The sequence below is a fragment of the Miniopterus natalensis genome, chromosome 4 (assembly GCF_054644295.1).
Source record: "Miniopterus natalensis isolate mMinNat1 chromosome 4, mMinNat1.hap1, whole genome shotgun sequence".
Lineage (NCBI taxonomy): Eukaryota > Metazoa > Chordata > Mammalia > Chiroptera > Miniopteridae > Miniopterus > Miniopterus natalensis.
This window is the reverse complement of record NC_142084.1, coordinates 20,747,591-20,885,621: the sequence shown is the minus strand read 5'-3', so window position 1 is coordinate 20,885,621 and position 138,031 is coordinate 20,747,591. Positions and strand designations below refer to the sequence as shown.

The 138,031-nt window shown below is 42.9% G+C and overlaps 5 protein-coding genes across 9 annotated transcripts in view; 4 read left to right on the top strand and 1 right to left on the bottom strand.

The window, feature by feature from the left end:
* Nucleotides 1-4,371: 4,371 nt before the first annotated feature.
* On the top strand, nt 4,372-14,443 carry C4H5orf24 (chromosome 4 C5orf24 homolog). The gene is made up of 2 exons (XM_016197539.2): nt 4,372-4,580; nt 9,946-14,443. Exon 2 carries the CDS (start codon nt 9,949-9,951, stop codon nt 10,513-10,515), a length of 567 nt encoding a protein of 188 aa, XP_016053025.1. The 5' UTR covers nt 4,372-4,580; nt 9,946-9,948; the 3' UTR covers nt 10,516-14,443.
* Nucleotides 14,444-25,411: 10,968 nt separating this feature from the next.
* TXNDC15 (thioredoxin domain containing 15) lies at nt 25,412-38,483 on the top strand. The gene is made up of 5 exons (XM_087816380.1): nt 25,412-25,649; nt 33,052-33,533; nt 35,197-35,360; nt 37,239-37,369; nt 37,766-38,483. The coding sequence occupies exons 1-5, from the start codon at nt 25,412-25,414 to the stop codon at nt 37,960-37,962; spliced, it is 1,212 nt and encodes a 403-aa protein (XP_087672506.1). The 3' UTR covers nt 37,963-38,483.
* Nucleotides 38,484-39,903: 1,420 nt separating this feature from the next.
* Nucleotides 39,904-97,516, top strand: PCBD2 (pterin-4 alpha-carbinolamine dehydratase 2). The gene is made up of 4 exons (XM_016197536.2): nt 39,904-39,987; nt 51,447-51,578; nt 96,030-96,110; nt 97,273-97,516. The coding sequence occupies exons 1-4, from the start codon at nt 39,904-39,906 to the stop codon at nt 97,366-97,368; spliced, it is 393 nt and encodes a 130-aa protein (XP_016053022.2). The 3' UTR covers nt 97,369-97,516.
* Nucleotides 97,517-100,088: 2,572 nt separating this feature from the next.
* Nucleotides 100,089-122,178, top strand: CATSPER3 (cation channel sperm associated 3). 4 transcript variants are annotated; one of them, XM_087816377.1, is made up of 9 exons: nt 100,106-100,213; nt 100,659-102,536; nt 104,275-104,428; nt 111,650-111,889; nt 116,594-116,776; nt 117,423-117,563; nt 117,858-117,977; nt 118,874-119,031; nt 119,979-122,178. In XM_087816377.1, exons 2-9 carry the CDS (start codon nt 102,433-102,435, stop codon nt 120,082-120,084), a joined length of 1,206 nt encoding a protein of 401 aa, XP_087672503.1. In that variant the 5' UTR covers nt 100,106-100,213; nt 100,659-102,432; the 3' UTR covers nt 120,085-122,178. The 4 variants fall into 4 exon arrangements, with proteins under 4 accessions (XP_087672504.1, XP_087672503.1, XP_016053021.2 ...); XM_087816378.1 differs by lacking the exon at nt 100,659-102,536 and having other exon boundaries at nt 100,089-100,213; XM_016197535.2 differs by lacking the exon at nt 100,106-100,213 and having other exon boundaries at nt 100,228-102,536.
* Nucleotides 122,179-137,254: 15,076 nt separating this feature from the next.
* Nucleotides 137,255-138,031, bottom strand: part of PITX1 (paired like homeodomain 1) — a 6,733-nt gene continuing 5,956 nt past the window's right edge. For both annotated transcript variants that reach the window (XM_087816376.1, XM_016197572.2), the window contains one exon: nt 137,255-138,031. This exon is cut by the window's right edge and continues 81 nt beyond it. In XM_087816376.1, the coding sequence (XP_087672502.1) occupies nt 137,570-138,031 (462 nt within the window). In that variant the 3' untranslated portion in view covers nt 137,255-137,569.

Genomic DNA, 138,031 nt, shown 5'->3' with positions numbered 1-138,031 from the left:
CTGAAATCAATAAAGATATATTTTAAAAAAAATACTTGGAAAAACTTGGTATTGCGTGTTTTGAATATTAATCCCCTTTTGCAGTCTTGCCTGTTCTAGAATAAAGAACGCGTAAGGATTCAGTATGAGAAATGTGCTCTTTGTCCAGCGAAAAAGCGTATCATTTGAACTTAGCACTTCATAGTATATGGATTTTTAGCAGCCTTTTAACTCTAGGCACTTCTAGCAGCCTTGGATGTTAAAGTGTCCTTGCCCATTATTCCTGAATTCCTGGGAGGCTCTCAGGTGCCAGTGCAAAGATCTTTGAAGGCAGTATTTCCTCTCCATGTCTTTGCCTAAGGGAGCCTTCTGGGAGCTGAGCTTCCCAGAACTATACTATGGACTTTTGAAAAAGAGTCCTCTTTATCCCGGAAGCCATTCCAGGGCCCAAGTTTCAGATTTGGAAAGCTTGGTGAAAAGAACAGGGGAGTGAATGCCCGGGAACTTCAAAGAGAGCCCAAGTTCCTCTGTAACTTTTTATTGGTCTGGTGTTGCTATTATAGGTGTGTCTGGGGTGGTAATGATTCTCTGATACACATTCAAGTTTGAAAACAACTGATAATCTTCACTTTCATTTTTGCATTTTGATTTCCTGTGATACAAAGCAGTGGTCTCCAAAGTAGGGCACATGTATAGTAAACCATTGGAAAGCAGGAAGAATATACTGGAGCATCTATTTGTATTTATTTTAAAATCTCACCCTCTAAATTTTTTTGAGTAGGTCTTATAATATGTTGTTGTAAAATATAATGTGTATAATATTTTGTTACAGTAATAGTATGACTGTTCACATACACAACTAAAAATAAATTCACATATATGGGTACTTGGACAGCCTTAGGCAAGTTGCTTAAATGCTTTGAAACATTCAGTTTTTTCATATATAAAATGGGGACGGAATACTTATTTCTCAAGTTTGTGAAGATGAGGTGAAATAACATATAAAGTGGTTTGGTTTTTTAAAAAATATATCTTTGTTGATTTCAGAGAGAGGAAGGGAGAGGGAGAGAGAGATACAGAAACATTAGTGATGAGAGAGTCATTGACTGGTTGCAGCCCACAACCCCAGGCCTGTGCCCTCACTAGGAATTGAACTCTGATCTCCTGGATCCTAGGTTGATGCTCAACTGCTGAGCCACGCCAGGCTGGGCTATAAAGCCTATTTATTTATTTATTATTTATTTATTTATTTATAAAATATATCTTTATTGATTTCAGAGAGAGGAAGGGAGAGGAAGAGAGAGAGACAGAAACATCAATGATGAGAGAGTCATTGATCAGCTGCAGCCCACAACCCGGGCATGTGCCCTGACCGGTAATCGAACCCCGATCTCCTGGATCCTAGGTCGATGCTCAACCGCTGAGCCACACCCGGCTGGGCTATAAAGCCTTTTTAAAGCATAGAAAGACAGAACCTGATATCAACAAATATTGGCAGTATCATTTCAGTGGGTAAATGGGAGTGGGTTTTCTTACGCCATCTTTCAATATTGCTATACCTTTCAATATTGCTATAAGCTGTATACCTAGTACAGACAATCAATGGCTACCGATAAACTAAAATCTAGAAAGTGAGATTCATTTTTTTCTATGTATATCTTTCAGTTCAAATGAAAATATTTAAGAACACTTTCTGCCTCATTTGCAAAGTCTTTAGAGATAGCCAGCTCTCAGCTCTAGACAAATTACTTTTATGGCCTACCTTTTGCATATATACATTTACCATTTATTACTCAAAAATCTTATTAATTATTTGTCTATATGATCTGGCCTACCCTGGGCCAGGCTGAAGCTATTGGAGAAGGAATGAAAAATGCTGGAGTCTACATTGTATTACAAGGGTGTACACTTTTGAAGAAGAAATGGGACGTAAATCAAATAGTACGACATTTTAAAAGTGTGCTCTTATTCCAACTGAAGTGATGATAAATGGCTATGCTCTTGAAAAAAACCTCTGCTTTCAGAACTAGTCAGACATTGTAATTATATGGTGTGTACTATAGCATCTCATTAAGACCAACCTAAGTTAATTATCAGAATACACCAGATCATTGCATTTAACACTATTCTGATTATCTGAGTTTTTGTCTGCCTCACCAAATGTAAACAAACTTCCTGAGGTCAGGGACCATTTTTGTCCTGCATCCCTAGTACCTTGCTCTCAATAAATACCTGTCAAATTGAGTCTAGTTGCTTGTCCACAGTCATACAGCTAGTAAGTGGTAGACCTAGTATTCAGATTCACATCTATTTTCACCTTTTAGCTCATTTAATCCCACAGACCTACAAGGAATACATTGTCTTCATTTTACACATATAAAAACTTTTGGAAAGAGCAGTGATTTGCCCAAGGTACCATACGAGGCAAATGGCAAAAAGGCATTCAAACCCAGGAATATCTGACTTCTGTTACACTCTGGCTACTTCTTCATTGGGCTTGCAAACCATTTGACCTTGTTAGTATAAAAGTTTCTGTTCCTTAAGTGGTTTTATGTACAAATGCCACTTCAGATAAAAATTTAAGAGAGATATCTAGAGTAGTCATGATAATGGTATGGGAGACTACAATGAATTCTAAAATTCCACTTCAAAAATAAAGAAGCCATGCTTAGAGAAAACATTTTAAAGAAGTTTTTTGGAAGGATACTTAACATGCCCTCAAATATGTATATTTTAGCATTTTCCTTTTATATATAAGACTACTATGATCAGTCTTGTTTTCTAGTATTTTATAATAGAATGATATTTAGAATCAGGTTATAAAATCCTGCCTGCCAGAAAATGAATGAGCTTGCCTGGTTTTGTTTTGTTTTAATTGATTTTTAGACAGAGGGGAGAGAGAGAGAGAAACATCTATGTGAGATCCAAACATTGATTGGCTGCCTCCTGCACATCCCCTACTGGGGATGGATCCTGCAGCCTGGGCATGTGCCCTGACCTGGAATGGAATGGGCAACCTTTCAGTGCACAGGCTGACACCTAACCAACTTAGCCACACTGGCCAGGGCTGGGCTTGCCTGTTTTATGTACTGAATTTTGTGGGTCTCCCCCCCCCCCCCCCCCCCCCGCTTGTGTGTTTACCCAGAAAAGTTGCTCCTCCTTTCTCTCCTACTGACAGAAGACCTTGGCCAAGTGCTGTGCTCATGGTAAAACTTGGTGCTAAGAATTATATCCTCACACATTTTATTTTTAAATGTTTTTATTGATTTCAGAGAGAGGAGGGGGGAAGAGAGAGAAACATCAATAGCAGCCATTGGCTGCCTCCTGCATGCTCCCTACTTGGGATCAAGCCCAAAACCGGGGCATGTGCCCTGACCGGAATTGAACTGGCAACCTCCTGGTGCATGGGACAGCCCTCAACCAACTGAGCCACACCTGCCCAGCAATCCTCAAACATTCTTGATTGCTTGAGCAAAAGGGATAGGCACCCACCTCTAGCCTCTTTGCACTTCCTAATAAAGTGTCTTCCTCTTGGCAGCCTTCCTAATTCTGGATACCGGCCTTGCTGACATCTTCGAATTCATGGAAGGAAGAAATGGGGAAACTAACCCCTTATGCTAAGTGATTTGTATGGGATGAATGACAAGCCAGAAATCTCACAATAACTACATAAAAGGGCTGTTGAGTTTGTAAGCAAATTACTTGCCCCACCGTTCCTGTGATGTGGAATGAAGAATACGGCAATCCTGAGGTCATGGACGTAAAAACTAAATTATAGGATATTCCACAAAATGAGGCTTTTCATTACCGCATAATTCTAGACCTGAGGGTCCAAGCACCACCTATTATTTGAATACTTCCATTTTGTTTGCAGGTGGAGGTCTCATCCAATCCATAAGCAACTCAAGGGCAGAGGTTGAATCCTTTTAATATGCTTGGAGCAGCACCTAGCACAGTAAGACACTAATAAATCTTTGTGCCAACAGCGCTTAAAAGCACAGTTCCTGGAATAAGACAGTTGGGTTCAAATCCTGACTCCATTAATCCTGTACACTGAGAAGTGGGATCAGTAGTATAGTCCCAGCATCACAGAATTGGGGTGAAAATGAACCTACGTAAGGAAGCTAGTTCCCTTTTGGCGGGTCCAAGCAGTGCAGCAGCAGCCGAAGGTCTGCACTAGACCCGGAGCAGCTACGAGTCTAAGTCCCGCCCCCTGCCGGTCCTCACGACGCGCAAGCGCATCCCAGCTTCCCCTTACTTTCCCCGAGCTTGCGTGCTGGCTGTCGGCGGGAGATTGGATCTCGCGATGTGCGTGCGCGTGCGCGGTCCCTGCGAGCTCGCGCACGCTCCACCCCACCCCCTCGCGGTACGGGGTTCTGTCGGCCTCTTCCTCTTGCGTCCGGGGCAGGAACCTGAGCTGTGGCCGCGGCCGGAGCCGGGAGTCAGGCGCCGCCTCGCCGTCGCCACCCGAGCTGCCTGCCCCTCTGGCTCTTCGTGCAGTGCAGAGGCGGCGGGCAGGGGAGGGAGCGTCGCCAGCGTGAGGTTCCCAGCCGATGGGCAGCCCCTGGGCGCGCTGAGGGGCTGGGCTACTAGCGGCTGAGGTAGGTGGGCCCGCGGGGAGTTGTCAGCTTGGCTGGGAGTCGGGTCGGGGCGGCGGGCGATCGTGGAGAAGGCAAGAAGGCGGCGAGAACGGGGCCCTGCCATCTGGTGAGAAGAGGTCTCGGACCCTCGCCTGAGGAGGGACTCTGGCCTAGCCCGGAGCGAGAGGAGGGGCTCCGGACGTAGCCTGCTCTTCCCTCGGCTTGGAGCCATTATTGGGGGGAAATTCTTCTTGCGGCGGGCGGAAGGGGTCATCCTTTCTTTTCTCTGAGAGGTCAGAATCAGCAGCCCTCCCGCCTTTAAATTAAAGCCTGCTGGCTTCGGCGGGGACGTCTAGATAGAGTGGCCTGTGGACTTCTGCAGCTTGCAGAACTCCGAGTGCACGGGCAGCGGGAGAGGGGTTTTGACGGTCGAGGGTACACATTCCTTTCTCTCGTGTGGGCGTGTATGATCCGCAGAGTTGTTACTGATAATACATTAATAATCGCTTTCGGGCACAACAGGTCCTACATTTCTGAACGCCTTATATCGTCTAAGGATTCCGGCTGCGGGGAAACTGCGCAGTGGGGCGCAATTAAGGAGTAGAAAGAGGACAAAGGAGGCCGTTATTTATGTTCTGTCCTAGTGTCAAAACTTTCCTTGGTGGGCAGGATGCGTAGCTACTGGCATTTGTTTGGTCTTTGCTGAATTAGACTTTCTGGGTGATTTAGGTGGGTGAGTCACAAATGGATTTTCGTTTACAATTATAAAACCGTATATGATTCTATATAATTGTTCAAAGCCAAATGACCTGGAATAGATCTCTGAGAATTATGTGATGTTGGATCTTTGGAAGAGAGCAGAACTTGGAATTCATGAAAGAAAGATTTTCCCCGTGTGTAGAAAGCTTCATGACTGTTTTGAAAGTTATTAAAAATATAGTTCTTTATGTTGGCAGTAATGACCGCCACGTTCGAGAGAATGGAAAGGAATTACTTCATAAAGAACGGCTCACCAAAAGACTTTTGGGATTAAACACATAGTAAAACAACTTCAGGGATGACTAATTTATGTTTTAAAAATTATAATTTAGTCATAGTTAAAATTTATATAATCTCTTAGTTGGCTCCCTTATATTCAGTGAACCATTTTAAAAGATAACTTTTGGTAGTCCACACAGTCTGTTCTGTAATGCCTGGTTTTCATTAAGTCCAAACTTTCTAGAAACAGTATTCATTCTGACTTAAATGTGCTCTGTGTACTTTCAATGAACTCTGTACTGTAGTATGGTAAGAGTCTTCGAAAAAACAACAACTGTTAACTGGCAAGCCCTGAAGTGCGAGTAGGGGAGGATTATTAAGTGTAGGATTAATGCTTGTATATACAAATACAGCATCCAAATATATGTAAATAGTTTATACACACAAGGATCTAATGGTGCTGATTCCCATCATAACAGGTTGAAATCTGAAAGTAGAAAAGAATTGGTTTTAGCTCTGTTTACTATTTTAGTTAACTATTTATATGGGTAACTGAAGTAAATTTCTTTCCCAGCTTGTTATTCAGTTATGGAGTAAGCAGAATACTACACTGATTTCTTGGCAGTAGCAGGGAAGGAAAATATAGAACCATATAGAAGACTGCCCTTTAGAAATGTTTTTTAAATGTGTGTCATTGTCTTTTCATTGGAATAAACAGCTTTACTCCTGTCTATTTTGTGGTTTAGTGGTTAGAATAGTGTTTTGCATGGAGTTGGCCCTCAATAAATGTGAGCTTTGTCAGGATTAACATAATACGAATGGAATGCATACGTTCCTGGAAAAGATGAAAGAAATTGAAGAAAGGTGGGTTTTTTTTAATTGAAGGGCTACTTTTTTAATGGTGTGTTTTTTTTCCCAATGTTGGTTGGTATCTGAGTAAAGGATGTCTAACAGCATCTTTCCTCTAAAAGTCTAATGTAATGTGGGAGCATTTGAGATCCTGCTTCCCAGCATATGTTATCACTTTGGCTCAAATAGACTCATAAAAATTTTCAGCCCTGGCCCGTGTTGCTCAGTTAGGGCGTTCTCCCATGCATGGAAAGGTTGTGCTCGTTCTGGTTCTGATTCTGGTCAGGGCACATGCCCAGGTTGTGGGCTCGTCCCCGGTAGGGGGTGTGCAGGAGGCAGCTGATTGATGTGATCTCACATCGATGTTGCTTCCTCTCTCAAAAAATTTTTTTTTCTTTCCAAAATAAAATAAATACCTAACATAATGTAAGCTGAGATTCTATATATCCTGAGTGCTAATAGATGGCAAATATTCTGATATATTAAGAGAAAATGAAGTTAAGGGAAGTGAGGTCCGGAGGGAAGGTTTGGTAAGTTTTAGTGATAGTAACTCAAAAGGCATGAACTATAAAGCAGTGAAACAAATTGTAGGAAAAATATTTTCTCCCTTTACTGGCTGTGCTTTACTTTCTGTGGAAGAGAGTTTTGACCTTTCTACCTCTTTTTACTACAGCTTTCCGGAAAGGTGATTTCTGAATAATAAAACTGAAAAAGGGGTCACTTTTTCTCTCCTAATCTTACAATCTTCTGCTCAAAAGTCTGACTATGTTTCTCTTTGTATTTGTACTTGGTCTCTACTCCAACTTCGCTGTAAATAAACTAGTGTTTTGATTCCTATCTAATGGCTGTGTATATTTCTCAATTAGTTTATAACTTGAAGGGGAGAGGAATGTGGTTGGTCCCTTCACAAATCCCAATATTGGCTTTTCTTCAATTTGGAAAACAAATCTATTTCACCTTATAGAAGTTATCAACAGAAAGGTTTTGTGAAGGTTTGAAGAGGTAGGGGCTAAAGAAGTAAATAAAAACTTAAATAGGAACATTTAAGACCTGTATTTTCATTTTAGTATAGTTGAGTGATGCTCATTGTAGAGGGTGGATTTTGTCCCCCAGGCAATGTCAGGAAATTTTTGGTTGTTAGAAATTGGGAAGGGGAAGAGGAGGGTGTAGCTACTAACATCTAGGTAGAAGCCAGGGATGCTATTAAAGCATTTTTTTTTTTTAATCCTCACCTGAGGATATTTTTTCCATTACTTTTCAGAGAGGGAGGGAGGGAGAGAGAGAGAGAGAGAGAGAGAGAGAGAGAGAGAGAGATGTGAGAGACACACATCGATTGGTTGCCTCCCACTTGCGCCCCAACCAGGGCTAGGGATCGAACCTGCAACGGAGGTATGTGCCCTTGGCTAGAATCGAATCAGGGACCCTTCAGTCCTCAGGGCCGATGGTCTAACCATTGAGCCAAACTGGCCAGGGCTGTTAAGCATCTTAAAATGCACAGGACAACCCTCCACAACAAATAATTATTTGACCCAAATAATAGTGCTACTATTGAGAAACCCTGGTATAGTTGTATATTATATTGATATTGTTGGCTCTGAAGGCAGGTTATCTGAATTCCTTTGGCTTTACCATTTTCTAATGTGTTGCTAAAGTTTCTGTAAAATAGAGTTAATAATAGTATGTTCCTCATAGAGTTGTGGTGATGATTAAACCAGATAATGTGCAAAGTGTCAAGTGTTTTACCTGACACATAGAAAATGCTCAAAAACTGTTAAATTTCAACTAATATTAATACCTTTTGAATACATCTTGATGATTTCTCCTTATTTCTCAGCTGAAATTAGAATTTGAGCTAGTGAGAATTAATAACCTAGTTCTCATTGTATCCTTGGGTGAAGAATTAATAATGAGTGAAGAATTACTCCTTTTAATATTTGTGTTTAGGTCAGTCTTGTTCTATGTTCTCAAGTCTATAAGACTTCTGCCACAAAGAAGGAGCTTCTCGCCTGGCTGTTGTGGCTCAGCGGTTTAGCATCAACCTATGATCCAGGAGATCAAGATTCGATTCCTGGTCAGGGCACATGCTGGGGTTGCCAGCTCGATCCCCAGCAGGGGGCGTATAGGAGGCAGCTGATCAATGACTCACATCATTGATGTTTCTATTTCTCTCCCTCTCCCTTCCTCTCTTTGAAATCAATAAAAATATATTTAAAAAAAAAAAAAGAAGAAGCTATTGCTCATTGCCGATGTTTTTCCTTCATAGTTAAGACTAAGTCAGTTGGCCAACAGCTCTGTATCTGTTGATTCTCAGCAAATATTTAGTAATTTAACAGAATTCAATTCTGTGACTTGATTCCCATTTCTTTTTGCCTTTATAAAAGGAAATAAATTTACAGTGGTTTTGACTCACATTAATTATCTGTTCCTAGCCTTTGGGAGTAACTATTTTTGTGAGGTTTTCGTGCAGTTTTGCATGTACTAAGGGTATAGGGAAATATCTAACAACTTGAGGCTAGGCCTTCATATACATTTGAGACTCCTTTTCTAAGTCTAAGTCGGAAACCATATATTTATCTTTTTTATAAACTCTCATTTTCTGTGTGTCTAAACAATAATGGCTGTTTAGGCTGGCTTGTTATAGTGATGTTTGTAATACAGCCTTTGTAAAGAGAAAAAAGTCACAGGGATGTTCTCACAGACGAAACAGAGACTTTGGACTGTTTGTTAATAGGCTACGGGGCTCTTGTAAGGGAAAGAGATCTACACCATATTTATGATTAAGGGAGAAAGCAGTGTTGTACATTCAACTTTTTGTCTTGATAACCCTACCATTTTATTATGGTTGTTACCCATATTTTTGTAATATAAGTCTCAATTATTTATATAAATGTTCACTCATTTTAGCTAATGGAAACCTTTGTTTACTCTCTATATTGGCACTGCTGCTTGTTTGAATAGAGTAGTTTGAAGGGAGTCAATACGTTTGGCCAAGAGATTGTGTTCTTTGTTTGGCACATTCCATCTTTTGTAAAGTGTAACATACACTCAGGATTCTGTATAAATAATAAATTACGATCTGGAAACTGTGGCCAGATCAGAAGTATACAGATGAGAAGTATAATAAAAAGCCAATGAATGTTAGGCAAACAGGAAAAAAAAAAATCATGCTAATAAGAGTTCTTGTCTTTACTGTTATCCTTTTGGGGTTTAGTGATCTAGAAGAAAAGAGAATATAGATTATATAGGAATATAATAAATTTATTTTCTACCTAGACACTTTTTCAGTTCCTAAGCAGAGAACATTATAGCTACTAAATCATTACTATAGTTGAATTTGTGTGGAATTTGTCCCTACTCATGGTTAAATTGAGAAAAACAAGTATCTTTGAATCTGCTGATGTGTGTTTGTTTATAAGTGGTCTGGAGTCCTGCCTGTTAGCCTAATTTTAGGTTGCCTGCATAGTGGTTGGAATACAGACTATTTTCCCACTGAATGCTGTCATACAGATATATATTTATATATGTATATTTATGCATGTTTGTTTTTTATTTTTGGTAGAAAATGATGCATCCTGTTGCCAGCAGTAATCCGGCTTTCTGTGGGCCTGGCAAGCCTTCCTGCCTCAATGAAGATGCCATGAGAGCTGCTGATCAGTTTGACATATATTCCTCCCAGCAAAGCAAATATAGCCACACAGTCAGCCACAAACCAATGGTTTGTCAGAGGCAAGACCCATTAAATGAAACTCACTTGCAGACTACAAGTGGCAGAAGCATAGAGATAAAAGATGAACTAAAGAAAAAGAAAAATCTCAATCGATCTGGTAAGCGTGGCCGGCCTTCTGGAACCACCAAATCAGCAGGATACCGAACCAGCACAGGCAGACCCCTGGGAACCACCAAAGCAGCTGGATTTAAGACAAGTCCAGGCAGACCTTTGGGTACAACCAAAGCTGCGGGATACAAAGTCAGCCCAGGGAGACCTCCAGGTAGCATTAAAGCTCTATCCCGTCTTGCCGATCTTGGTTATGGCTGTGGCACTGCTGCTTTTCCTTACCCTATGATGCATGGCAGAGCAGTTCATGGGGTAGAGGAAACCAGCAGTGAAGTCAAGCCACCCAATGAGTGAATGAGGCAGGAAAGGAGGGCCAGGTTTAGAAGGAAGATTGTGAATCCTAAAGCTTCTTGGTTTCATTTTGACATACATGATTTTATGACCTGGGCTTCCCACATTTGTTTTCCTGTTTGTTTGTTTTTCCTGCTTTTGCTGAGAAACCACCATATGCTGACAGATGCACTCAGGGCATGAGCAGTGGCATTGAATTTGTACATAGGTCCAAGTGTAACACCTAACTAAATCATTTTTCCTTTTCCTTTAGAGTTATGGTTGTGTCTCATATTTCATTACTACTTTTGGGCCATTCTGAATAGATGCTTTATGTACTAAACAACTGAAACCATTATACCCATTAGTTTGTAAAGTAAGGCTACAATATAATAAACATAATATCTAAGGTATTTTTAACTGATGGAACAAAGCAAACTAATGATTCAGGATTATTTGAAGTATGGCTGTGAGTTTTTGTAACATTTATTGTCATGAACCAGGACACAGATATTTGTATGCTTTGGTATTTACATAGACTTCAGATGTTAAAAATTTTATTTTTAATAGGTTATAGGTTTAGGCAGCTTCTTATTTATTTATTGATCTAAATGGCATTAATTGATTTAACCATTGTTCCTAAAGGAATTATTTAGTGTTTGCCTTTCAGCAATGATAAGTTGTATATTTTTTAATTGCCTAACAGCATATATACCAAACACTACAAACAATTCATATTTACAAAAAAATTAAACTTTTTTATAAAAACACATTACATTTTTGGTGAAATACAATGCATTCTGAGAATAGCATATGTAATATAATAGAAAAAGAAACATTCTTAAGGTTTGCATGGAACTATATTCACTACATTTTGCCTTTTGTAGACTTAGTTGTTAAGCATTATGCTTAAAACATTTATTATTGTTCATTTATTCAGAATGTTTTTTAGTTTTAGGCTTTTTTTTTCTTTCTGAGAAATTGTCCATTGCATTAGCACTTACTATTGTTTCAGGTTTATATCTACCAAAGGACACAAACTGAATGGTAGGCTGTAAAACTGATATAAATAAAATGCAGTATTCTGACTGTCAGAACACAGATATTAAGAAATATCTAGGCATCTATCTATTCATGAAACATGTAAAATATATGTGGGTTGAGACCACTTCACCTAAAAGAAAATTTTTTCCAACAGTGTTTGCTTTAGAAGCAAGGTAGATGGAAAAGAAAAAAAGTATTGGGTAGATATTCATAGTAGGGACAGAAGGAAGTCTCTCTTGCCCCCTTTCTAAAAGTAAAATGTTAATATACATTTTATTTATTCTGAGTTTGGTCTGAATAAACTATTATAAACTTTGAATTTGAAAAAAATTCCACTGAATTTTAAAGTTACAATGTATGTATTTGTGATTTTAAATGCCTTTGAGATTAAAATACAGATTTGCAGGACCCAAAAACTTTTAAAGTAATTAAAAGTTTAAAAAGGCACATATTGTGTTGTTTGGGCTTGCTCTCAGTTAATACAAACTCTGATTGCAAATGGATGTCATGTTTCGTACCTTTTTTATCAGGAAAAAAGCAGCAAGCCTTCAGGTGTTCCAGTGATGCCTGACACAGTGAGGTGGACTTTATGCTGCTCTTTACAGTAAGAGGTGTTGCATTGTATGTGGGGACTGTGTGTGCACTGGCATCTAAGACAGTGACCTCAACAATTTTAGCTTTGCACAAATTATAGCTAACATATGTTGGATGACTACATAATCAGTTGCAGAATTCTGGCAGCTAAATTGCTACAAGAGTTTCTTCTTGCAGAAGCTTAAAATATAAAATTTTAATAATTTACTCAGAACAGTATAACTTCTGACACACACAAATGCTTACATCTTTATTCATATGTTTATCCACTTTTATTATCTGTCATTTAGCTATTTCTCAGATCAATGTTCAGCAGTTGGCTGCTTAGAAATCCTGTTTTGAGTTCCTGAAAACAGTTGTTTAATTAAATGTTCTACTGTAGAATGATACATACCACTGTCAAGGATTTGGTTGCATGTTGTGGTCTTTATATGTCCATTTGACATTGCCCTTTCAGATTATTTTGATTCCTGATTTTGTTATACATGACCTTTCCTTTCTCTCTGCCCTTTCCTACATTCATTCCCTCCCATTTTCCCCATCCTCCAGCACATCTACTCAGTGGTGCTGTGCTGTGTGTCAGAAGGTGTATTATTGTATACTGATTTACAGCAGGTGTATTATTGTATACTGATTTTTTTATACATGTTAATGAAATGGTGAAATTAACTAAAGAAAGTATGTTCATAACAGTGCTTATTAATATCTGGAGCTCTGTCCCAGGAAAAAAGGGGGACGAATGGCTACAGTTGTGAATGAATAACATCAGTTTAGAAAGCTGAATTTTCTGTTCATGTGAGCAGTAACATGGAGTATTAGATCTATGTGCTGGTGAGCATCTCCTGATTCTACTTTTTTCCTTGTGAACAGTTTATTGGTGCCATGCTGAAGAGAAAGACACATCTAAGTGATAACATGAAGTCTTAAAAAATAAAATATTTTTACTTCTCTATAGTCTAAAAACTACATTGTGCATCTTTTGTAACACTGTCTCTTGTCATGATAAACACTGAAATAGCATGTTAAATGCCTATACTTTAATATAATCAGTTGGGGAAAACTGGCCTTTTCTTCCCACTGTATGATTGTTCCTTTAAAGGTAAATTGCTAATTTTATATTGTGTAATTCTCTTCTTCACAAAATAGGTTTCACTATTCTATATTAAAACTGTTGGTCAGAAAATGATCTGCTGTTCAAGTAAGTTTGCTTTACTTTTTTCTTTAAAAAATATTTTAACATGCCTTATTTATTATTATTATTATATTAACCAATGAGCTAATGCAGATGAAATTTTCATTTTTGACACAAATATAACCTTGCATAACTAATCTTTAGTATGGGATGATTTTGATACTATCTTTGGAGTTTTGCACTGGATATTAAAAAATACTGGCACATTGTGTTGGAAGAAAACTATCTGCTTAATTTTTAATATTTGGGACATTTTTAAAGTCTGTTTCAGTTAGACTAAAAAAGTCTTTATATTTTTTATTTACTTTTTAAAAGAAAATCTGTTAAAGTAATAAAAGTAATATTCATTCCAAACTGATGTTTGTGTGAATTTACGTGTATATTTTCATGAAGTAAGAATAGAGTTTGAGTTAAGGAGGAAAAAAATTATCCATTTATTAGGTTAAAGGTAATCCATCCAGTGTTAGGAAAACCAGTGTGTGAGCTAAAGAGGGAAAAAAACCCACCTTCTCTAAGAAGCTTTAAAAGAACAATTCAGGGGATATTGACTATAACTGCTACTCTGTCAGTCATTGTCACTATATGCAGTAAAATTTTATGATCCCTTTATAGTAAAATAGAAGAATTCACAGCAGTTGTTGAAAACATTTTTTCCTTGGACATAAACTATTTTGATGCTATTAGGTTTCTGTTTTTATTATAGCTTAAGTATATCCTATTAAACTCTAGGATGTATCTAAATCTTTCCTTTGCTTTTCCTCTGTCACCCCCAAGTAGATAAATCTGTGCTCTCACATATAATGTATTTAATTTTTGGAAAACTTAATACTATAGTAAACCAAGTGTGTGATTTATAGTAATCAGACCACTTTGATGCTTTAAGTTTCACAGTTTCCTTTTTCCACAGATAATTACAGAGAAAATAATTACCAATTAATTGATATAAGCACGCTGTCCTCTGCTGTAAAAAGTCTGAATAGATACTGTGTATGTTTTTTATGTCCATGAACTTGAGCTACTCGTGTGCAATTATGTGTATGGGAATGGAGTAGTGTTCATGATTTGTATCTACATCATCATATGGATGTATATTTATTAATAAAGTCATTACTTTAAAACCAACTATGTTTACTACTTTATTTCTTTATGTAGGGGAATGGTAAATGATACACCTTTTTTATGACCATGGATCTTGTATTTTTCTTGGATTGTGCTTTCTGAAATCTCCTCTACACTTTTGTTTTTTTCAAAACAGTAATGTTTATGTATTTGTAATGTAAAATTTAACTTATAAATGGATCTTATTTTCTTTGCATTTTCTTATTTCTTGTCCTTTTGATAGTAGCCATTCTAACAGGTGTTGGGATTACTCTGAAATGTAGAGAATTTATTATTTAAGTAAAAAACTACTTTAATTAGTAATTTTCCTAAGCTTTCAACTAGCCTAATAAATTCAACAAACTTTAATAACTATTGAGCATGTACTCTACAGTGTAGCAGCTCACATACTGAATAAGAGTCTCCACCTTCAAGGAACCCATAGTGGAAAACAAATGCCTTAATATGTGGACCTTAAACAATGTAATGCCAGTTTTTATTCATTCAGAATTGACATTTTAACATGCTTTATCTCTCAAATTAGCTAATTAATTTTAGCACAGAGCCAGTGAAACTGCAGCCCATCTGACTAGTCCTAAGCTTTAGGCTAGTTTTTAGATGAATTTCACAAGAAAAACTGATTATTGTGCTTATTCTCTATAAGCTCAGAAGTATCAAGTCAGAGATCATTCATAAATTGTGATAATGCTCGCTTTTAAATCATGGTGGGAGCTACTTATGTGGCTGTTGTGCTTCCTCTGTCACATAAAGAAATAAGAACTACAGCCCGGCCAGACGTGGCTCAGCAGTTGAGCTTTGACCTAGGATCCAGGCGATCGGCGTTCGATTCCTGGTCAGGGCACATGCCCGGGTTGTGGGCTTGATCCTCAGTCGGGGGTGTGCAGGAGGCAGCCCATCAATGACTCTCTTATCATTGATCTCTCTCTCTCTCTCTCTCTCTCTCTCTCTCTCTCTTCTCTCTCTGAAATCAATAAAGATGTATTTTAAAAAAATAAAAAATAAAATAAAAAGATCATTCTTAAAAAAATAAGAACTACATAGTGTTATGCATCCTCAGTATGTCATGCGCAGAATGGCTGATGACTGAAACTGATTATGATTGATTTGAGTAACTATAGGACTGTCACAAAAACACCTTCCACCCCCAAAAAAACAACTTTGTAAAAATTCTGTTTATTTTGGAAATTTCATACATATAAAAAATTTGCTAAATATAGAGTATAATGACCCTCCATGTGACCGTCACCAAGCTTTAGTAATTAAAAATTCAAGATCTCTTTTTTTTGGTCTATATTCCCATCTACAGTTTGCCCCCCTCAAAAATAATAATTTTAATGTTCATATATATATTTTTTATTTTAGAGAGAGAGGAAGAGGGGGAAACATTGATCAGTTGCCTCCTGTACATACCCCATCTGGGAATCAAACCCAAACCTTTTGGTGTACAAGTTGATGCTCCAACCAACTGACCTACCCAGCAGAGCCCTCTCAATTATTTTGAAGCAAAATTTTCTAAATCATATATCATCCTAAAATATTTTAATACATATATGTAAAACTAGACTTTCTAAAACATAAGCGTACCATTATTAAACTTTTTAAAAGAATAATTCCTAAGTGTAATCAAGTACACAGTTTTAAAACTGTCCTAATTATCCCATAACTGTCTTAATTGTCCCATAATTGTAAAAAAGTTTCTTTAGTTTTCTTTAGTTAAGTTTACATATCAAAAAATCTCACCCATTGTATATACACAGTTCATTGTATTTTGCATGGTGACCAATTTATACCCCACTGAATTACCTGGGCATGTTTATTAAAAATCAACTGACCATAATGTGTAGGTGTAGATCTGGACTTTTTTGTCTATCTCATTGATCTATGTGCCAGTGCTACACTGTCGTGATTTCTCTAGCTTTATAGTAAGTCTTACTTTGTTTTTATCCCCTTCAAAATTGTTTTGTTTCAGCCTTTGTATTTCCATATAGATTTCTGAGTAAGTTTGTCAATTTCTACAAGTATTGCTGCAATTTTGTTAGGGATTGTATTATATTTACAGATCAGTTTGGAGAGATGTGCCATCAAATTCCAATCCATGATCATGGTATATCTTTGTCTGTTTAGGTCTTACTTGATTTCAGTCAGCAATATTATAGTTTTCAGTGTACAGAGCTTGCAATTCTTATGTTAAATTATTCCTAAGTGTTTTATTTTTTTAAAAAAAGTATGTTTTTATTTATTTTAGAGAGAGTGAAAGGGGGAGAGAGAGAGAAACATCGATGTGAGAGAGAAATGTCATGGCTGCCTCCGCATGCACCCTTACTGGACTGGGGATCGAACCTGAGACCTGGGCATGTGCCCTGACTGCGAAAGGAACCTGAGGCCTTTTTTTTTTTTTTTTTAATATATCTTTATTGATTTCAGAGAGAGGAAGGGAAAAGGAGATAGGGAGAGAGATAGAAACTTCAATGATGAGAGAGTTGTCATTGATCAGCTGCCTCCTGCACGTCCCTGACTGGGAATTAAGCCCGCAACCTGGGCATGTGCCTTGACTGGAAATTGAACTGCCATCTCCTGGATCCTAGGTCGACACTCAACCACTGAGCTACACCCCGTTGGGCCTGAGACCTTTCAGTGCAGGTTGACCGCTCAACCAGCTGAGCCTCACTGGACGGGGCCTTAAGTAGTTTACTGTTTTTGATGATATTGTGAATGCAATTACTTTATTTCACTTTGGTATTGTTTGTTGCGAGTATATAGAAATACAGTCCATTTTTGTCTGTTGATCTTGTAATTGGCAACCTTGCTAAAATCACTTATTCTGGTAGTTTTTTGGGTAGTTGCCATAGATCTTTTAGGTACAAGATCATATCATCTAACTATCCAGACTATACACCTTTATTTTTCTTTATTGCTTATTGCACTGGCTAGAACTGTCAATACAGTAAACCCTTGATTTTGTGGACCTCAATTTAACGGACTTTGGATTTAACAGACAAAATTTCTGGTCCATATGTCATATGTAAAAAGTAACACTCTGTTAATTTAAAAATGCTTTTAACCAAGATTTGCTTATAATTAAATTAACAGGTTACATTTTTTTTGTTATTCATTGTTATTTTTAACAAATTTTAGCAAATAGGCCATATTTTGGAAAATACACTGGCGTGATTTTGCTGACGTAAATAAATACTGCATATCTATAACTATAGTCTACATATTTAAATCCAAGAGTCATCTAACAATGTTAGATGAATGAGTAATACGTGACCACACTGCATTGTGCCCAGTAATTGGTTCTGTTGTCTCCTGGCGGGACTTTCTACAGCAGTTTTAATGCGTGCAGGTGTCGTTCCCCTGTGCACTAAGCCACGCCTCAACAGTGCATTTGTTCACTTGTGGTAACTGGTGCATGCAAGCATTTACTAGAGCTATTAAATATAAATTAAAAATTACAGTAATACATATAGAAAACTTTTCTATGAAGTTAAACTTTTCATTCATAATTTTAATTACACAGACGTGTCTACATAAGTAAAAACAGGGAATTTGTCAATTTTTTAACATGTATTTGGAAAACCTAATTTATTATATAATGACTTGCAGCTTTACTGACACCCCCTCACCTGAATTAGTCCATCATATTGAGGTTTTAATGTAGAATGGTAAATAAAATTGTCAAAATGGACATCATTGCCTTTTTCCTGATGTTAGGGGAGAACATTAAGTCTTTCATTATTAAGTATGATGTTAGATACATGTTTATGATAGATGCCCTTTAACAGATTGAGGAAGTTTTCTTTTGATCTTAGTCTTCTCAAAGTTTTTTTAAAATTTAATTTTTTAATTAAAAAAATTACCTTTATTGTTGAAAGTATTACAGATGTCCCCTTATTTCCCCCATTAATCCTCTCCACCCTGCATCCACCCCACCCCTAGTACTTTCCCATACTATTGTCTGTGTCCATTTTTTAAAAAAAATCATGAATGAGTGTTGGATTTTGAGACACCCTCATAGACACACCCAGAAATCATGTTTTACCAGCTGTTCCTTTAGCCCAGTCAAATTTACACATAAAATTATCCATCACTTCAGCCTTTGATAATCTTGGCCTAGCTTCTTTATTTCATTAGGAGCTGCAAAATGGCAATTTTTAACTCTATTGTTTCTTTATCTATTAGGTCAAATATTTCTATACTAAAAACTTTCCCCTCATCAAATATTTATTTACCCTTAAATAATCCTTGTCAGGCACATAAATGCCTGATTATTTCCTTTTACTTACCAGTTTTCTGAATAATGAGTTGGTTCTCCAGCATCTTCTGAAGGTGGTTAGTTAAGAAAAAATTTTTTTGTAACAGTATGTACTCATGGATTCTAACGTGATGTATCTGGCTATTGAAATTATTCATTTTTATGCTCAAATTGTTGCATCTTTGGCTCCTTAATCATTTTGACATAACCCTAGTATGACAAGATGTTACGGACTCACAAAAAAGGTCTTCTGATTTAGCAAAGCAATTTAGGGAAGCAGTGTGCTCCGCCTTGAATTTTAGGGTGTATGGGGTTTAGAAGAATGTCCTCCAGTTTCTTAAATTGCTATTTTACAAAATACAGAAACCATTTGAAAGGATCTGCAATGACACATTAAACATTTTTTTTTTTTTTTTTTTGCCTTGGCCAGTGTGGCTGTTGGTTGGAATGTCGTCCACACACCAAAAGGTCCCAAGTTCCGTTTCCTGTCAGGGCTCATACCTAGGTTGTGGGTTCGGTCCCCAGCTGGGTGCCTACGGGAGGGCAGCAACCAATCAATGTTTCTCACATCTCTTCGTCTTTCTTCCTTCCTCCCTCTCTAAAAAATCAATAAAAAACACATCCTCAGGTAAGGATTAAAAAATTTATTTTTTTTGTAAACAAAGGATATTTAAAGAAAGACAGGTGGGCTAAGGAAGGAAAGCAAAGAAAACAAAAAGGCACAGGATCGAAGTGCTGTGTCCAGTCAGCTCTGTTCCTAGTAAACTGGTTCTAGGGACTCCTCTGAGCAGACGTTGGAAGTGTGAGAGATCACTAAGCGTATGCCTTTCGTTTCCAAATTACAGTCCGTCTTGCCCACACCCAGGTTCCTGCTCTGATGAAGCGTCCTCTGAGCTCTTCCCCTCTCCCCTCACCCCTGCCACGGCCCCCACAGCAGCTTTCCAAGGAGAACAAGAAGCATCTCGACAAAGGTTTGTTCTTTTCATGGCATTTGGTAAAGCAGTATTTTTGTTGCAATTGCTTACAGAAGCTAGATATTGTTGACCTAGCCCTTGTCAAATGTTTGAACGTTGATTTCAAATAGATATATTGAGTACTGGTTAAGTGTTGTTTCAGGGCACTCACTGCCTATTTGGTTAATTTTCTCAATTTGATAGGGTTTCTATGTTACAAGATCTGTATATTGCTCTTTGTGCCCACCACCCAAAATTATATTTTCTGTGACCATATATTAGAACCCCCTTGTAGTGAGAATTAAATGAGAATAATGCATATGGGTAATTTGGCATACTGACAGTTTCGATTTGGGTTCAAATTCAAGCTCTGCCATTTAACGTGGGACCTTAGGCAAGTTACTATTTTATTTTCTTTATTTTTAAAATGTGTAACATATCTATACCAAGGATATTGTAAAAATTTTATGTGCTATATAATCAAAATACTTAACCCAGTGCTTGGGATATGTTAGTATGATAATTTTAGTTTTTGTTATATATTCAAAAAGGTGTTTTAACAAAGTATCTTAATAAAATGAAAACAGATGCTGAATTTTTTAATTTGTAAAGTTTGCCCATTATTTGGGCTTTTGGGTATCCATATTACCAGAACACCACGCAATATCAGGAGAAACTCCTTTAACCTTCAAGTTACCTGAAATTATCTAAAGTGGGGATGGAGCAGGGTAAGAAGAGGAATGTCAATTGATGCAGGTATTTTTCCTTGGAAAGCCTGGCTGTAAGGGTCCGTCCAACACTTGAATGATTTGATCTCCCTTCTTGAGAACTGCACGTACGGTTTTTAGAACAAAAGATGTATGGCCTATTGCCCTTTCTTTTTATAGTCACCACTTTTTTGTTGTTGCTAATCCTCTCCCGAGGATATTTTTCCCATTGATTTTTAGAGAGTGTGGGAGGGAGGGCCCGGGGGAGAGAGAGAAACATTGATGTGAGAGAGACACATGGATTGGTTGCCTGCTGCGCGTGCCCTGACCTCCCTGACTGGGGAACGAACCTGCAACCCAGGTACGTGCCCTTGACTGGAAGTCAAACCCGAGACCCTTTACCCTTCAGTATGCTGGCTGAGGCTCTACCACTGAGCCACACTAGCCAGGGCTATAGTCACCATTTTGATGTCAGTTTTAATAATTTGAAGGTGGGATTAGTGAATCAGTATCTCCAAATGCTACATTGGATACAGTGTCAAAAACAGTAAAATTTAGGGACTTATTACTTTAGGATTTTGCATTTCCTAAACAACTTCTCAAAGCCTGTTGTCAGCTCATGCTCTTCTAAAAACAATCAGATCCCATGAATCAAAAGGGGAAGGAAGAACATATTAGATAAGTAGGTAACTGATCATTAGGTAATGGCTTGGATGGGGCTTTTGAAATGTTATTTTCATATTATTTATAACTTCATCAAGTGTTAATACCATAAGTATCAAAATCTTATTGCTCAGTTGTGATAAGCCAGCCTCCAATATGTCTCCTAAAGATCCTCACTTCCTGGTATTTACGTCCTTGGAGAGCCCTCTCCCACACTGTACATGGTGACCTGTGTAGCCAACAGGATATTGCAGAAATGATGATGTGTGATTTCTGAGGCTAGGCCATACAAGATGTTGCAGGTTTTCTTGGACTGTTTGGTCTGGGGAGAGCTATCTGTTGTGTAATGAGAACACAAACAGTCCTATGGAGAGATCCACATGGTTAAGAACTGAGCCCTTCTGCCAATAGTCAGCATCGACTTGCCATCTTAGAAGCAGATCTTTTAGCCCCAGTTAAGCCTTCAAGTGACTGTCGCCCTAGCCAACATCTTGATTGCAATCTCATGAGAGATCCTGAGCTAAAACCACTCAGCTAAGCCACTCCTGAATTCCTAACCCACATAAATGATGTAAGAAAAATAAATATTATTACTGTTTCCAGACACAAAGTTTTGGAGTAATTTATTCTGCAACAACAGGTAACTAATAACACTGATAATAATGATTGTTAGGTTATACTAAGTACTCACAAACCTAAGAAATGGTCAAGTTGTGAAATTTCCCTTTAAAAATAATGTTAAGACTCAACTATACTGACAAACATTAGCAAGTATCATTATTTTGAACTAACTTCCCCTGGTCTTTCCATCACACAAGCCTGGAAAAACACTAACTCTGGGCTAGTTTTGGCTACCATTAATTCCTGGGCTGCTAAATGCTATTGGAGAAAAATGCTTAATTGTGCCATTTGCCACTATAAATTGCTATGTGACGACAGCTGGACCCCCAACACTACTAGGAAGTTCTTTTGTATTCTTAGCTCTCATCCCATTCTGCATTTAGGCTATTTCAGATGTTCACTCTCCCCTCTCCTTAGATACTTGAGTATTACCCCAGGCTTGCTCTCAGCAGACTACCTTTCTTCTCCAGAGAAAACTGCTTACCTGTGCCCATCCTTTCTTCCCATTCCAATGGAGGAGGTATTTCTCGGTCTCAAGTTTTCCCCTCTCTGGATCCCTTTCCCCACTTCTCAGAGATTATCCTTTCTCCTGTATCTTAAACCTATCCCAACAGTATCCTCATTAGCTTTTAAATACAGTTAAATTATTTAAATCTAATATTTATTGCCCTAGCTGGTTTTGGCTCAGTGGCTAGAGTGTCAGCCTGTGGATTGAAGGGTCCTGGGTTCGACTGTGGCCAAGGGCATGTACCTTGGTTGCAGGCTCAATTCCCTGCCCCTGTTGGGGCATATGGGAGACGACCAGTTGATGTTTTTCTCTCTCTCCCTTCCACTCTCTCTGAAAAGCAATGGAAAAAATATCCTCAGGTAGGATTAAAAAAAAAATCTAATATTTACTTACATAAGCTATTACAAAAGTATTGATTAACAGTGTGATATCATGAAATGAGTTACTGATTGTATATCATAGTATAAAATTTCTTGCCCTGGCCAGGTAGCTCAATTGGTTAGAGCATCATCCTGATATGCCAAGGTTGCAGGTTTGATCCCTGGTCAGGGCACATACAAAAATCAACCAAAGGGGCAGGGGGAGATAGAAGAAGGTAAAGGGGATATAAATGGTGATGGAAGGGGACTCCACTTGGGGTGGTAAACACACAATACAATATACAGATGATGTATTGTAGAATTGTATACCTGAAATCTGTATAATTTTATTAACCAATGTCACTCCAGTAAATTCAATAAAAAATCCACCAATGGATGCATAAACAATTGAAACAAATCGATGTTTCTCTTTCCTTTCCTCTATCCTTTATCAACAAATAAGAAAAAATTTAAAACAAAACAAAAAATCTTGGATTTTGATTGTTATTTTAGCCTTAGCTCTGTCATAAACTCCCCATGCGACACCAAGCCATTTTCTCTGTGCTTCAGTTTACTAATGAGTCAAATAAAAATGACATCTTTGGGAGAAAACCATCTTGAATGAAAATATAAATGCCAAGGGCTTAGTACCCACATTAGAAATGTAGAGGTCTCCTCTTACAGTTGAGGTTTATTCTTGTGATTATACCAGGTAGCTGTTTTATTTTAATTGTAGTTACTATTTTTTTTTAATATTTCAATTTCAGTTTACATTCAATATTTTTTATTAGTTTCAGGCAGTTAGCAGTTTTCTCTACTATACATTGCTGTGATTTACCCTGTTTTTCAGGACACAACTCTTAAATATCTTGGGAGAATACTGAATTAGTGAAGGAGCTCAAGATAATCCCCTTTTGTTATAACTACAAAGAATAGCCAGTATTGATGAAACGATAACGAGTGCGTTGGATCAACTTAAGTCCATCAAAATATAACATTAAAATGGTAAGAATGGGAAAGGAGCTTGGAATAAAACTATATGAATATATGCCCAAAGTACTGACTTATTAATTGAAATATTCTCTTCAGATTCATATAAAATTAAATTATCTGTTCTATTAAAAATCAGTGATCCAAACGAAAGTAAATATTTGCCTGTTGATGAGAGAGGGAGGAAGTGAGAAAGAGAGGAGAGGTCCTCGTGACTCATCACATTAAAATAATCTAGGTAAACCTATCAAGAGAGACAAACTAAACCCCAGGAGTGCCTGTGTGTAGCTGTGCATGGCAATTCCAGTTGTTATCAGACTCTTGTATGAACAATCCCAGGTCCTATGTTGTTGGTGCACAGATTTCATTTAAGCCAAAGAAGAGGATGATGACAACTCTACACCCCGCCCCCAAAAAACAACAACACTCCACAAAAATAAAATCAGTTTCAAGACAAGCCTGAAGGCAATTTGCTCATCAAAAATAAGTGTATGTGCCACCTGGTGGCGAGGCAGTCAAATGTGCATTCTAGCCAGCTGACTGCATATATTGAGTAGTTATTAAACAATTCCAACATCTGTGTCTCTCTCCAAACAAACAGCCAAAGTGCAAACACAGGGAGGGAAAGGACATAACAATGAAGAGCAGTAACGACAGGGCATCCACATTGGCGTGTCCAGATGAGTCAAATCAGCCTCCTTTTCATTAACCGTAAGTCCCTCAGTCCTCTGTCCCATTGGCTTTTCATGCGTCTTCCAACTGGGTGCAGAGGAGGGTAACTGGGAGAGAGTAAGTTAAAGAAGGAGAAGAGGGAGGGAGGTAGCCAAGTGATGACTGTAGTGATCAACTCCAGAACTGTGGGCTCTTTTGCCCATGTTGTCCATTGTCTCAGATACTCCCGGACCCACTTAAGAATTTATTATAGCAAAACCATGGCAGCCTATTTAGAATATAAGAATCATCCATGGAGTCAGATTGATGATGCATCTTTCTGGTCTAACAATCTGTGATGGGCGCGCAAGGGGCCTATGGTTACTCCACTGGAATCATATCATCCAAACAGTATCAGCTTCCACTCTGAAGTGCTGACTGTGGGTCAGGAACTGTGCTCATCACTTTACATCTCATTTAATCCACATACCACCTCTCTGCTGTATGTGTGTCTGGGTTTGATCCTTTCTCCAATCTCACAGATTTCCCAGCTTTGCTTTCTCCTGCCGCCCTAACCTACCACCCAGGAATTTCATGTAACCCTCCTTAGCTCCCCTCCTTTTATTTTAATGTATAAAATAAGCTGCAAAACTGCCATTCTCCAGAGCATTTTCTTAATCTGTTGAGATTTTGCATCCCAGCAATTGTCAATTTGGCTCAAATAATCTCAGAAATATTATTCACAGCCCCGCCTGGGTGACTCAGTGGTTGAGCATCGACTATGATCCAGCAGACCTCGGTTCTCTTCCTGGGCAGGTAGGGTTAGGACCGTCCAATGTGCCAAATAAAATTATGGGGCACTGAGTTACATTTGAATTTTGGTACGTCTCTTACAGTAAAAACCTAGTCGTTATTTCTGTGAAATTCAAAGTTAACTGGGCATCCTGTATTTTATCCCAGAACCCTAGGTAGGGTAGCAGGGGTGGGGCGGGAGTTGGAAGATCCGCATTTAGATGGGGCATTGGAAGGAGGAGGCCTCCGGGCCCTTCTGGCGGGAGAATAAAGCCCATGACAGGTGCTGTGTGCCGCCAGCAGCCAGACCCCACCAAGCCCGCATAGCGAGAGTGCCACGGGTCTCTGCTGGAACCCCCGCCCAGGATTTGGGGGTCTGGAAAGCTCGAGATGACTTGAAATGTCTCGTGTTTGCCTCCTAAAGAGCCCTGAAGCCACTGCGCAGGCCAGAGGCAAGCTTCCCGACACCAAGATGGCGCCCGCGGCGGCTGCCAGCTTCCAAGATGGCGGCGCGAACCCGCGCCTGCGTCCGCGCTCCCGGGCTGCCCAGCCTCGGCCTGACGCCGGCCGGGAGCGCGACTCGCGTCGTCGTTCGCCGGTTGCCCTTCGGCCTGGGTGGTGGTCCCGGCCGCCGCCCCGCGCCATGTGGCTCCCCGGCTGGTGGCAGGTACTGCTGTGGGTGCTGGGGCCTCCCGCCCGCGGCCAGGAGGGTGAGTGCCGGCCGGGGCTGCGGCTGGGGGCGGCAGGCGGCGGTGCGCGACACGACGGGGCGGAGTGGAGGCCCGCCCGGGCCACGGTCTTACCTGCGCGAAGGCCCGCGGCGCGCGCCTCCGGGGGATAGGGGTCCCCTATCCCGGCCCGCGCTGGGAGGGACCGCGGGGCGGGGAGGCCCGGTGTGACCGGGTCACGTTCAGGTCCCCTCAGCAGACGACCGTCAGTCGGGAGTGACCGTGTACTAGCGCTCACCGAGGCACTTTGTTATTCGTCGTGATAATGGTAACGAAGAGCCGGCGTCTGTGCTGCCCTTGCTAGGAGCCGGGGATTGAGCGTGGCGCCTCCCTTGTTTCACTCGGTCCTCCCAGCGACCCTGTGAGCCAGGTTTCTTTCCTAACTCCCCTTTCCTGGTGGAGACCGGGAGCTCAGGGAGGCCAGGCAGTCTGCCTGGGTTTGCACGTCTCCCCCCCCCCCCCCCCCCCCCCCCGCCCAGGGCATGCTCTCAGGGACCCCTCAGGCTGGGAGGGGAGCCACCCAGGAGGCATGGCTGGGTCCAGGAGTGGAGGCCTTCCTCTCCTTGCTCTTTCACCCCACTCTTATGGTCCTATCAAAGTCCACACTCTTTGTGACCTCGCTTGTCATTCCAAACAGGAATAGGCAGGTCTTTCCCTGGGTATCCTGGTCAAGGCAGAGCAGCAGACTTGCTGAGCCGGGAGAAAGCTGAGGAATAGTTACAGAATTACCATTAATGAAAGCACTCACTGTGGGTCAGGTGCTGTGCTTAGGGCTTTATGAGCATCATCTTATTTAATGTTTAAATGCTTGTGAAGTAGATGTTGTTATCGTCACTGTTTTATAGATGAGTAAACTGAGACGCAGCATCAATAAGACTTTTGCCAGTGTCAAACAATCACGAGTTGAGGAGCCACGATTGAAGCCCAGGTCTGCCCGATTTCACAGTTAAATCTCTGTACTACCCTTCTGTCACTACCCTTAACCTCCAGCCTCAGAAAGGGGACAGCATGTGCCGGATGTCTTCTGTTTGTCTCCCAGATCATTCTCAAGCTTTCTCCATCCTGCTCTGTACCCTGAGTAGCTGCCTTGTATGCAGTAACAATGTTCTCTTCTGCCTTCTGGCTTCCTTTGGGTTGGAATGAGGGGAGAGAGAAGTCAGGGGATTGATTTTCTTAGCTTCCTCCCTCAGTGGTTATCGCAGGTTGGCTTTGTCCCTCCACTGGAAGTCATAGCTTCTGAAAGCCTGTCCTTGCTGTTTCAAGGTTCTGTGAGTGTGGCCTCTGGCCACTTAAGACCTATCAGTGGTAACTGGTTTACCCTCTACTGTTACTGGCCCTGGAGTTTATCAGTTTTTGTTTTCTCTACACCCAGTCCACATGGTGGTGGTTCCATTATGAGCTTTCCTCGAATTATCCAAGTTAAATGTGCTTTCTGTTTCTTTGTTGATTCAGGGGACTGACTTATTGTTGCATTCAGGGAGTCTACCTTGCAGTCAGGGTCATATTCATGTAGACCTGAGGATAACACCAGTCATGGGGTGGGTCACTGGTCATCATGGCCAGGCTGTGAATGGGGTAAGGACCTAGGAACCTTCACCAGCTGGTTTCTTTTCAGGGTGGCTGAAAATCTCAGACTTTTTTAAAAAAATTAAAATTTCAATTACAGTTTATATTCAGTTGTTTTGTATTAGTTTCAGGTGTACAGCGTAATGGTTAGATAATTATATACTTTACAAAGTGGTCCCCCCTGATATTTCAAATACCCATCTGGCACTGTACATAGTTATTACAATAGTACTGACTTATATTTCCTATGCTCTACATCCTCGGGACCATTTTGTGACTACCAATTTGTAGTTCCTAATCCCTTCACCTTTTTCACCTAGCCCCACAACCAATTTCAAGGTTTTTTTCTGCAGTGGACATCACTGACAGATTAACAACTGGAAGTGGCAATTGTCAAGGTGTTAAGGAACGGGAGGTAACTCCTGGCTTCAACACACCCATGCCTGTCCTCACTAGACAGTCAACTAGCAGATTCTTACTGAGTGTCCATCATATGCCATGTACTGTGCTGGGCACTGATGGTACAGTGGTGAGCAGACAGAGAAACAGGCCTGTCTTTCTGCCTGATGGGGAAGGCAGGCATTAAATGGCTACAAATAAGTAAATTACAAGAGTGGAAAATGCTTTAAGATGAGTTCCAGGGCATTACTGGATGTTGTAATGGGAGGCCTCTCTGGTCTGAGGGTCAGAGAAGGTGAAGTTCATCTCACACAGGTGAAGTTTAGGGTGAGATCTGAAGGATCAGTTGGATTTGCCAGAAGAAGAGGGGGTAGAGGACTTTTCTGACAGAGAAACAGCCCTCAGGACAGCTCTGAGGAAGGTGGAGGAGACAATGAATAATCAGGGACCAGAAATGCCTGGTGGCACCAGTTGAGAGTGTGGATACAGGCCACATCATGAGGAGCCTGGTATCCATGCTATAGAACACAGACTCATTCACAGGGCAGGGGGAGGTCATTGAAAAGATTTTAGCAGGGGAGTGAAATGATTAGATTTATCTTTAACTTTCAGTTCCAGTTGGGTTGCTGTGAGAAGCAGGGTTGGAATGGTGGGGGGTGGATAGAGGGCCAACCGCAGAGACCAGTTAGGTAGTTACAGCAATTGTCCAGGTAAGAGATGGCTGTGGCCTTGGCTGAGGGGTATGAGTGAGGATGGGAGAAGTGGATTGATCCAGAATGTATTTAGCAAAGGAATTAATAGAACTTAGTTATGATGCCTATCCATCTCTTTCTAAACATCAGTCATCATCATCATCATCATCACTATCATCACTGCAGCCATTTATGGAGTCCTACTATGTGCCAGGCACCATACACATCTTTTCTCATTTAATCTGCACAGTAGCACTGTGAATTTCTGCATTTCAGTGGTATTTTCTCCACCTGTTAGATGCTCACACTGAGTATTTCCTGTGGAAAGTATAGGTTGCTGCCCCTCCAACCCCTGGCTGTTTTCTGGCCTTGCACATTTAGCTCCCCTGCCATAGAAGCCATTGTGATAAAACCTGCTGCTGGTAGCCTTCTGAGAAAAACTGGAACAGTGAGAAGGAGCTGACCTAGGCTAGAGTTCCCCAGCAGAGTTCACATGGTGCCTCCACCCTTGTTCTCCAGACATTTTCCTTGCTGCCAGTAATGCAATAATTTTCATTTTTTGCATAAATCAAGCCACAATCTGCTTGTTTAGGTTAAGAAACAATCTTTTTTTAAAGGTACATTACCATGGGAGGGTTCAGTGGCTCTTGAATGGTAGGTCATTTCTATCTTAGTGTGGAACAATTCAGTGTTTTCTTTCTTCCTAATGCCTAAATGAAAACAATGGTACCTGAGGCCATATGATTTATTTTTTCCTAATCTGTACTGTCTACTTAAGTATCTTCACAGGGGGGAAAACTCCTGAACTTAAAATACTAGCTCTCTGCATCAATCAGACTCTTTTGATTTTCTGTGGGGACATCCATACTTTTTTTGTATAAGGGAGATTAGAGATAACCAGATTCTAATTTGTGTCAGGCTGTTGGCAGTCTGTCCATGTACTGACTGGCCCTGGAATGTTGATTAGGTTCAGAGAGAGCAGCTCTCTGCAGAGCTGGGCATTTGGGAGTTGGGTTAACTACTTTGTTCTTCTCCAGACTTCTAGCCTCTCTGGCTTCATTTCCTGCTCTGTCTTGTGGACAATCCAGCAAAAAAATTTGTTTTTTCTTCTGATTATTCAAGCAGTACATGCTAATCAATGAAAGGCTGTAGAAACACCACCAATGTGGAGCCCACCCCCACCAGATTTGTAGAGAGCTCCTTACCCAGGCACCCAGCCCCTTTTGTCAAAGCTCCACCTTGCTAGCGAAGCTCTGTACTCTGCCATATCTAACCTATATTGTCACCTCTTCCTCCTTACATGCTTTCCCATTAGCTTTATATAACTTTAAGTTTCTCCTATGTCCTAAAAACCAAAACAGAAACCTCCCTTAGCCCCTTGCCTGCCCATAGCAACTACCCCATTTTTCTTGTCCCCCTTCATAACTAGACTTTCAAAAATAATTGTATGTATTTATCCATGTAGTTACTATTTCCAGTGCTCTTCATTCTTTTGTGTGGATCCATGTTCCATTTGGTATCATTTTTCTTCTGCCTGAAGGAGTTCCCTTAAAATTCTTGTCATGTGAGTCTGCTGGTGATGAATTCTTTCACCTTCTGTATGTCTGAAAACGTATTTATTTTGCCTTTGTTTTTGAAAGATATTTTTGCTGGGTATAGAATTCTAATTTTATAATTTTTTTCTTTTCAGTACTTTAAAGTTATTATTTCTTCAAATACTTTTTCTGTCCCCCCTACTACTTACTGTCTTTCAGAACCTCCAATTGTCTGTACATTAGGCCACTTGAAGTTGTCACACAGCTCACTGATGCTCTTAATTAATTTTTTGGATACTTATTTTCATTGTATGTTTAATTTGGTAGGTTCTATTGCTATGCCTTTAAGTTCACTACTCTTTCCATCTGCAATGTCTAATCTGAAATTAATCCCATCCAGTGTAGTTTTCATTTCAGGCATTGTAGTTGTAATCACTAGAATTACAATTTAAAAAAATTATCTTATGTTTCTGCCCGAGCCTGTTTGGCTCAGTGGTTAGAGTGTCAGCCTGAGCACTGAAGGGTCCCAAGTTCGATTCCAGCCAAGGGCACGTACTTCGGTTGCAGGCTCAATCCCCGGCCCCTAGTTGGGGTGGGTGCAGGAGGCAACTGATGTGTGTCTCTCACATTGATGTCTCTGTCTCTGTCTCTCCCTCTTCCCTCTCTCCCTTTCTCCATCTCTCCCTCTCTACCCCCTTCTACTCTCTCTGAAAAGCAACGGAAAAAATATCCTCAGGTGAGGATTTAAAAAAAAAGTTAAAAATTATCTTATGTTTCTATATCTACTTAACTTTTTTTTTACCCTTACCTGAGGATCTTTCTTTAAAATTGATTTTAGAGAGAGAGAGGAAAGGGGAGAGAGAGAGGGAGAGAAACATCGATTGGTTGCCTCCGGTACGCACCCTGACCAGGGATCAAACCCAACCCTGGGTATATGACCTGACACGGAATTGAACTTGCAGCCTTTCAGTGTATGGGATGATGCTCCAGCCAGCTGAGCCACTCCGGCCAGGGCTATCTACTTAACTTTTGAACTCATGTTACACAGTTACAGTTACTGTTTTAATATCCTTGTCTAATAAATATGACAACTGTGCAAGTTCTGGGTCAGTTTCAATTGGTTGATTATTCTCCTTAATATGAGTCATATTTTCCTGCTTCTTTGTATGCCTCAAAATCTTTGATTGGATGCCAGATATAAATTTCACCTTGATGAGTGTTGTATATTTTAGTATTCCTATAAATGTTCTTGAACTTTGTTCTGGAGTGCAGTTAAGGTTAACCTCTGAAAGTTAAGCTGCTAAAAACAATTCAACCGTTGCTTTTAAGGTTTGCTAGATAGGAGCAGAGCTGTACTTGCTTCAGGGTTAATTGTGCCCCACTACTGAGGCAAGCCCCTTTTGTGTACTCTACCAAGTGCTCCACGAAATATGAGGTGTTCCAGTCTAGCTGGTGGGTACAGGTACTATTCCCAGCTCTGTGTGAGTGTTGGGTACCGTTGCCTCTAATACATTTGGATGGTTCTTTCCCTGGCTTTGGGTAGTCACATGCATGTGCTGACCAGTATACTTGAAGGGGCCCCTCTGCAGATCTCCAGAGTTTGCGCCCTGCAGGTCTCCCAGCTCCAGTATTCTCTCATGCAAACTCTACCTTCCTTGGTTTCCTACCCCCAGCTCCATTTCCTCAACTCATTGAGTCCTCTGGGCTCTGCCTGTGTTCCCCCTCCCCACATCACAGTGGGAACTCCCTCAGACAGTAAGCTAGATCAGTTGTAGGGCTCTCCTTATTTGCTTCCTGTTTCTCAGGGATCACTGCCCTTCATTGCCTGATAACTGGTCTTCTGAAACTGTTGTTTCACATATTTGACTGTTCTTTGGTTTGCTTTAGGTAGGGCAGATCTTGTCCTTGTTACTACATCTTAGCCAGAAGCAGAATGTTTTTCAATTGCTGAATGAATCTGCCGATCTCTATGGGAATATTCTTTAAGACCTTATATGAATGTGTATACCTTAGGAAGCTCCCAGATCCCTCCCTAGCTCTGTAGCTTGTTGGTTATTCATGATCTGGTGACATGCTGGTGGCTTGGCAGAGTTCTTTACCCAGCTGATGGCTCCCCAGCTACATGGTGAGCTGGTGTGGTGCAGCTGGCCTCATTTGTTTCCCCTAGTCACTGCCTGGCATAGAGTCTGGCAGCTATTGCTGAGTTAATGAGAGTTGGAGGGCAGAAGTCTTTGTTAGAGAGATGAGTGGAGGTTGCTAAATGGACATACAAGACTGCCCAGGACTCTTATCTGAGCATTTTACCGTTGCCCTAGCTAGTGGCTCCAAAGTGGGAGGAGAGTTCTCCTTTTCTCCCTCCTGCTGCTCCTGCACTGCTGGTTGCTCCTAGACCACTTCTTACTAGCTGCGTGCCATTGGGCATTATGCTGAACCATTCTGTGCCTCAGTTGGGCCTCAGTTGGTCATTGTTAAGTGGCGGTAATAACCTTTGTCCTGCCTATCTCACAGAACTGTTATAATGTGTGCAACTGTGCTTTGCCATAGTAGAATCTTCCATAAAGCCATCATTATTTTCTTTTTCTTTTTTTAATCCTCACCCAAGGATATTTTTTCCATTGCTTTTCAGAGAGAGTGGGAGAGAGAGAGAGAGAAAGAGAGAGAAACATCGGTGTGAGAGAGACATATCGATTGGTTGCCTCCCAAATGCGCCCTGATTGGGGCCAGGGATCCAGCCTGCAACTGAGGTACGTGCCCTTGGCTGAAATCGAACCTGGGGCACCCTTCAGTCCGAGGGCCGACGCTCTAACCACTGAGCAAAACTGGCTAGGGCATCATCATTTTCTTGGATATTATTCTTATCAAACAAGCAAAAATGTTAAAATGTTTATATTATATTTCCTCAGTGGGTGGCCACCAGAATGTTTTTACTTATAATTCACATGGCAAGCAGCAGGTTTTGCTTGAAGCTATGTATTTGTCCACTTATTTATTTGGCATCATTAATCTAGTACCTCCTTGAGACCTTCTTCATGACCTAGAGAATGGTGGGGGCCCTCTGGTAGTTTAATAGGAAGGATAGCCTTTTTCTCTGTAGGGGAAAATTTCATATTTGAGGAGAACTGTAATTCTTTGGGGTTCATTTATTTGGAAGTCAAATATGACTGTGAACATGCTGGCATGCTTTAATTGCAGAGGAAAGTGGTCACATATGGTCAGGGGAGAAGCCTGCCCCTGCTCTCCAGATGGGGGCTGTGTACATGAGTGAAGAGGAGCCCTCACATGGCCCAATGGGCCCGGACATGTCAGCAGAAGAGGCCGATGCAGTGCTGGGGCTGGACACCGAAGGCGACCACATGGTGATGCTGTCTGTGATTCCTGGGGAAGCTGAAGACAAACTGAGCTCAGAGCCTAGTGGTGGTACCTGTGAGGCTGGAGGGAACGAAGTCTCTGGGTACGACCTTCGGGAGAGCCTCTTTTCTCTGGACAGCGCTGGAGCCAACATCCCAGATAGAGAAGAGGAGGATTACACGGAGCCAGAAGCAGTGGAAGCTGACCCGGCCCCCACAGAGGACTCCAATCACACCGACAGCCAGAAATCTCCCAAGGTCAACTGCGAGGAGAGAAATGTCACCGGGCTAGAAAATTTCACCCTAAAAATTTTAAATATGTCACAGGTAATAAAAAATGACTTAGTACTTTTCTTCTTTTCAGCACATCAGTTTTTCGATATAAGACTCTATCATAAACTTTCAAATGAAGGATGGTAATCTTTTTTTTTTTTTTAATATATCTTTATTGATTTCAGAGAGAGGAAGGGAGAGGGAGAGAGAGAGATAGAAACATCAATGAGAGAGTCACTGATCAGCTGCCTCCTGCACGCCCCCGACTGGGGCTTGAGCCCGCAACCTGGGCATGTGCCCTGACCGGGAATCAAACCTTGATCTCCTGGATCCTAGGCCGATGCTTAACCGCTGAGCCACGCCGAGCCAGGCGAGGATGGTAATCTTCATCATATTGTAAGTAGGATAGTGTTCAGTGGCTGCATCATGAGAATGGATATAACTAGTGTCCATTATGCTTTTTTGGCAACTTCAACCTAGTCATCCTTGGGGTAGTCTCACCGCCAAGCTTCATGATAAAAATCCCAGTGGACATCAGAATCATAACAGAAGCCAGTTAAAAAAAAACTGAATTATAAAAAAAAATCTGAGTGACTAAAATCGTAATTTAGCAGTGTTTAGATTAGTAATGCCCCTGGGAAGTATGTTATACTGAGGAAAAGTTTTTTCATCCAAAGAGTGTGAATCCAGTTTTTACTCTTGAGTGACTGATGCAACAATTGTCCTAAACCCAGCCATGCTCTTCCAGCTAGTTGGGTAAATAGTGATTCCAAAGAAAATACCTGGATAAAGACTGATAGCTTTCTGTAGGATAGTTATGTCAGATAGCAGCATGAATGCAGAGAAGTCGGATCTCTGAAAGCTGTGACTGCTTTTTTTTTTTTATCCTCACCTGAGGCTAAGTTTATTGATTTTAGAGAGAGAGGCAGAGAGAGAGAGGAATCGATGTGAGAGAAAAACATCAACCAGTTGCCCCATGCGCACCCCGCACGGGAATTGAACCCAAAGCCTTTTTGGTGTATGGGATGACGCTCCAACCAACTGAGCCACCCAGCCAGGCTTGTGATTGCTTTTTTAAAATGAGGGCATGTATGGTGTGTTGAGCACATGTAGCCCCCCCACAAGTTCAGGGTCAGCGCTGGCCTCACACCGTCCCTCAGTGCCTGGTAAACACCATGCCTCAGCTCTGCGGAACTTGTCTCACAGGTGTCACACACATGACCAGGATAGAGCAGTTTAAGCAGTCTGAGGTAGGGTGGTGGCAGGGATGGTGGTGCACTTTTGACCTGAACTAACCTTTGGCCAAATACATTGATACAACTGCTTAGTACAGACTGGGATCTACTGAGATGATAGTTTGGGCCTGAGATCACAATGCTTTAATAATACCATTAGATTGTGTGAGATGTCCAATTCAAAGGTTGGGACAGTGGCCTGTACCCTGTGAGTACCTAGTATTTGAATGGATAAATTATGAAAAATATCAAAATTGCTCTACAGTAATATTAAATAGCTCAGAGGAAAACTTATAACTTGTCATTTGATAGTACTTTTCTGCTGACTGATGGATGTATGTGGTTCAAAATCCAAAAGTTTTTAAGGGGATACACTGGTCTTCTTCCTCCCCCACCCTCCCCTCCTTGTCCTTTTTCTTGGGTATCCTTCCAGAAAAGTGTACATTTACTGCTGACTTTAACACTTGTTTCTTTTACCGCAGGACCTTATGGATTTTCTAAACCCCAACGGTAGTGACTGCACGCTAGTCCTGTTTTATACCCCTTGGTGCCGATTTTCTGCCAGTTTGGCCCCTCATTTTAATTCTTTGCCCCGGGCATTTCCAGCTCTTCATTTTTTGGCCCTGGATGCATCTCAGCATAGCAGGTATCTTCCCTCGGTTGGGTTTCCATCTCACCCTTGGAGATGACGTGGCAGTTGTTGGAGGTGTTAATTAGTTAAGTGAAAAGCAGAGGAGGCAGGTTGTGAGCCTTGCAGAGGGATTGAAGGAAGGGAAAGGCAAGTGCAAGTGAGTAGTGAGGAATGTTGACTGAGGATGCTGATGGCTCACTTTATAGAGGCCCCTTTTGAGGAAGGAGGACTCTTCTTTATGTGGTGGCAGGGGAGCAGCTGGAGGACTTTCTAGGATCCTGGCCAGAACGAATTAGCAAAATCACATCACAAGTAGGATCTTCCTTTGTGACTTTCATCTGCAGTTTAGGTCCCCATCCCTAGCAGCCTAACTCTCAGCATCCCCATTCTGTCTACTTAGGATTTCTCTTTTCTTTCTTTCCTTCTTTCTTACATTTGTTTATGCATGAAGATGCCTTAGTAGACATTCAATAAGTCAATTTAATGAATTAATTTAGCCCTTTAAAATGACTTTTATCCTTGTTTTAGATTTGTATATTGTTCAGTGGGCTTTTGTCTTTTTTAAGTGTTCAATAAGTTACTGAGAACTCTGTTGAGATAGTATACATTTCCCCTAAATATTGTGACTGTGCCTGGGTTATAAACTGTGTGCACCCCTCATCCTCTAAATCAGATGCTCCTTAACAGGTCACAACAAAGTTTTGTGTGTGAACGAATTTGGAAAGGTTGGACGATCGTCAGGTTGGTGGTAAAAATGAAGTTGAATAAAACTTGATTAATTTGTGCTCTAATGATTTTTGGTGTGAGAAAGGTAACTGCCAGTGTTTACCTGAAACTGAAACTGTTTATTAAGAAAGACATTGCCCAACAAATTAGTAATTCTCACAGGGCTTCATGGAAATATCTAAGTGGCCTGGCCTAAGAGAACAGATTGATGGAAAGGACAGTCCAGGTTAACGTCCAGCTTTGAGTGGGCCCTCCACTGCGTCCAGGCCGGCAGAGCTGGCTCCAGCACCTGTTCTCTTTGGTTTTGGGTCTGGTACTGACCCCCACCCCCAGCCCCCATTTCCTTCAGGCTTTTATCTGCTTTGTTCCTTCATCTCTATGCATCCTTATCAGTGTCTGGTATGGAACCTTAATTATGGGGAATAAAGGATACTTGTTCTTATTATATGGCTGGTGTGGGACATGAGCTTGTCTCATATGTTAATATTTAAGTTACAGCATGTTTATAAAAGAAAAATCCTGATTATCCAGTATTACTAATGGGGGAAACTGAAGCTTAAAGAGGTTTAGTAATCTGCAGGTTACACAGATTACTTGGTTCAGTAGCAGAACTGAGGCTTGAACCCAGAGTGTTTTGATTTGGAGCTCATACCACTGCTCTGTATTATATAAAGGTGAAACAAAACCTCACAGGTCATATTACTTCTCAATCATCCTGCCCTAATTGTGAACTTCCTGGTGTGTTTGTTAGATCATAGATTTCTTTGTGCCAACTTACCAAATTAATTGCTTACCATAAGTTGAATCTTTTATGAGGGATGGAGGTGAGCATTCTGGAGAGTTTGAAATGTCTTCTGTCAAGTAAATTGACACAGTGTGCTTTGTCCACGAGGTAGAATTTTTTGATCTGGCAGTTAGGAATTTACATAGTGAATAATTATGTCATGTGTAGTTCCATATTGTAATAGAAAGCACCTCAGCAGAACAGAAATGCCTTCAACCATGACCCGTAAGGAAGGAGATCAGAAACAACTATAAGTTTGGAGTTTGAATATCAGAAACTTCCACACAAAACCGATCTTGTCTCATTTATTGCCATCCATTCTCATATGGTAATTGTGTGAGAAAGCCCACTGTTAATTCAGGTTTTCTGACCTTTCCTTGTAGCCTGTCTACCAGGTTTGGCACTGTAGCTGTTCCAAACATCTTGTTATTTCAAGGAGCTAAACCAATGGCTAGATTTAATCATACAGACCGAACATTGGAAACACTGAAAATCTTCATTTTTAACCAGACAGGTATGTAGAAGTAATACACTGTAGAAGATGACATTTTATTGCTGGGGATATATGTGCCTTCTGTGGGTTCTGATCTGCTATTTAAGTGTGAAGGATTTAAGATTGGTATGAGATGTAAAACTTCTCTTCTAATGAACTGTTAGGCACCTGTTAAATGTCTCCCAATCAGTAACAAGCATGACATGAATAGGTGATTTTAAAATGATTAAAGATACTTTAAAAAAAAAAAAAAAGACAGCTTTGAGATAGAATTCACATACCATACACCTGGAGATACTAATTTTTAAATCCATTTTTCATTTGAGTATAAAATTTACATACCATGCAAAATACTCCAGAAAGATCTGTAGAGGGTGTGTTTTCTATCTGATTTGAAACAGTTGATTTCTCTTGCAGGTATAGAAGCCAAGAAAAATGTGGTGGTAACTCAAGCCGACCAAATAGGCCCTCTTCCCAGCACTTTGATGAAAAGCGTGGACTGGTTGCTTGTATTTTCCTTATTCTTCCTAGTTAGTTTTATTATGTATGCTACCATTCGAACTGAGAGCATTCGGTGGCTAATTCCAGGCCAAGAGCAGGAACATGCGGAGTAGGGATGGACTGAAAGAAGTTGGAAAGAGGAATCTCAATCCTTCATTCAGAAATTAGTGCTGCAATTTCATACATTTTCTCCAGTGAAGAGTTGACTTACAACTTCGAAGAATCATGTGTTCGTTGAATTGTTGAATGTGTAAAAAAAATTATAAACTGGTGTTTTAACTAGTATTGCAATAAGCAAATGGAAAAATACTCAGAATTCACCATTCTTGTTTTTACTGCTTGAACATAATCCGGTATTTTAAGGGAGAATCCAGTTTGAAATGTGAAGATGTATTTTGGTGGAAAAATGAGTAGAGTGACAATCTGCTTACTATATAGGAGGCAGAATAGGACTTTCAGATTAGTTTTAGAAAACTCTTGATTCCTTAAATGTCTAGAAGGTTGTTTTTTTGTTCATTTGCAGTTTCTCTCTCAGACTTTAAGCAAGAAAGTGTTATGGGAAAAATAAACTAGAATTGATGTGTGACCTTGTAAGTAGCAACTGATGGGAAAATAAAACGAGTCAAATATCCTGTTTTTTTGTGATCTCTAATTTCACTAAAAGAATTTGAAATGGTTTAAGAAGTTTTTTCTGGGTAAGGCAGATGTTAGGAGAAAGTATATGTTATCATAACTGAAGCTTTTTAGTATCAGTTCTGTGCTAAAGCATAACTTTAGTCATAGTTATCTAACCAGCATGTATTAATTGAACCTTAAAATGTTAGCACTGTGTTAGGTTTAGTGAGGGCCAAAAGAAATATAAAACACTGTTCTTGCCCACAAGTTTATTCTAGTCTAGTTTTAGGATACATGTAGAAAACAGATAACATGTAATTTATACAAACTTTTTGAAAAGCTATTTCTAAACGATCTCTTAAATTCAGGTATGACAGCTGATCACATGATGAGAAATTACTTTTATACTGATTGTTTCTTCTATTTTAGAGGATTAATTTCATAAGGCACCCTAAATTCTATGGAAATAGAACCTTAGATGAATCTTCTTAGTGTTATATTGGATAGCTTAAAACTTTATCTTCATGTGGACAGCTATGGCTGGGGTAGTCACCAGTAGGAGGGGGCTGTGGCTCAGAATAGTACCATTATTATGTCCACTTTATCTAAATCCCTCACATGTATCTTCTGAGTGCCTACTGTGTGCCGCGCCTGTGGTACTTTCAGCCAGCACTGCCAGCCGGGTTTTCCAGATTATTTTATCTAGGCAAATACAGATGAGCCAGCTTGCCCAGGGCAACACAAAGCACAACTTAAGATTCGAACCTAGGGCGCCCAGACCTGCAGAACCCCGACCTGAATCACTACGGTTCACTGCACCCTCCCCCGCCCGCCCCGCCCCCGAGAGCACAGAGGGGAGTGGTCCTCGGGCGCCCGCCCGCCGCTAGTCCCTTCCGGTCCTTGCCCTTGACACGGTCCAGCAGGGAGCCCAGCACTGACAGGCCGGGAGTGCGCGGCGGCCAGAGGCTGGACCCCCCCCTCCCCCCCCCCCCCCGAACAGCACAGCGGGAGGTCAACCCCACGCGCCGGGGGAAGCCCAGCGCCCTGCCAGCCGCTCACCTTCCCCGCACAGATGGGGGAACTACGAACTCGGGCAAAGGAGCCGCGGAAGGGCCGCCGAGGGGCGCCGAGCGGCGCCTGCGGGGGCCTGCGGGGGCCTGCGGGGGCCTGCGGGGGCCTGCGGGGGCCTGCGGGGGCCTGCGGGGGCCTGCGGGGGCCTGCGGGGTGCGTCCGCCCGCTGCCAGCAGATTTGGCACTGAAACTGTCGGGGGCCTTCCGGGGCCGGGCCACGCCTGGCCTGTGCGGCCGGGCCGGGCTGTTCCGGGCTGTTCCGGGCTGTTCCGGGCAGCCTGGCCCGCCGGGGGGAGCTGCCCGCGGACCGGCGGCCGGGGTCCTGAGCGGCGGGCAGGCAGTGCGCCGGGCAGCTCTCGCCGGTGGCCATGGCGGCGGCTCTCGGGGCGCGGGGGGCGACGCGGCGCTTGCTGGCGGCGCTGCGGGGTTGGAGCCCGAGCCTCGCGGCCATGGTGAGTGGGTGCCGAGGCGCCCGGTGCGGGAGGAGGCCGAGGCTCCGAGGCGCGGGCTGAGGGGCGGGAGGGACCGAAGTGCGCCGGGCTTTCGGGCTCGGACTTCGGTAGCGGCGCCGGTCAGACGCGCTGGTCCGAGACTTTTCCCTTGGTTTAAAAAAATCTTGCAGTCTACGAAATTCTCAACCGGAAAACTAACGAGGACGACCTTTGTTCTTTAGAAAATATATAAGTAGTTGTAAAAATACTTGATGGTTAGGGTCATCGATGTGACTAAAAGTGCTGTTCGCTCCTCTAGGTTGTACGCTCGGTGAGAGCAGGGACCGTCTCCTCAGGGCGCGCTCGCTGTAAATGGGGTGACCGAATGTTGAATTAACTAATTTGTGTTGGTGTGATTCTTTTTGAGAAATTATTAATAAATTATCTTTATGGTGACACATCGATTCTTCTTTCCTCTTACGGGTAGCGTCCGTCGTTTTTCCTGCTTTTGAAATTAATATATTGGGGGTAAATTAGAGTGAAAGTTTTAACGTGCAGCACCACCTAGTGGGGAAATGTTGCATTAAACTCATTTTATCTTAAGTTGCTTGTTAGAGCCCATTTGGCAGTTTGCAATTAAAAAAATTTTTTTAAATTGATTTTTAGAGAGAGAGAGGGAGGGAGAGGGAGAGAGAGAGAAACATCGATGTGAGAGCAAAACATCGATTGGCTGCCTCCTGCGTGCCCTCTACTAAGGATGGAGCCCCCAACCGGGGGCATGTGCCCTGACCAGGAATCAAACCAGCACCCCCCACCCTTTGGTGCACCCCACGTCGCCCAACCAACTGAGCAACACGGGCCAGAGCAGTTTGCAGTATTTTGGTAGAAATTAAAAATACCTCGAGGATGGAGGAAGATAAGCACCTTGCTTCATGGCCATTAAGGTGAGTGCACAAGTTAGGTGCTTACTGCCACCTAGGCATGTCTCCAGGCGTAACTCTAATCCAGGTTCTGGTGATTAAGTTCAATTAGGATGTGCAGGGAGGAATGAATAAACAGACAGGTTCTGAGTGACTGCCACGTGCTATGCTGGGTGCCTTCACATTCAAAATCTCTTTAATTGAAGCCTTTAAAAATCTTATCAGCTTGATATTGTAATATCCCCATTATAGACATTAGGATACTGGTATTCAGAGAGGCTAAGTGATTTGTTCAGCATCCCACAGCTTAAAGTAACAAAACTAGACCTTAAGTCAAGTTTATGCTCTTCAGATCCTTTGCTTTTTCCTGTCCCTACCCTTAACTCCTATAGAAAAAAAGTTAAGCCCACCACAAAGGGTTCTGCAGAGGGTGTGTCCCTCAGGCAGCCAGCATGATCCCTGTTCCTGTGCAGACATCTGTGGTGAGCACAGAGTGCATACTATTGACCTCATTGGGGATGTGGATGGCTGAGAACAAAACAGCTCTGTGCTTGTTCCACAGACTGCAGGTGACTGCTGCATTACCTACATCATGGTTAATAGTTTTCTTTACAGCTATTCAATGTGGACACAGAAAATTCCATGTCTCTCCCCCCCCAATACTCTGAGTTGACTTAAAATATTTATGTGTTTAATAAGACTTTTATATTATTACCTATAGTGGGTCTTTGTGTGAAAAATTTCAGAAAAACTCATTTTAAAAGGGATGAATTGATATTTAGGTTCTTAATAGTAAATATTTTTTGATAAAAAGCCTTTGAATGTTTTCATCTAATTAACAGGTATTTTCATTTTTCTCTTCTGTTAGTTGTAAGGGTAGCTGACTTAGCAAAGAAGAGAGACTAGAAAACTGGTTCTTTAGCATCCTTTTTTCCTCTTCATAGAATAAGTTGTCTTTAAAAAAATTTTTAAATTTCAGTTAGAGTTGACATTCAGTATTATCTTATAGTAGTTTCAGGTGTACAGCATAGTGACTAGACATTAATGTAACTTACGAAGTGATCTCCCCAATAACTTGAGTACCCACCTGGCACAATTCATAGTTAATACAATACTATTATAATAAAATATATCTTTATTGATTTCAGAGAGAAAGGGGAAGGGAGAGAGAAATAGAAACATCAGTGATGAAAGAATCATTGATTGGCTGCCTCCTGCACGCCCCCTGGGGATGGAGCCTGAAACCAGGGTATATGCCCTGACTAGGAATCGAACCATGATCTCCTGGTTCATGGGTTGATGCTCAACCACTGAGCCATGCGGGCTGGACAGTTTTTACAATATTCCCTATGCTGTACTTTACATCCCCCTATTTTGTAACTACCAATTTGTACTTCTTCATTCCTTCACCTTTTTCACCTATTCCCCTAATCCACCTCCCATCTGGCAGCCATCAGTTTGTTCTCTGGATCTGTGAGTCTGTTTCTGTTTTGTTTGTTCATCTGTGTTGTTCTTTAGAGTTCACATATAAATGAAATCATATGCTGTTCATCTTTCTCTGACTGACTTATTTCATTTAGCATAATACCCTATAGGTTCATCTCTGCTGTCTTAAATGGTAAAGTTTCATTATTTTTTATGGCCGAATAATACTCCATTGTATATATACTCTATTGTACCACGTCTTTATCCAATCATCTGTTGATTGGCACTTAGGTTGCTTCCATATCTTGGCTATTGTAAATAATGCAGTGAATATAGGGGTGCATATATCTTGAAATTAGTGTTTTGGATTTTTTTGGATTAATACCCAGAAGTGGAATTGCTGGGTCATAAGTTAGTTCTACTTTTAATTTTTTGAGGACCCTCTATAATGTTTTCCATAGTGGCTGCACCAATTTGCAATCCCACCAATCTCAGTGTACAAGGGTACCCTTTTCTTCACATCCTCTCCAACACTTCTTTGTTGATTTATTGATGATAGCTATTCTGACAGGTGTGAGGTGATATCTCATTGGGACTTTAATTTGCATTGTTGAGGATTTTTTGCATCTATGTTCATCAGGAATATTAGCCTATAATTTTCTTTTTTATAAGGTCTTTGTCTGGTTTTGGAATCAGGGTAACGATGGCCTTGTAAAATGAGTTTGGGAGCCTTCTCTCTTTTTGAAGTTTTTGGAATAGTTTGAGAAGAACTGGTGTTAATTCTTCTTTGAATGTTTGGTAAAATTTACCTGTGAAACCATCTGGTCCAGGACTTTTGTTTGTTGGGAATTTTTTATTATTATTTCTTTTCTTCTACTCACTTTGAGCTTTGTTTGCTGTTCTTTTTCTAGTTCCTTTAGGTGTAAGTTTAGATTGTTTATTTGAGATTTTTCTTGTTTCTTGAGGTAGGCCTGTATTACTATGAATTTCCCTCTTAGTATTGCTTTCACTGTGTCCCATAGATTTGGGGCTGTTGTGTTTTTATTTTTATTTGTTTCGAGGTATCTTTTAAAAAATATGTTTTTATTGATTTTAGAGAGAGGGAGTGGGGGAGAGAGAGAGAAATATCAGTGTGAGAGAGAAACATCAATCGGTTGCCTCCTGTATGCACCCCAAATCTGCAACCTGGGCATGTGCCCTGACCAGGAATCGAACTGGTGACCTTTCAGCACATGGGAGGATGCTCAACTGAGCTACACCGGCCATGGCTCAAATTATCTTTTTTTTTTTTTTAAACTAAAAGATATCTTTATTGATTTCAGAGAGAGATGGAGAGAGAGGTAGAAACATCAATGATGAGCGAGTCATTGATCGGCTGCCTCCTGCATTACCCCCAGTGGGGCTCAAGCCCACAACCCTGGCATGTTACCTGATAGGGAATTGAATTGTGATCTCCTGGGCCATAGATTGAAGCTCAACTGCCGAGCCACACTGGCTCAAGGTATCATTTGATTTCTTCCTTGATCTCATTGTTAACCCATTCATTGTTTAGTAGCATGTTATTTAGCCTCCATGTGTTTGTTTTTCAAATTTTTTTTTTATAATTGAATTTTTTTATAATCTAATTTCACATCATTGTGATTAGAGAAGATGCTTGATATGATGTCAGTCTTTTTAAATTTATTGAGACTTATGTGGCCTAACATGTGATCTGTCCTGGAAAATGTTCCATGTGCACCTGAAAAGAATATATATTTGCTGCTTTGGGATGAAATGCTCTAAAAATTTTAATTAAATACATCTGGTCTAATGTGTCATTTAAGGCTGCTGCTTTCTTGTTGATTTTCTGTCTGGAAGATCTATCCATTGATGTCAATGGGGCATTAAAATCTCCTACTACGACTGTATTACTGTCACTCTCTCCCTTTATGTCCATTAGTATTTGCTTCATATATATATGTAGGTTCTCCTGTTGGGTGCATAAGTGTTTACAAGGAGTCTATCCTTTTGTTGAATTGATCCCTTTATCATTATGAAATGTCCTTTGTCCCTTATTATAGCCTTTGTTTTATTTATTAATTAAAATATGTATTTATTTCAGAGAGAGGAGGGGGGAGAGAGAGAGATAAACATCAATGATGAGAGAATCATTGATCGGCTGCCTCCTGCACGCCCCCTGCTGGGGATGCAGCCTGAAACCCAGGCATTTGACCTGACGGGGAATTGAACCACAATCTCCTGGACCCATAGGTCGATGCTCAACTGCTGAGCCACACTGGTTGGGCTATTGCCTTTGTTTTAAAGTCTGTTTTGTTTGATATAAGTATTGCTACCCCAGTTTTTTCTCTCATTTCCATTTGCATTAAATATCTTTTTCTATCCCTTGACTTTCAGTCTGTGTGTGTCTTTTGATCTGAAGTGGGTCTCATGTAGACAGCATATGTATGGGTCTTGTTTTCTTATCCATTTAGCCACCCTATGTCTTTTGATTAGAACATTTAGTCCGTTTAATTTAAAGTGATTATTGATATGTATGTAGTTATTGACATTTTATTATTCATATCTATGTTCCTCCTCCTCTTCCTCCTCCTTCATCGTTGTCTCTTTAAGACTTTTTGTTGCTGGCTGGGTGTGGCTCAGTGGTTGAGCATCGACCTAGGATCCAGGAGATCGATGTTCGATTCCCCGGTTAGCGCCCATGCCTGAGTTGCAGGCTCGATCCCCAGTTGGGGGAGTATAGGAGGCAGCCGATCAATGACGATTCTCTCATCATGGATGTTTCTCTCTTTCTCCCTCTCTCCCTCTCTCTTCCTCTCTCTGAAATCAATAAAGATATATTCTAAAAAAACAAAACAAAACAAAAAAAGATTTCTTGTAATACTGGTTTGGTAGTGATGAACCCCTTTAACTTTTTCTGATCTGGGAAGATCTTTATCTCTCCTTTAATTTTAAATGACAGTCTTGCTGGGTAGAGTAGTCTTTGGTTGTAGGTCGTTGCTTTTCATGCCAGTCCCTTCTAGTCTGAAAAGTTCTTGCTGAGAAATCAGCTGACAATCTTATGGGAACTCCCTTGTAGGTAACTAACTGCCTTTCTATTGGTGCTGTTCATATTCTCTCTTTGTCTTTAACCTTTGCCATTAAAAAAAAAGCTCTTTAATATACAAACTGTAATCATCAACAGCATTCCACATAGCAGCGAAGGGATGGGGAATGTGGCAGAGTATGGCAGCGGGAGGGAGGTTTTCAGGGTCCCAGTTTCTCATCCCTGCAGTCTCTCTGTAGCCTGTGAGAGCATGTTAACCTTTGCCATTTTATTTTATTAACCTTTGGCATTTTAATTATGATGTGTCTTGGTGTGGGCCTCTTTGGGTTCATCTTGTTTGGGACCCTCTGTGCTTCCTAGACTTGTATGTTTATTCCTTTGCCAGGTTAGGGAGATTTTCTCTCATTATTTCTTCAAATAGGTACTCAGTCCCTTGTTGCTTCTCTTCTTCCGGTATCCCTATCGTGCAAATGTTGTTCTACTTGATGTTTTCCCAGAGGTACCTTAAACTACCCACATTTAAAAATATAAATATAGTTTTTGGTGTTCCAGTTGGTGGTTTTCTGCTGCCTTGCCTTATAAGTTGCTGGTTTGATCCTCTGCTTCATTTAATCTGCTGTTGATTCCTTCTAGTGTTTTCTTCATTTCAGTTATTGTACTCTTCATTTCTGACTGGTTATTTTTTATGATTTCTATGTCCTTTTTTATGCTTACTATCTCTTTGTTGAAGTTCTCACTAAGTTTCTTGAGCATCCTTATAACCTGTGTTTCAACCTCTGTATCTGGTGGATCACTTGCCTCTGTTTTGTTCGTATATTTTTCTGGAGTTTTCTTCTGTTCTTTCATTTAGGACATGTTTCTTTGTCTCCTCATTTTGGCTGTCTCTCTGTGTTTGTTTCTATATATTAGGTAGATCTGCTACATCTCCCAGCCTTGGCAGTGTGGCCTATGTAGTAGTTGTCCGGGGGGGCCCAGTAACACAGTGTCCCCGATCACCTGTGCTGGGTGCTTCAGGAGTATTCCTTGTGTGGGTGTGCCCTCCTGTTCTAGTTGAGTCTTTTTTTTTTTTTGAGAGATCCTGCCTCAGGTTTATTTGCACAAATGGCACCAGCCCCATGCAGACAGCAGTCCAGGAGTCAAACCAGTCCTTCCATCCTGACATTGGCAGACGGAGGACTCTATTCTGGAGCCTTTGTGGAGGCCTGGGCACCTTTGGGAGCCTGAGCCTTGATTTGAGTGTTGGTCTTAGACTTTGACCAGCGGAGCCTGACACCCTTGGTGATTCAGGTACGAGCCCATTTCCCAAGCTTGGGGTGAAGGATGTAGGCAAGTTGATTGAGCTTATAACTGCTGCCTTTTGGGATCTTGGGCTTGACCTCCTTGGGCTTTACAAGGGCCTTGATAGCTGCAGCATGTGCACTGATGGCCTTGGTGTTGTCGGCCTGCATCTTCTTCAGGCCCTTCTTGTAGTGCTTCTTGGCAAAGCTCATGTTTCTCAGGAACTTGAGGTCAACCCCCTTAAGACATTTGTGTCTTTATGATCTGGATTTCTTGATGCTGTTTCTGGGCCATTTTCAGGATTCTTTGTGCATGGTATGGTTCTTGGACTTGGCCATGTCTGCATCAAAGCCCGTGGCTCCCGAAGTGCCTTGGACCAGAAGAGAGTGTGTAGTTGAATCTTGATTGCTGTTGGCATGTCAGTGGATGGGATTGACCCTCAGATGTGAGGATTGACCAGAACCACAGCATACGAGCTACTGTGTGGGGCCTGACCTCACAGAGTGGGATTCACCCCAGTGGGCTCTTTTGCTGGCAAAGATTTACCTTTAGGCGTGCCCCTTGTGGAGCTAATTGGGTGGTGGTCTGTTGTGGTCTGAAACAAGCCACTGGTGTGTTTCTGAGGCCTCTTGGAAAGTGCTCAGGTGCAGGCCCAGGTCAGCATCTGTTATGACCAGCCTGGGGTTACCTAGTAGGGGCAACAAAGCTGTCTGTGGTTGTTAGGTGCCTGTGCTGGATCTGGAGAGGCCACACTGTGAACTGAGTAGCTTCTACCAGTACCAGCCCTAGGACAGCTCAGCAAAATACACAGGGCACCATGAAGTCTGCCTGTCAGCTGCCCATAAAGCTCAGTTACTGAAAAATTCTCGGGCAGTATGCAAGTTTTGTGAGGTGGGGTCTCGGAGTCACCAAGGTGGGAAGAGTAGTGTTCATCAGATTAATGTAGATTCAGAATGGTGTTGGTACTGAACCTGGGTCCATTCAGCAAAGGGCATACTGGGGCCTGCAGTTGCCCGCCTGGGACCTGCAGACCTTTGAGAGTTCTTGTTTGTTTTAATTTACTTTAGAGAGGGAGGAAAGGAGAGAGAGAAAGATAAACATTGATGTGAGAGAGCTACATCCATCAGTTACCTCCTGAACTTGCCCAGACCAGAGATGGGACCCACAACCTAGGTATGTGCCCTCACCAGGAATTGAACCCACGACCTTCCATTGTGCATTGGACAATGCTCCAACCAACTGAGCCACACCAGCCAGGGCTTGAGAGGTTGTTTTTGTTTTGTTTTCTTTTTTTCTTAGGGCTTGAGAGTTTTTAAGGATGACTTCAGCACTGGGCCTGCTCCCAGTGCTGAAATAGCCTCTGGTGGTCCTCAATTTGGGTGTGGTGGGGCCTCAGGGAGTCATCAGGGTGGAGGGAGTGCAGTCCACTGGGCTAATGCAGATTCACATTTGGCCGTGTTGGGGGAGGGCTCGGCACAGGAAAGATGGCAGGAGGAGAGCTCAACACAGGAACAGTGGCAGCTGTCCCTCCAACCTTTACCTTGAAGCCACACAACTCAGTTTCTCCTTGTACATCTCTGGCACCCTTTGACCTTGACGAATTCCTTGAGGGTTTATTTTGTTTTTATTTAATTTTATTATTTCCGTCACCATTTATCCCATGTCCTCTTCCCCCTTCCCCTCCCCCTCCCCGCAATCACCACACTGTTGTCCTTGTCCAGGAGTTCTTTCCCTTTTTTCCCCTCAAGGGTTTTTTGTTGCTGCTGTTGTTGAGAGTATGACAGATGTCCCCCATTTCCCCTCCCCTTTCCCCCCTCCACCCACCTCCCACCCCACCCCAAGCCTTCACCTATCTATTGTCTGTGCCCATGGGCTGTTCATATATGTTTGTAATTCTTTGGTTAATCTCTTCCCGCCCTCCTTCCTGCCTTCCCTCTGAGATCTGCCAGTCTGTTTCATGTTTCCATGTCTGTGGTCCTATCTTGTTCATCAATTTATTTTGTTCTTTAGAGTCCACATATAAATGATATTTGTCTTTCTCTGCCTGGCTTATTTTGCTTAGCATAATATTCTCCGGGTCCATCCATACTATCCCAAAGGGTACGAGATTCTTCTTTATAGCTGTGTAGTACCCCATGGTGTAAAAGTCCCACAGCTTTTTATCCGCTCATCTACTGATGGGCACTTGGGCTGTTTCCAGATCTTAGCTATTGTAAATTGTGCTGCTATAAATATAGGGTTGCATATATTCTTTCTGATTTGTGTTTTGGGATTCTTAGGATATATTCCCAGAAGTGGGATCACTGGGTCAAATGACAGTTCCTTTTTAAGAAAGACTGCAATAGGCTCAGGCTGGCTCTTGCTGAAAGAGCCTCAGGCAGTGCATGAGTTGAGTCTGGGGCAGATCTCAGGGAGTCGTCAGGGTGGAGTACAGTTCACCAGGTTAATGCAGATTCACATTTGGCCTTGTAGAGGAGGGCTCAACATAGGAAAATGGTGCCTGTTGGCTGTATGGGGGGAGCGCTGAACACAGGGACAATGATGAATGTCACCTCAGCTCTTCTCCTGAAGGCACACGACCTCCCTCCACTCCTTGAGAGTTTCTTAAGAAAGACTGCAACAGGCCCAGGCTAGCTGTCACCAAAAGTGCCTTGGATGATACACGAGTTGAGTGGGGGTTGGTTTCGGGGAGTTGTCAGAGTGGAACTAGTTCTCCAGGCTAATGCAGATTCAGATTTGGCTATGTGGTGGGAGAGCTCAGTACAGGAAAGATGGTGCCTGCCTGCTGCCAGCTGTGGGGGAGGAGGGCTCAACACAGGGACAATGGCAACTGTCCCTTCAGCCCTAGCCCTGAAACCACACAACTCAGTTTCTTCCTGTATGTCTCTGGTGCCTCCCGAGCCACTGTCCCTCCGCAGAAGCCCAGGGTGAATGCCTGGGAGTGACTGAGTCTGTGTGTGGGCCCTTTAAGAGGATGCCTGGGTTTTCAGCGGCCTTCCATGTCACCCAGAGGAATGGAATCTCCCCACTGACTTTCGCAGCTGGATGTTGTGTGGGCACCTCTTTCTGGCAGTGTTGCTCTGGGCTGGGGAGGCCAGTGTGGGGCTGGGACTTCTGGCTCTTCAGGGGAAACCTCTGTAGCTGTGATATTCCTCCCAATTCTCAACTGCCACTCTTGGGTGTGAGTCATCCCATTTCACATCTCCCCCTCCCCTATCAGTGTCCTCGTAGCTTCTTTATATCCTTAGTTATAGGATTTCTGTTCAGCTAGTCTTCAGGTTGTTCTCTAGGTTGGTTGTTCTGTAATTTACTTGTAATTTTGATGTGTTCATGGAAGGAGAAGAGCACAGTGCTCATACTCCACCATCTTGACGTGAACCTCTAGAATAAGTTGTCTTAAAGTAAGTTTACTGACTTTGCTTTCTTACATTAATGTCAGTAATAAAAGGTTTTAGGATTTCTGAAGTGGGAATGAGTTGCAGTTTCATGGTGGAAGATCTAGCTCAGCTCCCAGTTACCCTTTGAAGAGAAACCCTCATATTAGCTCATTCTTTCTGGGTGACAGTCCCTCTCTTACCTAAACTTGCAGCAGCCCTGCAAATAGGTAAGGCAAGAGTTTTTTTTTGTTTTGTTTGTTTTTTTAATCCTCACTCAAGGATATTTTTTCCATTGCTTTTCAGAGAGAATGGGGTGGGGGGAGAAAGAGAGAAACAGAAACATCGATGTGAGAGAGAGATATCGATTGGTTGCCTCTTGCAGGTCTCCCGACCAGGGCCAGAGATGGAGCCTACAACTGAGGTACGTTCCCGTGGCCAGAATCGAACCTGGGGCCCTTCAGTCTGAGGGGAAACACTCTAACCACTGAGCCAGACTGGCAAGGGTGGTAAGGAAAGAGTTTTTGATTGGCACGTATGTCATAATGAGAATGAAACTCTTCTGACTTCTAGTAGAGTGCCCTTCTCTTCTCTCTCTGGCCATGATGCTTAGGTTTCTTTCAGTTAAAAAACAAAAAGTATGGGAAGTGTGGGCCTGTTAACCAACAGAACTCCAGGTTTGTGAATGTCATCATTACGGTGATCAGGAACAAGGTGAACAATACACACAGGTGCTTTTGACTGGGCAGTGCTCTAGCCAGGCTGTGGAGGGAGTTTGTCTTACTTGTGGTCTGAGAAAACTCACTTCACTAAGACAAAGGGCTTTTTATCTGTAGTCCAGAGGGTCTGTGGACCCCAGAAGTTATTATCAAAATCCTGTGTAAATGTGCATTTGTTCTTTCCTCCTCTGGGGATTAGTTTTCATCAGATCTGAAAGGGGATGGTGAACCCAGATAATTAAGTCCCATGTCAGTATTGGGACCATCCAAAGACCATTAGAACAGGAGTTTATAGCCCTGAGTTCTAATCCTAGTCCTGCCAGTGTACTTGCAGGGTTTCTTTGGGTGAGTGTATTTACCTTAGTTTCCTAAGTCCCGGAATGCTGGCTGTTGTTAATGGTCATTGGTAGGATGGCCAGTGGTAATGGTCAGTCTCAGTTGTATCTGTAATAAATGAGAGAAACTGAATTGTGAAGTTTAAGACAGTGGTAAGGGGTAATAAGACACCTGCCATACCATCGAAGCAGCTTATGTTGTACAGAGCTAGCCTTGTTTTTGTCTATATTTTGAGAAGTTTGTATTTGGAGACCAGAGGCACCAAAGGTGTTTAGAAAGTGTTGCCCTTAAGACTTTTTTCTACATATTTAATAAGGAAAAGAGTTATAAGTATATTTGAGTTTAAACTCCCATATTGCAGATATTAAATGTATTCTTTTCATAGTCAGCAGATGCTCACTTGTTGACAGCAGAGGAGAGGAACCAAGTTATACTCGACCTTAAAGCAGCAGGATGGTCGGAATTAAGAGAGAGAGATGCCATCTACAAAGAGTTCTCCTTCAGAAATTTTAATCAGGTAATTATTACATATATTTGCTAGTACCTTCGTCTGTTTTTGTCATCTTAACTCTTCATAACACTACTGATTGTTTGATCCCATGTGGATCCAGGGTCCAAATCCTCTTCTTTAAGAATTCAATGATAGTTACTCAATCCTTGTTGACATTTGATACCACCCAACTGAGTGGGTGATTCTTATTTAGCTCTAGGTGAATAGGGTGGTTTGTGTCATTTGGAAAATCAAATTCTGAAACCACTATTGCTTTGATTTGGTGTTGATTTAGTTTCCTTTCACATTTTAAATAACATGGTAAGAGAGTGTGAGTTTTTTTATGTTTATCAAAAGGGGCCATAAGTAATAACGGTTGAGAAACACACACCAGCTTGACTGATTCCCCCTGATTTTCTTGGATGATTGTCAAGTTTTCTTCCTCCCTCTAGTTGTATTTCTGTCTAAATCATCTCCCAAGCTTCACCCTTTTCTCTGATTGTCTTATTTCCCCCAAGCCCAAAAGCCAGCCCTTGAAACTTTTCTTAAAAGCTGATCTCCAGGTGGAGACTCAGCCTTAACAAGGTAACTGTTCCATTAGGGCACCACCCTGTTTAGAGAGTCATCTCCCATGACTTACCCTTCAGTTCTGACTCCATTGCATTTATATAAGGTCAATACTTCTGACTGTTTCATGTTTGTTCAGTTCTTTTGGTAATCCCCTGGATAGATTTATTGTTTTTATTTATATTAGGTGTCAGCATCTAGAAGGCAGATGTTTGCTTAAATAACTCTCTTTTGTACCTAACATAGTTCTGTGTACAAATAGGTATTGGATAAATGCAGATATTGATTACAGTGTTTGCTCATTTCTGGAAGGGTGTGTGAGGACCAGATTTCCACCAAAGAAAGCTCCGACGTGTTTTCCTAGTAAATGCTGTTGGCTCCACTGAGCTGCGTGCCCTGTTTTGCTCTCCATCCATCTGGCTTCCAGCCTTCTGCTGTGAGTCTCCCAACTCCTGAGGAAACCTGGACCAAGCTGGCTCCCTGTCACTGCTGCCCCGTATGCTCACAAGCTCTTGTCAGGGGCTTAGCACTCTGTGGCTGGTGGCAGGGAATCCCATTGGTACAGTAAGCTTGTGCATAAGCTCTAGGTAGCATTTTCCAAGCTTATTAAAATTCTTACATGTGTACAGCCTGACTTCTTTAAGCCTGGGCTAATTTATTGGGCTTGAACATGTGGCTTAAAGTACTTGAGTAGTGTTGCCTCAGGCTCTGCCCATGAGTCAGTCATTCAGCCCTACTCTAACCTTGTGCTGGGTGACTTTCGGAAATGGGAAGGAAGGGAAGCTGTCAGGCCATCCTTGATTAATTGTAACATTATTTACCAGGACATCTAATTAAATGGATTTTTTTTCTCCCTTCATACAGCTTTTTAGGAGAAAGAGGCAGATGACAAGAAAATCATCTGATGTCAGGGAATGTATTCAGAGAACCAGCACTGAGGTTATATCCTAGAGTCATTTTTACAGCCAGGCTCCTATGGCTTCTGCATGTATGGTGGCTTATCATGGCAACTGATGTCCTGATAGCTGTCAGTGCCCACCAGCAAAAGACCACCGGAAACACAGATTGGTTGAAAAGCTGGGCTTATTGCTTGTTGAAGCTAGGGAGAACACAAAGCACAGGGAACTGTGGGCCATCTCAGGAAGATGGTGTTAGACACATTACAGGATTTGGACTTGTGTTAGTGAGTTGGGAGAGTTTTTAAGGAATTAGGGCTTTGTTCTGGGGTGGATGCTGTCAGAAAATGGGTAATTCTAAAATTCAGTATTTTTTTTCTTAAATTGAAGAAATCCTTTTACAAAAAATGTTTTTATTTAAGTATAGTTGGTACGCAGTGTTATCTTAGTTATATTAGTTTCTGATGTACATATAACTGAGTATTTTAATAAATTTTACCTAACACAGAAATTGGTAAAAAGCAATAGTCACTTATTAGCCAGGAATGACTATTTTGTTCATGGTTTGTCTGTATTCAGATATCACTATAAAGTGTCTTATTTTTGTCTTAATTTCCTAGAAGTGGCCTGGTCATCTCAAATACAGCATAGGATTTGATCAGGTAGAGGTAAAGGTTGGTGATGACGTGTGGCTCAAGGCCGCCATCTGGACTCCTGCAGCTTTCTCTGAGGGGGATCTACTGGGTCCTGGTGGCCTCTGGGAGAGGTGGGTGCAAACTCCACAGAATGGCCTTGTCTGACGTTGATATTTATGTTCAACACTAAGGCCTAGGTGTGACTTCCAGGCCAGCTCCTAGCAACACTAAGGCCATTTGACAGTCCCAGGCCACCTCCCAGGTGTCAGGGCTGCTTTTCTCTTCCTCACAATTGGTGTTTAGAGTGGTGACCCTCTGGCACTGACAGCTCCTCACTCATCTTTCATTTAGGATAGAAAATCTGTTGTTTTTTTAATTATAAAATAATAAAACATTAAAATCAGTTGGTATAAATAAAGTTTTTCCCCATTATAACTTATAGCCTTTCTCCATAAGTCTAGTAATTTACAATGTGATAATTGTACATGCAGTTACGTTTTTAAAAATTAGTTTAATTTTTACTGTGAAAGTAATATTCATTAACTTAACAAATATTTATAAAGCATTGTCTCTGTGCCAGGCACTATAAGCTCAAGTTTGTAGCTCCCGTTCTAGTGGGGAAGATAGACAGTTAACGAATAGATAACATGAATTTGGGTAGCGATAAGTGCCAGGAAGAAGAATATAATAGGCTTTTGGAATGGAGCGTGATGTAGGGTTGAGCGCACTATTTATGATGGAGCGGTCTGGTCTAGCCGGTGTGGCTTGGTCGAGCATGGTCCCATGTACCAGAAGGTTGTGGGTTCGATTTCTGGTCAGGGCACTTGCCTGGGTTGCAGGCTCTATCACTAGTGGGGGGCATGCAGGAGGCAGCTGGTTGATGTTCTCTCATTGATGTTTCTCTCTCTCTCCCTCTCCCTCTCCCACCCTCTCTCCGGAATCAGTGAAAATATTAAAAAAAAAAAAAAAAAAAAAAAGGAGTGGGCAGGAAAGGCCCGCCTGGGGAGGGAACATCTGAGTCCTGAAGGAGCTCAGCATGTGAAGACCTAAAGAAAGAGCAAGTACAGTAAGTACAAAATTCCTGAAGCAGGCATGATCTTGGCATGACTGCGGAAGAACCAGGCCAGTGTTCTTGAGTGGACAGAAAGGAGAAGAGACTGGTAAGAGGTGAGGCTGAAGAGGGGGAGGGCTGAGAGCACAGAAGCCTTGTCAGCATGGTAAGGAGTTTGGATTTTATTCTGCGAAGCAAAGTTGTTGGAGGATTTTCAGCAGAGAAGTGCTGTGATTTGGTTTATGTTCTAAAAAGATTACTCTGACTGTTCTGTCGAGATTAGATAGTTGGAGGGCAAGAGTGGAAGCAGCCAAGCTGTGTAGGTTGCCATTGCAGTAGGCTAAGCAAGAGATGATGGGAGACTGTGGAGGTGGCAGTGGGGTGGAGAGAAATGTAGGATTCCTCATATATTTTGAAGATAGAACAGTCAAGACTTCATGTTAGTGTGGATGTGGGGGAAAGGGAGGGTCCAGGGTGAGCCCAAGGTTCTAGTTCAAGCTGTAGAGTGAAGGGTGGTGCCATGGTGTTATTACTGAGCTGGGGAAGATCGCATGGAGGGCAGGGTAGGGAATTAAGAATCCTGTTTTGTACATGTCAGGTTTAAGATACTTACAGTGTTAGTCACCCAGGTGGCTATTGGGTCAGTAGTTGGATATATGAGATGGATGTGCAGGCTGGAGATGTCAGTTTGAGAGTTGTCAGAGGGGATAATTGTGAGAGCACAGACCTGGGTCAGCAGGAAAAAAAGAGATGGAATAGGGAAGTGGAGGCACAGGGCATGGCATGTCCATTGGAATAAGAAAGAAGGCAGAGTTACGTGCATGTAGATGAAGTAGATTGCCGCATCTGCCCAAGGGAGAAGACATCATTCTCTTTTGATTGTCCCTATTTTTTTAGTGAGTTCATCAATTGGGAATGAGCAGGGGTGAGAGGGAGGAGTGTTGGAGATCTGGGAAGATAGGAAGAGGAGTGGAATAGTCATCTTGGAGATGGAGACAATGACAGTGAACTAACTAGGGAAACGTAGTTGGTTGCTGAGTAGTTCTCATTGTCACTGGAGATTTATGGTCAGACATTTAAAGTGAAGATTTTGTGTGTTTTGTCCAGCCTGCTTGGGCACAGGCTTGGAGTAGGTGCTAAGTTGGGCTTAACAAGGGCTGAACTTTTGCCAAGTGAGTACAATGGAGGAACACAGGGGCAAGAGAGAGAAAAACATTGGACCACAGAGCCTAAACTGGTGAAGAGGAAGTGCAGCTGTGATGAGATAGATAGTGAGGAGGTGGGAGTGTCATTTCACATAATCTTTTTGGAGGGCAATTGGGCAAAGTCTGTCAGCTTTTAAAATGCACGTACCCACTGTCCTAATCTCAAAATTTATCTAGATAAAGTCCTGCATGAATGCAAAATAAATATGTGAGGATGTCCATTATAGTTCTGTGGGCCTATAATTTTTTATTGGGAGCAGGCATTTTCATGTGCACATGCATACCTTGGGTAGACCATGTCTCCCTCGCTGCAGCCCTGCCCTTGGCAGAAGTTAGGAGAGGCCCACTGTGCTCCATGTGCTCCTGGCAGCTGCAGCACTCTTTCCGGCTTAAACTCTATAAAATGGAGGGAGCCATCGTCAGAACTGGTTTGCTTTCCCTTAACAGAGTTCGGCCCATTTTGGGTGTTGTTTATATATATTTTTTAATCCTCATCTGAACATATGTTTAGAGAGAAGAAGAAAGAGAGAGGGAGAGATTGCTGGGAGAGAGAGACATCAATTGGTTGTATCCCATATGTGCTTGACCAGGGATCGAACCCGCAACCTGGGTATGTGCCCTGACCGGGAATTGAACCTGCAGTCTTTTGCTGTACGGGATGATGCTCCAACCAATTGAGCCATCCAGCCAGGGCAGCATATATATTTTTAAATCTTTTTTGAGCATACAGGTAAAAAATATGTTCTGTTTTGTTCAATAGGTTCAATAGGTATGAACATTTTTCAGTTCTTTAAATAGTCTTTTCATTTACCTACAGTAAATCTTCAGGAGTAAGATTACACTTGGCTGGGTGTTACAGTTTTTAAATGGTTTGCTTATGCATTGTGTGTAAAATGGTGTCACAAGCCCTGACTGGGCAGCTCAGTTGGTTAGAGCGTTGTCCCGCTGCGCCAAGGTTGCGGGTTCAATCCCAGGTCAGGGTACGTGCAAGAATCAACCGGTGAGTGCATAAATAGGTAGAACAACAAATCCATGTTTCTTTCTCTCTCTCTCTTCCTACCTCTCTCACTCAAAAAAATGGCACCACAAGTTTGCTTTAGAATTCATTTCTTTTATTACTGTGGAAAATCAACCGTACATTTTAGAAACAGTTTTAGTGAATGTGGATGAAAAACCTTTCTCAAAGCCTTGCATTATTTTAGTTTTTACTATAAAAAAGTAAATGGCCAGCAAAGTACATTTGGACTTTTTTTCTCTTTGAGGCTTTATTCCAGGGTATAGTTAGTTCCAAATAGTCCACATGCATTTGGTATCTTAGATGGGTGCATATACTTAGGGAATATAAATGTGAAAGTTCCCCAGGGATTCTAAGAGTGTACGTGGGTGAAGTGGCCATAGGTTTCAGTGGCTGTTCATTCGCTGTCTCTCCTTGGTGGCTGTGCACCTGGAGTACGTTGTGGATTGGTGGACTGCAGTGGTGATGGTGAAACTCCGTGAGCAGTCAGAGCATGGCAGTGCCAGGACTCGAGGCAGGAAATTCCATACTTGGAGTGCTTGGACTCAGGGTGGGGTTGGCATTTGTAAAGGAGTTTTGCTTTTTTTCTTTTCATGTGGACATAAGGAGGGAGAGGTTTTTAAGTGACATATAAACTTATTCTTAGGTGTTCGGCGACTGCAAGGTGCCTGCATTGAAAGAAGAAAATGTCAGAAATGTGAGTGTGAATGTCCCATAAAGATAAATGTTATACATTGTTATGTATGGGAACAAGTGGGAAGCTTAAATCAGAGGAAATTTTAAGCTGTACAAGTGGGTCCAAAACCGGAGGCTTTGGAACCCAGGAAACAGCTACTCCAGATGCCAGCAGGTGGAGCCCTCTAGGGCAGGAGTCCAGACTGGCCAGGCACAACACAACCTTCCTTGGAAGGCTATCCCCATTCTCTCATTTCTGGATACTGGGTCCACCATTGTTCACCATGGAAATAAGCTTAGTATGAGGAATAGGTAAGCAGTGGTGGCGGGGCACCTGGCCCGGTTTGGTACCTTTTGGGTGAATGAAGAATTCTGGGTGGAGGACATGAGGAGTTTCTAATTGGTAATGGAGAACACTTTTGATGCAGGAGAAAGGGATTGAGTTTTGTGAGAAAGAACTGTGATTCCATGCCTTCCTGGAGGAGCTCCTGTCCCTTGTCTGTACTTTCTTTGGTGGGCCTGCCTACAGGGCATTTGGTTTTGTTAGATTGAATCATATGAACCGACTGATATTCAGCCAGTTTTGACCTACAAAAGTGGCACATTTACGTGGTTCAATCTGATAGCTTGTCGAAGTGTATTATCTGTTGCAGAGCAAAGTCCAGGCTTTATTTATTCCATATCTTGTTCATCACATTTTGGTTATTGTAACTGCTGCATTAAAAGACTTTTGGAGCTGGAATGGGAAGGGGCTTCTGAATGGCTGAAGCCATGGCAGTGATGCTGGTGATGGTGGTAGGGTTGTCTGTGCATCTAGCAGCAGTAGCACCATATGTGAGTTTGGGGTTTGTAAAATGTTTTTCTTCCTGTACCCAGAGCTTCTGCTGTAGAGCAGTTGAAAGTTACTGTTGCTGACTTACTTTATGAAAGTGTTTTATTGAGGAATTTGATAATAGGCTTATGGTTAACATTTTGAAACACTTAGTGACGTCAAAGGCTTGATGATATCAGAAGAAAGACAACTGCCAATGAAAACTTCAGTCTTCTGCAGGACGTGGTGGAGGTCTCCACAGCTCTTATTGGGAACGAATTAGCTCAGGTTTTATTGTTCATTGTTGAGCACCAAAGCTTGATGCACATCAGAATTATGTGATAATATAAATGTCACATCTGAGCACTCTTGAAAGCGGGAACTCAGCCTGGTGAGGATAGGGAAGCACTAGAGAGGATGGTCCCAAGGCTTAGGCATCGTATAGATCAGAAGTGTCATTTTGCTTTTATTTAATTAATTTATTTAAAAAATATATATATTTTTTATTGATTTCAGAAAGACGAAGGGAGAGGGAGAGAGATAGAAACATCGGTGAGAGAGAAACATCAGTCGTCTGCCTCCTGCACACCTCCAATCGAGCCCGCATCCTGAGCACGTGCTCTGACTGGGAATCAAACCAGTGACCTCCTGGTGCACGGGCCAACACTCAGCCAACTGAGCCACACTGGCCAGGTTCATTTTACTTTGAAAGTATAGGCTGATGTCTGTGTGTCTGGGAGCCAGGAAAAGTAAAAACTTGCGTTGTTATCACACACAGTAGCTTGCACTTAGCACGTGCCCACTGTAACCACAGCCACCTAGATACCTGAGAAAGTGTCCTTGGTTGTCATGTTATGGAGAGTAGAGACACTAACACTTTAGCATACTTTACCTAAGATTTAAGGAGCTATTAAGAATACCTGGGTGGTTTCATGTTGGTGTTCACTTTGGAGTTATTCTAGAGTTCCAGGGAGCCTTGGGCAGCCCATGCTGACCTTGTCAGGTGGTGGTGGGGACATCAGTGTTGGTGTTAGATTCTAAAATGCTATCATTTGGAGTCTTGCTTCTGCTGTTTAGGTTATAGAACAGGTTTAGACCTGATGTGTATTTGTAAAAACACATGCAATAGATAGACGAGGGGAAATGTAAAACAGGTGTCAAAAATGCAAATATGACACCACATGGCAGTGTGAAAATGCTGTGGTCATTACACAGTCCTTTAATAAAAATGGACTTTTAGCTGCATCTTTTTTTTCTTAGTCATATAGTAAATCTTCTGTTTACAGAACTTAGCCATGTATTTTGTAAAAGTCAAACAGCCAAGAAATATAATTTCCTCAACAGTCTTTGTCTTGCCCTTTTACAGATGGCGTAAAATCAGGTGTGTAAAAAATAAAAAGCAGTTTGAGCTGACGTGAAAGGTATTTCAGATTTATGCTTTGCAGATGATATTGGTATGATTAATGCATTCATTGCTTTTTTTTATTGCTTTTCACAGATAATGTACATGATGCATGGAAAATGTTGTGGGTTTAAATCTTTGCCAGGTTTAGACTGTGAATATCAACAGATGTTATCACATAAGTACAATAATCATTATAAAATAAAAAATTTGTCATGAAATGCATTGACATAAATTTCATTTATGTAAATTGCCTTTATTAGTGTAAAACCTTAGTGTAGCTGTTAGGGTTTGTGAAGCACTTTAGATGAGATTAACTTGGTATAATGTGGTCACAAATGGGTTGCTTTAAATTTCACTGACAAGAAAATAACACTCAAAAGTTAGGAAATTATTGAGGCATTTGTTTTCAGCCTGAATTGCTGGTACCGCTTAAATAGGTTGAGTATGAATTAATAACAATGGACTGCTGGCTCAATAATTACAGACAGTAATTTGAAGGAGACCTTAAATAGTAACTTAGAAGTATTTTAGTCTTGTTCTTTTCTGTTCTGTTTCTGGTTTTCTTTGGTATGCCAGCCCATTGCTTCAGTACAGCCATTATCAATAGCATTCAGGTTAGCATAGCAAGTTTTGCCGGTAGTTTTGGTGCGTTATGGTTGTCACATAGAAACTTGCATTCACCTGTTTTAAAATATCAGATGTTGGGTCTTGATGGAGTGGCCTTATCAGCTAGTCACCTCTTCCTAGCAGCAAATGCAACACTGTCCTACGTTTGTGGTGGGATCTTGACCATTTGCCCTATGTCCTTAGGAAGGATTCATCCCACCAGTTTGGACAGGTGGGTGAGGGTCTTCTTCCCTATCTCTGAGCTCTCTGTGTTCTGCTCTTTTTTCTACATCCAGGTTTTTTGTTTCTTAAAAAATATATCTCTTTGTTGATTTCAGAGAGAGTAATGGAGAGAGAGAGATAGAAACATCAATGATGAGTAGTCATTGATTGGCTGCCTCCTGCACGCCCGACTGGAGATCGAGCCCGCAGCCTGGGTATGTGCCCTGACTGGGAATCACATCTCGATCTCCTGGAATGTAGGTCGATGCTCAATGTCTGAGCCACGTCCGGCTGGGCTCTACATCCGTTTAAACAAAACAAAGCTGTACATCTTCTCCCCTGTTTTGCAGATAATTTACCATCACATTGTCCTTCTTATCCAGGCTGGAAAAGAACATTCTAACTAATTCATTGAGTTTTACAGAAGGACACTAAACCAGACTGAGATCATGGAATTGCTTGTAGTCACTCTGGTCATGTCACAGTTACTAGGTGTCAGACTCACATCTCTGGTTCCTACAGCAACATTTTTAGATCCTACTGTGATGCAGAAAGGTATTTTTTTTTTTGTTTTTTTTCTAGGAGATATCCTATTTTCTAAGGGCTACCTGTTGGATTACTTTTCTACCTTAAATGGGTTTGACTGTACTTCCCTGAGAAAGGGATTATTCACCAACTAAAACAAACAAAGCTGTACTTGTTTAGGAGTAACCTAGGTGTCATTGTTGAGCAATCAGAGGTCATTCAATTGTATCATTAAAATCAGTCTCATTAAAACAGCAAACACAGCTAATGAATCTGTTTGCTTCTGTTTCAGCTGGCCAGGCAGGATTGTGGCCTTCTTCCATATCGTTCCTCAAATTGACTTCAAATGCCGTGTCCTCAACATTGCAGCCTTGGCTGTGGACATGCATCAGGCCCCTGGAGCAGACCCAGTTGGGTCTGGGCAGGGACCTACATGGCCTCTCCACCGAGAGCCAGCAACCGTAGCTGTGCCGGGATCAGTAGGTAGTGAGGTCCTTGAGCTGGCAACCATTGAGGGGCTAGCACCGCTCTGGGCCCAAGGCACAGAAGGAGGAAGATGCAAAAGAAGTACATGATTCCGCTTCTGCCCAGAAGAGCTCCCAGTTTTGTTGGGGAGGTGGCAAATCTGAATTGTACAGGATAGTTGATTTTTAAAATTCCTGTGTTAACCAGGCATTAACATGTGAAGTGGTAATAAGTTGAAGGAGGTGTACTCCAGGATGGCTTCCTGGAGGAAGGGGAGTTTTGAGTTGGTCCTCAAAGGTCTGATAAGCTTTTTTTTGAGGATAGGAGCTAAGGGTGAGGTCAGCAGGTGGAAGAGGGGACATCAGATTTGTAATGTGTTGGGAAGGTGAGGACCTCAGATTGGTTCAGTGACTGGGCTGAAGACTGGCAGTGAGGGCCCCTGTGCTCTTCCTGGATTTAGTGTTGCCTCAGAGTATCTGAAATCCAACTCTTATCTTTCTGTCTTTCCTCTGACTTGCTTGTTTCTCTCAGCAGTACCACCATTGTCTCAAGCACCCAGATCTGAAATAACTTATCTTGGTCACCAGTCACCAAGGACTGGTCAGTCTTCACTTAGTGTCTTTCTCTAAGGCTGCTTTTGGTCTGGGTGCACCTTCTCTCCCCCTAGAGTTGCTGTGGGAGCTTCCCGACAGCCTTTCACCTCTAGGTCCTGTCTGCCTCCAGTGGGTGGGTTTCAAGCTGCTTTGTGGTGACCAAGTTTGTCTCTGCTCAGAAAATCCCAGTTCTTTCTTACTATATCTTACAAAATATCAGAGGTTTTCAAAGCTGCCCACCAGCTGGCCGTAATCTGACCTCTCATTACTTCTCTACAAGAGGCCTCTTTACTGTGTGAGAGATTAGAACTGTAAGATACCTGAGAGGTCACCTTGTCCTTCCCAGTACAGGAGAAGAGGGGAAACCGAGGCTCAGACAGGGGTAGCACAAAACGTTAGTGGCCATGTTGGAACTGTAGCCACGACCCCCAGCATTTCAGGTCAGTTCTTTTCTACCTTTATGCCAGCTGTTCTTCAGCTTCCTGTGCTCCATCCCACCTGTCTTACCCCCATCTGTCAACATTCCACCCACTTCTAGAGAGTTTTTCCTGCTCTTATGCACTCTGCACACTTACTGTAAGCTGGGCACTCAGTGAGACACTGGGGGTGCAGTGGTGAGCAGAGCAGATATTGCCCCATTTTCATGTCACACAGTATAGTAGGGGAGGGAGAGCATAAACAAAGGAAACAATGAATATATAATTAATTGCAAAGTGTGGTAAGTACCATGAAGGAAAATCCTAATAGCTAACATATAAGGAACACTTATGGGCCAGGCCTTTACATACTTTACATGTATTTATCCATTTAAAAAAATTTTTTTTTTTTTTTAATATATATTGATTTCAGAGAGAGGGCAGCAGAGGGAGAGAGAGAGAGAAACACCAATGATGAGAGAGTCATTGGGGATCGAGCCCACAACCCGGGCATGTGCCCTGACCTGGAATCGAACCTCGATCTCCTGGATCCTAGGTCGATGCTCGACTGCTGAGCCACGCCTGGCTGGGCTGTATTTATTCATTTAAACCTCACAAAATCCTGAGAAGTAGTTAATATTTCCCTCGTTTTACAGATGAAGAAACTGTGTTTTAGGTTTAGTGACTTGCCCAAGACCTCACTGTTAGTAAGCAGTGGAATTGGGATTTGACCCCAGGCAATCCCTAACATTTTCCAGCGTGGATACTGCCTCTTCAACAGAAGAGTATCATGAGGGGAGTAACGGGAAGGCCTAATTAGTTTGAGGAGACCAGTCAGGGAAGGCCTTTCTAAGGAACCAATAAGCCGATGTTCCCCCCCGCCACTGAGCCATTTTATTTGCATGTATGTATGACATCCTAGGAAAAAGAATCCCAGATTTTTTGTCCTATGTTTTTTTGTGTGTCTTGCTTCTTCCTGGTCCATGATGCCAGCTAAGGTTGTCAGTACAGTGGGTGGGAGCAGTTTATTCTGCATTTTTTTCTAGATCTTTGAGTTGCACATCAAATCTGGGGCTGATCACTCCGCACTTGTTTAACCTGCCTGTGAGGTTCACAGCAATTTTCCCAGCTCTGTGATCATCAGTGATTTCAAATTTACCAATGTAACCAGGCTTCATCATCACAGTTAGAAACTAGACAGTGGCTTTGGAACACGGCCTGATAGGAACCTGGTGTTTGCCTCTCCTTTTGACATTGTCGATGCTCTCAGGACGTTCGTGCGCACCATCTGGGCGGCACAGAAAGACGGAGGGAAGAGGACAGGAGGGCGGGTGTGCAGTGATAGGCAAGAGGGCAGGCTGTTGCCAGACTCTCAGAGGATCAATCCCTGCAAAAAAAGACTGCCTAGTGGAAGGAGGCAGGTGAAGGGCTGATGCATTTTCTTCAAAAGACCAATCAGAGGACAGAGTGGAGGGGGAGGGGGCAAAAGTCACATGTAGAGAATAGTAAGGAGCCTGTTGCTGTTCATCCACGTGAGACATTGTCACTAGGAGATTGTAGACTGCGGCTGTGACAAGCAAAGAAGTGTACAGATTGGAGCTATATTTTGGGGTTAGCAGCAACTAGTGGAACCATAGAAAATGCAAATATTAGGAGAAAACCCAAGTTTTTCCCAAAGAAGATGGTGTTTTAAAAAGAAGGGAAGAATGGGGGTCGGTTGTGAGGAAGAAGAGCAGGGATTTGTTACGAAGATTTAGGACCTGGAGGAACTGAGTGGTCGGAAGTAACATTTACTGAACTGTGGAATTGTGGGAGAGGAACAGGATTGGGGTACAGGGATCAAGATTTCTGGTTTGGACATTGCTAAGTGAGATTTGCTGTGAGACATCTAAATGTGAACTTCAAGAAGGTAGTTTTATGTCTGAGTTAGAAACTCAGAGTAGAGATCTGGGTTGTAGATAATTGGGGAGTTACAGGTGTGTATGGAAAATAAGATAACAGATGAGATCACTGAGGCATAAATTGTACTGTGAGAAGAGAGGAGGGCTCAGAACTCAGTCCGTTTAGGGGATGGATAGAAAAGGAGTTACTGGCAGAAGACTGAGGAAAACTTGTTAGTGAAATAGGAAGAAAATCAGGCCAAGGTTTCACAGAATTCAAAAGAAGATGGTGTTTTAAAAAGAAGGGAGGAATCAATTCTGATACTTCAGCTAAGATGAGTACCAAAAGATGGCCACTGGATGAAGCAGCATGGAGGTCATCAATGACCAGAGCAAGGATGGTTTGGGTGGTGGGGGTGCAGGCCAGCCTGGAGAGAAAGTGGAGCTCATGCCCTTCTACAGATCCTTATAGCCACAGATCCTTTAGTTTGTTGTCTGTTCTTTCCATTTAGAATTCAGCCTGTGGGTTATCTTACTTGGTGTGTTCTTCCAGCCTGGTTTTGATAATGCTCCTTTGAACATTAGCACTAGAAGGGATGAGGTAGCCGAGGGCTAGGGGTGAAGTGGTTTGCTTAAGTTGACAGTGAACCAGTGGCAGAATTAGGATGTGACCAAGTGCAGCTTCCAACATGCAGTAGAGAAATATAACTACTTACCTGTATTTCTCTCCAGCTAAGATAAAAGCTTTTTAAGGGCAGAGACTTGGGTTGTGTTTGTGTATATCTCCCTTGTACCCAGCCCAGTTTGCCTAGGTGAATGTTTTAGTACATGAGGTCCCTTGATTGTGTTCACCTTACGTGATCCTAGTCAGTGTTAGCCCTGGGGGAGGATAGTGTTTTCCATCTTTTTGTCTCCTACAGGTTACTACCTAAAACCCTCTCTCATTTGGGACTTTTCCTCTCCCTTATTTCCTTACTCCTAGACACAGATGGTTCCTAAAGGTGACCAGCTTATTTGGCCACCAAGTTGCTGTGTGTGACAGGATCTGTCGTGCAAGGGCAGTGTGATGGCACACTTCACAAAAGAGCTGCATTGATTGTGCCTTTGTTCTGCAGGCAGTTTGAAGTATCAGAGAAATGAGCCACTTGAGGCATCTCCAGTAAATTGCATCTAATAACAAGAGCCTGAGGTTGGCACTCAGTATTTTGGCTCCACAGCTTTAGCTACCCACAGCAGATTTTGTGAATCCACGTGTCCTGAGGGCCCACGGCAGTCTTCCAAGACTCCACAAAGTATCACCCTGGGAGACTGCCAAGGGCCTGTTTCATTAGGCATGCGTACGTTTAAAGATAATTCTTTTAATCTCAGATCCTTTTTTTCTTTTTCTGTTCTGTGACCACTGGTCCAGCACTCTTGGCTGATTTTTTCTTTTAAAAATCATAATTTGGTGCATTCTAGATAGAAAAGTCTAACAATTTGTTAAAAGTCTAAGGCATTAGTAGCTCTTTCTTAGGTGACCTATGAAATAACAGAAGCTTTGCAATGTTAGGGGTTAGTAATCCCATTTTGCTGATGGTGGAAACTGAGGGAAGTTAAGGAACCTGCTCAGACTGACAGAGGAAGCAGGCAGTGGCCATCCTTCCAATGCCAGGCTTCCTACCTGAAGGCCACAGCTCTTCTCTAACCCAAGTCTGTATCTTGAGGGGTGGTGGAATACTTCAGGATGTGGATTGCAGTTATTTTGGAATGTCCAACACTTTGAATGAACAACTGTGTTCAAAATTGAGTCTGCTTCTTTGTTCTGTTTAGGAAAAAATGTTTATTTTGGAGGTCTTCAAGGGGGCTGTGTGTTCTTTGCATATTTTAAAGAAAAGGGTAGCGAGTTACTGATAGGAATTTGACTTGTAAATTGCTGCATGGTTTCTTCCTCAGGCCCTGCCTTGAAAGCATTCATTTATAATACTTGGTTGATAAGTGATACGTTATTTGTGCTAAGTTGATTATAATAGTTGATTATTATCTACTGTCTAGAGTAGAAAGTCACTTCCAGATAGGTTTGCAGAGAGTATTTGAAAACTTTACTCTGCGAGTCAGAACTCTGCAGAGAAGATAAACTTGTCCTGTGTTGAGAGACTCTAGCTTTCTGAGCTACTGACCGTACAGCTGCAGATACAGATGTGTAGAAGACAGGGCCATTATAATTCTGAGTGTCTTATGGTAGGATTCTGTTATGTAAGCCTGAGAATGAATCTTCTCCATCTTCCTATTTGTTTAAAACTGCAGGTTTTAAATAGAAGGGTTTAACGTTTATGGATTACTCATACACCACAGAGATCAGCCAGGCCTCTCAATCTTACAGGAATGCTATCACTATGTTACATTTCTGATTGCATAGTATGTATTATAATATGAAAAACACAGAAAAGTACAAAGAAGAAAAATATACCTGTAATAATTCTACTCACTTAAAAAATAATATGTGTGAATGTGTGTTTTGTGAATATGCATGTATGTATAATGTATAAAATATATATATTGGGGTCATATTGATGATTTTTTTTTTTTTTTGCTCAGTTACTTTTTCACTTAATGTATGGTGAACATTTTCCCCTGTCAGTAAAATATTTTACTTCTTGATTTTTAAAAATATATATACCTTTATTGATTTCAGAGAGAGGAAGGGAGAGGGAGAGAGAGAGAGTTGAAACATCAATGACGAGTCATTGATTGGCTGCCTCCTGCACACCCCGACTAGGGATCAAGCCCGAAATCTGGGCATGTGCCCTGATCGGGAATCGAACAGCAGTCTCCTGGATCCTAGGTCGATGCTCAGTCGCTGAGCCACGCCCGGCCGAGCTTAGTTCATGATTTTTAATGGTGGGATATATAGTATTCCATTGAATGGCAAGGTCATATTTAATTTAGCCAGTACCCTTCTATAGTAACTAACCATCTTCACAGATGAGGCTTTATAAGCCCATCTTTTCTAAGTGATGCGTGTTAATGCTGTTGGCTGATCACAGAGGGAGTCACACCAGGTTCTTCTTGTTAAAGACACTCAGGGTTTTGATGCCCATTGAGATCAGGCATAGACCCAGTTACTTGTTTAAAAACAATGTAAGTAGAAATCATCGCCTAGATTGAATTGATCTGTTGAAGCTAAAAAAGTCAAGCTCTTCCAGTTACTTGAGAAGGTCAGAAGGAAAATGTTATGTTACAGGGCTTTGTAGCCACCATTCTCACAGCTTAGTGCAGTGGTGTAGGGAATATTTTCACAGAAATGTTTCTCTTTTAGAGATTTTTTTTTCTTCCAGATAAAGAAGGCTGGTTTAATTCGGGAAGAGTTATTTCATAGGAAATTAAATCTTTGTAAATCCTTTATCACATTTCCACACTTGCCAGTTCTCTGGCAAATGATGGCTTACAAATGGTTCAGAAAGGGTTTCTTAAAAGGAACCACTCTGTGTTTTATACATATTTTTATCTTTTTATTTTTCAGTTGATAGGTAAGAAAAACTTGTATTTGTCTCTGGGTGATATTGCTGGTTCTCAAACTCTGAATGCTAATTACTTGTAGTGATTTTTAAAAAAATTCCACCCTGTGAGAATGTTTTCTTGGGCATGATGAATGACTCCAAAGAACTTTAAACATAGCCAGTGATGTTGGCCAGGCGCTGGAGAGTTGCTGCTGCTTAGAGATCGGTAATTGTTACATCTTGGTTTGGTATGCTTGGTGGTGTCTAATCATGTCGTGTGCTTGGGAACCATGAAAGAATTTTCTTTTCAAGTCTCAGTGCATCATTTTTTCCAACCTTGATCAAAGGTCGGAAAACTAGTACTATATATGTAGCCAAGGTATTCATAACTGTCTTACATTCTTAATCTTTTGGATATTTGGTTGAAATATATCTACGCCTCTTAAATATTGAAAGCATAATATCCTTTAATCTACAACTGCAGAGTTAAAATGAATTTTATATGAAATATTTAGTTGTGGACCACATCTTCAACTCTTTATATGCCACAGTGGTCTTGTTTTTTCCCCCTTCCATTGTCTGATAGTGAGGTCATTTTCAGTCCTCTGAGAAATTCTATTCCCAGCCAGATGCGGCTCATATATTAAAAGTAGCACCTGTGGCTAATATCACAGCAGCTTACCATAAATTTACATGGTAACTAGGATTATATCTGTCAAGACTGTTAAAAAACATCTAGATTTAATTTGATTTCCAGTATTGTAGGAGCAATCCAACATTTTGCTTCATAACTATATTTTAAAAGTTAAAAATCACTCCATTGTTAAGTTTTATAGCACTCCTAGTGCCCATTAAGTTGATTTGTTCAATGGAGGTCAGAGTAAAGCAACTTGGCTACATTAAGATCGGAAACCAACCCATTTGTGACAAATTTAGTCCTTTCGTGTGAATCTTCTCAACGTCTCTGCACTGATTGGATTCAGGTGTAGCTTATGTCAGTAGCATTTAACCTCAAAAGAATGAGCAGTGTGATTGGGTTGTTGTAAATTATAGAGCATTTGCCTTTGCTTGTTTAAACGTAACTGTTGACTGTGCTGCCCATGCCTGACTGCTCCGCTGCATCTGCCTATAAACGAGTAGTTGGTTTTAAAGACATCTTGGAAAATTGGGGTACGCCCCCTTATCCTTTCTCTCCTCTGTGACCCTTCCTAAACTGTTTTATTCCCCATTATCCTTTGAGTCATCTCCCACATGTTATGATTTGCACACCTGCAGTTATAAAATTATTTTGGGGTGTCCTTATATCATGTTGTTCACCAACTTTCCAGCATTTATGAATATAATAATGATTCTCCATAAATCAAGATAATTTACAGGTTACAGGGAATCTGCTCCTACAAATAAGAATTGAATGATTAATTTCTTTGGTGTCCTCCCATTTGAACATCGGTCCTTAAAAAGAAACTGGTAACATATTTCTTTGTATTTGTGAAAAGTAACTCACAGTCCAGAACTGAATTAAAGTATAAGTTCAACCTTCAGGATAGTATTTTAAGACATGTAAACAAATATAAGCCAACTAAGAAGTAAGCAACATCTTTTTCATAATCAGTAGTTTTAATTGCCTTAGCAATAATCTTGCTCCTGAGAGAGAGAATCGTGGTAAGTGTTGGCACTGAGGGTAGGACAGCATGCGGGGTCTTAGCACGGAGCCCGTAACCCTGAGTGAGCCTATCTGCTTTAAGGTGGAGCTCAGTATGGAGGCCCTTTCTCTCTGTTGACCGTCTTTCTGGAGGTAAGTTCATAAGCTTCTTTGAGCCCGAGGCTCACCAAGGAAGTGGAACAGTAGCCAAGAATCACTGTGCTGAAAGGGTTGTGGTGACGGAAAAAACGATTAGGAGTGAGGCCAAAATTATATGTACTTAGCGTGTTACCAGGTGTAATTAATCACTTAACGGTATAAGAAAATACCTATTAATGACCAATTTAGAACCTTGTAAAATATTTTTTGTGTGAATTATGACATCTCTTTTGTGTTCATGTACGTAGGATACATTCAGCTCCTAGGGGAACATAGGTGCCCTACTGTGAATCTGCTGCATTTTCTACTCTGGGGAAGGGGGTGAAAATACAAGATGGATGTGCCCAGCACCAGCCTCGCGCAGCCTTTCTTGATTGCTTCCTCCTCTACCTCTTACTTCTTACCTGGCTTTCTTTTTTTAAAAAATGTATATTGATTTCAGAGAGAGGAAAGGAGAGGGAGAGAGAGATAGAAACATCAATGATGAGAGAGTCATTGATCGGCTGCCTCCTGCATTCCCCTGACTGGGGATCCAGCCCACAACCTGGGCATGTGCCCTGACCGGGAATCCAACCCTGATCGCCTAGATCCTAGGTCGATGCTCAACCACTGAGCCACGCCCGGCTGGGCGCTTACCTGGTTTTCAAGGTTGACCTTTCTGCCCTCTCCCACCACACTAGATGATCCTTGAGGGGCAGGGACCGTGTGCCAGGGCCTGGAGCCCAGGAAGGGCAGCAGATTGGTAAATGTATCCCATACTTTCAGAAACAGGCTATTAGGACGATTCTGAATCTTCCAAATAACGTTAAAGGTTTCAGATCCTGTATGGAAAGTAGAAACATAAGAAATTGATCATTTGTTTTGCTGACCAGATTCTTTTCAGTCTTTCATTCCAGTTGGTAGCATATGTGTGGTTTTGTTTTTAAAGGTGTCAGTTGACATCCTGAAGGGAGTAGGAATCGTGAGTTTGCTGGTGATGAGGCTACCTTTGCTATGTAGCCACCTTCGTGATCCCTGGATTTAGCTTCCAGAGGGCCTAGGAGCTGCATCTGTCCAATGGCCAAAGACAACCTTAGAACGCTGATTTTGAGAACAGAAATGAAACTTATTTTAGAAGACCACATTTTCAGAGAAATATTATTTGTCCTCAACTCAGAAATGAGTTAACCCTAAAATAACCATTGAAGTACCCAGTACCAGCTTTTATTACTCATTAATGACATATGACCTTAAATGGTTTATATATAGGAGAAATGGCTAATTAAAAGCCAAATGGACCAATTTTACAGCACTAAATACGTATAAAGTATTTTTGTATGCATTTGCTTACAAGGTAATAGTTAGCTTGGTTCTTTCATAAGTAACATCTTGCTGAAAAATGGAAACTGGTATTGACTACATTTTTATTTAGAATTTTGTTTAAGCCATGTAGCATAGTATTGTGAAACTGGTTTTTCACATTGTAGTACATGAGTAAAGTATATATTTCTTCTAATGAAATCCTCATTTGGCTATTATAGTTGCTATTGGATGAACAAATATATTACTTTTACATGAAAAAATTTTCATTATATCAATATACATTTATTTTTAAAATATATGCAACTTTTCCTTTACTAAATTATTAAATAAGTTTTATTTTAAAAATAAGAAACTTTTATAATGAGACCATATTATAAATCTTGAACTGTATTTATTCTGGACTGTAATTAAGAATGGGTTCTGCTGGTAAATGTTGGGAAGAGGCAGAGAAGAAAGTTACAATACATTGCCTATTTACAAATTAACCATTACCTGCCAAAAGCATATCAGACCCACACAGCGGACATCCGCTAATCCAGTGGTTAGCCATTCCGGGCTCTAATGCACACTGTTTTACACGTTAAGGGTTTTGAAGTTCCAGCCAAAGCTGACCTTTCACATGTGCTCCGTTCACAGTAGGAATCTCCACTCACTGCTTCCTGTCAGAATGGATTATGGTGACACAGCCCAGGGCTCACTTTGGCTGCAATTAAGTTTTTGATCAGAATTATTTTGTTCACAAACAATCACATTTGTTAAAATGTTACATCTGCCCTGAAAGCCACTGGCAGCCTCTCAGTTTATCAGTGTGATGCGAGAGTAATTCTTCATTTGTTTTTCATAAAATGGCAAACCATCTTATATGTTATTTAATTTTTTTTCTTTTGCTGGTTTCTGCCTTTCATTTCATTAGGTTTGGAAGGAAACTGTGTCTCAAAAGTAGTACGAATCTGCTGGTAGACTTTGGGAATTTGAGTGGAATGGTTTTCAGTGCAGAACAAAATTATCCAGTTGAGCCAAGACTCAAATATTTCCAAAAATTGTTAGTAGTGGTTCTGTTTCTCACACGAGGAAACGTTTTAGCTTTGTGAGTGTGGGGGTTCGAGGTTTTGGTTTTTGGACTGTAGTTCCTGCAGTCTCCATGCCTGCAATGTCGCTGTCTTTCAGTATTTATCATAATGCATATCTCAGGATCCATCACTGTTGCTGTAGACTTTGGGTACCAGAACTGAAATCAGCAGCGGTTTTATTAGCCTCGCCTCTCATGTTCTTTGACTAGCTTTTAAAAGTCATTTTCTCACTAAGAAATGGCAGCAGAAATATACTAAAATAGTATTTTGGCTGACTAACCATTTTGTCTATAATATGGTGTGGGGATCAGTGGGACTTTTGAGTTTCATAACTGATTTTCACTGTCTAGCTAGTGCCATCACCCTTTTGTGAACCCTCCCACTTTGAAGAAGAGACTGTTGACATGGTAGTTTTGTGTGTTGGGTGGGGTACTTTGGGAGCACAGGATTAGAGTATGACTTAGAATTGAAATTAACCTTTGACTTAATTTTGTGTGAGAATAGAGGCTGGGAGGCTGGTGCTAAGGTAGTTCTGCGGGGTAGGGGGGGAGAATACAGTTAGGAGGTTGTGAAGTTAGGAATGCTTAAATGCTGTCTGAAATTCAAGCATTAAGTATAGAGATTTTAATTACTTTTAAAATATATACATATAGAATGCTATTAAAGAAATGTATTACCACCTTTTAAAAAAATTGCATTAAAACCCAAACCATTTCCCATTTATTTTGACATAACCAAAGTAATTTATTGCTAACTCACAGAATTATAAATGGCAAAAGAAAGGTGCCACACCAAAAAAGTCTCTTCATTTAGCTATAACTTTTTAAGCTTTTTAATAAAGTAGGGTCTACCTGTACTTCTAAAATCCAAAGGCTTTACTTGAATGAATGATATAAATACTGGCTATATTAATTTAACCTTCATTTTCTCTATTGTCAGATTTTTGAACAAATTAAAAAAAATTAAACCTATTACTATAACTGTGTTTTTAGTCTTTAAAAATATCATATTTGGACTACACCTGACCATATTTATCATTTAAAGGAAATATATTTAAAGAAAATACTGAATAGTATTTAATTTTGAGAGAAAACACCAACCCGAAACTTTCTAAAAATAGGCGTATGCGAGTTTCTTTTAGCTGTCACTATTCAGTACTGCCCTGCTTTGTTAGAAAGTGGTACTCACAGAAGGTGGCTGGACAGAATTGTGCCTTTATTACAAGTTTGTGTTAATGTAGTCGTTGATTATCTTATTTTCAGATTTTATTGTTTTTGTGAGATTTTGAAATTTTTAGAACTTTGTACCCGTAACCTGTTATGCCCATGTAATAATATGTATGGGACATCTGCTGGGTCATAGGAACCTCCATTATCATTGAAGGAGATTTTACTGAAATCTGAGGCAGCCAGGAGAAAGAGTGATTCAGATCGCCCCAGTCTGTGCAAAAAACCAGAGACCACTAAAATCCTGTGCAGCACCCCCCATGTGTGGACACAGTCTCCAGGCCTAAAACCGTCAGTGCATCTAAGGGAGGCAACAGATGAAACACATATGAAGGTTCAAAGGTGCTCTTTCTGAAAGGCTGAGGCAGACATTTGTGACTTGGGGTCTGCTTTTACAATATATGAAGCTGAAAGATAACTCGGACACTTAACTACCTTAAACTTTTACTGGAGCTTGTAAAAACACTTCTGAGGTTCCAAATAGGTCATTGATGCCAGACAGAGAGCTCTAGATTCTTCCCTAACTACCAGGAAAGTCAAAACCCTCACTTTTTAAACAATTTGATTGCTGGCTTAGGGAGACCCCAGTCTGTGCTGTGAGAATAATCTTTTTTTTTTTTTTTTTTTTTTAAATCACCGGGAGTACAGCACTTTTCTCTTTGTGCTGCTCATCAAGTTACACAGTGGGAGGAACCCTGCTATCACCAAGGAAGCCAAGGCTGAGAGACGAGTAACTATCCAGGGTAGGAGTGCTAGGCCTGTACACCAAGTATATTCTCTCTTCTCGGTCTTTCTGTATACAGGACTATTTGAGCACTTTTCTATAACATTCTGCATGGACCCAGAGAGATTTAATGTTAAGGCAGAACACCTCTTTTGTGCAGAAAATTCAGGCTAAAAATTGTAAGGCATGCTTTTCCGAGCCTTGGGGATTTGGGCCAGGTAACTGCTGCAGCCTCTGCCAGTCCCAGCCCTGTTGGTCTCAGGAATCATGGCTATCTGGATTGTGCATTTCTTTCAGAAATACCCCCAATTTATTTCTGACTTCATGCCCACTCCCTATATTCACAGCTCAGCATATTTTTTGTTTTCAGATTTGCAGCTGGTCATAATTCTCAAGGTTGCAATGAAGAATACATCTCAGACACCAGGGTAGGCATGGCCCCAAGTTTGCACTGGTTGCTTGAGGAAGAGATTAGGGTGGGCCAAGAGGTTAATGAGGACTTTGACTTCATTATGAAACTCTACCAATATCATAATTTGGAGAAATTAAGATGATTATTTCAGGGCAGTACAGTTGTCCCATGGCATTGCTTCCAGGACCCTTCACGGGTACCAAAATCTGTGGATGCCGAAGCTCCTTTTTTTAAAAAAATGTATCTGTATTGATTTCAGAGAGAGGAAGGGAGAGGGAGAGATAGAAACATCCATGATGAGAGAGTCTTTGATCGGCTGCCTCTTGCATGCCCCCCCCCACTGGGGATCAAGCCTGCAACCCGGGCATGTGCCCTGACCAGGAATCGAGCTGCAACTTCCTGGATCCTAGGTCAGTGCTCAGCTGCTGAGCCACGCTGGCTGGGCTGACGTTCCTTATATAAAATGGCTTGTGAACAGTACATGAGGTGAGTGATGCTCAATGAGTGCCGGAGAGGGACTGAGGGTCTGTGAAACGGCAGGGGGCTACAGCAGAGTGTGCCTGCACTTCATTCATGTGGATTCAGGATCATGCTTGGCCAGTGCAAAATTCAATTTTGCTTTTTGAAACTTTCTGGGATTTTTTTTTTTTAGTATTTTTGATCCGTGGTTGGTTGACTCTGTGGATGTAGAACCCGGAGATATGGAAGGCAGACTGTACTCTGTTGTCTAAGCATTAAAGACACAAATACATGAGACCCTTTTTAAAAAAAAATTAAATGTATTGGAGTGACATTGGTTAATAAGATTATATAGGTTTCAAGTGTACAGTTCTGTAATACATCATCTGTATATTGCATTTTGTGTTCACTATCCAAAGTTAAGTCTCCTTCAGTAACCATGTACTTGACCCCCTTGACCCTCTTCTACTCCCCTCCATCCCCCTCCCTCTGGTAACCACCATACTTTGTATTTTGTTGTTTTTCTTTTAATCCTCACCCGAGGATATTTTTCCATTGATTTTTAGAGAGTAGAAGGGAGAGAGGAAGGGGGAAGGGAAGGGAGAGAAGAAGGGGGAAGGGAAGGGAGAGAGAGAGAAACATCGACATGAGAGAGACACCTTGATTGGTTGCCTCCTGCACGTACCCCAACTGGGGCTGGGGATCAAACCTGCAACCCAGGTATATACCCTTGACTGGGAATTAAACCCATGATCCTTCGGTGTGCAGGCAGACACTCCAACCACTGAGCAACACTGGGCAGGGCATGTCTGTGAGTTTTCATTTGTCACTTTCTGTTTTATATCCTACATATGAGTGACATGATTTTTTTTCTGTCTGACTTATTTTAACATATCAAGATTCATTTGTGTTGTCACAAATGGCAGTATTTTATTTTTCTTATGACCGAGTAATATTCCATTTTATATATGTACCACATCGTCTTTAGGCAGTCATCTATCAACACTTCAGTTTCCATGTCTTGGCCACCGTGAATGATGCTGCAGTGTACATAGGGGTACATATATCTTTATGAGTAAATGTTTTTAAATTTTTGGGTAGACACCCAGAAGAGGGATTGCTGGGTTGTGTGGTAGCTCTATTCTTAATTTTTTGAGGTAGCTCCATACTGTTTTTTACAGTGGCTGTATCAGCTTACGTTCCCACTAGCAGTGAATGAGGGTTCCTTTTACATGTAGCTCATCCTAACTCCTTGACGTGTTCTCACAGCCCCTCATTGGTCCTCTCCTGGACAAATAGAGGAGCTGAGTGTGAAAGTTGGGTGGCATGCCCACAGTCACACGTGTGGCTGGAAGAAGTGTTTGAGGATAGGAACTTGGGTCTCCGAGAAGTGTACTCTGGGGATCTGACCACAGGACACACTGCCTGCACATAAAATTTGATGACATTGTCCCTGTTGTTTCAAGTTTGGTGGATGGAGGTTCTTACAGGTTCAATTGTTATGGTTTTATCACAGCAGATTGTTAATATCTAAACTAATTGGTTGCTTTAATAGGTGCTGAGCTAAAGAGGATTTTATCATATTATCTAATGTTCTCACTGGACATTTAAAATAGGATTAAAAAAAGACATCATTTATTTTGTAAACCCCTAATTATTCAGTTACTCTAATTTTGCCCCCGAAACTCTGCAATGTGTATTGGTAGAGAATTCAAAGACTGTTTATGTTCAGAGGCCTGGCGTAAGATATATTTGGTGTACATGTGTCTCTTCTATATGATTGAACTATTTACATGAAATAACTTCTAAAAGAGAAAATTACCCATTCTTTGTGAGATTGTGCAGCTTTTAAAAATAAGTAAAGAAGACCAGGAGCCATGTGGAAAATGAGTAGGATGTTTTCACGTTATAAGAAGGTTCAGGATACACAATAAATAAATATTATCATGACAGTTGTGGAAAAAAGTGCACAAGGGAAAAAATAAAAACAAAATATATAATAGTTTTTTCTAAACCTCTGTAATCCTTTATTTTTCTCTTGCAATCAAATTTTTAAAATTAAAATTACAGGAAACTTATTTTTGGTATAACATTTAGGTAAAATAAATAAATAGAAAAAACGTATTCTGACATCAGAGATTTGTCCTAAATTCACACATGGGGACTTTGGAGTTGGACATACTTGTATTCGAATCCCAGCCTCGTTTTTTTATGAGGTGTGTAACTCTGGGCACGTGACTTATCCTGTCATAGCCTCAGTTCTCTCTGTAAAACAGGCACGATCAGCCTGACATGTTCACAGGGTGGTATGAGTGCCTGCCTTGGACTTGTGATTTTACAGATGCCCATCGTGTTTTCCTTTCCTTCTTCATCCACAGAACTGAACAATGAGAATCAGTGGTATCTTGGGCCTTGAGATACACTAAGATCCATAATCAGCAAGAATCAGTTATGTTCAGAAGGTACTGCTTGATCAGAAAAGTGTGTACTCAGGTGTTTCCATGTAAATGATAAAATAATTTATGGTTAATGCTGAAATAATCAGAAAGTAATCAGATATCTGGTTCCTTGTGCCTACAGCTATTATTAGCTAATATTGCCTTTTCTTGACTGTTACTGTGTATGTGAGGCCACTGTGTTGTGTGATTGGTACACATCGTCTCCTTGCACCAGATGGGAATCTCAACCCAGCCAAGTCATGTAGTTTGCTCAAGGTCTGGGTCTGGAGCCCAGGTTTTGGATTTGTACACTGGATAGTTTTTCTGTCTCATCACATTGCTTCTAATACAGTAGATTTGTTTGTAAAAATGTTCTAGTCTTCTGCAAATCAAGTAAAAATTTAAATATTAACCACAGTTTTAGCCATTGCCCTATTGATGGACATTTAGATTCTTTAAGATGTTCATTATTACATCAGTTCTGTAACAAGCATCCTTGAGTACAGGTGTGAGAGTTTCCTTAGGGTATAGATCCAAAAATGGAATTGTGGGATAACCCTCTGGTATACAGATTAATAAAAAGTGAAGGTTCAGGATTATGAGAAGGGCAGGGCTTTGGGACAGTCACATTGTAGCCCAGTGATGACAAGGCTCCTTATCATCAGAATCCCTACCCATGCATGATGCCAGTGTAACTCATGGTGACCTGAGACCTCGTGAATTCAGGGCAATGTGAGCTGATTTTGAAGTGGTTCTAGAAATCTGGGAAGGTATACATAAAGTGCAAGAATCACGAAAGCATGAATTAGCCAGTGGGGCCTCAGTCCATCCTGTAAGTGCTTTAGGGCAAAAAAGACCCTTTTATACACTTTTTATCAAGATTCGCTGTTGATAGCACTAACTTGGAATGTCACCAGTAATACTGCAGATTTGTAATCTGTCACCTTAAATTTTTACAATTGTGTTTAGTGTTACATTAAAACCCAAGTTACTGAATGTCTGCTGTCTGAAAAAAACACACCACTTCAAAATGATATTTTCCCTTTAATTTCCCAAGTGAAAAGGCTCCAAGATGTGACAGAAATGTAACTACTTGCTTTCTCCTTTCCTGTACAGATGCCTGTGAGACTGAAAATGGTGCTGGTCTAGTTGGCTCAGGTTCTGCACATCCTGAGACTGGTAGACTTGAGTTAGGATGTTGCAGCGGGGACTTCAGTGGAGCTGGAGGTGGGATGCAAATGCCTAGTGTCTGCTAGCCCCTCCATTTTTCATTGTGTTTGAGTAATCTTGTTTTCAGTGGAGGAATCCTGTTTTACACTGGTCTTTGTAGGCAAAGATAATTATATATATTTGTCTGGGTAAGCAAATTGATAAACTTGTAATAAAGTGTATCAGACCATTTCTTTGGCAGGACTGACCAGAATAGCTTGTGAAGCAGAGCGGTTTCCAATGGAGCATGAAGAGCTTTGAAAATTCTCAGTAATAGCAGAAAGCCGTATTTGAAACCGCTCTTAAACAATTGTTTGTTTTCCTCTTCCCCAACCAAGTTTATAAAAATTTGGTCAGACAGGCATTTTGTTTTGATTTAAAATATTTTCAGTGAATTGTTATCTGCTGAATGCACATGTGTTTCTGCACATTTTCTTTCACGATTGAAACTTTAAACCCTTCCTTTAAGTCCCCCTAAAAACCTCCAATAGCCAGTAAGGTTTGTTCATATGAGGAGAGAGAAGGGATTGGGACTCTGGAGAAACCTCACATTTGAAATGTGCCTGTGTAGTTGTGTCCCAGAAATGGCCATGGTTAGTGCCATATGGACTCTTTGTCTTTCTCTCCCCTCAAAAGATGTTGGTTAATTTGGGCGTTTCAGCTTGGTTAATCAGCTCATGAGTGCCTGTGACCACTGCAAGAGGCATGATTGAAGCATTTATAAAAATTTGGCTCATAGTAAGCCCCATAATTTGTTTTAAAGAATTACCTCTTCAGTGACATTTTTAAAAATCTCCAAAAGATTGTGGTTTATAACACCACACCTGGTCCAGATTGTACTGGATGAATCCATATTTGCTTCATTGTAAATGATTTTGAGAGTGGAATTTTTGGATTGTTTTCTGTCTTGTAAGCCCTTGACATTGTACTGGTACCTGTGTGCACACAAACCTCCTGACATGGGAAAGGCCAGCTCAGCCTCCCACTGAAATGCAGGTTGGCTGCATTTATTCTGCATGTTCCTAGAATGAGGAAATGATATGACAATAAACAGAAATGCCCTTGCTGAAGAGAGAAGGGAAGCTGGTGTTTATCTGGTCAGGTGGTTTAGATTAGCCGTGATGCGGCTCTGTATTATGTTACTTTAAATCATTGTGTCCCAACAGGACATAAATTACGAAGATTGTTACAGTATGTTTCATCCTATGTAAGATCAACAAATTGGAATAATTTTTTTATAGGAAAATCACAGTGCTTTTGGCAAGGCTATTGAAGCCTTTAATTTCACTTGAGTATTTCTCAAATATTATTGCCTAATAGATAAAGTATGATTTGCATAAAGTATGAAATAATAAACTTTTAAAAACAAAAGGGAAGAATTTCTCTTTCGTAACTGCATCAAGTGGCTGCACACTCCCACTGCATCAATACCAATGTTCTTTCTTTGTCCCAGCGCTTAGTGCCAGCTGTGCGTGTTCCCTTCCTCTGTGGGCTTGGGAACAAGCTGTGCAGGTCTTGGTGCGGAGATGGAGTTTTGCTGTGTGCTGCCTGCCGGTCAGCCCTCACATGCACAGAGAAGGCGACTGCTCTGGGGGGTTTCCGAATGGGAGCCTGCTCTAAGGAGGAGAAAAACAAATGATCCCATTTGTATCCATTCAGGAAAACCATTTGTTTCTGTTTCAGGATTCTGTAAATTATTAAAAACAACACCACCACCCAACCCCCCCAAAACCCTCCCCGATCAACAGCTCAAGTTAAGGTAATTTGTATTGGACTATTGCAAAAAGAATTGACGTAAAAAGCATTTTTTTTAACATTTCCTCTGTTCATTATGATTTTCTGAGTTATTGGCCTTATTTGTGAATTTTTAACAGAGACTTATAATTATTCATTTGTATTCAGGATGCAACTAAGTTTATTTGGCCACAGAATCAATTTTCTAGATTAACAAATGGCATAAAATTCCTTTGTGTAGGATTCAGGCAAATTGGAAACCTTTCAGTGTTCTATAGTAGCATGTTTTCTCTACAGAGCACTCTGCAGGTTTTTATGAGAACGTCTTATACAGTGAAGTTAAGAAGTAGTAGAGCCTCCAATTTCCAGAGGCTAGGATCGATGAGAGAGGTTTAGGATTTGCTCAAGGCCATAGAATCAGACAGAGGTGGGATTAGAATCTTTCTGGTGGGTGATGATACCACCCACCAGACCTTGTGAGCCTTTTGATACCAAAAACAGAGTAGGTAGTGCTGAGCTTATTTTACTCTCTGTGTGGCTCAAGCCCCGAGAGTTTCCTTTTTTCTTTAGTAATACCGTTTAAAACAAAAAAACAAGAAAGTACCGTGTTTCAATCTATAAGGGTAGTATTAGATCTTTCCTTAAGCCTCATCATAGCAGGTTGGGGATAAATTTTGAATATATTGTGGTTTGCTTCAGCTCAGTGTCTGAAGACTGACAGGTTCAGGGACCTTTCCAAGTTCACAACCAGGGTGTGCACTTTTGAAACAAATAAATACAGACGCCTTATGAGATGGTCTCTTTCCTTACTGGGCTTCTTCTGGATTGGCACTGTTTTCTGAGAAGTGGATCTGGCAGGCTGTTTTCTTCTAGTGATGCATCGCAGCCGACTATCACTGGAGGTCCTCCGTGGAAACTTCAGGATGTCTGATCGAGCTTGAATATTTGGGTGATGTATTTTTCTTACAGGAAATATCAGCAGTGTTGCCAACATTGTACTTAAAAACTCTTAAAAGTAAAATTGATTCCGTTTTAAAAATAAGTAAGAGAATAAGTATGAATTTGTTGATCTTGTACAGACCTTTTTATACCATCAGATGTTTTGTGCAGTGGGATGAGACGGTTTTACAAAATGTATACTGCTTGTAGGAGATGTACTTACTCTACCATCGAGCCAAATTAGGTATTGGTTTGTTTCTTTAAAGATTTTTGAGTGCTCCCAACTTCCTGAGCTCTTGTTTCTGCCCTGAGCTCTCATTGTCTTTCTCTACCCTTTTGGTTATTGTTTCAGGATCTTGACTTTCAGCTTAATTTAATGTGTCCCAATTTGAGTAGAAACCTTTTTGCGTTTTCTTTCTTTCTCTTTTTAAAATTAGGTACATAGATTTTTAAAATAAAAACATACCTTTATTGATCTCAGAGAGAGGAAAGGAGAGGGAGAGATAGAGATAGAAACATCAATGATGAGCGAGTCATTGATCGGCTGCCTCCTGCATGGCCCTGACTGGGGATTGAGCCCACAACCCGGGCATGTGCCCTGACCGGGAGTCGAACCCCGATCTCCTGGATCCTAGGTCGATGCTCAACCGCTGAGCCACACCTGGCCGGGTCATACAAATTTTTAAAAATTACAATAGTAGGGCTAGACAGTTTCATGTCAGATATAAAGTAGAATTATATAGTGTAAGTAGCATCTCTTAAAAGGAGCCAGTTGATTATAAAGAAGAAAAGGTAGGGAGTAGAATGCCATTTTGCATATTCAATTTTAAAAAATGGATTTGTCCATATATTTTGGTAGTTTGGATGCATGAAGTTGAAGCCTAGAGATATTTTTTCTATATAAATTTAGATTTTATAATGATAATACCAAGCAGTGTAAATTCTAATTCTTAAAGGGCTGCTAAAACAAAACAAAGAACTTTGTAGTACCTCTTACCTCGTAAGACTCATGAAAGGCAACAGATATGGATTATCAGCCGATCAGGAAAAAAAACCTCCAGCAGGATTTTTCTGAGGCAAACTGATTGGCACGAATGAACAACTCTAATGAATGGTGAGGCATCAGGAGTTATTTTGACATTAGGGAACTCTGGGTAAATGGTTTCTTTTTGTGTGATTTTGAAACCAGTGTTTCCGTCTGCTTTAGGGGAAAAGGATGGCTAGAAAACTGGTGAAATGTGCTGATCAAGAGAGCAAAACTAGATTGTGAGAACTTCTAGAAGGAGCTAATCAGGCTGAGCTGTTGGTCTGCCCAGTAGTAGCTGATGATGATACGGGGAACTGCACTTTAAATGTATGGGCAGAGGAATTTGGAAATGAGTAGTCTTTTCAGGGAAAAGATGTTCTCACCTTTTGACCATCTTGGCCAGAATGCCTTTTTGGCACTCATCAGCTGTGTGAAGTCTGTCTAGAGAACTCTTGCTAAAAATGGAACAGAAACAAAGAGCTCTTAGGTAAAGTTGTATGTAGAGGTGTTTATGTTGGTTAAACTTCTGCCTGGAGAAGAGTAGGTGTCTCAAAGGGTAGTCTTCCTAGCCTAGAAATTCAGGAGGAATTTACTAATGTAATTAGGAACCCTAATTCTGCAGAGGAAAACTGTTTCGAACCTTTCCTTCTCACTTAGCAGCATATCTTGAAGGTGCTACTGTGTAATTAGCTAAAAAGAGCTGCCTTATTTTTCCAAATGGCTTTTTAGGATATTACAGTAATTTTAAAAAATGTTGACTTAAGAACTTCCTTTTTTTGTAAAGGCTCTAAAATGTTGCGGTTCTGTGAGTATAGGTTTTGAAGGTAATATTTAGAGGTGAGCGTGCTCTCTCATAGGTGGTGTACTCACCACTAGCTGAAGGGGCACTAATTCAACTGAGGGCACAGTAGAGCAGGCTGCTCCCTCAGGAGCTTGAGGGCATTGTCTCAAGTGCCTGGGGAAGCCAGTTTTAATTTCAGAGTTGGATATTCTTGGCCTGAGTCATTGGAAATGTTAAGTTCTGCAGTGGATTAAGTAGAAGGCAGGTAGACTAGTCGCCCTGGGGTCAGTGGGAGTTGTGTGTGCTCTCCACTGGACTGCCTAGGTAAAGGGCATCAGGTGAGGCCTTTAACCTGGCTTCTCAGAGAGACACGAGTCACCTGCTTGACTAAGGTGCTCACTGACAGATTGCCAGTTCCACCAGAAATCTTCCTATACGGATACCCACTTAGAGAAACAGTTTTAAATATGTTTCTGGGTTTTTCAGCCCTGCAAAGGTGAATTTCTTTGGCCTTCCAATTGTTCTTTTACTAGGTTTGGAAAGGAATTCTTCCTCTCCAAGCCACAGACATTATATATACACGTTAAAAAAGTGTTGGTGATGATAATAATCACTAGCATTAACTGAGTGCCTAATAGAATGACTGGCATACTGTAAAATGTTACATGAATTAGCCCTTTTTTACATATGAGAAAACTGAGGCTCATTTCAGAGGTTAAGTAATTCCTCGGAGGTCACATAGCTAGTAGATAGCAGAGCTAGGATTTGAACCTATGTCTTTGACCCTGAAATCTTTGCATTTGACTATTGTGTTCAAAATATGGGTAACAGTTTGGAGAAAAAAAGCATGGATCAAATGCATCTTTGGTTGGGTCTGTTCCTCACAATTCTCATGTTGCTAGTTGAGAATATTCTGTTGCCCACAAATTAACATCTGATGTTCCCTTTGCAGTGGCTAGAACAGTTAACAGTGTTTTCCACGAGAAAGTCATGTTGAGACACGTAATCATATTCTGGGGCAAAGAACGCCTTTCCTTGGTGCACCAAGCAATGTTTATGTGTGATTGATCGGTCACCAACACCCAGGGAAGGTCCTGTCCTGTGACATGTGCGTGCTTGGCAATGATCTTGCCATGCATTTTGCTTAATAATTTTCATTATTTTTAATTAAAGTTGAAGAAGTGCAGACTCTAGCCGAAATTAAGGTAGGTTGTGTTGCCGGATTCTGGTAATTACTTTAATTGATCACAAGATAGTTTCCTTGATCACCAATTAGACTAAATTGCCGATCATGTTTCAAGACGTGAAGAAATGCCCAAACTGATTTATGTAATAGTGTTTTCATTTCTAATCAGACATAAATATCATTTCCTTCCATAGCAATTGTGTTTTATAAAAGAAGGGTTATGGGCCTACAAACATAAAGGTGATTCGTAAACAATAGAGTTCTAATTCATTGAATTAGTAAAGGAAGTATTTAGAGGCTTAATGGAGATTGTACTGGGAAAATTACTTTGGAGTTGCTGGTGCTCATTTTCTTAGTGGGAGATATGTTCTTTTTTAGTGCATAATTAAAATAGTCTATAATCAAAATATAAAAGGCAGCTGATTTAAAGAACATATCAAAGAGAACTATTCTGAGTAATGAAAGATTTGTATTGTAAATATGTGCTAGAAGTTAAATCTTAGAACTTTAATAAATCATACATGTTATTTGGCTGGAGCTGCGTTTTAAATTCAGGGTGCTGTTAAACATTTCACAGATTGATACAGGATTTTTGTTTTGGTTTTGTGCATCTAATAGTCTTTCATATTTTCATGGAATAAAATGAAACAAAAGGAACTTTTAGAAAAATTAAAGTTCCCAAAGAATACTTGATTTGGGGTTCATGGAAAAATCTTTTAATTGCTGATGGTTTGGAGATTTCCAAATGACAAACTTCATTGGCCCAATTTACTGTGATTGTAATGCTTACATTCTTTAAAATGGCAGAGTGACTTAAAAAGTCATACTTCATCATGCATTCATTGACTTGTTCATAAAATGTTTGTAATTTGCAATAGAGGAAAGACTGAAACTATTATCAGCCATTATATGTTATTTGTTGGCCATATGTTTGTTTGAAATGGCCGTGGCTCAACAGAACATGGCTCATAGACAAACTATGCTGTAAATTGGCACTAAAAACCCACCTAAACAGGTAGGCATATGTTAAGAAGTTAACATGAGCCAAAATATTTTAATATGAACCAGGTTACATACACTGCAGGATCCCAGCTGCCTTTACAGTGAGTCCTTCATTTTCATGGCTTCTTCATTTTCCCCCCCAAAACTAATTTTTAAACATAGATCATGTCTATACGTGGTACAAAATTCAAAAGGTACCAAAGAGTATAGAAGTCTCTTCCTGTTCCTGATGCTCAATCACCCAGTTCCCTCCTCCACCTACCCCCTCATCATCCAGACTGTAACTAGTTCCAGAGATATTAGTGCATATGGTTTATTTTCTTGAATTTTTATACAATTCATAAACTATTTTTACGTATTTTTTCATTTAGCAACATATATTGGAGGTATTTCCATGTCAGAGGATAAACAGTTTCCTCATTCTTAATGGCTGTGTAGTATTCCAGTGTATAAATGTACTGTGATATATTTAATCAGGTCCCTATTGATAGCTCTCTCAAGTGCATGGCTGTTACGAACTATACTGCAGTGACCATTCTTGCAATTTATGTTTGCGTATGTCTGCAGACAAATTCCTAGAAGTGGAATTGTTTGGCTGAAAGACTTGGACATTTTTTTCCTAAGGGCATGGGGCATTTAAAATTTTGATAGATATTGTCATGTTCTTTCATAGTGATTGTCATTAGTTTATATTCACCAACAGTGCATGAGAGTGCCTGTTCTCTATCTTCACCAACAGAGTATTATCGAAATACAATTGATACATCACTTAGTTTAAATCTGTACCCTCTTATCATGTATGAAATTGAGCTGTTTTTGTGTTTAAGAACTATTTGATTTCTTTTTTGTTATGTCTGTTACGTTCTTTGTCTATTTTAAAAAATAGGTTAGCCCTTTCCTTATTAATTTGTAGGAACATTTTATATGTTAAGGAAGTAAGTGCTGCAAATACAATTTGTTGTGTGTCTTTTGTTTGTTCTTTGGTTTTTATTACCATACAGAAAAAAATTTTAATGTAGTAAGATTTATCTATTTTTTAGTAGTGGTTTAAAGTTTTCTGAATTTATACATTTCTTTTTTTTTTAATCCTCACCCAAGGATATTTTTTCCATTGCTTTCCAGAGAGTGTGGAAGGGAGAGAGAAAGAGAGAGAAACATTGATGTGAGAGAGACACATCTATTGGTTGCCTCCCGACTGGGGCTGGGGATCAAGCCTGCAACCAAGGTGCGTGCCCTTGGCTGGCATCGAACCCGGGACCCTTCAGCCTGTGGGCCAACACTGTATTCATGAGCCAAACCCACTAGAGCTACATTTCTTGTTAAGTTTACTCCTGGATAAATTTTGGTGCCATTGTAAATGGGATGTTTTCTTCCAATATTTTTTCTAATTAGTTGATTGTATAAAAAGGCTGTTGACTTTTTCCTGCTTCTTTTATTCTTGACTTTAATGGGAATTCTTCTAGTGTTTCCTTATTAAGAATGATATTGAGAATATATTCTGTCATTTAAAGAGGGGTTCATATATTCTTATTTCATTAAGAATTTTAATAACTGGCCGTGTATCTAAGTTGGTTAGAGCATAGTCCCAATATGCCAAAGTTGTGGGTTTAACGTCTGGTCAGGGCACATACAAGAAGCAACTAGTGCCCTGGCAGGTTTTGCTCAGTGGTTAGAGCATTGGCCCTCGGACTGAAGGGTCCCAGGTTTGATTCTGACCACGGGCACATACCTCGGTTGCAGGCTCAATCCCGTGCCCCAGTCTGGGTGCATGCAGGAGACAACCAATTGATGTTTCTCTCTCTCCTCCAATTCCACTGTCTGAAAAGCAATGGAAAAAATATCCTCAGGTAAGGATTAAAAAAAAAAGCAACCAATGAATGCATAAATAAGTGGAACAATAAATAGATGTTTCTCTCTCCCCACTTCCTCTCAAATTTTTTTTTTTTTAAATTGATACATAGAGTACTGAATTTCTCAAATATCTTTTCACAGTTTATAGAAGTCATATATATGATAAATTATATCAATATATTCCCTAATATTGAACCATCCTTGCATTCTTAGAATAAATCCTATTTGCTCATGTTTCACTAGGTTTTGTTTATTAAGATTTTAATAAATATGAGATCAGTCTATAGTTTCATTATGTGCTATCTCTGTGGGAATTTGGAGACAATGTTATGATAGTTTATAAAAATAACTTGGAAATGTTCTTTTTCTATGCTCTGGAACAGTTTAATTAGTATTGGAGTTAACTTGATTAAAGGTTTTATAGAATTCCTCTGTGAAATGATTGGAAACTGTTACTTTTTGGTGTTAATCTTAGACACATTTCTCTTTTATAGTTTATTTAGATATTTTTCTCTTCTGGGGTCAGTTTTGATAACTTTTATTTCTCAGAGAACTATTTTACCTATGTTTAGATAGATAGATAGATAGATAGATAGATAGATAGATAGATAGATAGATAGATAATATATCTTCATTGATTTCAGAGAGAGGAAGGGTGAGGGAGAGAAAGAGACAGAAGCATCAATGATGAGAGAGTCGTCATTGATGGGCTGCCTCTTGCATGCCCTGGCTGGGGATCGAGCATGCAACCAGGGCATGTGTCCTGACCAGGAATCGAACCTCGATCTCCTGGATGCTAAATTGATGCTCAACCACTGAGTCACGCCCAGCTGGGCTTAAATTTTCTTTTATCTATAGTTACTTTTCTGTTGTCATTTCCTCTTTTGTTTATCTGTACTTTCTCTCCTTGTCTTTGTTTTTTTTTTTTTTTTTTTGATGAAGTAACCAGTTTTCTATTGTATAATTTTTCAGATACAACTTTTTGATTTATTAGTTTTACCGTTTTTCCTAATGCATTTACATCTGCTTTTCTCTTTATTTGTATTCGATCCTATTTTCCTCATTAAGTTTATTTTGTTAATTACTTACCTTCTTGATTGGGTGCTTAATTTATTTATTTTTATTCTATCATGTTCTTTAAGGGAATTTAAGTTTTTAAAATGTTTATGCTGATTATTGCTTTAGATGTATCCTATATGTAGTACTTATTACATTATTAATTTTTTACTTTTGATGTCTTTGACTCAGGATATTTATTTTAAATTTTTTTCATTTATTGATTTTAGAGAGAGAGGGAAGGGAAAGAGAAAGAGAAACATCAGTTTGTTGTTCCACTTATTTATGCACTCATTGGTTGCTTCTTGTATGTGCCCTGACCAGAGCTCAAACCTTGGTGTATCAGGACGACGCTCTAACCAACTGAGCCACCAGGCCAGTGCCTACTTAAGACTTTTAAAAGAAGGATTTAAAAAAATTTCCATGTAATACTTTTTGCTACTTTTGGGTTGTAGTTTGTTTGTTTATCTGTGCTTACTCGAGGATATGTTTTTCATTGATTCTAGAGAGAGAGGAAGGGGGCGAGAGAGAGGAACATTGATGTGAGAGAGAAACATTGATCAGTTGCCTCCTGTATGTTCTCCAATCGGATTGAACCTGCCTCCTGGGTATGTGCCCTAACCATGAATTCAACCTGTGATCCTTTGGTTCATGGGACAATGCTCTAACCTACAGAGCCACACCAGCCAGGGCTGTTTATAATTTTATTAGAGAATGTTGTCAGTACTATTTCTACTTTTTGGAATTTATTGAGATTTTATTTGTGGGCTAATACATGTTTACTTTCTGTGAATGTTTGATAGATATTTTAAAAGCTGTGTTCTTTCTATCATGTGGGGATACAATAAGTTGGCTGTATGCAGTCTGGAAGAGGGCTCTCACCAGCACCTGGCCATGCTGACTCCCGATCTTAGACTTCCAGTATCTAGAACTCTGAAACCTTCAAGGAATTTGCTGAATTTCTCAATGAAGTTGGAAATAAAGGGATGATGATGGTATACAATGCTAGGGATTTGCTGATTAAACCCCTGGAAAATTTTCCGAAAGAACAAATAGACTTTACAAAACTAGGTATAGACCTGTTTTGTGAGTTCCAATATGTATGTACCATGTAATCAAGATATTCTACCAGAACTAAATATAGCAATTTGACCAAGCATCTGGCCCTTTTAGGACTAAGAACATACCATTCAGTAGTTATTCTATCTGGAATGTCATGACAGTTTGGATCCAGGATATGAAAGTAGCAAGTTATGAGGAGAAAGAGCAGACCAGTGGAAGTGCTCCCACTGCTTATCATCAGTCAAGTTGACTTGGGCATTTTTGGAGTGATTGGCATTCAAGCCAAGTCAGTTCTCTGGATAGCCCAGCAATTCTGGATTCCACTTCATTCATCTGGAGTTTCATTAACATGAATACTTAATTGGAAAAGTGTATAGCCCTAGCCGGTGTGGCTCAGTTGGTTGGAGCATGGTCCTATACCCTGAAAGGTTGTGGGTTCAATTCCCGGTCAGGGCACATACCCAGGTTGTGGGTTCGATGCCCAGTTGGGGCACGTGCCAGAGGTGACCAATCAATGTTTGTTTCTCACGTTGATGTTTCTCTCTCCCTCTTCCCCTCTTTTTAAAATCAATAAGCATATCCTCAGGTGAGGATTAAAAATAGAGAGAGAGAAGTATATAATAGAAGGAGAAAGGAATCTTTAAAATCACAAGTGTAGCCCTATCCAGTTTTGCTCAACAGTTAGAGCGTTGGCCCATGGACTGAAGGGTCTCTGGTTCGATTCCAGTCAAGGGCACATACCTCGGTTGCAGGCTTGATCCCCTGCCTCGGTCAGGGTGCGTGCGGGGGCAACCAATCGACGTGTCTCACATCAGTGTTTTTCTCTCTCTCTCTCCCCCTTCCATTCTCTCTGAAAAGCAATGGAAAAAATATCCTCCAGTGAGGATTAAAAAAAAAAATCACAAGTGTAGTATGAAAATAATTAACTACTTGTTAAGTGACATGACAGTTGTTACATAATAATGAATAAAGAGGATGAAGGACAGATGACACAAAAATAAGTAAAATAAAAGCTGTATTCTTAATTTTTAGAGTTTAAAATATATCAGTTAGTTCTACTTTTTAAATGATGTATTTCAGTAGTCCATGTCCTTACTTTTGTTAGTTTAATCTGCCATGGATTAAGAGATGTGAATTAAAGGATCTAACTACACATGCTTCTACTTGTCCTATATTTCCTGTCATTTCTGCCACATTGCCTTTTTTAAGAAAGAGAACAGCTGTATTTTATTTTTATTTATTATTGTTTTGTTTAAAATTGACCTTAGAGAAGAGGAAAGGAGGGAGAGACCGAGGATGGAGCCCACAGCCTGGGTATGTGCCCTGACCCGAAACTGAACCCACTGCCATGTGGTGCATGCGAGGGTGCTCCCACCAACCGAGCCACGCTGGCTGGGGCCTTCCTAATTGATTTTTGATGCTATGTTATTTGTAATATAGATATTCACAATTACTCAGTCTTAATTGTGGATATACTTTATAATTGTAAATTGCTCTTATGATTTCTTAAAATTTTATTTTTTTACATTTGCCTGTGTCCGTTTATTTCCAGTGGTTGAGGTTTGCTTTGTGATGCATTGTCAAGTTTTCTTTTAATTGGTTGGATTTAGGCTCTTTAGTTAATTTATTTTTTTTAAATATATCTTTGTTGATTTCAGAGAGAGGAAGGGAGAGGGAGAGAGAGAGATAGAAACATCAATGATGAGAGAGTCATTGATTGGCTGCAGCCCCCAACCCCGGGCATGTGCCCTGACCGGGAATCGAACCCTGATCGCCTGGATCCTAGGTCGACGCTTAACCGCTGAGCCACGCCCGGCTGGGCAAGGCTCTTTAGTTTATTGATTGGAAAGATGTTTGGTCTTACAAAACATGACAGAACCAATATATTTTTTTCCCCCTTAATTTAAATCATGATATGGATTGTGTTTTCTTTGCTTCATTTTAATTGTGTTTTTCTTTACTTAATTGTGAATGTTTTTATTTTTGTTTTGGATACTAGTGGATACTATTATACCTATAATTTTATATAGCAGACTTAATCCTCTATTTCTTTAGATGGCATTTAGATATTTCTTTATATAGTGGTCTCCCCACTAAGCAATATCAGAATTATACTTTCAGTTTCCCTTCACCATACAGTTTTAGTTCATATTACGTTTAGTTTTAGTACTTACATTTTATACTTTTAAATTACTTACATCTGTAACATTTGGTCTTTTCAGCTTTCAAGGTTTTTTTAAAACTTTCATCTCCCTTCCCCATTTCTTCCCCGTTTTCCTTCAACCTTTTTAATAGTTTATAACACTTGCATTTCATTCTGTTACGATAATCCCCAGAATTGTTTTAAATGTATTTCTAGAGCTGAGTGAATTTATTGCCCACTCCCAATACCTTTGGTATGGTTTCTCCATTCATCTCTTAGTTATTTGTTTTTACCCTTTTTAAATAAGAAGGATGAATGGGAATTTTTCCCTGAATTATTGCATTAAAAAAATTATGTCTCTTGCATTAATTTTGAATACCAGTTTAATTTAGCTAGGTATAATTTTTTTTGCACTTTCATTTCCTAAATTCTTGATAAGCATTGCTCCTCTGACTTCTGTTTTGAATGTTGCTGTGTGGAAGGTTGAAGTCAATCAGAATCTTGTTATCCTTATAAGTGAACTGATTTTTTTTTTCTTAAAAGGATTTTTTTTCCTTCAATGGTTGCATGGACATGGTTGAATTCTTACCGTCTATATATTTAAATCTTTTAGTTACATTTTTAATTTTTCTGGGTTTTTGTTCTTTTATTGATAATAATTGCCTATAAGATCTGTTTTGTTTTCTATATTATTTTTTAATTTTTATAAACTTTATTTTGACCATTTTCTCAGTCCTGTCCTCTAAGCTGCTTACTGAGTAGTTAGTGGTATCTATTCTGCCTTGGGCTTTTTCTAGTTTCCTTTTTTTAAAATAATTTTTTATTTTTTGGTTATAGTTGATATACAATATTATATTAGTTTCAGGTGTGCAACATAGTGATTAGATCTTTATGGAATGGTTTTAGAAAGCCTGTGTTTTTAGCTAGTTGAGGGCCTTTAGATTCCAACTCTCATCCTGGTAACAGGTAGCTAGGACTGTGAAAAAGCTTAGAAAGAAGGGACAAATGCTCTTCACTGTCTGCCAAGTTTGCTGTTGAGTCATAGTCCTTCTTATAATAGTTTCAGATAATCAGAATTCCCCCTTGAGGTTTTGCTTTTCTCCTCTCCTATCCACTCATATAGCTTTTTTGCAGAAATTTTTCTACTTTAATTTGAATGTGTACTGTTATGGATGTTTTTAATTTGTGGATTTAAAAATAAATATTTTGGGGATTATTTGGTTTTGTTATATGGAAGAAGGGTTATGAAATTGCCTCTTTGTTCCCAGAGTAGTTTGTGTGTTCTTTCCCTAAGCAAGAATTAGTAAATCTTGTGTAAATGGTTTATTAGGTATTATGATATTTTATTAAATGCAGATATTAGGTGAAAGCTGAGAGAAATGTATAAAGCTGAGGAAAACATAAATTTAGAGGGTCTTTGGATGTGCCCCTCCTTTTTACATTGTATGTAGATATGATAGATGCTTTTTCTTTGATCAACATACCTCTGAGGATATGAATGTTCTGTGGTTTTGTTTTTGTTTGTTTTAACCCTCTCCCGAGGATGGTTTTTCCATTGCTTTTCAGAGAGAGTGCGAGAGAGAGAGAGAGGGAGAGAGAGAGAAACATTGATGTGAGAGAGATACATCAATTGGTTGCCTCCTGCATGTGCCCCAACCGGAGATGGAGCCTGCAACAGAGGTACGTACCCTTGGCTGGAATCGAACTGGTTGTTCAGTCCACAGTCTGACACTAACCACTGAGCCAAACTGGCTAGGGCGCGGTGGGTGTTCTGTTTTAAGTCATATCTGTGATGAAATAGATTTTGCTACTATGCTGATAGCATACTTGTAGTCCAAGATTTGAGAAGCACTTCTGGCCATATTCAAATCATCCATTTTATTCATTTGGCTCTTGGGAAATGGTAAGGGATTCTAAGTATCACTTTGGACCTTTTAGGATAACATGGTCAAAGAAACTGTGGCCACAGGGCTTAAGAACTTGGGCAGAGCCCTAGCCAGTTTGGCTCAGTGGCTAGAGTGTTAGCCCGCAGACTGAAGGGTCCCAGGTTCAATTCCCGCCAAGGGCACCTACCTCGGTTGCAGGCTCGATCCCTGGCCCTGGTTAGGACATGTGTGGGAGGAAACCATTATATGTGTTTCTCTCACACTGATGTTTCTCCCTCTCCCTCTCTCCCCTTTCTACTCTCTTTGAAAAGCAGTGGAAAAAATATCCTCGGGTGAGGATGAAAGAAAACCGAAAAAACCAAAAAACTTGGGTGGTGACTGACTGTGCCCACCTCACATGTCATTAAGCTGTTTTCCCCAGTAAGTGTGCATCATAGTGTTACCCCACAGTATTTTATCTGTCAGGTATATTTGTGTTAGTCCTTAGTCCTGACACGGGGGAAAAGGAAAGGGCCATTTTTCTTGGAGACAGCAACTGGAATCTTAGATTCTCAGGGCTTTGGGAGGGCTTGTCACCCATCATTATGTTTTGTCAAGTTTGGCAAGAAGCAGTATGTGCCATTGACCTTTTACTCTGTGCCTAGTGCTGTGCCAAGTGCTTTTATGTCCCCTATCTCATTTTTTATTAGAATGATTACATGAGCTTTTTATTATCATCCCCATTTTACTGATGAGAAAACTGAGACTCAGAGTTAAATTACATGGTAGTTAAGTAGTAGAGTTGGGATTTGAATCCAGGACTCACTGGCTCAAAAGCACATGCCCTTAACGACTGTATTACTGTGTCAGAGCTGGTGGTTAGTCTTGTAAGTCTTCTACAGCTGAACAAGAGTAAGGCATTATAGACAAACAGTAAAAATTCTCATTATCCATCATTTAAACCAGGTTAACTCTGTGTTTGAATAATTGAAATGGGCTTTCACATTTGACTTGTCCCTTCCCCTCACATAATGCAGAGACTCAGATTACAGTATTCCCCCTTTTCTGTGGATATACATTCCAAGACCCCCGTGGATGCCTGCAACTGTAGATAGTTCTGAACCCTATATATACTATGTTTTTCTTATATGTATGTACCGCTGATAAAGTTTAATTTATAAATTACGCACAGTAAGAGATTAACAACAACAAAAATAAAATAGAATCATTATAACAATATGCTATAATAGAAGTTATGTGACTGTGGTCTCTTTCTCTTTGATAACCGAGATGGCTGCTAAGTGACTAACAGGCAGGTAGTGTACACAGTGTGGATACGCCAGAAAGAGGGATGATTCATGTCCTGAGAACTGCACAATTTAAAACTTATGAATTGTTTATTTCTGGTATTTTCTGTTTAATATTTTTAGATCATGATTGACCACTGGTAACTGAAACCATGGAAAGTGAAACTGTAGATGGGGGGTGGGGAGGGACTGTGAAATGAGAAGGGGTAGAAGAGTGAATATTTCTTTCCCACCGATAATTTTATATATGGTTAAATGAATTTTGCTAGAATTTCTTTCCTTTTCCTAATGGAAAACCTTTAGGCTTTAAATGGCAAAATGAAAATTTATCCTGAATAAAGTGAGTTCTGAGATAGGAACCATTATGAATGACATACAATTATTTAAAATGGCATCTTCCATATTTCTCACTTTTAACTTGGAAATTTGCTCTTTTGTCATTTGGTGATCCAAAAACAGCACAGCTAACATCAGCTTGGTTTTTCTGGCTGGGGTAATGAACTTAAATATTTATTTCTGTGGCTGTAATGGGGACTGCTTTGTGAATTCCACTGTAACTTTGTGATTAATGTGACCTTACCTTAGAGTCTTACCAAGTATTCCTGCCTTCTGGGCACAATAGAGACAGACTCTCCTATTGTTTGCAATTACCCTCATAAAAATTTGAAAGCAGGAAAGAAAAAGTTTTTTTCCTCTTAGGACAAGTTTGCCTTCTGCTTTTTAAAATTAGGTTTGCACTTTCCCTGTGGTATGAAGACAGCCCTCCAGGTCCACACTTACACCTGTGGCTGGGTCTGCAGCCCTCTGCCGAGAGACGGTGTACTTTCTTTTTGAACTGGCCATGCTGGGCAATGGCAAAAAGACCCCGAGCAGGCAAGCCATTCTTTTCTGTTTCACTCTGGATGTCAGTAAAAATAGCCTCATCCCCTCCTGTCCTGCCTGAGCGACAGAATAGGGAAATTATTCATTTCCGCCAGTGCTTTGGCTTAGGACATACTCAGAAGACAGTCTTGCATAGTTCTGTGGTTGATGCCTTAGTTAGCAACCCAGTCACTAAAAACAAAAGGAGCGGTGCTGCAAGAAAAGTGGTTCCTAAGATTTGGAGCCAGGTAGTGAGGTCCAGGGCACTGGGTTGAAGGGAAATTATTTCTGGGCTATTTTGGAGAGTCTAGTCCTGAGGACAATTAAACAGTCCAGACAGGTCACTGGGTGAGACCAATTTCCTGCTTTGTTTATTTGAGCCTGATTGTTTTCACCATCGAGCAGCAGGTCATGGTCCTACTACACTGATACCCCAGCTCTGCGGAGTGCAGTCCCTTCCGTATTTGGTTTCTCCAGGCTTCCCTAAGGAGCCTAGCCGTGTCTTTTATCTGGTTGGATTGTTCTGGGGTCCAGAGCAGAGGGCAGTGTCAGTAATCACTTTCGACTTCATCTTATGCAGGCCTTTGGCTTTATGTCCCGAGTTGCTCTGCAAGCAGAGAAGATGAATCATCACCCGGAATGGTTCAATGCCTACAACAAGGTAATGAAATTGCCTTACTTTGGGATCACCTTAATTATGGAGTTTGGGAAACCCCTTTCTTCCTTGTCATCCTGTGCAGCTAAGTGTCATTGTGCTTAGGAAAGTATTCTCTCTGTTTTTCTTAGAATCCTGTGTATTTTTGCAATTTAGTAACAAAATTTCAGATCTGCTCAAGAGAACAGTGACTAAGCCATTTATTTTCATGTTTGTCTTCTATTGAAACTAATATGAAAGTTGGGCCATATTAGGCTCCTGAATGAAACAAACCATGCAGATAAAATTTTAAACCCTCTTAAGGTAAATTATTGAAAGAAATGGAAGCAAATAAGAAAGATACGGCCTTATTTATCTCATTGAGATAAATTTGCTCAAGAACTGTGTTTTAAATAATAACTTTATTAAATGCAGTATCCCTGACATTCTTAAGACAAAGAGCAGATCGAAAAGATTTCATCAAGTAGTGTTAAGGGGTCACAGTGAGAGGAATCAGCCCATGCCCCGAAAGAAAGTGTCTTTGCCTTTATGGTCATACCATTTAGAATGTACCTAGATTTCTCTGGGGTTCTTTTTTCTCTTTGAAAGTCCTCTTTGAATAAAGAGAAAAATCTCATGATATTTTTGTGATTTATTGTAATAATTCAGAGCATGCATGTACCAGAATAAACTTTTCTTTCACTGTTGCCTCTCCTTGCCCATAACTGCTTTTGCCTTTTAATTGATTTGTCAGGAAGCAAAAGTCTGTTCTTCCATCCCACCCCCACCTTACTTTCCTAACTTGGAAACATTGCTAAACTGTTACATTTGATACCTTTTTCTCAGTGGCCTGAAAATAGTGGGTATAATTAAAGTAATGGGAGCTCAAATGGAATCTCAGTCTCTCTTTTATTTTTCAAGAGACAAGATTTGAGATTCTGGCAGCTGAGTTGCCCTTCATGTGAGAGAACCTTTTTATGCCCGGGCAGCTGCCGCGGCCCAGCCTGAAGCAGTGCCCCTGGCGTAGGCTGGGTTTTGGAAATGCCGTGTTTATTCATGTTTTTGAAATCATTTAATCTCACCAGTTCTTAAATGTGAACAATGGATAATAGGTTGATTTCTGAACTACCAAAGGAGAATACCATGAATCACAGGTCACAGTTTTAAAAACTGCTTCTCTCTTTCTTAGGTCCAGATAACTCTCACCTCCCATGACTGTGGTCAGCTGACCAAAAGAGACGTGAAACTGGCCAAGTTTATTGAAAAAGTAGCTGCTGCTTCGTGACTTCTTTCAAAATGCATGTAAAACTTATACGCATCTTAGGCGCCAACGTATTTGACGGATGATTTCCATGAGCAAATTGAGTTGTAAATTTAGTTCACCTTTATACTACATTTTGAAAAATCAATGCTTAAATACAAAGTGATTTAAATTTGAGCCTGAGGTATTTTTCATTATATCTAAGTCACATATATAAGGCAAACCGACCCACGTAATTGTGTTAATAATACAGTATTGGAAAAGAGATAGAGCATTTTTAAAGACCAGAAATTGGGATGGAAGAGCATTCACACATTTTATAACCCAGAAATTCAAGTGATTATGGTGACTTTACAAATGCATTGTGTAGTTAGAAAATAGTTACAAGGCAGAAAAAGAATGATGATGAGCTCTGTAGGTAAAGGGTTGTAACCACCTATAACAGTTCTTATGAAGCTAAAGTTGATTTGGACTTTAGCTGCTATTACTTAATTAGATGACAAAATCACAAAAATTGGGTGAGCTATCTTGTGTTTTATTCTTACTTTTCAGGCAGGCAGTTGAAGGGAGAGGACAAATGTTTTGTCCATGGCCTCTAGCAAGGAAGGACAATATAAAGATTCACAGTCATAAATGACAAACTTGCCAGGTCATTATTTGAATTACTGAATTAAGGAGGAACCAAGGGTCACATTTTTCATCATTTGCTTGTTGTGCCCTCTGAACTGAAGGTCTGTAGCCATTGAGCTAGAAACTACTTGGGTGTTATCCAGGAATGAGCTCTGTTTACTCTGTGTGTCACTGACAGGAGTAAAATGGAATATAAAGTAATCTATTATTATTATTATTATTTTAAAATATCTTTATTGATTTCAGAGAGAGGAAAGGAGAGGGAGAGAGAGAGATAGAAACATTAATGATGAGAGAGTCATTGATCAAGCCCGCAACCCGGGCATGTGCCCTGACCAGGAATCGAACCCCGATCACCTGGATCCTAGGTCGACACTCAACCGCAGAGCACGCCTGGCCGGGCTAAAATAATCTGTTATTTAAAAATTACAATAATAGCATCCTTTGAAGGAACTCAGGAATGTACTTATTAATGAGCTTAGAATGCAGATTAAAAGAATGTATACATCTATATTCATCCAAGGAACCTGTGTTAATCCCTCCAAGCATTATTGTGGTAGGATTTAATAGGGATCATCTTTGTAACCGTCCTCACTTTAGAGGTCATAAAATTCACTCTGCATTACAACAAGCAAACCTTCCCCTCCTCACCCCACCCCAGCCTCCAGTCTGAGAAACCCTATGGGAACATGACAAGGAGGCTGAGCTTGCTGCAGCCAGTTCCTGGCTGGTTCTGTTGGCCTGGGAGAGGCAGGTACAGTTAGTTTGCCCCGTGGGTATGGAGCGTGCAAGGAGGGAATGGAGAGAAGGCCACCAAGGCTCTGTGGCCGCTGGGAGAGCCAGGGCCTGGGTGCTAGAACGGTGCTGCTTAGAATTCTTTTAGAGGAAAAGGCAAAGCTATGTGTTTTTATAAACTCTTATTTATAGATTTTGAGGAACTTCGATATGTTTTATTACCAAATATTTTTAGTTCAGTGCTTCCGTTTTTTTACATGAGTTTTTAAACATGAAAAAATATTTTAAGAGTGAATTGTACATTGAACCCTTACACACTGATCACCTAGATTCAGCAGTTACCAAGATTTTGCCCCAGTTACTTCACATAATCCCTCATTTCCTTTTTCTTTGCTAAAGTATTTAAAAGCAAATCCCTCGCATTTCATTTTACCCTACATCCTTCAGTAAACATCTCTAGAAAATACGGTCATTTTCTTGTATAAACCAGAATGCCATTATCACACCTAACAAAATAAACCATGATTTCTTGGTATCACCTAATACCCAGGCAAAATCAATTGCCCTGAAGGTCAAAAATGTGTTTGGACAGTAATTTTGGTCTAATCAGGATCCATATGAAATCCACCCATCACATCTGGTTGTTGTGTCTTTTTAATCTTTCAATCTAGAGCAAGCCAACTCCCCTTCCTTTCCCCTCCCCCCTTCCCCATGTTACTGACTTATTGCAAAAACTGGGTCAGGGGTCCTGTAGAATATTCCACCTTCTGGATTTGTTTGTTTGCTCCCTTGTGGTATAATTTGACTTGTTTCACTGTACCCTGAATGTAAACCTTTCCCACCCCCTCTTTTTTTGTTAATCCTCACCTGAGGATATTTTTTTCCATTGATTTTTAGAGAGAGTGGAAGGGAAGAAAGGAAGAAGTGGGAGAGAAAGAGAGAAAGAAAAACATCGATGTGAGAGAGACACATTGGTTAGTTGCCTCCACCATGTGCCCCGACTAGGGCCGGGGATCAAACCTGCAACCCAGGTACATGCTCTTGACCTGGCATCAGACCTGTGACACTTTGGTGCATGGGCTGAGGCTCTAACCATGTCACCCGGGGCTCCTCCTGTTTTGAATGAAAGTCTGAGAGGCTAAACTCATTGGCTGTTAACATATACCATGTATTGCACACTAGAGAAAGCAGAATATGGCTCATAGTTGCAATAGTGAAGACCTGAGAATGCAGCTACTAATTAGCATGTACATGGGGGTTTGACATAAGGTTCATGTTAAGGGTGTCACATCTGCTGGAACTCACAAACTTTACTGTAGAGAATCAAAGGTCCCATATTAAGTCTATGGAAATACTCATTGTGGTAAATTCCAACAGAATGAATCCCCAGACTTGCTTCAAGTAACTGACATATCAACTTAAAAGAGACATTGGCAAGGTCGGAGGCCCCCAAGTTCCCTTCTGTTCCAAATCTTTGTGTGATGGCACTGGTGTCTCTGATGTGGTAAGTTTTGGTTTTCCTTCATTTTCTTTCTGAATGATCACTGAAGTAGAGAGGAATTCAGTAGACATGATCTGTGACCCCTTGAATGACCTGCATAGATAACAAACCAGAGCCAGCATGAAATGAAGTTAATGAAAGTTCATAATGGTTACTTTTTGACATTGATAAGATTTAGGAAATCTTTGGATACATAGACTAGGCATGGTTTTTATGTTTTTGCTCTAAACAAAAAGCAGCAGCATATATATTTTTGAACACAAACCTGACATTTATTAGTGTATTGAAATATTGGACTACTAGTGTTGGTATGAAGCAGTCTTTATACCGTCTAATTTACATTAAAAAATATACTAGTTGAATTCTGTAACTTTCAATTTTGTAAAATTTTCTGCAAAACAACAAGAGCTGTAACAGGGTTTGGCTATACTTTGTGTTTCAATGCCAGTTGCTTGGGACTAGGAAAGGAATGACTCTTGGCCAGAAGACTTGAGTCACCAAGCTGCCATGCCTGCTGACTGCTGCCTTGCCCTGCTATGTGCAGCTGAGGTGGTGCTGCCCACACCGGGCAGAGTGTGAGTTGCTGTTGAAGCGCAGAAGAGGCACCCCTTTGCTTCTCATCCCAGGATGCTCATCCAGGGCTCTCCGTGAGAAGATCTGGATGATTTCAGTAGAGCCTAATAAGCTCGTCACCCCTGATTCTACTTACCAGCCGGAGTTTCATTCCCAGATGAGATGTCTTCATCAGTGACTTCAGAAATCACATCTAGCTGTGGTTGGCTGTGCTGAAGCAGTGCACGAAGAGCAACTGGGCTTTTCTCTGCTGCCCTCAGCAGGCCATCTTTCCTTACTCCTCTGAGCATCTTGAAGAATTCTTTACATTCCTTCTCTCCATTTCTCCCCCAACATTACTTTGGTGCTGAAAGAAGGAAGGCATAGAAGTGTACGATAGGGGTTCCTGGAGATGGATTCCACTATGCTCAGCTGCTAGAGTGAGCATAAGGACCCCTGGTGCCATTCATTTGTATATTCATATAGCACACACTTACTGAAGGCCTTCTATATGCCCCCAGTGGGATTTGGCACATTGATGTATTGGGGCAGTTGGAAACAGAACTGATTCAGGCTCTTTCCGAGCAGCTGCTCCAGGAGGCCACTGTGGGGATGTGTCGTTGGGCAGGAGCTCAGAAGGCATTAGGGGACATGTGTCCAAAGGAGGCAGTAGGAAGTATAGGGGATCTGATCCCTGAGGGAGAGAATGTAGACTGAGAAGATGAGACTGAAGTTTGAATCTTGGTGTCATTAATCAAAGTGATTCTTAAAGCTTGACGTTGATTTTAAATGGAGAAATTGAGTAAATAAGATGTTATTTCCCAGTTTAGTATATTGGTTGCCTATAAGAATATTTTCCTACAAGGAATGGTCGTATGTACTTGTTTTAGAACACCTGGGACAGTGGAGGTGGTGGGTGGTCACTTCCTTTTCTTGTGGCCCAAGAATTTAGGTTTCCAGGAATTTGATCAATTTAGCCACTAAAGATTCACTACCCAGATCCCTCTGTCTTGATTTGCTTCAAAAACCAAAGAAGTTAGGAGAAAAAAAGCAAGGAGAATATATTAATCCCTAGAATTGAACAGAGCAAAAAACTCTATTGCTCTTATACCTAAAACATTTTTACCTCATGGGCTCATCCCTTACACTCTAGGTGGTTCTATGTGTGCATTCCATGCCTGAAATTAGCCTGTTTCTTATGTTCTAGCTCTAAACCTATCAGGTGTTTCCAGTGCCTTTAGAACCCCAGAGAACTTTTCTTTCCCTACTTCTATGATCCTTAACTTACTGTAACATATTATTAAGGGCTTTTGTCATATCAGGGCACTTCCTGAAGGAGAAGGGGTTTTCATCTGGCTTATCTCTGGGCTCCGAATTTTATAGCCTGGAGCTTCACAATTGCGGGGTGCTCACAACTGTTTTTCCTGAACTGAGGTGTCTAGTCTCCTTGGGAAGAGAGGATCTGTGCATAGATCGGCTGGGGAGCTTGCCTCTCCAGGGGCCTGTGGATTAGTAACATACTGGAATGCCCAAGAATGACCTCATAAAGCAAGGATTCTCCTTGTGGACCCTTCTGTGTGGTCCGTGGAATCTGGACGCTGAGGAAATCACTGAGCAGAGATTTTCTGTTGGGTGATAAAAGCGAGGAATAAAAATTGAAAATTTGGAAAATGTCTCAACACCGGTATCGCCGTGTCCACCGCTCAAAAGGCATTTCTGATACCCTGTTGGAAAATGCATCGAAGGTGTTCTTTGAAAGATTCAAGACATTTCAGTAAATATCCTCTATTCCTATTACTTGCTAAGAAATGTGCAACAGCAGTGGTGGCAGGGTGCCAGCGCTCTCAGCCTCTTCCCACAGGCACCCATCCACTTCTCATACTGAGGTGCACATCCTCGATGACTGGGCTTCTCTGATTGGTGAGGTTGGTGAAGGCTCAGCCAAACATGTTATTTCTTTGGCTTTTGTCTCATGACTGGCCAGTTAAGCCAGACATTCATGGCACTCTTACTTGACCTGTAGACTGAATGAGTAGTTTGACTTCTTTTTGTCTTTTTTTGTTAACTACTGTTAGATAATTTGAAGGCTGTGTTTTGTAACATATTTGTTTAATTATCAAAGTATATACACTCAATATTTTTACTGTTGTGAGAACATGTTCATTTGATACGTATAATGGGTAAAAGTTATACTCTTAGAGAAAAATTGCAAAGCAAAGATAAGTATAAACAGACAAGAAAAAGAATCACCTACAACCTCACCACTACTAACATTTTGGCATATTTCCTGCCAAGGCTTTTTCTGCCCATTTTGGTTACAGTTGAGGTAGTTTCAAGGAGAAAATTTTGTATCTTGTTTTGTTTTTGTGTTTAAAAATTTTTTTTTTAATTGAATGGAGGGAGGGGAAGAGAGAGGTGGGGAGAAAGAGAGAGAGAGAGAGAGAGAGAGAGAGAGACACATGGACTTGTTGGTTGATTCTTGTATATGCCCTGAATGGGGATCAAATCTGCAACCTTAGTGTATTGGGACAACGCTCTAAGCAGTTGAGCTACCCATTCAGGGCTTTTTTTGTATTTTGCTATCCAGTGGATCATAAACTTTTTTCTAAATCATGAAAAATGCATACACGTATTTTAGTAGCTGTATAGTATTCTATGAGATGGATATGCTATAATTTACTTAACCAGTCTTTTTTGTTAGACTTTTAAATTGTTTCTAAGTTCTCACTACTGTAAATAGTTCTGGGATAAACACACTTGACTCAAGTCACTGTTTGCATTTCAGATTGTATTATTTTGGAGTAGATTCCTTGGGTCAGAGGATACGAACCGTTCTGAGGCTTTTCAGAAAAGTGTCCATTTATATTCCCCCTGGCAGGTTGTGAGAATGCTCCATCACACTATACCCTTGCTAGTATTAAATATTATGTTTAAGTCTTTGCTAATTTTATAAGTAAAAAGAATAGCTTTACTTAATTTCCATCTCCCCGATTTGTAGTGCTGCTGAACATTTTGAGAAAGGTCATTGCCATTTGTATTTCTTTCATGAATTGACTGTGTTTGCCCACTTTTTTTCTTAGAGAGTTCAGTTTTTCATCATTGATTTATAAGCTCTTGTCAGGGTGATTATTTGATTATTCTCCATTTTCCTTACTAGACTGACAATATTTAGTTTTGTCCCAGTGCCCACTGTAATGCCTGGTATGTAGTAGTTACTTGATAAAAATTAGTAAAATTAGTAAATGAAGATGATGCTTTGTTTTGCTTGAGAAGGAGTGGTAACCATTCTGTTTCAGAGGTGTAGAGAGAGAGAACTGAGAAACTGAATGAGGAAAGACCCACGCAGTGATCATCATCATTCAGTCAGTATTTCATTGCAATTTTAAAGTATATATAACCTTAATTTCACAGAAGGGGGAAAGCAGACCCTAGTCCCTACAAAAAGGTATGCATTCTTTGGGGATCTAGCTCTGTTGTGAGATAATCATACCTCTTATTCAACTTTTTGACAGGAGGAAAGATACTCAATGTCAGGCATTTGTGAAGAGAGTTCTAATGAGTCGTCTGTTTAAGATAGTGATGATTAGCACCATCTCAGCGAATGCCTTTTTGTTGGTCTTGTGGACTGATTATAAAACAAAATACAAATTATTCAAACTTTCTGAGGTAAGCAGACAAAATGATCCATTTTTTTTCTGTTTCACCTGTTTTAATTCTGAAAATGTTATACAATTTTTAAGGCATTTTCAAGAAAATTTTCTGTAGAAAAATTTTAAGTGCTTTTAAAATATACTCTAAAATCTGGGAAGATGGTGGCAGCAGTGGCAGTGGTGATATGGTTTTTTAATTTCCCTGAATCCCATCTTAAAAAAAGATAGAGCAACCAAATAGCAAAAGCAAAAACCCATGGGCAGCATTTGCATCAAAACTAGTTAACAAGGTATCTTTACAGGGAGCCTCAACTGTGTAGTATTAGCCTCGTGGGAGAGGATGTAAGACTGAAGCAACTTGTCACATATGGTGAATCCTCAATGAGATTAGCAACTGAATTCTCAGAAACTCTGGAAGACAGAAGGCAGTGAAATGACATATTTAATCCTCACCCAAGGACACTTTTTCCATTGCTTTTCAGAGAGAGTGGAAGGGGGGGGAGAGAAAAACATCGATGTGAGAGAGACACATTGATTGGTTGCTTCCTGCATGCGCCCCGACCAGGGCTGGGGATTGAACCTGCAACCTAGGTACATGCCCTTGGCTGGAATCAAACCTGAGACCTTTCAGTCCACAGGCCGATGCTCTAACCACTGAGCCAAACTGGCTAGAGCTGAAATGACATATTTAAAGTACTGAAGGGAAAATATTGTCGATTAAGAATTTTATATCCAGCAAAACTATCCTTCAAAAATGAAGAAAACCATCAAGACATTCCTAGATAAACAAAAGCTGAGGGAGTTTGCTGCTAGTAGACTTGTTCTATAAGAAGTGCTAAAGATAGTTCTCTAGGCAGAAATGAAACTAGACAGTAACTTAAGCCGTCTGAGGAAATAAAGAACACTGATAAGAGTAATTACACAGGTAAATATAAAAGCCGGTATTACTGTATTTTTGGTTTGTAACTTTTTTCTACATGGTTTAAAATAAAAATGCATAAAACAATAGTTATAGATTGTTAGTGGGCATACAAGTATAAAGGTGTATTTTGTGACAACAATAGCAAAGGTGGGGATGGGGCTATATAGGAACAGTATTGTTACGTACTATTGAAGCTAAGGTTGTATAAATTTAAAATAGACTGTTATAAATTTAAGAGGTTAATTTTAATCCAAGAAAATAAAAATATACAGAAAAACAAATGAGAAAGGAATGAAGTGGTACACTACCAAAAAAAAAAAATTCAAAAGAAAGCCATAATGGAGGAATTGAGGGACAAAAAAGCCGTGACATATATAAAACAAACAGCAAAATATCAGAAATATTTTCTTACCAATAATTACCTTAAGTATAAATGGATTAAACTCTGCAATTAAGACAGAATGGATCAAAAAGTCCATATATATGCTGTTTACAAGAGATTCACTCAAGATCCAAAGATATAAATAGTTTGAAAGTGAATGAATGAAAAATATGTCATGCAAATAGAAACCAAAAGAGAGCTGGGCTGGCTACACTAACATTAGACAAAATAGACATTAAGGCAAAAACTCATACAAGAAGCAAAGAAGGACATTGTATGTTGAATAGAGTCAATTCATCAAGAAGATAGGAGTTTTTGTTAAGTACATATAGGGAAGTTTTCAGTATTTACCATATGTTAGGCCACAAAATAAGTCTCAATAAATTAAAAAATAGTAAAATCATACAAAGTATCTTTGACAACAATTGAATGAATTCACTAAAACTCAATAACAGCAGGAAAACTGGAAATTTTTTTCTAATATATGGAAATTAAACAACACACTCTTAACTAAAAAAAAAAAAAAATAGCCCTGGCTGGGTGGCTCAATTGGTTGGAATATTGTTCTGTACACCAAAAGGTTCCAGGTTCGATTCCCGGTAAGGGCACGTACCTAGGTTGCTGATCGATCCCCAGTTGGCAACTGATTGATGCTTCTCTCTCACAGCAATGTTTCTTTCTCCCTCTTTCTCTAAATTCAGTAAAAAACATATTCTCCAGTGAGGAAAAGAAAGAAAAAACACACTCTTAAGTAACCAATAAGTCAAAGAAGAAATTACAAGGGAGATTAGAAAATACTTTAAGACAAGTGAAAATGAAAACACTACACTATAAAACTTACAGGATGCAGCAGAAGCAGTGCTCTGAGAGAAATTTATACCTGTAAATGTCCGCATAGGAAGGAAGGAAGATCTCAAATGAATAACCTAACTTTACACCTTGAGAAACTAGAAAAAGAAGAGCAAACTAAACCCAAAGCTACCAAAAGGAAGGAAATAAAAAGATTAGAGGGAAACAAAATGAAGAATAGAGAAAATAAAAATTGTATTCTTTGAAAAGATCAGCAAAATTGATGAGCCTTCAGCTAGATTAACTAAGAAAAATAAGATTCAAATTTCTAAAAATAGAAATGAAAGTTGGGGTATTGCTACTGACCATATAGAAATAAAAAGGATCATAGGAGAAGACTATAAACAATTGTGTGCCAACAAATTAGGTAACCTAGGTGAAACAAACCAACTACCAAACTGACTCAGGAAGAAATAGAAAACAGACATATTGGAATAGACCTACAACAGATAAAAAGATTAAGTCACTAATCAAAAGCCTTACAAAAAGAAATGCCCAGGACCAGATTGCTTCACTAGTTAATTCTACTTTGCATTTAAAGAAGAATCAACACCAGCCCTTCTCAGACTCTTCCAAAATGTGGGAGAGGAGGGAATACTTCTAAGAACTTGTTCCATGAGGCTAGCATTACCCTGACACCAAAGACAGACAAAGACATCATAATAAAAAAAACTGCAAGTAACCCTTACAATATAAATGCAAAAATCCTCATCAAGATACTAACAACTGAATCCACCAGCATACTTAAAGGGGGATTATACACCATGACCAAGTGGGATTTATCCCAAAATGCGAGGTTCAATGTATAAAAATCAATGTAATGCACAAATAGAATGAAGGAAAAAATCCACATGATTACCTCAGTTGATGCTGAAAAAGACAACACCCTTTGATCAAAAGATACAAATAGGTTGAAAGTGAAAGAATGAAAAGATACTCCGTGCAAACAGCAACCAAAAAAGAGCTTGGTTGGCTTTACTAAACTAACAACCAAACAATTTAAACTAGAAAAAAAAAGAAATTCTTTAACCTGATAATGGATATTTATGAAAAAATGTGCAGCTAACATCACACTCCATGGTGACGGACTGAAGGTTTCCCCCCGAAAATCAGGAACAAGACAAAAATCCCTACTTTCCCCATTATTTAACATTGTACTGGAAGTTCTAACCAGAGCAGTTAGGCAAAGACAAGAAATAAAAGGTATCTGAATTGGAATAGAAGAGCTGAAATGGTCTTTGTTTGCAGACACTTGATCTTATATATAGAAAATTCTGAAGAATGTGCACATGCCTACACAACTATTAGAGCTATTAAACAAATTCAGCAAAGTGGCAGGATACAAGACCAATAGCAAAAAGTCAGTTGTATTTCTATATACTAACAGTGAACAATCTGAAAAGGAAATTAAGAAAGTTCTATTTACAAAGCATCGAAAATAATAAAATACTCAGGAATGAGTTTATCCAAGGAGATGAAAGGTGTGTATAATGAAAGTTATAAAATGTTGCTGAAGGAAATTAAGACCTAGATAAATGGGAGGACCCCCATATTCATGGATTAGAAGATTTAAGACTTAAAACTCTCCAAATTGAATTACACATTCAGTGCAATCCCTATCAAAATTTTAACAGCCTTTAAAAAAAATGAAATTGAAAAGCCAGTCCTTGAATTCATATGGATGTGCCAGGGGCCCTGAATGACCAATGCAAAATTTAAAATGAACAAAGTTGGAGAACTTGTACTTGCTAACTTTAAAACTTACTACAAAGATAAAGTAATCAAAACAGCGTGGTACAGGCATAAGGATAGACCTAGGCCCATGGAATACAATTGAGATTCAAGTCGTAAATCCAGCTATCTATGGCCAATTGATTCTTTTACAAGGGTACCAAGACCGTTCACTGGGAAGAATAGTCTCTTCATCAAATGGTGTTGGGACAACTTGATATCCCCATATGAAGGAGTAAAGTTGAAGCCCTGTCACACGCTATACAAAAATTGACTCAAAATCTATCAACATCCTAAATATAAAAGCTAGAATTCTTAAAACATAGGGGTAAATCTTCATTACCTTGGATCTGGCGATGGATTCTTAGACACCAAGAGCACAGGTAACAACAAAAAAAGATAATTTAGACTTCATCAAAATTAAAAACATTTGTGAATCTAAGGACACTATCAAGAGAGTGAAAAGATAACCCACAGAATGGGAACAAATACTTGCAAGTCATATGTTTGCTAAGGGATTAATACCCACAATATATAATGAACTTCTACAATTCAACAATCTAAAGAAGCCAATTCAAAAAATGGACAAAGGGCCCTGGCCGGTGTGGATCAGTGGTTTTAGAGCATCTGTCCATGCGATTCCCGGTCAAGGGCATGTACCAGGGTTGCAGGTTCCATCCCTGGCCTGGTCTGGACAAGTGCGGGAGGCAACCAATCGATGTATCTCCCTCACGTCAATCTCTCCCCCTCCCTCCCTCCCTTCCACACACTCTCAGAATCAATGGAAAAAATATCCTCCGGTGAGGATTAAAACAGAACAAAAAAGATACCATTTCATATTCATCAGACTGACAAAAATTAAGAAGTTCGTCAGTAGGAAGTGTTGGTAAGGACGTCAGACGGTAGGAACATTGCTGATGTTAGTACGATAGCTTCAGAAAACAATTGGACATCTAGTAAAGTTGAAGATACTCCTATCCTACAACCTAGTAATTCCACTTCTAGGTATATAACAGAGAGAAACTTTACATATGTGTACAATAAAATGTACAAGAATTGCTCAAACTTTTTGTACTATTCTACTATTTGCAATAGTGAAAAATTACAAACTAAATATCACTCAGTGGGAACTGGATAAATAAATGGTATTTTCATAAGTGGAATTGTTAATTAGCAGTGAATCAGTAAACTAGGGGTACACATGTCAGCATGGGTGAACCTCATAAACAATTTTAAATTAAAAAACCACAAGTTTCCAAAGAATACTTCAGTACAAGTATTCATGTAATGTATAAAATACAAAATGATACCATGTAGTTTTTGGGATACACATGTGGTAAAAGTATAAAATGCACGGCATGACACACTCCAGATTTACAATAGGATTACCTTTGTGGGACGGGAAGGGGATCTGAACAACCAAAGGCCCATAAGAGACTCTGTCTATAATGCTAACACTTTATTTCTTAAGCTGGGTGGTAGTATATGGTGGTTCATTATGTTATTCTTTATACCTTTTTGTGTATCTTAAATGTTACATAGTATTTTTTAAAAGTAAACAGTTGCAATGTGGAGACCACAAATACAAGTATGCAGGACAAGTAAAAACACTAGCTGCCTTAATGTTGTCCAAATGGGTAGTTGTGGCTAGAGTTACAGCATCTGACATGTATGTAAAAGGTGGTATATCTCAGAAATATTTCTACTTCCCTCCAGACACTCTAGCTCCCTTTCAATCCAACCCAGACTCATCTCAGTTAAAGGCATCTCGCAGTTTCTCTGAAACACTAGAGTCCTCCTTGCCTACTCTCTTCCCTGTGCATCCTTGAGTCCATCAGCAAGTCCCATCATCGCCACCTACAAAAGACATACAGAATCTGACCTCTTCTCGGCACTCCACACTGTCCCTCAGGCAGATCCAGCCGAACCTCACCTCTTGCCTGTATGACTGCTAGAAATAATCCTGATATCCACCGCCTTTTCCCTAATCTGCCTTCCAGCCGCCGTGTTTCTCGGCTCTCCCACAGTCTCTTTTCCACTGAGATCTCTTAAAAATGTATCAGATCATATCACTCCCTTGCTCAAAATCCTCCAAGGCTGAGATTAAAATTCAGAGCCCTCACCAGCCTACAAGGCCGTTCCTCCACAGTCTGCGTCTCCTGCGCTGCTCTCCCTTTCTGTTCTAGTCGTGCTGCGTTGCTGTTCCTTCAACAGCCCCTTCCTCGCCTTAGGGCTCTTGCGCTCCCCACTGGGAATCATTCTTCCAGTTTTTACTACGACTCCGTTCCTGGCTTCAGTGGGGCTCCACTCACCACCTTTCCTAAAATAGTTGCCACAGCTGCCCCTCCCCCACTTTGCCAGTCCCTCAGTCTCCCTTTGACTAGTTTCCTTCCTATCTGCTGTAATACTGTATATGGATTTGTTTAGGCATCTATTTCTGTCTTTCCTGCGAGACTGTAAGCTTCCTGGGGCTGGGCCCTTTCTGTCTTACTCATTTCCCCGTGCCTACATGGTGCTTGTTTGTCACATGACAGATGCTCAATCAAAGCTCCTTCAGTGAATGAATGCACTGATGATAAGGAACAACTTAGAGGACTCAACAAGTGCCCTTTGGGCCCTGGCCAGGTGGCTTGGTTGGTTGGAGCGCCGTCCTGTACACCAAAAGGTTTCGGGTTTGATTCCCGGTCAGGGCACATACCTAGGTTGTGGGTTCAGTCAGTGTTTCTCACACCTATGTTTCTCCCCCTTCCTGTCTCTCTCAAATCAATTTAACAAAATAAATAAGTACCTTTTGATAAAAACAAAGCCACTGGAGTTCTAGATGCATAAGGATCTGAGTAAGACTATTTCATAAAGTATAAATGGGGGGGGAAGGCAGAATATTTTTCAGAATCATATTAGGTAACTGATGTGTAATTATGTGCGATTAAACAGAGTAAATATACATAGATGAGCACTGCATCTGTATATAAAAGGTTGGGTATTCAGGTTGGCCAGACAACTCTTGGGATCTTGTCTTTGGGAAATCCTACATGCAGGTTGCTTGTCATGTTGAGTTGCCTTATACCGGGGCCTGTCTAGTTACTCAGCGTGTCGGTTAGTCAGTCATTCCCAAGTACCCTGGGTCTAACCTAGCCCCAGACTTCAGGCCATGGGCCAGGGAAGACACAGAAGAAGAAGGGAATCAGGCACACTGTGTGTGCACTGTGTGCCAGGGACTCTGCCTGGATTTATTTCTCATGTGGGTGACTTACGACCCCCACCCTCAGCCAGCACACACCTGATTGGGTGGCCCAAGCAGGGAGAGGGCCAGGATCATAGGTCTGACCCTCCAAACCTTGCCACTCCTGCAGGTCTCAGAGATCTTCTTTGTGGCCATGTATAGTGCCGAGTTCTATGTGAAGCTCTATGTGGACCCCATAAACTTCTGGAAGGATGGCTACAACCTGCTAGATGTGATGATTATTGTCAATGTCGTGATCCCCTATGCTCTCCGCAAGATCAAGGGCAAGCACTACCCCTACCTCAACATTGCTGATGGCATGCAGTCCCTGCGCATCCTCAAGCTTATCACCTATAGCCGTGGCATCCGGGTGAGTAATCTGCTGATGCGTGGTTCTGGGAGTGTAGGTGATGGGGCCCACCTGTCCACCAGCCACTGATGAAAAATAATTGTACTACTATCGTCCAGTTATTGAGTCCTACTGTATAGCAGGTTGATCTTTACTTGGATTACCTCATTTAATCTTAAAAATAATGATTAGAAAAGTATTATTAGTCCCATTTTACAGATGAAGAAATTGAGGCCCCAGATCACTCAGCAGGTAGATGCCAGAGCTGAGACTGGAAAGGTGTGTCTTGACTCTAGAGGCTATCTGAACTTTTCCTCTCTCCCATGCTGCAAAGTGTACCACCTTCTTATGGCACTCTTCAACCTCCACCTTCCTGGTAGCCTGGGCTACTCACTGCTTTCCCCAAATGCTAAAAATCTGCTGCTCCTTTTGGTGGGAATAGTCTCATTTCTTGGTTCAGGCAGTTCTGGAAGTGCTGCTCCTGCTGAGGAGTCATGGGCTGACTAGCCTTTCCTTGGCTCAGAAGGTTTCAGAACAAACCTCAGAGCTGACCTAAGCATACCCTTAGCATTCAGCCTGGACGCAGGATGTTTGCCCTGGCTTTGCACCCAGTGTCCACGCTTCTCCAGGAAGGGGCTGGTTTGGACCTATTTGACCAGTGAGGGTGTGCCAGCCTGTTTGGCTGAGAGATTGCTTCTAGCCTAGCCTGCATGTCTCCTAGGGCCTAGGCCTGACACTCAGGGACCCCCAGTCCTCGGTGGAGAAGATAAGGAGAATGTTAAAGGGCTCCTCCTGCCCTGGAGCCCCATGCATTCATTCCTTGCCCTCATGTAGTCACACACGTGGCTGTGTCACCTCCCCCTCCATGTGGTGAAGCTTTTGGAAAGAGGTGTCTGTACACACAACCCCCACTTCCTGATCTGTTTTTTATGCCCTGGCTTCTTCCCTCCATTCCGAAGTAACTAGTCTCTCGAAGGTTGCCAACAACCTCCATGTCACCAAGTCCACTGGCCATTTCCCTTGGCATCCTTGTTACCGCCTTCTCTTGGTTTTCCTCCCGCCACTTGGGCATGACTTATCCAGCACATGTTTCCTTTGCCTGGCTCATAAGTGTTTTCTCAGAGTATGTCCTGAGTTCTTTTCTCTACATATTCTTTTTGGGTGATCTTTTCCACTTTTCAGGAGTCTTCACCTGCCCACGCCTCTCTCTTTGACCTTCAGACCCAACTGTCTCCTGGACGCTTTGCATGCTCCTCAAACTCAACATGTCTAAGCTGGACGTCATCGCTCTCCTCACCCCCACTCTCAGACCCCCAAGCCCTGGTGCCTCCTCCTGCAACTGAAAGGCACTCCCCCAACCCTAGTCACCTTCCGAGTAATGCATTTGTTCACTCCTCTCCCCCAGAGCCCTGTTGCATGACCTTCTAAATAGTAATGACAGTTTTCATCCCCACAGTCATCACCTTTTCTCCATCACCATCCTCCTTTACCTGGATTCCTGCAGTGACTTCCCACACCACTGAGAATTTTGTAACAGAAATACCCCAGCAGCTGGGGGAATCTCTAAAGTGTACATCAAATCATGACACCCTTCCTTGGGAAACCCGAGCCTGGCTCCCCTTATTTGTAGGCTAGAGACAGACCAGTAATGTGATCTAGAAGTGAAGAGGGGAGTGTCTGAGGTGCTGGGCATTGGAGTCGATGTGTAGGTTCAAGAGTAAGGAGGGTGGTCAGGAGAGAAAACTGGGAGGTGACTGCCAGGTGATAGGCACCTCTGAGTGAGGGACTGATCAGACAGTGGGAAGCATAGCCTGGTTTTTCCAGATGGCAAGCACCAAGGGAGGAGGGCCTAAAGTGGTGCAAGGGCCCCTGGAGATTAGGAAGTCAGGGGACGAGGAGCCCTGGGGGGTGGGGGGTATTCCATAGAGATGCTGAAGATCCCAGGATAGCAGCAGGATCGGGCGGCGCCTGAGGGAGAGATTCCTAGACAGGAGGTGGAGTAGGAAGCTGGAAGGTTGGCCCTGCCCAGAGGCAGGGCTGTGGGGGTCAGGCAGAGGGTGGCCTCCTGAAGGAGGCCGTAGGGGATAGGCAGCCTCCCTTGAGAGGGCTGTGGAGGAGCGATGTGCTGAGGCAGGAGAGGATTCTCAGGTGAGGCCAGGGGAGGGATCACCATGCAATGACAGGTAGTACCAGAGGCCTGCAAAGTCACAGGAGGAAGGAGGTGATGGCAGTGGGCTGAGAGGAGGGTTGCACAGGGAGGAGGGAAGCAGAAAAGACTGGGGCAAGAGGTGCTTCCATCTTGGAGGCTGGGGGTGGGATGAGGGCAGTGACCCATATTGGCACTTTGAGAAGCTGAGGGCACTAGCTGCCTGCTCAGTGCATTGTCTTGGCCATGTTGTGATGGCCTGGTCAGAGGTGAAGCCTAAAGGTGCCTGGGGCTTAGGTCCTGGCAGGGACAGCCCATCCTTTGAGCCCAGGGATCCAGTGAAGGGAGCACAGCCCACCCCACTGGCCAAGGTTTGTCCTAGAGCTCAGCCTGGCTGTCTTGGAGACTGCGGGCTTCTGCCCAGCCTTGGTCCTTGTAGATACACACAGAAGCCTGTGGGCCTGCAGACACAATGTGCACACTGACATACAGCCCATGTTTGACCTTGGGTTTTCTGTTTTTAAACAGAGCCTTTAGCCAAAAGTTGTTCCCTGGGGACCACCAGGCCTCTGGCTGTGGCTCTTCTGTGGCCTTTGGGATGTCACTGGACATTCCAGGGTTCCAGAAGCGACTGTAGATTACGTGCCCGTGGTACACTGGCCTGGCCAGCTGGCCGGGGGAGCTGGCGGTGTCAAAGGTGGGACCTGTGCCTCTGTGCTATTTATATTCACTGAAGTCTAAGTGAGGCTTTAACAGGCCACAGCCTCAAGTGCCCAGAGCTGGCACTTTGGCACATTCTTAGCTTCTGTCCCCTGATTAATTAAAATGATACTCTACCTTCTACCTCATGAGGAAATAGTTTCTTGTTTTTCACGGAGAGCTCTGGGCACCCAAGGGCCATACTGCCCCTGATTATCTGCATTTCAGTCCGAAGAACAACCTTCAGAAGCTGGGCTGTTGGGGGAGCCCCCGCCTCGCCTTCCTCCCCGCCTCCTCCTTGGGGCTCATCACTTTCTGCACATCAGAGCAGCCCGGTCTGGGCACGTGCCCTTCCTGCAGGTCCTCTTCATACCCAGAATGCCCCAGGGCCAGGAGGGCAGCTGTGGCTTGAGCCAGAGCCCAGGAAGGCTGAAATGGGGGCTAGGCATTGTTTCCCTAAAGAATTTGGGAATTCAACAGGCTCTAGGCCTCAAAGCCCAGGGCTTCTTCAGGGAAGAAACTACAGGCCTTTGCAGATCTGGGCAACCACCCTTGGGACTGAATTATTGCATCTTCTGAACTGTAGACTAAAGACCTGCCTGGTTGTGCTTGAAGACGTGGTCAAGGCCTGTTGTCAGGGGTTATTCCCACCCAGGCTTCCAGTGACCATGACCTCTTCTCCATGGCCGTTCTTAAGGCTGCTCAGCTGTGACCTCAGGTAGTGCTGGGCCTGCAGCTGGCCTGGAGGAGGGACACCCAGCTGGGGTCAATCCCTCACCTTTCTGCAGCACCTCAATAGACTCACCTCTTCAGTCTTCACAGTTCTTGGGAAAGAAGATCTGTCTCTGTCTTGCCAGGAGGGAGGCGATTTTTCACATCTCAGCTCTTTTGGAATTAATCTCAAAATACTGATTTTCTTTCCCTGAGGGAAGAGGGAGGCATCCGGCATGCGTTCACCCCTGCAGGCAGCTGCCCAGCCAGCACACATGCAAAGCAGCCCTGGGGCTCTTGGGTTATCTCTGTGCTTCCCAAATTACCCCAGACTGTCCCAACTTCACTGTCCTGTGTTCCCAACTCTATCAGGTACCTCCTTCCCTAGCGTTAAGCCAATAAATGGTTTCCTGGTTTAGAAAAAGGGGCCTTAGTGGTTGAAGGTGGTGGCACGAGGTGAAGGGCTTGAGAGTTGGTCTTAGTTGTGACCCTGGCCTTCGATCCCTCATCTTGAAATGGGAAGAATGATACACCTGCCTGCCTTGAAATGGTGCCTGTGACAGTGGGTAGGTGAACATGTATTGAGCACCTACTGCATGCAAGACTCTGGATTACGAAGAACAAATGATGAGGAGCCATGCACTATGCTCCTCAGCAGTGGGCAATGTAGCGGGAGGTAAGACCGAGGTCACAAGACAGAGACCTGCCTATGAAATGGGCCCCAGAAAGAATAGGAAGCCACCTTTCCCTCAGCCCTCTTTATTCCCACTCCCTGAGTGGCTCCCCTATTCTTCCCGGGCCTAGAAGAGCCTTCAGGGCTGGCCCTCCCTGAGAAGCAGGAGCGGGACACCTCAGGATGACCATGAAGCCAGGCAGGGGTTCAAGTGGTTGATGGGGAGGCTACCCTAGACCCAAGACAGCAGACACCATCTGCCCATAGATGACAGAGGGCAGAGGTCAGGCATTGGTAAATGTCAGACTGGTCCAGTCCTCGATCTGGGCAGAGTTCCCCTCCCTCCCTCTCTCCATCCAGCCATTTATCGAGCATCTACCACATGTAGGCAGGGCACTGGGTGCTAGAGACGGCTGTGGTCTGGGCAGACTAGACCCCTGTCCTCTGAGCCCCACCCCGCCCGCAGCCTGCCTAGCCCGGCGCCTCTGCCTTGCAGACACTCATCAGCGCCACGGGGCAGACGGCCTACACCGTGCTGTCTGTGCTCTTCCTGTTCTTCGTCCTGATGTACATCTTTGCTGTCCTGGGCTTCTGCCTGTTTGGAGCTCCAGATAGGGGTGACCGGAAAAACTGGGGGAGCCTAGCTGTGGCCTTCTTTACCCTCTTCAGCTTGGTGACGGTACTGTGTCTGGGAACAGTGGTGGGGGAAAGGGCCTTGAGAAGGGGCTGCCAGCTGGTGTGTGTAGACGTGCTGGGCCTCCCACGGGGCCTTTACCATGTTTGAATACTTGGCTGGGCCGGGGAAGCTGAAGCAGAAGCCAGTGCCCTGGCCAGGGGTCCCTCTCTGTCTAACCTTGTGACTCCCTAGAGCATTCCCATTTGTGTCACAGGGTTGTAAAAATTTCAAAGAGTTCTCAAAAGATGATTCATTTGGATTAAGTTTAATTTAGAAGTGAAACCATGTCACACAGCCTTTCTGGAACAGACTATCATAAATCCGCCCAAGTCTAGAAGTCTAGACTCTGTTGGACTCTGGAAAGACTGGAGTCTCCAAAGAGGGCCTGGCAGAGAGGCGGTATCTTTTGGGGAAGGATGGGAAGCCTTTTGGAGCAGAGCCCCCAAGACACCTGGCCAAAAGTGCCCACACCCAGTGGTGCCCCATACCCCAGGCCTGGACTCAGTGAATTGTGGGGAGGGATTCAGAGGCTGATGTGGAGGAAGCGGCAACCTTCTTCTAGTGGGGTGAGGGCTCCCCTAAGGTAGGTGAGCAGGAAGCCTACCCTGCTGAGCCTTGGCACTTGGCATGCCCTCCCCTGCCTGAGCAGGTTGATGGCTGGACAGACCTGCAGCAGCAGCTGGACGACAAGAAGTTTGTTCTGAGCCGATCGTTCACCATCCTCTTCATCTTGCTCGCCTCTTTCATATTCCTCAGCATTTTCGTGGGTGTGATGATCATGCATACCGAGGTGAGGCTGTGTGTGTAAGGACTGGGAGGTCGGCATAGGTGTGACAGGCGGGGCTGTGGGCCATCTCCAGGGAGGAGCCTGAACTCTTTCCCTCCTAAAGTGGAGGGGAGGTGGCCAGGAGGGCAGGGTTGTGGGAAGTCTCTGCAGCTACGTTGGCAGCTTGAGTTGGAGGCTGGCCCTGTATGGAGAGGTTTCTCCTGCTAAGGGGTCTGAGCAGCAGTGCAAGACTAGAGAAGAAGAAAGGGTGGTTGTGCAGTGAGAACCTTCACCTTACCTCGTTCCCCCACTCCCCAGGACTCCATCAAAAAGTTTGAGCGGGAGCTAATGCTGGAGAGGCACATGATACTCATGAAAGAGAAGCAGGTGATCGTGAAGCGGCAGCAGGAGGAGGTCAGGAGGCTGATGCACGCACAGGTAGGTGATCTCCATAGGCAGGTGACAGATACATGGACAGTCACGGCTGAAGCAATGGCCAGGAAGAGGAGCCTTGGGGCCTTTGGAGTGGTAGATGGCCTCAGGCATCTGTGGCCTTAGGTAAGGCAGGTAACCACCTCCTATATTTTCCAGAGTCAAGCTTTATTTTCTCTGCGTTTGTATTTCTCTGGACCTGTGAGAGCGTGGAGTGCTATAATTACAATAGTATCTCCCTCCTTCATGGGGAATACTGCTCTGCTGGGCGCTTTGCCTGGGATGCTCTTGTTACCGAGGGTTCACTGGGTGCCAGGCAGGCATGGCCCTGTCCTCTGAGTGGGTGAGGCCACGGAGGTCATGATAGGTGTCACTAACCTCAGTTTTTCTAAATTTAACATGAATGAGTACAGCAGGCTGGGATTTTCTGACAGGCCTGATGCAGCTGTAAAGGGCTGGCCATCTTCTCTCTTCAGCCCAAGTGCTCTGAGCTCCCCATGCTGAGCCCTGGGTGCTCTGTCAGGTGCCAAGCCGTTCCCGCTTTCTCCCCCGTGTGCCCAGTGCATCCCTCCTCAGCCCCTGCGCTGAGGCAGAGACATCTGCCTTTCTTGACTGTGTTCAAGGTTTGCTCAGGGCAGGTGAGGCCATGCTGAGCCACACTCACCTCTCACCGGTTCCTTCCTGTGTTATCTGTCCTCACTCAGTGATGGTGGCTCACGAGGCTCCCTCCGGCAGGGAGATCAGGCTCAGAGGGGCCAGGGTGAGCCTGTGATTAGGCTCAGGACTCATCCTGGGGCCAGGATCAGCTTTCTGCCTGGGCCCCTTGTGGCGGGTCCCCAGGTCTGTACATCTTGAGTATCACATCCTCCTTGTCATTTATCTCTCTGTGCTTCCCTCTCTAGCAAAATGTTGACTACAAAAGTTTCAGTGAGCTGGTGGAGAACTTCAAGAAGACCTTGCAGCACACCGACCCCATGGTCTTGGATGATTTTGGCACTAGCCTACCCTTCATCGATGTCTACTTGTCCACTCTGGACAACCAGGACACTACGATTTACAAGTCAGTCCCAACCCCGCTGACCCTGGCCCAAGGAGACTAGGTCTTTCCTGGTCCCCCTGCTTCCTTGAGGGCAGGGCCATGCCAGGTGCCCTGAGAGAGCAAGGGGGGGGGGGAGGTGATAGCTGATGTACAGGGTGGGCAGAGCGAGGCCCTTCTTGGGGGTACAGGATTCCACATATGCACAGGGGCTGGACTGGGGTGTGGACAGGCCCACGGCTGGGGGGAACTCTGCTCCCCTGTCTACTCCCTAGCCTGCCCTGGCCTGTATTTAAATGCTGCCTCCTTGGATTCTCCAGCCCCTCCTCACTAACCCTTTCTCAGGGGGCAGAGGAAAGAACATGGCTGGTGAGTCAAGAGTGGGGCTCCTGGCCTGGTTCTGTCACGACCTTCCTCTGTGACTCTGGAAAGCCTCTCCAGAGGGGCTGCTGGGATTTCCTACCTGTCTCATGAGGGGCTGCTGGGCTGATTCTGTGGAAACGTGAGCTTGGCCTGGCTCAGTGTATGTTAGCTGGAGTTTTACTGGCCATTACTGCAGGAAGGGGACCTGGGCATGGGCACTAAGGAGCCACCATGGACTCTTCAACAAGGAGGGACATGATTAGTCTGGCTTTTTGACAGAAGTCTCCTGAAGGGCTTTGTGGACTAGAGGAACTAAAAGGAGGGCATCAGGGAACACTTGCTCTTGACCCAGAATGGACCAGGCAGTGTCTGGTCACCTCCACCTAGTCACCTCACTCAGAGCTCAGGAGCTGTCTCCAAGCTGACTCGTGGTGAAATAACTCACTCCAGGGCCCAGTCCGCCCTGACTGGGTTCTAAAGTCCTTGCTCTTTCCTGCCCCCACACCTGCTGGGTGTGGTGAATGCCAGGTGCAAGCGTGTGATGGCTGGCGCCCGGGTGGCACAGAGCCCACCCCTGTGCTCAGGCCCCCTCTCCTGCCCCACTTCAGGCTGCAAGAGCTGTACTACGAGATTGTGCATGTGCTGAGGCTGATGCTCGAAGACTTGCCCCAAGAGAAGCAGCCCCAGTCCTCAGAAGAGGTTGACGAGCAGTAGCATGGTGCGGGTACCCAGGCGCTGAGGGCCTCACAGGCTGTGACAGGCCCCCCATTAAACATGGGCTTTCTGCATTGGTCTCTTCAGGGTTGCTGTGATCATGACATTTCCCCACCTTTGGGAGTTGGGTCTGGACAGGTGCCCATGAAGCCTGATTCCCTGACACAGCCAGACCTTGGGAGTGGGAGAGGGAGGCTCAAGACTCGTCCTGGCCATGGTCACTTCCAGAGGCCACACTGGATCTCTCCTCAGCAGCAAGGACCCACCATGTTCCTGGGGAAGCCACCTGAGGACCCCAGACCAAGAAGTGCCCCAGCCTTAGCAGCCCCATGAGTGTCTGGCTCCTTTGAGCTGGTGTGGCCTACTTCCCTCGTGGAACCTCTGTTGGGTTCATCTACGGGGCCGTCCCCACACTGGCAGAGCTACATCTCTCCGTGGGCCCACTGCTCTAGGGACCCCTCTTTGGAGGTTGTCTCTACTTTCTCCTAGGCTCACAGTGGTCGTGGTGCCCCAAGGGGTGCAGCTGTGACTAGAGGACTCTGTTGTGTGGACATGGAGCTCAGGGTAGACGGGTCTGGCTGGCCATAATCAGGCACTTTGGGTTCCTTCCCCTTTTATTGTTGGTTAGGATTCTCCACTGAAAGGTGGGGTTTTCTGCAGCATTCCTAGCCAACTGACTGGGAGCTGCCAAGGGCCTGGTACCACCTGCTCCAGTCATGATGGAGCCGCCCAGGTAAGGCAGGGTGGCTGGTACCCCTTGTTCCCACTGGCCAGGCCAGAGGTCTGGCTGTTTCCTTCTGCTCCACTGCTGGGGAGTATTCTTGAGGCCTGTTACCTTGGTGGTGACGTCTCAGACAGAGGGGTGGGTTCTGGGTAGGGCGAGGGGAGAGACCAGCACCCATAGCTGAATGCAGAAAGACCCCCAGACCCACACTGGGGAGTCAGCTCAGCAGAAAACACCTGGGGTAGAGTTGAGAGTGCTGGACAAAAGGGTCCCATGGGTGGTACCATGGGCTCCAGGCCTGGGTGATGGCGCCCCTGACGCCACAGGACAAGGGCAGGTGGAGACCTATATTCGTGGTTTCATTTATACATTGACTACTAATTACTGAGCTGTGCTGGGTGCTGGGGGTTCTGTGAAGAGAAGCCCACAGTCTAGTCCTGGCCCCTCGTGGTGCCCACAGTTGTGTAGGGGAGATAGTAATTAAGTCAGACTGGATGAGAGACAGTTTCCCTGAGGACATGACAATACTTGTTTGAATGCAGAGACCGAGCATCTTCTAAGATACTTGTCATTTCCATTTGCAAATGTTCACATTCTCAGGACCTAATTGAGAATTGTGTGAACAATGCCAAGGATTATTCTAGAGTGAGACCTATGGCCATGCTGTGGGGGAGCCCTCTGACAGCAGGGATTGTTACCTACCTGCTTCCTGGGGTGCAGAGAACTTGGGGAGGTGGGCCTAAAGTACACAGGGTGTCTGTGCCCTTGGTGGCTGGGAGAAGCTCAGGGCCTTATGCATTCAATGCCTGACCAAGGCTGGGGCCTTCCAGAGCTGCTCTGGTGGGCGCAGCAGGGTCAGCAGGGCAGGTGGGCCTCAGGCAATGGCTCCATTCAGGGCGGGGGCAAAGCAGACATTGCCAAGTGCTCACACTGGCTCTGCCAACTTCGTTCGGGGGACTATGAAAACACATCTGCCTACTTTCACTGGGACCCCTGGGCATTACCCCAGGCATCTGGGAATGAGTGAGAGATTTAAAACTTGCTTCAGGGAGGCAAGTTAGAAAGCACCAAGGTTTTAGAGTTAGGAGACCTGGATTCCTTCATCCAGTGACCTTGGGAAAGGTCTACAGTCTTTGGAACCCTCAGCTGTTTCCTCTGAGAAATGGGCTAAAACTGACCAGCTGTCTGGATCAAATAAAATACACATGAGAGTGTGAAATCGATGTAGTCAACTTACAGTTTGTGCTTTCTGGCTGTTAGCTCTGCCTCTGCTTGGCAGCCAGATGCAGAGTGGGCTATGCCTGAAAGGCACTGGACCAAGTCACGGTGGCAGGAGGAAAGTAAGGAGTGGGAGTAGGGAGCAGAGGTCAGGAACCTGTGGGAGTAGGGTTGAATGAGTCTCCAGATGGAGCTGGTGCAGGATGGGCAAATGGCAAGGTGGGCCTGGGTGGGAAGGCCTGGGTCCCAGGCTAGCAGGGAAGCCATGAGCATGGGCCACTGGGCTGTGGCAAGCTGCTTTTAAGGGCAAAGGCAGAAGGCTGTCACAGAGCAGAGAACTGCGAGAATGTGACATGCAGAAGGCTGACCCAGCACTGCTGGCAAAGCAAGCCAATGGATATCTGGCGCAGATTCCCAAAGCAGCATTTCTGTTTGGCTCTATTTGCCTGTAGAGCAAACACTGGCAGATTGGAATTCCCACTTGGGCTCTCACCAACTCAAACAGGCTTGGCCAAGGCTTTCAATTGATTTGCTTGGGGCAGAAGTGGCTCTGCTTGTCCAGGCCTGGTGGTGGAAAGCAGGACCCTCCTCCCCGCCCCCAGCCCTGGGATCCAGCAGAGCTGTCCCCAAATGGCTCACTCATCTCCATCCTGCCAGCCTGGTGGTTTGGGGGCTGTTGTGGGGTGCAGAGGGGACCTGGGCCTGAGTCTTCTGATCACACTCAGCTCTTATGAGAAGGATCAGGAGGCGTTTGGAAGGTGACCAGATTTTTTTTTTAAAAACTGTTGATTCCACTAGCAGGAAGCAGTCCCTATGCTACAGAGATCCAGGCAGTGTCTGAGAACCTAAGCTCTCCTATTTATTCCAGTAGCTCCTACAAGTCTAATACTGAGATGCTAGAAACTGCGCACCTTCTGTTTTCTCAAGTGTGGGTGAGACAAAACACCTACAACACATTGCCCTGCATCAGGTCAGGCTTTGCTCTCAGGGGTATCTCTACCTAGGCCTCAAATTGCCTGGGCCTGCTCCATTGTCCCACAGGCTCAAGAGAGAAGATGGCCCTGAATTCCTCACTAGGCTACTCAGAAAGGAGAGGTGATGATTGCTGATTCCAATCACAGTTGGGAACCGGGGAGAAAGGAGCGAGATGTGACAGGTTTCGCAACACACGAGTGCCCACTCTTCCCCGCACTCCGCCACCAGGAAGTTTCTCTGTGCTTGGTCGGGCACACGCTCACCTTTCCCAGGTTCTAGCTTGGATTTTGCTTTCAGCCTGGTGTGATGCAGCCCCTGGAGAATGGGGAGAGCCAGGACTGCAGAGCTGGAAGGAAAGTCAGCTCCTGGTTCTCCTCCACTGTGGAGAATCAGGGAAATGGGAGAAACAGCAGAGATGTACCTAGATACCAGCAAGGCTGGATGGACCATGTAGTAAGGAACTGGGGCAAGGTGGGAGGAAGCAAGGAAAAGCTGAGGACTGGGAGTCAGAGACTTTTGGACAGAGGCTCTCAGCTGGAGTGCAAGACCTGGAAAGGGGAGACATGGGGATGACAGGTGTCCTTGTGGGGTAAGAACTGGGTTCTCACTGATGTTCTTTGAGAGAGGCAAATAATGACTGGGATTGTTTAAAGATGAGTTTTGGTTGTTGAACTATACCTTTAAAAAATGGAGCCCCGCCCTGGCCAGTGTGGTTCAGTTGGTCATCGTCTCGTATACCCAAAGATTGCCAGTTCAATTCCTGGTCCAGGGCACATGCCCTGGTTGCAGGCTTGATCCCCCCGGGGGGGGGCCATGCAGGAGGCAGCTGATCAGCGTTTTGCTCTCACATCAATGTTCCCCTCTCTCTGTCCCTCTCCCTTCCCCTCTCTCTAAAAATCAATAAAAAACATTTAAAAAAATGGAGCCCCAAGAATAGATTTGATTATTTGACACAAGGATCACTCTGTGTAATAGGAACCTCTCGGGCTAAAATAGGGAAATGGTAAGAGGGCTTTACAAACCACTAACAGAGCCCCCCGCTGGGATCAGAGACCTCTAGGCGAAGTACCCAGGGGGTGATGGCACCAAATGTGACTGAGTTTTTGCAAAATGAAACTGAAGTCTAGGGAAGTGTGGAAGAGGCCAGAGGGGGATGAAACTGGGAAACTGGGGATTGACCTCAACCTTTGTAAACCAGTGGGGGGACAATGGCGTTCTCAGCAGAGGCACCTTCACTGCCTCACAGTTCAGCATCTTGAGAGCACGGCTGCCCCTTGACTCCCTTCTCCAGTGGGACCTTGATGCCTGGGATGAAAATTCTTCAAAACTTGCTGCTGGACTAGAGAAGGAGGAGCCTAAGCAGAGTTCAGGCCCAACCTCCAAAGGTATGGCCGTTGTCTTCATTGACCATGGATATAACGCCTTCTGTTTAGTCAGTGTTTCTGTGTATAAGATACTTTCACATATATTATTTGAATCTCAAAACAACACTTAGGTATTCTAGTTATTCCCATTAAGTAGGTGGTAAAACTGAGGTTCAAAGAGGTGATATAACCTATTCAAGACTGTAAAACTAGAGGAAAACCAGGATTCACAACCAAGCACGTCTGGCTCTTTTACCACTCTGCTACCATGTTGTGCAGCAGTCTTCTAAGGAATTGTTATCCCCATTTTTTAGGGGGGTAAGCAGGCACTCGGAGACCATCACTTAGCCTAGATTGTCATTAAAAGGCAGAGTCAGGCCCAGCCAGTGTGGCTCTGATTGAGTGTTGACCCATGAACCAGGAGGTCACAGTTCTATTCCTGGGTTGAGGCATATGCCCGGGTTTTGGGCTCCATCCTCAGTGGGGGTTGTATGAGAGGAAACATTTAAAAAATAAAAATAAAAGGCAGAGTCCGTATTTGAATGCAGGCCACACATGTGTCCCTCTGTTCAGCTGCCTCACAACAACCTATTCTTTCATATCAAAGCTATTTTTTGAACTTTAAAAATCAAGCCATGATTCCTTTCTGAGCAGGGCCTGACTCTAGGAGGAAGGTGGGGAGTCCCTCAGATGGGTCTCAGTTTGTCAGTTCCCTGCCACCTTCTCATTTCCTGATTCAGGCTGTGAAGTTTGCTGGCTCAGTGGCTCTTCGCTTGGCCCTGGGAGCTCCAGGGATGGAGAAGACGGCAGGAAACAATCAGTGTGTGCAGATAGGGTGGTGACTGTGGTACCCAATCGGGAAATTATGGCCTGGGCAGAAGAAGGGCATAGATTAGGTGCCACCCTTCTCTGCATTTCAGTAAAGCAGGCCCATGTGGGGGTTTGGCCGGTAGATGGGAGGTGCTGAGCCAGCCTTGTCAGTGCTCTGCAGAGCAGTGCCCACACCCAGAAAGTTGGCCTGTTAGGTGGTGACGTTATAGTCCATTCTTTCTGGCACTCTGCCTGCTTGTGCACCCGCTGATAACGCATCAGGAAGGGTAGAAGCTGTGGGCATCTAGAGGGGGTGCTTTGGGAGGCTCTTGGCTCAAGTAGATGGCTTTTTACCTGACCCTTGAATGAGCAAGTGGGAAAGGGGAGAAAGAATTGACAGATGGAAAAAGCCAGTTGCAACCCTGTGCATAATGTCATCATCTGTATTTTTTTTCCTCCAAAAAAAGAAATAGCTCCAGCTGGGTGGTTCAGTTGGTTGGAGCACCATCCTGTACACCAAAAGGTTGTGGGTTTGATTCCTGGTCAGGGCACACATTTAGGTTGTGGGTTCAATTCCCAGTCAGGGCATGCACAGGAGGCAACTGATCCATGTTTCTCTTTCACATCTATGTTTCTCTCTTCCCCCCCTTCCTTTCTCAAATCCTAAAATATACCTTGGGTAAGGATTAACAAAAAGGGAGAAATAAAACCCCACACAAAGTGGTAGTGAGAAACTTTTTCACGTGGCACAGATGATAGACAAAACCTAGTATTGGCCAGGGTATGGAGAATGGGCACCCTCGGCCACTTTGGGCAGTGTAAATAGGTGTGGCCTTCATAAGGCAACATGGATTAGATTTTAGGGATGTGTTCCCGTGACCCAACAGTCCTGCTTTTTACAATTATCCTAAGGGCTGGTCAGGTGTGGCTCAGCGGTTGAGCGTCGACCTAGGATCCAGGCGATCGGGGTTCGATTCCTGGTCAGGGCACATGCCCGGGTTGCGGGCTCGATCAGTGACTCTCTCATCATTGATGTTTCTATCTCTCTCTCTCCCTCTCCCTTCCTCTCTCTGAAATCAATAAAGATATATTAAAAAAAAACCCAAAAAAAAATTCTCTTTGGAAAAAAAAAAATAATAAAAATTATCCTAAGGAGCTGAACAACTAAAGCACAGCTGCATGAATAAGGATGTTTATGGTGGCCTGTTATATTTGAAACAAAGCAAAAGAAAACGGAATTGCCTAAATTCCCATTGGTGAAGAAACTGCTTAATTTATTAGAATCCATACCTAAAAATAGTACAGAAAAATACATAAAAATAGTCACCTGTTGATAGGAATAAATGTTCTTGGTATAATATTGAGGGGAAAAAGTGGCTTTAGAGCAACATGTGACATGATACCCTTTACGTGATAGCATATATAATGTATTTGCACATACACGGGCATGTATCCTGAGGGATGTCTGCAAGGATAATCATATTAATAGTGGTTTGATGGAACTGACTTTTTGTCTCAGTTTTCTGAACTTTTTGAATTTTAAGAATGAATATGTAATTTTTTTAATCCTCACCTGAGGATATTTTTTCCATTGCTTTTCAGAGAGAGTGGGCGGGGGTAGGGGAGAGAGAGAGAAGAAAACATCAATGTGAGAGAAAAACACGTACTGGACCAGGGCCGGGGTTCAAGCCTGCAGCCCAGGTAATGTGCCCTTGGCCAGAATCAAACCCGGGACCCTCCAGTCCACAGGCCGACACTCAAACCATTGAGAAACTGGCTAGGGCTGAATATTTTATAATCAGGAAAGAATCATAATTTTCACCTTGAAAACAATATTAGGCAGCGTGAGCGTGTGGGAGTGCAGCACCTGTGGTGGGTAGAATTGCATTCCAGGCAGAAGGAACCACAGGCACCCAGGAAAGGGGGAGGAAGTGCTGAGAAGTTGGTGTGGGGTGGGGGTGGGAGGCTGGGGACCTAGATTGGTGCCAGATTCTGAGGACCTGAGTGCTCAGCTTGGCAGTTGGAAGCAGGGCAGCAGCCTGGCCAGATTTGATTCCCGCTGCCTCTCTGAGAGTGGCCTTACCCCCCTCACCTGGCATTTAAGGCTCCCCTAATTTGTCTCCCTGTTCCTCTCCCCATGTCTCCCAGGGCTCTCCTTCGCCTGGCTCAGACTCACCTCCACTCCTTCACACCCATTCCAGTCCTGTCTTTCAACCCTCTGCACCAGGCACCCTCTAACAGGAAGCCTTTCCAGATTGCTCCAGTTAGCCTTGATTTCTCCTTTCCCATACTCTCACCCTTGACTTCAGACCTGCCCTTCAGTCATACCTCAGTTCCTCCACCCATAGCTATTTCTTCTCCCAGCACCAGTCGGAGAGGGCCAGCAAGTCACATGAGATGTCGTGCCCTAACAGGTGGATGGCAGTGATGGACTACCTGAGATATGCCAGCTTTAGAGTCATGATGGGGGAGGGAGAGAGTGGGCAGAGACACCCAGGAGTTGTTTTGAGCCTATTAGATCACAGATATAGTGCTAAACACTGTACATATGTTTTCACATCTGTTTTACAGGTGAGAAAACTGAGGCTTAGAGAGGTTATGTGGCAATAAGTGGTAGCACTGTGAGTTGAACCCAGGCTTTAACTCCAAAGCCCATTCTCTTAAACTCTGGTCTACTTGTCTCAGGCTCACCCTCTGTGGAGGTTGGCTGGGCTAGGCCCAAGGAGGGACCTTCCTGTGCCTTGCCACACCCGGCCCAGTGGAAATGGATTTCAGGGTGGGGTGGTGATGTCCTGTGGAGGATCTGGGGGCAGTGCAGGGCCACTGTGGAGGAATGTGGAAGGGAGGGGCCGGGACACCTTGACCAAGCAAGAGCTTCCCCACTCAGCTTCTCAGGTCAGTGAGGTGATCAACGACAGTTTTGTGTGTCTGAAGCAACAGCCCACCTGAAAGCCTTACATACTGGTCACATCTGGGTCTCTTCGAAGCCTGACAGCAAATCCTGCAGTCTAGCAGGCAGATCCAGTGCCCGTCTGACTGAGGAGACTTGGGCTCTGGGAGGGCAGGCTGTGTCCCAGGGAGGAGCCCAGCCCAGGGGCTAGATCAGAGGGGCCAGCTCCATCAGCCTTGCCCCGACAGGCTGGGCCAGTCTTTGTGAGCCTGGGGGCTCCTGGGGGTGGCCCACCCTGGGCTCTGTACTGTTGGAGAGTCGAGAAGCTTCGGAAGAGTGGGTACCAAGCTCAAGAGAAGCCCGGTGTTCACCACAAATTGGGGGTGTCAGTACTCAGTACCAGCCTTGGTGACTCATTAGGGTTCCAGCTTGGGGTGGAGGAGGGGTCTGTGGTGTGTGGTGTGTGTGTGTCTTTTGTGTAAATACATCTTTTGTTAGATCAGGTTTACCCAGAGGGGAGAGGTGTGTGCGTGAAAGGCTGCAGTAGGGTGGGAGTAAGCATCCATCCCAGCGTGTCCTGGAAAGTGCCCAGAGAGGCCACAGTCTGGCGAGCGGCAGAGTGGCCCACGCTTTATGGCTGCGATGTCTGGGAGGGTTTGCCAAGCACTTTCCCCGAAGTCATTGGGATGTTAAGGCCTTGGTTCAATTAAATGGGCTAATATGCTTTGTCTGATCCTGATGAATAATAATAATGTAATGTGATAATAGCAATAATGGTGCCATTAGCTGTGGTTATCGCACGTGGCGCACTGTTCCAGGCACGGACGGGAGGTGCGGCGCACATTCCCACACACTTGGGCTCATTTTCCACTCATAAAATCCCATTCTTCAAAGCCTTTCCAGCCCAACTCCCTATATCCATTTTCAGGACAAATTACCAACACTTAAAAAAATTGGTCCATTTTGCGTGGAAGCCAAGTCCAAATTACTGTTACTTTCCCCTTTGTGTTCTGAAATTTTCAAAAGGGTAGTAGGGGTGGGGAGAGGAGGAGAGGAAGGAGGAAGAGGGAGAAAAGTGTGTGAACAAAGAAGAAAAGAGCGAGCCTTCCTGTTTCAGTAAAAATGCATTTCTGGAATGATGGTTTAGTATTCTCAGGAAGAAAAACTAGAAATGGTGTGCTTATTAAACACTAAGTAAGGCTAAGTAAGCATGACTATTTTTAGTAGTGTAGTAAAACTTTGGTAATTTGGGTCTCTTTAATAAAGCTTCCACGATCCTGCTGGCTGGCAGGCACGCGCGCACGCGTGTGTGTGTGTGTGCATGTGTGCGCAAGGTGGGCTGCAAAGAGGTTGCTGAACGGCAGGATGGGGAGCGCAGTGAGGGGACAGGAGAGAAAGAGGGACTCCCCCCTTATGACAACTATTTTTAAACTCTGAGCCCTCTTTGCTTAGCAATAAAAGATTATTACAAATTATTCTTTGAATATTCCTCTTGGCACCTACTAATTTTGACATCTGTTTAAAGGAGAACGTATTTGAAAACAAAAATTTCATTTCTGTAAAAATCTGGAAGCATTTACTTGACACCTGTCACACCAGCCTCTCCCCAAATGAGGCTGAATCCGGAAGGCTGACACATCATCTCAGGTACGTGATGGCCAACACCTCTGGGGCGGGGACAGGGACCTTTGGACGAAGCCCACTCACTGCCTGCCCTACAGATCATAGGTCTTTGTATTTTTAAAATAATATTGATCCATAATATATGCTCAGTGCAAAGAACTTGGAAAAGACAAATAACAATAAAACCCATTTTCTACCACAAAGGTAGCTGGTGTTAACACTTTGTGCACATCCAGAATTTTTTCTGTGGGTATGTAAGAACAAAAATGGTACTGCGCTTATATACCTGTTTGCAGCCTGCCTTGTTTAGTTTTTTAGAGAAGCTCAGTTTTTAAAAAAGGCATTGGCAAACCTATTATTTGATTTTATGCTAAATTTAGAGAAAAGTCATCCACCCCAGTTGCTCTCTCTTGCCCACACTGTAGATACTCACTAGGGGAAGGGTCCTTAGTGCGGTCCTACTGCACACTGAACGGGGGTGGAGAACAGAGTGCGGGCCACGCGCAGGTCACCGGGGCCCCCCAGGCTGCCAGCTGAAGAGGGCTGCGCGGAAAGGCTTCCCAACAAGCAGCAGACCCGCGCTGATGGCGGGCTCAGCCTTGGGCCTTCTGGGCACTGCCTCTGAGTGCCTCTGTGGATAAGGTAGTGGCGTAAAAACAGACTTAAAAAAAAAAAGTGGAAAAATACACGCAATGTGCAACCATCACCACCATCCATCTCCAGAACTTTGTTACCAGCCCAAAATGAAACTCTATACACATTAAACAACAACTCCCCACTCCCCTGCTGGCCTGCTGCTGCGCCCACTGTCCCATCTGCTGTTTGAATTTGCCCACTCTGGGTACCTTATGTAAGTGGAATCACAATAGCTGTCCTTTCGCGACTTGGTGTGATGTTTTCAAGGTTCCCCGGTGCCGGAGCACGCCTTAGAAGTGCCTTCTGTTTAAGGCTGAGTAGCAGTCCATTGCATGTATATACCACGCCCCGTTTAGTCACCTGCTGGACACTGGGGTGGCCCCTGCCTTTTGGCTGTTGTGAATCGTGCTGCTATGAATGCGGGTGTACACATACCTGTTTGAGTCCTGGCTTTTGTTTCTTTGGGGCCTTTATCCAGAAGTGGATTTCTGGGTCATATAGTAATTCTATGTTTAATTTTTTAGGAATTGCCATACTGTTTTCCACAGCAGCTATACCATTTTACATTCCTATCGGCAATGCACAAGGGTTCCAGTTTTTCCACACCCTTGCCAACGTGCTAGTTGTTTTCTGGGATTTTGTTTTTGTTTTTTTAGGTAACAGTCATCCTAATGGGTGTGTGGTGGTATCCCATTGTGGTTTCTGTTTGCATCTCCCTAATGCCTAGTGACGTTAAACATCTCATGTGCTTATTGGCTACTTGTTTATCTTCTTTGAGAAATGTCTGTTCAAGTCCTTTGCACATATTTGAATTGGGTTGTTTGTTTTTCTTACTCAGATACACTTAAAAAATGTTTTTATTGATTTTAGAGAGAGGATGGGGAGGAGAGAGAGAGAGCGAGAGGGAGATGAGCAGCCTCCGTTATGTTATGCTTCCCGACTAAGGATCAGACCTGCAATCTAGGTATGTGTCCTGACTGGGAATTGAACCCACAGTCTTTTTGGTGCACAGAATGATGCTCCAACCAACTGAGCCATCTGGCCGGGGCCAGGTACACTTTTAAAAGCAGTGCCAAGAGCTGGCAGGGGTGAGAGGGAGGAGGGAGTGGAGGAAGGAAGGAAGCAAGAGAGAGCAGAGAAAGGAGTGGAAAGGGGGAAAGGGCCAAGATATATTTTGAGGAGTGAGGGGAAAGGGGAGGCAGCCCCTCAGCACTTTATTCAGCAAATATTTATTTAGCGCCAACTGTGTGCAGACACTTCTCCAAGTGTTGCTGTCTGCATCTGACTACATCCTGGCTCGCTGTGACTGCAGGAGCCCTGCGCGCGGCCAGTGCCCTGCCACGGGCTCTGCGCGCAGACTGGCTAGGACCCAAGTCCCTAAAGCTGCCTTTGGACAGGTTGCATGATGTTCCTGAGCCTTAGCTTCCCGATTATAAAATGAGTCTCATAAGAGAAATTAAACATGTACAGTGCACAGCAGGGGGAGGAGCAGTGTGGGACGCTCGGCCATGTGCCTGGGACAGCCAGGCGGCTTTCCTCCTCCTAAGGCCATCCTGCTCTGGGCCTCCACCCCACTCCAACTGCGGCTTCCTGCACCCTGAACTGTTCCTCTGCGGCATCCTGATTCACGGGATTGCAGCCCCTCCAACCTGGCTAGGCTCTGGCCACTATATCAGCCGGGTGCCCTGCAGCCACTTGATAGTGGGCAACACCTGCTCTGGACAACACCAGCCAATTGGGAGACAGGTCCAGGGCCCTGCAAAGTCAACACAGGATTGTGAAGAGTGAGGTTCCCATGGTGAGAGGGGCAAGGAGGCAGGCTAGCAAGCGCTGGGAGGAAGCCTGGGAGGGCTTCCAAAGGGAGGTGGACTGGAAGCACCCATTTAGGAAATGAGAAGCTTGTAATACTGAATGAGGTGGAAGTTTGGGTTTTAATGGTTATTCCAGGGCCCTTCCCGCCCACCCCGTTCTGTTGGCCCCACCCTAGGGCTTCCTCAGTGCCTGTCTCAGTGCCTGTCCTCACCTGCGCCCCATGCTGCTCTCTCAACAGCCAGGAGAGTGAGCTCCGCGAAGGTAAATCTCTCTCCCAGAGCCCAGCTGAGCACAGCCTCTTGACATGAATTATAATTGTTCATTTTCCCACCCCCAGTCTTGCCACCCGTACAAATGTGATTCTCTTCAGGAGGGTGTATAGTGCAGTGGATGGGAACGTGGACCTGGTGAGAGGGCCTGAGTGCAGGTCCTGACTGCTCTCTCCCGAATATTTTATTCCCAGATGGCAGAATTTTATGGCTTTATTAACACAAACAATGTACACACGATGTCTATTCATTTTCTTCGCGGCACAGCCTTGCATTGGGATTGGTGACTCCGATGGCCAGCTGGGCTTCTCTTTCCACACTGGCTCTGTGGTTCTTTGAGGAGACTTTGTGGGCAGTCTCAGCACAGTGAGATCTGTTGCACGTCGGCAGCACTTCAAGCTCCTTGGCGCTGTGGACCAGGAACTTCCGAAAGCCACTGGGCACATGTGCTTTGTGTTGTTGTTGCTGCCATAACCAACACCGGGCATCATGATCTGGCCCTTGAATCTTCTGTGCACCCTATTGACAACACCTCTGGGTTTCTCAGTCCTGCTTAATTTTGACAAATTGGCCTGACTGGTGCCAGATGAACTTCTTGGTCCTTTCTGATGATCTTGGGTTTCACAGGGGTCTGAGGGCAGCCGTGGTGCCAAGCAGGAGATGGCTGCCACCTCCTAGGCAGTGCCGAGGAAGAGCCACTCTCTCCACGTTAGCTGTGCTCTCTGAGCTTCCCTTTTTTCCAGTCTAAGAGTAATAATCCCCTCCCTCCTGTGAGGAGAAAAGGCTGTAATTCTTGTAAAGTGCTTGCATGAGGCCTGGCGCTCGCTTGATAAGGGCCTGATGTTAGCTACTGATGAAATGATGAACACAAAAAGAAGTGTTCAGGCATCGTCACCCCCTGTTGCAGGGAGCACTTACAGAGTACTGACGGCTGATCTGCCTGTCCCCAGACCTCGTGCACAGCAGGGATTGGGCCCCATTCCTCTGGGTGTCCCGGGCTAGGGTACTGAGAGTCCAAGTCTAGGATGGTTCCAGGAGTGGGATGGAGGGAAGGTTGGGTGGGGAAGTCAGCAGGACTGTCAGTCATGACTCACATTCATGACACCCAGCAAAGCTGGAGGGAAACCAAGTTGGATCCCAAATAATATTTAATAACACTGCCATCAATAATAACCATTTATTGAGCACTTATAATTCGAGCACCCCAATTAACACTTTGTGCATTATCTCATTTAATCCTTTAAACGACTGTGTGAAGTGATTGTTATTCCCTTTTATGGAAGAGGAAATAGAGGCTCAGAGACCTTAATTAAGTCTCTTGCCCAGGGCAATTCAGAAGTAGAGGCAGAACTCAAACCCTTGCTCTTAAGAGGTTCCCTCGGATATCAGAGCCAAGTGACTGGCCTGGGAAATGGGGAGGTCAAGGGGCATGAAACCACCCTCTCATTTCCCAGACTGGCCCTTTTGGTGACTGAGACCCTGCTGCTATCTCTTGGGGAGCTGAAGGGTATCACAGAGATGCCTCCAGGGCCTGGACTCCCTGGGCAATGCCCCCTCCAAGGTAGATCGTCTACCTGGGACTTCCGCTTGGATCCTGGGGCCTTAAAGCTAGGGGAGGTAACTCAGGACCTCTCCCTCAACGAGCAGGCTCTTGGGGGTTGTGCACAGTGGCTAATCCCATTTTCCTTTTGTGCCCCACAGTGCCTGCAGACAGTGCTGGGTACCAGCCTCTTGCCCTTCTGCCCTTAATTCATGTGCTCCCTAAACCTGAAGCAGCCCTTTGGGGGTCGCTTCATCAGGACCAGGTGAAAACAAATGTGCTCTTCTATTTCCTGGGGCTAGTCCTGTGTTGCCAGCTGAAACTGTGATCTCTTCAAGGTCCCCTCCCCCTAAGCCCATGTTGCCCATGGTGCTTGGCATGGGGCAGCCCAGTGCAGAGAACGGGCACTGACGGTGTTTGAATCCACTTCGTCACTTCCGGCTGTGTGACCTTGGGCAAGTGACCTGACCTCTTTAAGCTTCGAGGCCTCATCAGGACAAGGGGTAATAAAGACCTTTCTTTATAGGGTTGTTGTGCAGGTAAAGGGGCTCACTGATGAGGAGTATACACTTAGCACATGACTCTGGACCCCAAATGGGCTTAATAAATGATAGCACTTGCCACTGAAGACGGAAGGAATCTCCTTCCTAGGACAGCCTTCCCTGACCACTCTGTTTAAAGCAGGACTCATTTTTTCTTGCAGCACTTTTTCTTCAAAAGCACTCAGCCCAGTTTGTAATTATACACATATTTGTTTACTTGTCCATGAGAGCAGGGACTGTGTCTGTTTTCCACTGCTCGGCCCTTAGCACCAAGGGCAGAAACTCAGTAAATGTTGGCTGAATGAATGATACCCCCTCTCTGGTCCTCTTCACGCAGAGCAGGAGTAGGACTTTCTGCCTTTCTCGAAGGACTTGGCTTTCAGAATTCTATATATCCCTTACCCCCTCCTCCAGAGATGATCTTGCAGCTGGTGCAGCTGGTGCAGCTGGGAAAGGGCTGGATACTATCTGTTGTACCAGCCACATAACAGCTGGGTCAGAATAGCTGGGTGGAGCCTGAGGCTGTCTTACACTCACCTTGTTGGCCGTGGTCCTTGATGAATGATGGGGTCATTGTGGGGCTGCTTCTACCCTTCCACTCGTCTGCAGCTGTTTGCCCTGTGGCCCCACGGTCACACTGAGTCTCCACCAGACCCCTCTTTGGCCCCTCTCTCACCTGGAGCTGGGCCTGACTTTTAGGAGAAGGTTCTCTGCTTCCCACTTTCCTCCAGTCCCATCTCTTTCTAGGTCTCCTCTGCCTCCTGCCTTCAACTAACACCAGAGTCCCTTGGTCTTGGCAGATGTGTGAGGCTGGGGAAGGCACTCGGAGTCCAGATGTGATTGTGTTTATGTTTCCAGTGAGGGGTCAGAGCTCTGGACTAGAGCCGTTGGAGGAGGGGTGGCCCGGCTCCAGCCCCATGCCCCAGCCTTCCCTCTCCCCACCTCCCTCCTTCAGTCTGTGTATCTGGCCCTGTCCTTCTCAGAACCTCACACTCCAAATCCTCCAGCATCAGGTTGGGCCATCCTCCAGGAAGGACCCTTCCTCACACCTCATCGGAAGGTGAAAAGACCAGTGGAAAGATGCCTGGCTTTGGAATCTAAATACTATTGACTCAGTGTGACCTTGACCCAGTTACATCATGTGGTGGAGCCTCGGTTCCATCATCTGTATAATAGGGACAACACAGTGTTGACCTGGTTTGAGAATGTGTGCACAGGGCTCTCTAGCTATTAGCTTATGTCTAAGCCCATTGATGTGCTTCTCCCCCAGCTCCGCCTTGCCTGGGTCCAGCTCCAGGGCAGTGCCAATCCCTGTCACAAGGTGATTCTAAAGCAGAATTACTGCCCCCTCCCCCGTCCTCACTGCAGCTGCAAACATTTTGTGTTGCCATTAGAAGTGACTTACTTAAGGAAAGCAGAATTTTACAGGCAGTTTACAGGCTGGTCTTGTTCAGGAGTTTCCAAAAGCCAGGGAAAGGTGGAAGCAGCCGGGAGCCTCCAATAAGTTGGGATGGAAGGGAAGTGAGAAGTGAGTCCTGTGTGATGGACACTTTCCATGGCAAGCCACATGCCCCTTGGGGGGGCGGGGGAGAGAAGGGAGGCCCTGGCTAGGCTCTGGTGAATCCAGCACCCTCACACCTCCCAGAAGAGCCAGGACAGGGCTTCAAGGTGGGGATACCGGGCCCACAGGAAAAAAGGCAACCCCAGACCTAAAGAAGCTCTCAGCGGTCCGATCTCAACGCCCTGGGCAGACAAGGATCACGCACCCCCCGAGAGCCTGCAGTCTGGTGGCCCGCGTGTTGAGGGGGGCTGGGAGGAGGTCCGGGTTAGGGCAGCCCAAGCACACCGCGCCAAGGCTGAGCAACCCAGGTGGTGAGTGCCGGGAGGCGCAGAGAGGGCGAGCTGGGCGCGACAGGCGGCGCCCTCGCGGGAGCCCGGCCGCCGGGTCGGGAACGGCGGTGGGAAGTGGGGGAATGGGCTCTGGCGGGGTCTGCCTCCGCTCTTCCCTCCTGCCCTCGGGGGCCCCGGTGGCGAAGTTCCCTTTCTACCCGCCTCCCTCCTCAGCTGAAAGAAGTAGTCGGGGCTCCGCAGTGGTTAGCACGCTCGTACTATGGTTTTAATAGACGTACATGGACAAGTCGATATAGACAGATTTATAATTCTATACAGTCAGTCCGACATACACAGGGACGCTGTAAACAGGGGCGCGGGCCGGAGAGCGGGTGTGCAAAGTGGGCGCGGCGAGGGGCCCTGGCCGTGCCCGGAGCTCTCCCGGCTCGGCTCCACTCTTCTAGCACAGCGGCTCCGCCCGGGGCCAGGGGCCACCTCCTAGCTCAGGGGCGGCGCAGGGAACCTGGGCCCGCGGGGACGCTGGGGTGCCCAGAGGCGAGCCCCCCCCCCTCCTCTCGCCGCGTCCGCACCGCCAGCTGCGGGTTCCGTAGCCTTAAAATAATTTTTCCGGGCGCAGGACGGACGAGGGCTGTTGGGGGAGCGCCGGGGCCGCGCGGCTCCTCAGCGAGTCCCCCCGTCCCGGGCTAGACACCGTCACCCCCGGCCCAACACCCGCTCCAACTCGGATCCGGATTGAGCTAAGGTCGCTCGGCCGGGCCCTGCTCGGAAGGGGCGTCTTGGTTCGTACGGGCCGAGGCCAGGCTCGCGGGTCCCGCGCGTCCAGTTCCCGGGCGCAGCGGCACAGTCCAGGTCCAGCGCGGCGGGAACGCGGGCTACGAGGGCGTCCTCTCGGTGCCGCCGCCGGGCCTGGGCGCCCGCCTCCCGCGCCGCGCCGCGTCCCCTGCGCGGAGCGGCCCGCGGCGGCCCGAGGACACGCGCACACACCACCCGCGCCATCCCCAGGGAAATTGCAACTCATCCGATTTTTCGCGGCACTTCGCTCCTACGTCTTTTTGTTTTTGTCTGGTTTTGGAGGGCAGAGTGGGGTCCGGAAAAGCAAACACAAAACCAACCCGGAGGGGGGCGGGAGAGGAGGGGGCTGCGCAGGCGCGAGGCCGGCGCGGCGAGCGAGGCCCCGGTGCGTGCGTCCTCCGCCCCCGCGCCGTGCGGCCCTCGTGGCCCGGCCGGGCGGTCAGCTGTTGTACTGGCAGGCGTTGAGGCCGGAGGCCGGGCCCTGCAGGCCGCCGTAGCCGAACGACGAGTGCTGCTTGGACTTGAGCCGCAGGCTGGCCAGGCTCGAGTTGCACGTGTCCCGGTAGACGCTGTAGGGCGAGGCGGGTGTGCCGTAGGGGCAGGCGCCGGGGGACATGGCCGAGTTAAGCGAGGAGCCGGTGAGGTTGTTGATGTTGTTGAGACCCGAGTTGGGCATGCCGGGCACGGCGCCCGGGCCCATGCTCGACGGCATGGTCATGGAGGAGATGGAGCTGGGCGCCGAGAACATGGACTGCGAGGACAGCGGGCTCATGGAGTTGAAGAAGGTGAAGCTCTTGGTGGAGAGCGGCGCGGGCGCCAGGCTCTTGGCGGCCCAGTTGTTGTAGGAGTAGCCGGCGGCGTACACGTCCTCGTAGGGCTGCACCAAGCCGCTGAACTGCGG

Bases quoted from the DNA above. Each gene is read 5' to 3' on its own strand.
- CATSPER3 (XM_087816377.1), top strand. From the start codon at position 102,433: ATGTCTCAACACCGGTATCGCCGTGTCCACCGCTCAAAAGGCATTTCT. The intron at 117,978-118,873 runs GTAGGTGATCTC...TTCCCTCTCTAG, and splicing joins GGAGGCTGATGCACGCACAG to CAAAATGTTGACTACAAAAG. The intron at 119,032-119,978 runs GTCAGTCCCAAC...GCCCCACTTCAG, and splicing joins CAGGACACTACGATTTACAA to GCTGCAAGAGCTGTACTACG.
- TXNDC15 (XM_087816380.1), top strand. From the start codon at position 25,412: ATGGCGCCCGCGGCGGCTGCCAGCTTCCAAGATGGCGGCGCGAACCCG. The intron at 25,650-33,051 runs GTGAGTGCCGGC...CTTTAATTGCAG, and splicing joins TCCCGCCCGCGGCCAGGAGG to AGGAAAGTGGTCACATATGG. The intron at 37,370-37,765 runs GTATGTAGAAGT...TTTCTCTTGCAG, and splicing joins CTTCATTTTTAACCAGACAG to GTATAGAAGCCAAGAAAAAT.
- PCBD2 (XM_016197536.2), top strand. From the start codon at position 39,904: ATGGCGGCGGCTCTCGGGGCGCGGGGGGCGACGCGGCGCTTGCTGGCG. The intron at 39,988-51,446 runs GTGAGTGGGTGC...TTCTTTTCATAG, and splicing joins GCCCGAGCCTCGCGGCCATG to TCAGCAGATGCTCACTTGTT. The intron at 51,579-96,029 runs GTAATTATTACA...CATCTTATGCAG, and splicing joins CCTTCAGAAATTTTAATCAG to GCCTTTGGCTTTATGTCCCG.
- C4H5orf24 (XM_016197539.2), top strand. From the start codon at position 9,949: ATGATGCATCCTGTTGCCAGCAGTAATCCGGCTTTCTGTGGGCCTGGC.